At 34.3% G+C, this 144179-nt stretch overlaps 1 protein-coding gene across 19 annotated transcripts; it reads left to right on the top strand.

The window, feature by feature from the left end:
• Positions 1-50331: 50331 nt before the first annotated feature.
• On the top strand, positions 50332-135213 carry TRIQK (triple QxxK/R motif containing). Of its 19 annotated transcripts, none has more exons than XM_038579740.1 (10): positions 50332-50463; positions 62346-62505; positions 64317-64502; positions 92552-92630; positions 93162-93227; positions 94902-94980; positions 126710-126795; positions 127665-127745; positions 130414-130473; positions 132040-135213. In XM_038579740.1, the coding sequence occupies exons 6-10, from the start codon at positions 94920-94922 to the stop codon at positions 132151-132153; spliced, it is 402 nt and encodes a 133-aa protein (XP_038435668.1). In that variant the 5' UTR covers positions 50332-50463; positions 62346-62505; positions 64317-64502; positions 92552-92630; positions 93162-93227; positions 94902-94919; the 3' UTR covers positions 132154-135213. The 19 variants fall into 19 exon arrangements, 18 of the variants coding, with proteins under 18 accessions (XP_038435668.1, XP_038435665.1, XP_038435666.1 ...); XM_038579737.1 differs by having other exon boundaries at positions 94899-94980; XM_038579738.1 differs by lacking the exon at positions 64317-64502 and having other exon boundaries at positions 94899-94980.
• The last annotated feature ends 8966 nt before the right edge of the window (positions 135214-144179 follow it).

The raw sequence follows: 144179 nt of genomic DNA, 5'->3' as shown, positions 1-144179 counted from the left end.
TTATATACGGCTCCCACTTTAATGAACATCAGTTGCGGCTACAGATGCTTCAGTGCTTTATCTAATTTACTTCTAATCCACGCAACAGTCCCATATTGCACCCATTCCCACTTTATTGATGAGGATAAGTAAGACCAGGACTCTCCATGTATATGTTCACTGTGTCAGACACATCCTTAGTGGCCACTTCTTGGTCCACACCCAGCACGTTAGAGGCTGGGGGTGTAGCCGGGAATGAAGGAGGTTGAAGCTCCTGGTCTCAGGGAGTTTATATTTATTCGCTTTATGCTGGTGATGAAAGAGTCGATTCTAAGTATCTATCTATCTATCTATCTATCTATCTATCTATATCTATTTTTTTTAAATAAAATACACTCTAATAAGTCAAACTCTTAAAACAAGGCCACTGTTTAAGAAGTTAGCAGTCTTGGCTTTTCTACTGTTCCACATCTTACAACAGACCCGAGGTGGGTGGATAACCTCCTAGAGCTGCACACCTTACCATGTGTTACTGATTACTTCAGGCCCCTTCCCTAGCTACTCACAGGACTTGGAACAGGGCTCTGAATTTCAAATGTCTTCTTCTGTGCTTGATGTGCCTAATTATGTCAGCACCAGCTGGAAGGAGATATTGACAGGAGAGTACAACACGGCTATGTTCCCTACATAATTCAAATTCAGTGGCAGGCTTCCACCTCCGTCTCCCCTTCCACCTCCATCAGCATAAAGTAGCACGAGCCTAGTGCTCCATATTCAGATGCACAAAGGAAAGGGCACGCACAGAGGTTTTGCTATGCTTTCAGTAGTTCAGGACCAAAGGACCCTGATATCAAAATTATCATCAATAATTAAATTACATAAGAGCCACAAGAAGTGCATACCACTTTGGTTTCAAATGACGTTCCAGTGCCTTATTAATTTGTACTCCTGATGACAAATTTTGATCACTTTCCTTCCCCTTCCTGGAGTGAAGAAGCGAAAGATCCCATCTGCTTTCATCATATTTGGAGCATAATGGCCTTAAGTCTAATAATGACTTAAGTAGATATTCAATAGAAGCATTTAGTTTCTGCCATGAGCATATAAGTAAATGTATCATTTACAGTCCTTTAAAAGGCAGTTTTATATGCTTGTTTTTTTGTTTTGTTTTGTTTTTTTGTTTTTTTACTTCTGTAATTCAACAAACATTTATTGGATGCCCACTATCTTAAATGTCTTAAAAATGTCATAATGGGGAAATGAGATACAGGAGATACAGTTCTCCTCTAGAAGTTTATAAACTAATGACAGACACTGACAAGCCAGCAAATAAGTTAGCTGAATAGACAGAAATCACAGAATGCAGATGGGAGCATTTGGGAGGATAACCTAGACTTTGTAGGGCTTTTATGGGAGGCGGAGCTATTTAAGAATAAAATACTTATTTCATATGAAAACAAAAGCACCATCTAGTCAAATAGAATACTATCTAAAGAATCATTTTAAGTCAATGGACAAAAACTCAAATTGTGAGTGCCTAATGCAATTTGTTAAATATATATTTTGCAATAGTTGTGAAGACTAATCACTTCCCTCATAGATGTTGGAGCACAATGCATCTTTAAGAAATTCCGTATCCTTCAACTTCTATTATATGAACAATGTTCAAAGAAGAATACTGTTTTAAAATAAGTCTATAATAATAATTATAATATTACTATGTGAAATTAGTATGAAATGGTAATAAAGTGTTATGTCCATGTAAGTGTTTCATATATGCCCCGTATACAGAAGTATACTCGAAGATCCCTCCATAGATGATGGGGCATGGAAAGCAAATAAAAAATCTTGCTATAGAATGTAAGATTGCCCAGCATTAAAATACTATAAATACATTTTTTTCATTATTGAAATAGGTACACTAATAAACTACATTCATGTGGTGCATATTTTAAGTCCCAAAGTTAATGATTTTTTTTTTTTTTTTGGTGTTATTTTGGTTCTTATACAGGTTCTTTTGTTTGCAAGGAACAGAGATTCATTCAGGTCACCTTGCATAGGGAATCCTATAAAAATAAGGAAAACAGGAATCTAAGCCAATCTTCAAGGAGAGCCAAAAAAAAAAAAAAAAAAAGCTGCTCTAAGCAAGAATAAGAAACATCGAACAGTGGAGCCTTGTGGCAACTGGAATGCAGCCTTTGAGAGCCAATGCAACTGTGGGGCTACCTCAGTGCTTCCTCACCTGCCTGGCCCCATCTCCTTGGTCAGCATCCAGTTTTTACCTGCCTGGGCCACCCCAAAGGGAGCATTAATTGGGGTATCAGTGTCATTGTGAGGTTAGACTCTCATGCCATCCCATCTCAGAAGCCTCTGAAGGTCCCGGCGTTAGGTACCCAGCCTGGTGAAATCAATGTGGCCAAAATGGCAGCATCAGGTGGAAGAGGTCAGTGAGGTAGGGTCACCCATGATTAAGCTGCTGCCTGGAGTTCTCTCTATAGGCCGTTTATTAGATTACTAATACTTAGTTCTAACACATCCATTGTGTGAATCAGCTTCTTTGTCATTGCTGATATGATCACTAAAATGCAATAAAATGATGGATTATTCCCAAAGGGCTCCAACTTTCTCAGGAAACATGAGCAACGTGTAGACAAAATTGAAAGCAGAAACAAGTATATTACCTTTTGCATCAAGCAAATGTTTTAAAAAATAGCATTCAATATCTGGCAGTATAGAATTCCGCTGATGAAATAAAAATAGGGCTTAAGGCTCTAGGGACTTACCAGATGAAGCTACCAACACAAAATGAAACCGTTAGTTGCCTCACTGAAATAACTAAGAGGAGGTCAAGAACGATGCACTCAATTCAATGTGTTAGTTATTCAATGTTTTCACTATTTCCTTTGTGTTCTGGTGTTGACAAGCTCTAAGTGTTAATATTAATACTTAAAAATGTCTATAACCTGATTGTTAATATTTACTGGTCGCCTCTAGAAAACAGTATGGAGGTTCCTCCAAAAGTTAGAAATAGAGCTACCCTATGATCCAGCAATGGCACTACTAGATATTTACCCAAAGGATACAAAAATACAAATTCAGAGGGATACACGCACTGCAGTGTTTACAGCAGCACTATTAACAGTAGCCAAGTTCTGGAAAGAGCTCAAATGCCTATCAATTGATGAATGGATAAAGGAGATGTGGGGGACTAATATTCCATTATATAGATAAGGGAATATTACTCAGCCATACAAAAGAATGAAATCTTGGCCATTTCCAATGATATGGATGGAGCTAGAAAGTAGTACGCTAAGCAAAGTAAGTCTGAGAAACACAAATACCATATGATTTCACTCACATGTGGAATTAAAGAAACAAAACAAATGGACATATGGGGGGCAAAATAGAGAGGCCAACCAAGAAACACTCTTAGCTCTAGAGAACAAACGGATGGTTACCAAAGGGGAGGTGGGTGGGAGGATTGGTGAGATAGGTGATAGGGATTGAGGAGGGCACCTGTGACGAGCACCGGGTGTTGTATATACGTGTTGAATCACTAAATTCTACACCTAAAACGAGTATTATGAATATTACACTGTACATTAACTGAACCTCCCCCAAACCAAAAAGGCCCCTGCAAGCCCCCCACATTTATTGACTGCTTCTTATGTTATTATTATTATACTCTGCTAAGGTATTTTGACATATTAATTTATTTAATATCCCAGTTCAGTGAATTGTCAGGTCTTGATCAGCCCGACTTACAGATAAGGAAACTAAATCGTAGATAGGCGTAGTAATCTTCTCAAGGTCATTTCACAGCTTGTGAGTGTTGGGGCCAGGACTTTGTGACAGGCACTCTGAGTCCAGAGCCCCTTCTCTTCATCATCACTGTGCGAGATCAGCTCCTAGAGAGAAATGTTTAAAGGAATAGGTCATCTCGACTTTGGAGGAAGATTTTACTTCCCTGTGTGATCCCGCTGAGAAAATAATTTTTTCTTTTAGCTTTTAAATATCCAGGTGACCAAGAGTTCAGGAAGAAGAAAAATAAGCAGCTTTTTAAAAAGGCAGGAAAGAGAGAGGTTGCTTTTGCGACTCTGTGCTCAGGAAGATTGAGTTGACCCGCCCACAGGAAGACTTACTTCTAGTTTTCCTACTCTAGACACACATGCACCTTATACCCTCCAACGTACTTGCCTTCCATTTTTATTACCTAAGGGTTTTCTTTAAAAAAATCACCTGCCCGAGTGGCTCAGTCAGTTAAGCATCTGTCTTCAGCTCAGGTCATGATCCCGGGGTCCTGGGATCAAGTCCTACTTCTCCCTCTCCACTGCCCTTCTGTCTGTCTTGTGCTCCACATCCCCCCATCAAATAAATAAAAAAAAATTTTTGAAAAAGATTTTTAAATCGTCTTTTGTATGTGTCAATGCCTCTGTCCCATCAGGTCTTAGTATTATGGGATTCTGTGTTCCCCAACTTGTGGAATGGAAGGTGATTCTGGTTAAACTCATGTGAGGTCTATCTTGAGGCACGGCAATTGGGGAAAAAAAGGAGTTTATTTTAAAAACCTTTTAGGGGAGTAAAGCTTACTGTCCGTGTCCCTTTCCTTCTATGTGGAGGTAGATCATTAAGACAGTGATGTCGGCCCCTCTAGCCTCTTGCCTCTCTTATCAGGAAAGCCTGTTTACCTGGTTGGTGAGTCTGGGAGAAGGAACTGGATCCAGGCATCCAGCTCCTTCTCTTCAAACCAGGGAATCATGAGATTGCTGTCCAACAACAGCTTTGCAGGGAGAAGCTCTGACCCTAGGAGAATGGTCTGTGTAAGTCCAGAGCTGCTGGTGACGGTGTGGGCAATTTTGCCTGTCTATTTTCAATATTAAGAAGCCTATTTGCAACATTCCTATACCACGTCCTCAATCTAGACTTGAGCAAAATAGAGGAAATATTTTGCGCTCCAGTTTGCCAGATTTTTTTTTTTTTACTTTATTTGTTAGTTTGTCCTGATGTAAGTGAGGTATTAATTATTGGGACCTCTCAAACATCCCAAATCCTATTCCCAGAGTAATAGCTTTCTAATATTGGTATATATTCTTCTGGTCTATGTTTTGTGTTTTTTTTTTTTTTTTACTACATTTGCATAGAACCATAAAAAAATTCAGTGTATTTTTTAAATTTCACATGTTACACATGATATATCATTGAATCCTACCTGTACCGATCTGTGTATAGCTAATTTGTCCATAATTACTGTATAATATTACATCATACAAATATAACAATTTTTTTACCCGTCCCCCTATGACAGGACTTCCTTTGTTAGCCTCATGTCTTTGCTCCAGCTATCCTTCACTTCTCCTGTTGCACAGTGAACTCAGCTCTCGGCCTCTGCACCTGCTGCTACTTCTGCCAAGAATACCTTCTCTGCTCAGCTCATCCCCCATCTCTATTTCCGGTGCCCACCACGTGCCCAACTCTACTATTTAGGACTCAGCTCAGACATCTTTCCTTCCATGAAGTTTTCTCTAATCATATCAGGTCTTGCCTTTCCCAGATTGTGGTAAAGACCCACATTTCAAAAATAAGACCTAAATTGGAAAGTGTTTCAAAAAACTGGATTGAATTCTATGCATAAGTGAAATAATTGTGAGGTAGCTTTTATAAATTCTCTGCATGAGATCTCAGCAAAATCAAAAGCAAAAGTAAACTTTGCTTGGTTGATGGTTAGATCTGTTTTTCCAAGACCAGATTAGCAAGCTAATTGGTAATGAAGCCAAATACTTAGCTCTTATTCTCTTTCTATACATCCCACTGAATAACTTCCAATTATAATAGAAAAGTGCCCACTAATTTAAATCTCTCAGTGATATTAGAGCTGGAGGATACACAGAAAAGCAAGAAATTTGTACTTTTTGTATTAGCAAGTGGGCAACATTTTGTTTTAAATAAAGGGCATTGCTTTGCAAAATGTACTTTGTTCATTTATTGTGATGGCTGTGCTCTCGTTTAAATTATTTATGATGGTGCTTCATACTATATTTTATAGTCTGAGTAACATGAGTCCTTACTGAAGCTCTTTGCTATTAAATCTTTCCTAAGAAGCATTCAAGATCACTGATTTACAGAGAGGATTTCCAGAATTTGTAAAAAAAATTTGTATATTTTTAGTGTACATCACACCAATTAGATTCAGTTCTAAGGAATACAAATCTCTACGCATGCCCAGGCAAGTTTTCTTTTATTTCATTATTTTTTATTTGGGGAAAACAATGTTTTTGTTTCTGATGCACAAGGTGTTTTGTGGGTAACACTCATTAGGGTTAATGGGAGTAAGATGCAAAAATCTTTCCTGCTTTGTGAGACATACAGGCCCCATAATGTTTCCAGGAGGAATACTCTGAAATCTTCATAAAACATTTATATCAGTTGGATAGAAAAAAAAAAAAAAGAAGAAAAACCTCCTTTAATAAAACATTTGCCCCTATTACACCATGCTGCCATTAGATTTTTATTTATTCAAGATCATACGCAATAAATTTGCATTATATGTACATTTTGCAAAGAATGAGAGCACATCAATGCCCTCATGTGCCTAAGGAAAGATAGCACTCTGAGCAATGAAAGTAAAGATTTTGGTAAAAATCTGCATGTTTCCTGACTGCCCTGGGTTTGTGTGTGTGGCATTCCTAATGTGGGTTCTATGTTCAAGCTATTGGTCTCAAATTAATATGATAAAGAAGTAGAGAAAGCTTATACTTATTTAACCTCCTGAGTGAGTGGCTAGTAAAATTATTAAAGTTAAAATTTATAATGGAGAAAAATTGTCAATTAAAAAATTAAACATATTTGCAGAATAACCATACACTAAATTTATTTTTCAGTATTATCTTACTCTGATTGTATGTTCAATGTCATAATTTAGCTGGAATTTTGGAAAAAAGTTTAAAAATAATACAGTTTTTGAAATACCTAAATTAAAAAAAAAAGAAATTTGAAAAATGACAAAAGAAAAAACTATATATTACTGCATATACATATATGCATGGCAATAAATCCTAACAATATTTTTTTGGGGTCAGCTTTTGGTCTAGCAGTGCACAGTCAATGTATATATATCTTAAGTGAAATATGCCACCCTTTTTGAGGAAATGTTAAAATGTTGAACATCTATGTTCTCCACAAGTAAATAACACATTATATGGCTACATTATGACCAGATTATATCTATTAGTTACTGCTGTGCACCATGTAAATCTCTAGATTCCCCTGGGAAATGAGAAAATCATTTCAGACTTCAATAACTAACAATCAGTTATTGCTCTGGGCAATAATAAAGCTGAATGCAATTACCTAAAGTGAAGTTAGCAGTGTAACAAATGAAATACAGATTTTTTTTTCCTCTCTTAAAATAAATGTAGCATCTCCTCATCCTATACTACTGTGTATTATAATAGGGTCTTCTAAACAGGATATTGTCTGCATAGCCTATTTGAGATTTAAAATATATGTGATTAAAAGTTATAAAGTCACTTCCTGTGGTACCACTTAGATGGTATGCTATCACCTGGTGGGTGCTCAAAATAACAGTAATGATAATAGCAAACAAAAATCAAGTAACAATATCCACAGAATTGCAAAAGATCAAACATTTATTTAAAAGATTTATTAGACAGGCTTGTGCCCTTAAAAATAGTGAATTTGACTGGTGAAAATGTTAAAGCTTCTTCCTAGTTTTCATATAGCAAAATGGCTAGAATAAAAAATGATAAGATCGTTTTCAGAGTTAGCTCAAATGGGCTTACATATATATTATTACTCTACATTGTTAAAGTGTTTATTGAAATGAATGTTAAAAAGAAAGAAGTGGCTCACAATAATGGCTAATTTACAAATTTTACTCTTAGAATTTCTTTTTTTTCCTGTAACATTATTTATTTATCCAAAATTGATTTCTAATTCATTATTTGCATATATTTCCTATTTGTCACAACAGAATGCAATTATACTGAAACAGATTTCCCAGTAGAAAGTTAATCCTGCTGTTTCACATTTTGTTTAACCATTTTTTATGTATAATTGTAGTCTGTGTTTTGGCATAGACCACTTCTGAAACAGTAGATTTTCTGGCAATTTGGCTGTTAGCATACATTTGATGGTGAATATAGCCTTTCATTAGCTCTGTATTCAAATAGCATTGCCAAAGTATTTTTCATGTTCTTTACTCATTTCTGTTTATAATAAATCCTTGGAAGCTTGAAGCTGACATCTGTTTTCTGAAGTAATCCTTTCTCTTTCCTCTGTATGGGCACATACTGACTTATTATTGTAGGGTTGTTTATTAGAGTTGGGCTGCTAGCAATTATTATTATTTAAGAAAAATGGATTGTTTTGTGGGGAAAAACACATAGGAAAACTGCATGAATAATGTTACAAAAGGATATGTAAAAATTGGCACCTACAAACACTGACAGCATCTGCTTAACTGCATATTTATATTCTGTAGTTTTATTATATGTTGAGTAATTTGATGCTTCTATTTCATGGACCACACAATATTTTAAAATCAAATTCATGCACGAGAATAAAATCTTTGCGGAACTGACTTGTATAAAAAATTCTGTTTTAATTCCTTTATCTCATTCAAGTTGGTTCCTCCTCTCTTTCCTTCCCAATCTCCCTTTTCACTGCTGTCCTTCATTTCTATTAGAACTCATTACACACATCCTGTGTTCCAGGTCACCAACAAATCAGTGCAAAGGTCAGTAAGATATAGTTCCTCTTCATGAGGAGCTCACCATCTAATAAGGGAGACAGATATATAAATGGACAATGATAATTATCTTTTTTTGATGATGGCCATTCTTACAGGCATGAGATGATATATCACTGTGGTTTTAATTTGCATTTCCATAATGACTAGTGATATTGAACATCTTTTCATATTCCTGTTGACCTTTTGTGTATCTTCTTTGGAAAAATGTCCTTAGGACCTTTGCCTATTTTTTGTGTTTTGCTAATGAGTCATATGAGTTCTTTATATATTTTAGATATTAACTCCTTATCAAAAACATGGTTTGTAAATATTTTTTTCTCATTTAGTAAGCTGTTTTTTCACTTTGTTGATGGCTTCTTTTGCTATGAGAAGCTTTTTAATTTGATGTATTCCTATTTGTTTTTTATTTTATTGCTTATGCTTTAAGTGTTGTATGCAAGAAATCATTATCAAGACTCATATTAAGGAGTTTTGTTCCCATATTTTCTTCTAGGAGTTTCATGGTTTCAGGTTTTACATTCAAGTCCTTAAATCATTTCAAGTTAATTTTGTGAATGATGTAAGATATGGTCCAGTTTCCTTCTTTTATGTGTGAATATTTAACTATCCCAGCACCATTTATTGAAGAAGCTATCTTTTCTTCATTGAATATTCTTGGCTCCCTTGTCAAATATTAATTGACCATTTATGCTTGGGTTTTATTTCTGGGCTGCTTTCAATTCTGTTCTATTGATCTATTTGCCTGTGTTTATGCCAGTATCAGATTCTTTTGATGATTGTTGCTTTAAAATATTGCTCAAAATCAGGAGGTGTAATACTTACTTTTGCTCTTCTTTCTCAGGCTTTTTTTTTTTTTTTTTTTTTTTTTTTTTGGCTTTTCAGAGTTCCATATAAATTTTAGAGGAGTTTGTTTTCTTTTTCTACTTTTTTTTTTCTCCTGTAAAAAAATGGCATTGGAATCTTGATAGGGATTGCATTGAATCTACAATGGCTTTCAGTAGTATCAACATTTTAACAATATTAGTTCTTCTAATCCATGAACATGGGATATATTTTTATTTATTTGTCTTTCATTTCTTCCATCAATGTCTTGTAGTTTTCAGTATAAAGAGCTTTTACCTCTTTAGTTAGATTAATTCCTAAGTGTTTTATTGTTTTCAATGTTATTTTAAATGGGAACTGTTTATTTCTTTTTCAGAAAGTTGTTAGTGGGGACAGCCCAGGTAGCTCAGTGGTTTAGTACCACCTTCAGCCCAGGGCATGATCCTGGAGACCTGGGGTCGAGTCCCATGTCAGGCTCCCTGCATGGAGCCTGCTTCTCCCTCTGCTTGTGTCTCTGCCTCTCTCTCTCTCTCTGTGCGTGTCTTTCAGGAATAAATAAAATCTTTTTTTAAAAAAAGAAAGTTGTTAGTGTATTGAAATGCTACTGATTTTTGTATGCTAATTTTAAATCTTGCAGCTTTACTGAATTCATTGATTAGATCTACCATTTTTGGTTGAGTCTTTAGGATCTTCTATGTATAGAGCCATGTCATCAGCAAGTAAGGATAATTTTACTTCTTACTTTCCAGTTCTGATACCTTTTATGTCTTTTCTTCTCTGGTTGCTCTACCTAGAACTTCTTGTATCATGCTGAAGAGGAGTGGTGAGAGTTAGCACCCTTATCTTATTCCTGGTCTCAGTGGAAAAGCTTTCAACCTTTCACTGTTGAGAATGACATTAGCTGTGGACTTGTCACATATGGCCTTTATTAAGTTGAGATACTTTCTTTCTATGCCTAATTGGTTAAGTTTTTATTATGAATAAATGTTGAATTTTATTGAATGCTTTTTCTGAGCCTACTGAGATTATCATATGTCTCTTTTCTTTTTTGCTTTTGTGATGTACCATGTTGATTGACTTGCATATGTTAAACCATCTTTGTATTCTAGGAATAAATACCACTTGATTGTGATGAATGACCCTTTTAATGTGCTGATGAATTTGATTTGATAATATTTTATTGAAAATTTTGGTATCTATATTCATCTGGCATATTGACCTGTAGTTTTATGTTCTAATAGTGTCCTTTTCTGGTTTTGGTAACAATTATTTTTTTATGTTGGCTTACAGTCAAGCCAAATAGTCAAAGAATTACTAAATAAAGCCATGTTAAATAAACATGTATATTCTTTAATTAGGGATTTTCTGTAGATGGGTACTGTGGAGACTGTGCATTGCCCTCAAAAAAAAAGTTCTCAAAATGTAAAGGTCTTAGAAAACTTATCTCAGTGTACCATGGACAATTCTGAAGAAATTTAGCAAAGGCCATTTGGGTGATTCCTCTTGTGTCTGATGTCACCTTCCTCAGACACTCTCTTCATATTCCCTTTACATACAGAGAGAGATTCACTACACTGGTGTTTTTCAAATTTAGCATGCAGCAGAACAACTCAAGGGCTTGTGAAAATGCAGACTTCTGAGCCCCAAATCCATTGTTTCTGGTTCAATAGGTCTAGGATGAGGCCTGAAAATTTGTTTTTCTGACAAGTTCTCAAGTGATGTTGATGCTGCAGACTTGGGTACTACATTTTGAGAACTGCTGCATTATAACATTTAGGAATATTTTCTATCCTCTGATGGAGAGGGTTTAGCAAAGAAACCAAACCTACTGACAAAATGCTATTAGAGTTCATGATTCAAGTAGGTACATTACCTTTGTTAAGAGATGGTGAATTAATGCTGCTTTGCTGCCTGCTCTGGTAGCAGTGTACAATTAATTAACAACAAACTTTGAAATATATTTGAATTTTGATTTAAAGTTAAGGAATAGAATAATCAGAATTAGAAACTAGGAAAATTTTTCAGTAATTTGTGCAGTTCAGTTAAACCATTTCTGGGGGGTGACCAAATGGGGCATTGGATATTCACAATTATAATCAAGAGTTTACTTTCCCAAAACCACTGTTGTCCACTTGCAACTACCACTTCTCCCTCCAGTTTATATACTCATAAGATCTTGGCACATGGACCAAATCTTGGACACTCTGTTTTACCTGACCATCAACAAGGATATTTCAAACTATGCATTTGGCTGGACTTAGGATGTTTTCTGGCACAAAGAAAGGACAGAATAGTAGTCATTTTTAATGTACAAAGAAAAGTTGAAAAAAAAAAAAAGAAACCCAACAAACCAAACCTTTGCCCTTTCAAGACCTACAGGTCTTGACTGATCTAATCAATTTTGAGAATCCAAAATCAGCCCATATTTCCACCTACCCATTTCTAATTCCTATCACATTTCCCAGCACCCCCCACCTCACAATGTCTTCCTTCATACCTCTGTGCTGAACATCTACTGCACACCCTCTCTAGATATTTTTCTCCATCTTATGAATATTTCCCCTCTCTCCCCACCCAATTCCCCATCATCCACTTTCAATTAAGGTTGAATCTCATCTATGATAGTACTTGTATTACTTGAGTCAAATTTCCTTAATCTCTGGTTCTCAGTTGCTTCCTTTATAAAAAAGAGTTCATTTCCATGTTACAGTTTATGTTAGTAATGATCCAGTGATAAAACTTTTGTAAAGTACTGCTCAGTGTTTGGGACAAAGTAAACACTTAATTTCCTTCTCTTCTTCTCCCCTTCCCACAAGCTGTGCTCGACCACAGCTACATTGCTAGGATCTCTACTTTCTCATCCCTTCCATCACCCCTCTGACACGTGAGGGGAACCTGAAAATGATAATGGTAATCTAGGATGATATCTTCTTAAAAAGAAATAAACTAAATAAACTAATAGAAATTAGAAATAAACTAAATAAATATTTTTAGTTTATTTCTAAACTAGAAAGTTTCTTCTTTAGTTGCTTTGTTAAACTATCAGCTTTCCTTATTTGCATCTTCCTTCATAAAGACATTATTGGTAGGGGGGCAATTTTATAGTTAAAATAGTAGGTATGGTGTAAACAGGTTTCCATTCACTTCCATTGCTTTAGATCAGGAAAGAGGAACAAGAGGAACACCTGTAGATAGAGGGGTCACCACACACACACACACACACACACACACACAGAGTTTATCAAAGACCACATGGACATCCATGATACTCAGAATCCTTCACATGGCATTGGTATAAATTGGCCATTAAACTGAAGCATCCAATCCTGTAATACCATTCAGGTAAAATACTAAGCTAAAATGTATTATGGGCTATGCCATAGGTGACATGCTTCATAGTGCATGGAAAATTTGTGTAGCAAAACGACTTAGGTCAGGGAAAGTTGAATTAATTGTTAAGTTCTTTTCAAATAGCATGAATGTGACAAATACTTGCACAATAAAGTATTATTTTCTAAGAATCCAAGCACCCATTTTTTTCTCTCTTCATGTTTCAGTTTGTTTCTAAATTTTTTTCATCAATTAATACAGTATTTAGGCGCACATAGTGGCCGGCAACATCTTACAATATTTAACTACTTATATAACTCCAAAATTTTTATATATATTTATGTATATGCACACACACACATATATAGCTTTATGGAATATAATGCTGATACACCAGCAATGAATGGTATTAAAAACAGAATTGCAAAGGTTTTATCTTTCTAAAAATATTTAAAATATTAGAGATTTAATTATATTTTCAAGAAGACATTTTTAATTTAGCTTTATTTAAATGATTTCAATTTAAAATTTATATGTATTAGTTTAATTTTATACTTTTAAATTTCAATAATTTTGAAAATTTTAAAATAAAAATATGACTTCAAAGATATACCAAAATAATTTTTAGGTTAGATTTCTCTACTTTGATTATGAATATATTTTTTAAAAATTCCTTAATATGTCTAGATCATTGGGAATGAATACAAGTGGAGAACATGATAGAAGCTGAAACTATAAAAGTGGAATTCAGAAAAGAAAAAAAAATATATTAAAAAAGTAGAAAATCTACAAGAAGAAATTTCCTTAAGTTTTTAGAAGTTGGAAAAATGGGAGGGGGGCAATTTTTACAATGTGTAACTCTCATCAACTTCATATATAAAGCATTATATATTTTTTTATTTAATGGAGATTTAGCTACTGCTCAAAACAATGATGAGAAATAAAATTATGTTCACCAAACTACAACTTGAATTAATCAGTTGAAATCTCATCTTCTTTATTGAAAGAAGATTTAAATGCTGGTCAACAATGAGAATAAAAAATTATTTATATCAAAATCACCACTCAGAAACAACAATTCCAAATCTGGTCTGCCCATTAGAAGATGAAGAAAGTTATATTAATGAAGTAAAAAAACTGGAGTGAGAAAAATGAGATCTCTGGAACTTCACTGTTAATTTTTGGTGATGATCTTAGAGGATGGCCATCAAGACCTTCTGACTTCATAAACTATTCTAGCAAAATATGCTCCAGTTTAAACTAAAATTACAATATTCCATTGGATAAACGTTTACCAACTTCCATTAAAATGGAGAAAGAAATTAGGATATGTAATATATTAATGGCCAGGGACTAAGTATTTTTTAACTTTTGTCATAAATTTCAAATCAATAGTCAAGTCTGTTATTGGCCAATAGGACAAAAACACTTAAGGTTTCAATTAAAAGAAAATTAAAATGTCACTTGCAAATAAAACACAAGCTACTACTAGAGCTATAATAAAGATTTAATAAACAGCAATAGCTAGTATTCAACAAATAAAAGCAAACACTGCTGTATATTGGCATGATGGTTGTAAAACAATAATATAATAGACTTTTTAAGCCATATACAATAATGCTTTCAGGCACTAACAGAATAGTATCTACAAAAAATAATAAGCACTTTTAAGTTTTGTAAAAACAACTTTAAAGTGTGATATTGGAAGAGACAAACACATAAGACTGGTAAAAAAATAATGGAAGACATAATCACTATCCAGAATGAAAAACTCAACATGAGATTAACACTTTAAAAGAAAAACAAATTATACATGAAATTTTAAAAACTAAATATTGCTCAATCAACCAGAGTGCACCAAGGACAAAAGTCAAATTGAACAAGAAATATTTATTATATGTGTTGTTGAGTTAGCAGCAGCAGAAGAAAAAATAACTTAAAGTTAATGACTATTTCATTAGTTTCACACTTATTATAAAACACATTTGTTTTGACTCAAGTAAAGAACTGAGAGAAAAATGATTTTCAATTTTAGGCAAATACTGTTGATTCTATGATAGTAACTCTGAAATGGTTAATAAAGAAGAAGGAAGAATTTGGTCAACAATCTAGAATTATTTATGCCATAAATGGCACATAATTTAAGTTGATTACTAAGAGACATGGCCTCAACTATGCTTATGGTGATAATATTCTTCAAAGTAACTAAAAGTTATATTTGATCAAAATTGTCTGGGTTTGCCACATCTTGAAAATATGTCAAAATTCAAATTTGACTGTAGCAGTACTCTGGAAAGCTGGAGAGAAATGCCTACCAAATGCTGTTAACGCAATTATATTTGTTTATTCAACATTTCAGATGCCCCAGAAGAATGTGATCTGGCTCATATCGGTATGCTTGTTTTCTCTCTCCCTTTCTCTCTCCCTTTCTGTCTCTTTGTCTATCTCTCTCAACCACACACACACACACACACACACACACACACAGAACTCTGAATTTCATTAAGTGCTACTAAACTATTTCTAACTACTAGTTCATAGCTCCCTGAAGCTGGAAACTGATTCTTCATTATATTTTCCAGCACTTCAGATGCCCAGAATATAGTAAGCACCAAATAAATACTCATTTGTGTTTGGATAAACATGTCTCATGCCTTTACGTCTTTGAATCTGATAGTCTTACAAGTCTACTTTCCTCTGCTAAAGGCATCCTTTTCCTACCTGAGATATTCTAATGGTCTCTAGAGAATTTTTTTGTAACTCTTTTCCTAAACTGAGATAGATGTATTTTCTTCACTGCTCCTAGCATCCCTTGGTTTTCACCTATTAAAACATATTAACCTCTCTTGAAAATGTGATTTACTTGTTTGACTTTCCCACTGAAAAGTATGAGTACCTTAAAATTGTTATTTTACTTTTGTAGCCTCACTTCTAAAATGCTAACATAATAGTTTTAATAATTATCTATTAAAATGAATAAAAACTAATAAAATTTACTATTTTCTTTGTGTTTGAGGTATCAATAATAATTCTTCCCAAGTGCTCCAGAGCTGACCTTTTGTTATACATAAAATACTTGCCCTTACACAAAGTGAGGGAATTTCATTTTTATCGTAGTAGTTTTCAAGTACCAGACAGTCTTTGATGAGAAATATAAAAGTTTAAAAAGTATTGATTTAATTTAATTTTCTGCTTTTTTACTGTGCTAACACTAATCCCTTAGAAATTTCTCAATTTCTTTCAGTAAACTGCTCTCTTATCCAACAATCTTCTTTGCCAATTGTCTTTCTTAAAGTGAATCTAAGTCCTCACACTGAAGCTTAAACCCATTTCCCTCTCTCTGCATTTTTATTATAACACTGAAAATTAATGGAAAGAATTAAAATGGATATGGAAAGAGAATTAAAATATATCAATATTAAGTAGGCTAAATATTTAATATTTGATTACATAATGTGATCATTAATCATTTATTCATTTATTCTACAAACATTTACTGAGGGATTATTAAGGGCCAAGCACTGGGTTGAGGACTTTCTGTAGGATTAAAAAATGAATAAGTTAAAGTTACTGTTTATTAAAGTTTTAGCAGAAAAAGTTTTAGTCTTGGGATTGACTGAGCATTTACATTTTTTTCACTTGTATTGATAACTGCTCTTGTTTCTCATACTATATACCTTTATCTATCTATATATGATCTATTTAAATGTTCAGAAAATTAATGTTATAACTATTTAATTAATTTGTCTGGATTAATGGGTATTATAACATTTCTAGGCTTCACTTTATTTCATTTTTGTAAGTACTGTTTTATTGATAGAAATCTCTTAATATTCTTTCTTGGTCTATTAGAACTAGAATGATTTCAGAGATCAAATTCAAATTTTCCACATTAATGGGTAAGAAAGTTGAAGACTAAAAGTCAGAATTAAACCCAGTTCCTAGACTCCTTGTTCATTCTTTTCTTTTTTCATTCATTCTTTCATTCATTCATGCATTGATTCATTCACTCAACATATATACATAAAAATCTACTATGTGTAGGTACTAAGATACCAGTATCTTTTCTTCAATGCCCTCCTGCCTATTTACTAGGATTGAAAACATCAAGGAAATGGTCTCCATTATTTCAAAATCTAAGAGTAAATCATGAACACTAAACCTCACTTCTGATGACTAGATGTAAGGACAGAAATTTAGCTGCATTTAAGATGATATACCATTACCATGATTCACTTAAAGAAATAACATTGTGACCTAGATATCCAGAGTCCTTTAGCCCTCTAAGCTTGATAAAGTTTAAGATGCCTTTTCTTTTAATATATAAATAATATTTCTAAAAATCCTATCACAAGTACTGTGGAAATACCAGCAAGATCAAGTGATTTTGAGAATTTCACAGAGGACTTTTTTCTTTACTCCTTTACACAATCTGAATTCCTAGTGCCACTCTCTTGATTTTGGTCTACTATGTTACTTCCTGTGGGCCTCCTCTTTCAGTTCTCAGTTTAACCATTCCTTAATACATTACTAGAAAAATACCCTCTTTTAAAATATTTTACTGAAGGTTTATAGGAAATGAAGGGAAATTATACTCTAGCACTGCAGAGAGACAGTGTGTAACTGAGTACTGGTCATTATAAAATTATCTAATTGTCCTCCACATAAGGAATTTCTCAGTGGATACTAATGCTCATAGGTGTCATTCTGTATCCATCTTAATTATGTGCACCTCATCTCTTTCAAAGTGATTTTCCCATTTCTCCATTTCTTTAACCAACATTCTTCCTCTTGCTAGTTAAGAATTTCTATTAATTTATTTTGAAGATTATTTCAGTTTAATTAACCTAATATAATTAATTTAGTCTCAGTATCCACTCTGGTCATAATTCTAGGTCTATCTGTGCAAATTTACAAAGGTTGCTTATTAAGCTTTCTCAAAAATAAAATAAAATAAAATAAAATAAAATAAAATAAAATAATAAAATAAAAAAATAAAATAAAATAAAATAAAATAAAATAAAATAAAATAAAATAAAATAAAAAACAACTGACCAGTCTATCTGAGGTCCAAACTCTTGCAAATTAATAATGCAAACAAGTAGAATCTTCCAGAACTTAGAAGAGGTCAGGCTCTCACTTATTTCACTACACTAATAAATAACTGGTGTTCAGATGATTCAGAGAATTAATCACAGTTCTTGATGTCAACGTGATAACAGTCTAGCTGTTCACGTCCCTTCATTTGTGTTTGTCCCTTCATTTTCTTATCAACCATTAACCTCATATACAAGTAGCTCCTTGCTCCTTGATGTTCGACATGATTCCTCCCATGTTACTATAATAGCATCTATAGGACACCCTACACTATATTGTCCAAGAGATTGTCTTGATTTCTGGTTCAAGGCAGTAGGCTACACACATCAATATACCCGCCCCAATTTATTAAAATAACAAAAAAATTAAAATGTCCTAAGAACATTGGAAAATAATAAAAGGGTACAATCAATAGACCAGTAATTTTCAAGAATTTTTGTAAAGTAGACAACGGAATAGAAGGACAAGGGTTAGCACGGTGCATGCTGAAGCTGGGTAAGCAGACAACATAGATCATTCAAACCTTGCAGACCATGGAAAGGAACTCAGATTTCATTTCAAGTACAATGAAAAGTCATTGAAGAATTTTAATTAGGGGAGTGACATGATCTGATTTACATTGTTAAAACACACTCAGAGAAATTCTGGGGAAATTGCATTCTGAACTCAAGCCCAGGACACTAACATTCCCCAATTTCTTATCAACTATATCTCTGAAAGGCAGGAAACAGGGTAAGTAGCTTGACAGAGCTGGAACAATGTGTACTCATTCAAGGCCTTTGCCAATATATTTGGAGTAGAAAACATGTAGAACATGTTATCCTGGGGGTGGGGGAAAGGGCACTGGAATTCAGGATATTCCAGGATGCAGAAAGACTACAAGGAAAGTCACACAGATGGACTAAGATAATTCTTATGTCAAGACTGGGAATGCATTAAGACTTTTACTTGGAGAAAATATAGATGAAAAAGCCTCCTACTAGTGTTTTAACAGAAACATGACAGTTGCTAAATTACATACCATTTGCTCACAGGATGGCAATTCATGTGCCTTCTATTACTCTTAGATTTCCTATCACATGAATACTCCAGGAAACCCGACCTAGCTGCTAGGGGTGAATGAAGACATGAGTAGGTAAAGAAAAATATTGGTACTTTCACAGGAATGAAGAAAAACTATTTATTTATTTATTTATTTATTTATTTATTTATTTATTTATTTTTAGGATTTTATTTGTTTATTCATGAGAGACACAGAAAGAGAGAGAGAGAGAGAGGCAGAGACACAGGCAGAGGGAGAAGCAGGCTCCATGCAGGGAGCCCGACATGGGACTCAATCCTGGGTCTCCAGGATCACGCCCTGAGCTAAAGGCAGCGCTAAACTGCTGAACCACCCAGGCTGCCTGAAGAAAAATCTTTAATATAGATGCCCCTATGAACTAGAATTGCAAGACATATACACAACAATGTTCACTAACTTCAACCAGAATAATAATATCATTTTAAATATAATAAATTATAACATATAAATGACTACCTGTTTTCAAATTTAAAAAAATATTGGTAGATGAACTGAAAAAAGATAATTACAATTGAGAATGGTATCAATGATATGGAAGACTAAGAGGAAAATTACTTAAAAACCAAATGAAAATTTTATGGAAACAGCTAAAAGGGAAAAGATTCATAGAGGATCTAAACTGAAGTGAAAGGAGAAAGACAAAACACAGACAAAAATTCTTTGCTTTTAGCATTGTTTTTATCCTGCAGATTGAAAGAGTTCACCAAACCCTAGGCAGAGTAAATGGAAAAAAAGACACATATCTTGATAATATTTCTGAATTCCACTAAAATAGAAAAATGTAGAAATTTCCTATCAGAACAATTGAATTGAAAACAAAGGAAGAAAGATCAGATTGACATTAGACTTCTTATCTGCAATACTGGAGACAAAGATATACTGGAATAACATACATTAAGACAATAGGAGAGTTGTCTGAAAATTTTATATTTAGCAAAGATATCAGGGTATAAAAAATGACATTTAAATAAAAAAAAAAAAAAAAGCAACAAAAAACTCCACTATAACCAAATAAAGAATGAATTACAAACCAGACTCCCAGATAATGGTAGGAAACTATATGGTAAGCAATAAACTTTCAATAAATATAGTTTAGTGAACATAATTAATAATATTGTGACTGAAATAGTAACATAATAAACATGGATTTTTGGAAGAGCAGTAATGTATTATGATAGAAAATCAACAGTACTCTAGAATTAAAGTTCTAATCTATCCAAATAAGGAGTTTGGCAGTGGGTACAGGAAAATTAACAGCATTCTAAGAGAATTATTTTGACAAGGGTTGGAAAAGTGGAGCAGTGAGTAAAAAGAGTGCTGTAACGACAGAGTCAGTATCTCATTTGATATAATACAATAAATATATATTTTGATTGAGTGTTAAGAATGTGAAGGACAAGGAGACATATTAGGACTTCTAAACTAACAACAGTAAAAAAGGGAATAAATGATCTAGGGAAGAAAAAGAAAAAAACAGAAGCAACAAAATAAAATAAATGATAAAAATACGTTAATGTTGAAAGAATAAAAAATAAACATATAACTTGTTCCTCTAAATATGAGTGGGTAAGTTCCACCTCTTAAAGAAAGAAGTTGTCAGCTTTGTGATTATTTTTTATGAAACGTAATTGAAACAAAGGGATTTTTAAGAAGGTGAAAAATAGATACCAGAGATATACTGAGAAAAGGAAAGCAGTCATCTCTATAAGAGATTCATTTGGGATCCAAAGACTTAAACAGGTTGCAAGTGAAAAAAAAAACGGGAGAAAAAAACTCTTACTGCTATACACACTCTTTAATATTAATAAAAAAGATAAAAATAAAGGAACACAATCCTCATCTTAGTAAATTTAAAAAATTTGAAAAATAGTAGAAAAATGGAATTAGAAAAATGGGATTAGAAAAATATAGGTTGAGATTAATATAATATTAAGAAGTACAAAGCAAGTTATCTGGAAAGACCAATAAAATAGTTAAATCCCTTACTGAACCTTATTGAAGGCAAAATTAGGAGAGCAAAATACATGATTTAAATATGATTAGAAACATAATTAGAGATATATATAAAATTAGAGATATAATAAAAGATTTTTAAGAAGAAAATGGAAACTTTAAGAAACAAATTTGAAATATTGGAGGAGATGATATTTTTCCAGCAAAATTTAAGTTAATAAAATCTAACAAGGGGTGCAAAGCATGAGTAGATCAATGATCGTGAAATACACTGAAAACTGTATTTAATATCAATAATTTTAAAAAGGCATCACACTCTCCTGATATGCTGTGTAAACCTCTCTGTGCTTAGGTTTTCTCATCTGTAAAATGTAAATAATAATGTCTACCTCACTGAGTTGCTGTGATGATTAAGTTAACATACATAAAGTGCTTAGAACAGTGCAATATATTAAACTTCATATAAATGTTAGCTATTCTTATATTGAAGAAGATACAATCCTAATGCTATTTAAATGATAGAGGCCATAAAAAATAAAGATGGAGAATTCCTCATTGAAAAAAATTCTTAAATTTGATTATGATAAGATAGAAAACTGTAGACTAATTTTCCTTATAAATAAAGCTATATTAAGTATAATATTAGCAAACTGAATCTAGCATTTTAAAAATAATCATTATTAGAAAATATTATTTATTCTAGAAAGACTAGAATGAGCTTATATCCATAAGTGTAATTAATCTCATTAATGAATTAAAGGAGGAAATCTTTATGAATGTGAAAATGCTTAAAGTAATTTTATTAAATTTAGCTGTCATTCCCAAAAACCAAAATAGAAAGAAACTAATTAAATATAAAAAAGAATGACTTCACAGCAACAGAAAACACTCATTTTAAATAGTCAAAGTCTATACTCTAAAATTAGGAACAAGGATTTCTCCTGTTACCATTATTTTAAGCCCACCCACAACATTATCTATGATCCTCCATTGTTTTATTTTTTTCATCAACACGTAAAACTGTATAATGCCCTGCATATTTTATGTATTTTCCTGCTTTACTGTCTATGTGATATTGACTTCCAGAATGTAAATTTCAGGAGTAGACTTTCTGTCTGTTTTATTCTCTGCTATATCCCCTGAGCCTTAAACAATGGCTGGCACAAAAATTAAGTAAGTATAATTAAATAAAGAAGTAAGTAATTTATTCCATTTTATTTTTGAGGTAATAACTAATGCAATAAGATAAGAAAATTGGGTTAGAAAAGACAAAATTATTGTGATGACTGCATATATCAAGAAAACCTAAGGACTCAAAATGAAAATTTAAAGAGCTCCTAGAACTAATGAGCTATTTGGCAGGAGTTGGCTTTTTATTCCAGAAATTTAAATTTGAAGGAATATTCAAATCTCCATAGTAGTATATAAAATTAATGTTGAGTCACTCTTTTAATAGTAACCTAAAAAAATATTATGGGCCCTTGCTTCTAAAATCCCTGGAGCTCCTTTAATTCCTTTAATTCACTTTTCTCAATTCTATAATCCAGTAATACATTTAATTATTTTTGCCTAAGTTAATGAAAGGCAGTTTTTGTCACTTGAGGTAACACATCCTACCTGGTACAACAAATAAAAGTTGACTTTTAGGTCTTTTTAAATTTAAAAACCAAAAATACAAATAGAACTTTGGCAAATCTGACCAAAAAATTACAGAGGAAGCACAACGAGAAATCACAGGAAATAAAACAGGAGCATCACAGTAAAAATAGCATCAATCTTAGTCCCATAATTGACTGAAATTCTTAGAGAAGCAGATGTTCTAGCTAATTTACTTTTCTTATTAATTGACAAATAAAAAAGAAGTTCTCAACATTTGAGAAAATTTTCATGGAATGTATTTCTTCATTTTGTTATTTTAATATGTGATGTAAAGAGCATAATACATAGTTTCTTTGAGATTCCTAGCAGTACGTTTCAATTTCACCACATTCTGGCTAATATTGAATATTGGTATAACACTATTCAATTTTTTAATTTATGTTTTTATATATTGCTTTTTCATGGCCTTAGTAATTGAGGTATTAGTCTTTTTAAAAATTAGTTATTACAAATGCTTTATTAAAATCATTAACACGGCAAACTTCCCATTATTCATTGTCTTTTAATTCTCTGATTTTTTAAAAACAAACAAGAGGGCTTTTTTTTTTTTTTAAGATTATTGACTTATTTATTCATGAGAGACACAGAGAGAGGCAGAGGCATAAGCAGGCTCCCTCTGAGGAGCCTGATTCAGGCCTCGATCCCAGAATCCCAGGATCACGACCTGAGCCAAAGGCAGAGGCTCAAGAACTGAGCCACCTAGACATCCCAAAAAGAGTTTTTTTTTTAATACTTTGATGTAGTCAAATCTATATTCTTTGACAGTTCCTTTACTTTTTTTTTTTTTAATTTTTATTTATTTATGATAGTCACACAGAGAGAAAGAGAGAGAGGCAGAGACACAGGCAGAGGGAGAAGCAGGCTCCACGCACCAGGAGCCCGATGTGGGATTCGATCCCGGGTCTCCAGGATCGCGCCCTGGGCCAAAGGCAGGCGCCAAACTGCTGCGCCACCCAGGGATCCCTACTTTTATGCTTAAATGGTTCTGATTATCCAGATATCATACCATATTTTATTCTATATATTTGCAATATCTTCTAAGTTTTACTTTTGATGCATATGAAATTTATTTTCACTTTTGGGGTGAAATAGCTCTAAACTGATTATTTTAAAATAGAAACATTTTATAGACTAATCCTTTCATTGCTGAAATATAACATTATCTTTATTGCATATTAAATTAAATCCTCATGGCTAAAGAGTTTGTTCATGCATTGTCTGTTCTCTTTCACTGATTTGTACACATATTTTTGCATCTGTAAGTATTAGTTTTCTTAGTTTTTATTGTTCATTACTTTTCTAAATAAGATTAAGAATAGTTTTTATATGTCTTACTGCCAAAAGTGAATAAATCACTACTATATTTGGTTGGAATGGAATTAAAATTTCAGATTGGAGAAAAAGGGGTAGATTTTTACAATCTTTTTAATAAAATTTAATTTTTATAAAATTTACTTTAACATGTATTCATCACATCAGATTCTAAGGTATAAGAAATTGAATAAGACAGGGACATCTGGGTGGCGTGGTGCTTGAGCTGTTGGCTTCGGCTCAGGTCATGACCCCAGGGTCCTGAGATCCAGTCCTGCATTGGGCTCCCTGCAAGGGAGCCTGTTTCTCTCTCTGCCTATGTCTCTGACTCTCTCTCTCTCTCTGTCTCTCATGAGTAAATAAATAAATCTTAAAAAAACAGAAACTGAATAAGACATAATCCCTAATTTTGAGAAAATTACAGTCAATAAAATTTGCTAAGTGTTCAGAGAGAAGTATCTTTTGGTGTAAAGAGAATACAAGGAACTGATGCATGGGCCAAATGGATCTTGGGAAGCTTCTGGAAGAGGTGATGCTTGAGAGGACCAATTTATTAAGTATAAATGTTACCCAAGTAAATGTTGGGGATTAAGTAGAACACAGTCAATCTAAAACAGAATAATTTTAGATGAGTTAAATCACTGAACTAATCATAGTACTTGAAAATAAGATTGACTTCATGTTTCCTAGTATGAAAGTAAAACATAAAATGTACCTAATCAATCTAGTGCCCTTTTTGATTTAAATGCCAGAAAATGTGGCATGGAATTTAAACACCATGTATATGTACAAACATACATACTTTTCTCCTTTCCTCCTTCCTTTTGTGACAATGAAGAACATATTAAAAAGAATATAATTTCACCTTTTGGGATATAATAATTTCAGAAAATATAAATAAGTATGAGGTAAAAATCACCAAAGCTCACTATGGGACAGTCCCTGATTGTGATAACTTCACATTAGATCCAGAGGTGTCTTAGAGACCATAGGCCACCAATGGAGGATAGGAGACTGACTTATTAAATACCAGCCTATGTTTATAGATATGCCTAAAATAATACTTAAAACCTGTCAAACTTTAAACCCAGCATGCTTATCCTTGAACCTGACCATCATACTTCTACAGAGCATAACTGTTGAGAGGTTATTGATCTTGGTTATTCTAGTTGACTAAATTTAAAAGATTCCCTTTTGGAAATGCAGATGACAGTTGGTTTACTGATGGCAATCGTATCATGGAAAAGGGAATAATAAAAGCTGGATATGCTATAGTATTCACTTGTGTTTTGCAATCACCAAAGCCTTAAATTGAATATTCATACTGACTCCAAATATGTCTTCCTAGTCCTACATGCCTATGGAGCAATTTGGAAGGAAAGCAGATTATTATCAAGTCAAAACCCCCCAATTTAATTTAGGCCTGAAATTATGACTCTTCCTTAGGCTGTACCCTACCTAAAGAGGTAGCTGTAATTCATCTCAAAGGACATCCAAAGGATATGACCTTAGAATCTAAAGGAAACAATTCAGTAGACTGTACAGCCAAGCCGAGGAAAAAAAATTAACAAATAGTAAGTCTTTTACCAGTCTTAATTCCAATCAAGTCCATAAATCCAGTCTACTCAGACCAAGAAATTCATGTAGCCCAGGAATGAGGATATTAAAAAAAATGCACAAGATTGGCTTGTTAACAGGGAGGGAAAAATCTTTATAACCAAAGTAACCAATGGAAGGTAATACAGGATTTATACAGGCTGCTGATTTGGGTAAAAAGATCACAGAGGTGACAAAAACTTTGCTAACAGAAACTGTCCCTAGATTTGGACTCCCTTGGTCCTTACAAAGTGACCATGGACTGTCTGTTATTACACAAATTAAAAAATGGGCCCTCTAAAACTGAATAGCCTGTGATATCTTAACTACAGTTAAAGGAGACCCCAAATTAGATGACTGTCTCCTAATGGAATCCAAGGGCTATGTGACTCTAACTTGTGTCCATGGCTTCTTCCAAGCTGGATAGGCTGCTGTACTCTGGGTTTTGCCTGAATGCACAGATGCATTATTAAAACCAATACTAACCCAGCCAACCTTCCAAATTTAAAATGATGGTGGACATGTTCTGTGTCTTATTGGCATGACCACCTAACATCCATTTTTGTTCCCTCTTTGGGACTGGATGATGTTGTTTGGCATATGGAAGCTCTCAGTAAGTACATGGTCCTAAATGACACTCAGCATTTCCCTACTAAATACTGAAGTAACACCAATGAGTAAGGAAGTTTTACAAAATAGAATGGTGTTAGATGTTTTGACTGCTGTACAAGGTGGAACTTGTGATATCATAAAAACAGAATGCTGTATATACATTCCAGATTACCACAAAAGTATTTCTGGATTTCTAACTGACTTGGATGCTCAAAGTGGTGCTTCAATTGATCCCTCTCTTCCCTTTAAGGATTGGCTAAATTCCTGGACTAGAAGAGGATTTTTTTTCAAGCATCGAAGGACTCTTATTTGGGCTTGTTTTTTCTTTTTGTTATACTTACAATGGTTTACTGTTTTCTCCCTTCTCTCTCCATTTGGTGTCAAGACTCCTGCACTGTCATAACTTCAAGGCAACAGATGATCCTTTCCACTTGGGGAGATCCACACATGCAGTCTCTCTTGGACTCAGCTGCCTCTACTTTCTGTAATATATATTCTGTATATATTCTGCTTTGTGTAATGCCCCCAAGTGACCAATATTGACCCATAGGTAGGGACATTTCTATGCCCCAATTCGGCAAGAAGTTACAGAAGATGAGACCTTCCACCCTCAGCAACCTTAAAGATTTAAGGGTTAAAACTGCTCAGGGGGAATGACGTGGGAAACAAAGGCAGAAGAAAAATTATTAAATTTCCTTACTACATACAGCCCATTGACAAGTCCTTGAAATAGGACATTCTTCTAGGGACTCAAATGCCTTGACGTTAATACTTTGCTAAGGGCAAAAGGCAATCTTAGCCTGTCCGCCAGGTTCCTGTAGGTCTACTTTAACATATAAAAATTCCTTTGGAAACTTCCTTTAACCTCCCACCCCAAGATACATGTTGGGAATCATCTCCCAGGCATATGACCCACCGATATACATCTGAAGGGCCTCATGACTAAGGTTTTATTAGACAGTCATAAACGACCTTTTCCCAATAATAGCTAGCCCCTCAAGATCCTGAAAACCTTGCTTCCAAAATACCTAGGAGGCTTACACTAACCCCCTCACAACTTGAAAATATACAATGGGCCACTCACTGTGACCCCATTGCAGCCCTTTCTGCCCAGGGGTCCTGTCCCTATGCTTTAATAAAACCACTTTTTTGCACCAAAGATGTCTCAAGAATTCTTTCTTGGCCATTGGCTTCAAACTCTTTCCTACATCATTGTATATTCAAATCACTTAATAAGAACTAGTTTGTTAGGTCTAAGGCCACAAATACCTTTCCAGTAATTCGACTTCCCACATAACCCTGATACAGGGAGAAAATTTGTTAGTCAAATAGAGAAAAATGTCTCGTGTTCTTAGCAATTAAATTACTACTATAAATTATTAGTCACTGTAGAGAATATTGGATTGTTATTAATTTTGGTAAAATGACAAATCAAGGTTCCTACCTTGTAAATATGAGGGGTCAGAAGCTGGGTTATGCTCATGACCACCTTATGTAGCCACTTAGCGACTAGATCCTGGGCATGAAATATGTAAAACAGTTTTATAACAATAGTAATGATGGAGAAAAACTCTCTAAAGGCCTGATATACAAGAGAAGTCATTTAAGATTTCTTTCAAACTCAACATGACTGTATATAAACTTTGTTCAAACCAAAAGCCTGATTTATGGCCCTCCGTGCAAGCATTATATGTACACCTGCTTTGTGAATCAGTAGCCTAAAGGAAACCCATCTCGTCCTTGAGATAATCAATCAATGCTCCTACTCACTGAATTCGTTAGGATAAAACTTGTGATTTCTGCCTATATGCTAATCTATAATCCTTTGAGCTTTTACAAGATGTAAAAAGAGCATATAACTCTGTAGAAACTGTTCATTGTTCGGATCACTTTCTTCCCTGTGAAGAGTATGTTTCCTGGTCAGTTGCCCTAACTTGGGCTTGAATAAAGCACTCTTTCTTACTTTTAGCTCAAAGATTTGTTCAATTTGTGTCAACAGTAACAACAAGAGAAAAGCATTTTACTTACATTTTCCTCAGTTAACTAACACGTTTTTGGTCAAGTTTGTCAGACTCTTTGTGACAACAAGGCCTGGGGGAAACTTGGAAGACTTTAGGATATGTCAGACATGGACAAACAGTTAGATACATGACATTAAAGGTTAGCCTTTGGTTTCCCATAGCGAATGGCAACTGAAAATATAGTAAAGTCAAATCTCCTCTAATGTCTCTAATTTAAGCTATCTCCCAGTTTGTTTGTTTTTTTCTACCAGGAATAAATAGGTGTATTGGATTTCATCTACTGAGAGTTTCATCTAGGAGTTGTCAAGGCAATAAAAAACAGAAGTGGAGGAAGAAATAGGAGATGGAGTCTAGAAACTATTGAGTAGTCATAAGGAATAGAGAAAATATGGTCACTAGCAAAATTTGCAATGAGCATTTATTGTACAGTACTAGCTTTTTCTCTCTCTTTTGCACATATAGACACATGCATACTTCAATTCACATTTAAGTAAAAAATAAAGCTATGTATTTTAGAAATGGCATTATAAAGTTTGGAGAATAATAATAGTTATACAAAATCTATTACAGTGTCAGTTGACTTCCAAAAAAGAAAACTAAAATACAATAAATATATAGTAGTATCTGACTTAAGTCTAGGAAAAAATAAGACAATGCATTTATTAACCTTTGGACACATGACAGGTGGAAAGGAATTTGTCATGATAATTAGCAGAAGAATAATTTATTCTGCATGGAATTAAGCTCAGTTAGAGGTAACAAGTGCTGCATTATGCATCATAGTTGAATATTACTGTTGTGGTTTCCAGATTTTATAGAATAAATACATAAAAGACATACATAGTCAAGAAAATTTTTGGAAAAATAATGAAGAAAATGTAGGGGAAAGACAGGGAGAGCCACAATGGAAGGTAAGAGAAGAGAAAGAGGAAAAAAAAAATTTTTTTCAGCCTACCTAAAAATTGTAACCTGGGACTTCATTGAACCGGCACATCATTTTCCAATTTGCATGAAAAACAATTTGATCTTAAGTTTCCATTTAGGTGATTAAAAACAAATTTGTAAATGTTAAATAAGTAATGACTTTTTGCAAAGGAGGTATGTTTGAAAGGTAGGCTAATGTCTTTAACAGAATAAAAAGGGGAACTAAAGAATTAAGCTCCTCTTTTCAATTCTTTAATGAAGAATTAGCTTAAGTAAGACCCTATACTTAGGTTTCTTTCTTATTCTGATATCTAATATAATATTAACAACCAACTGAATTCTCCACTTTTCAAGCCTCTGCTTAATGTGACCTTTAAAAACTTCTTTCTCCCTTTTCTTCATTTGAATCTTTGTCTTCCAAATCCTTTGCTCATTACAAAATGGTAAGATCCTGTCCCCTGTGATGACTTCATTATTTTTTACCTCATAGCTCATTTGAACCTTCTCAGTATAAGAAAGTGTTAACTAAATATCGATTCTACTTGTATGGTACATGTGAAATTCAAATATACATCTGACATTTAAACACCATGATTTGCACAAGGATGCTAATGGACTGGATGAAGACAGGGCCGAGTGGAAATAGAATGCCACATCGTTACTACAGTAATTTTTCAGCCATCTTTTCATTAGTAAAAATAATGCCTCATGCTTCCTAATTTATAAACACATTTTCATGTATTATTTCAATTTAACTTTCCATTTCTGTGATTTAGATAGACATTTTTTCAGGTGAATGAAACTTGGAGAGAGGTTGAGTGATGTCAGCTTTACAAAGAGATAGTAAAAGAATCCAGCACTGAACTAAGATCTGCTGAGCTGAGCTGATCAGTAAATCATAAACTATTCTTGAGTTTAATCTTCAATTTAAGCAAAGATTGGATGTTTATTTTGAAGATCACGTGAAATGAGCATGCAAAAGCTTAGGTGAGGAAATTAAAAAGACCAAATGTCATTGACCAAATGACAGCTGTGGCAGAAACAATGTTATGTAGTTATCACACTTTATTTCCTTTCCACCCTGGGCACACAGAGTATATCTGCAAGCCTCCTCTCTTCCAGTACATGCGACCATGTATGACTAAGTTCTGGCCAATGCAATATGAAAAATTTGGGAATGATATATACTGCTTCTGTGTGTGGTCCCTAAGAATGCATCCATTTGTTTCTCTGATTATTCTTTTGTACTTCTGCTTGACAGATGCAATAGATTCACCCAAGATTTTCAATACCTAGGAATAGTGGCACCTGTAGGTAAAGAAGCCTGATTCTCTGGGTGACTTCATGGAGCAGCAGCCTCGCTGTCTTCCTGTATCAATTATGGACTCAGCAAGAAATAGCCCGTGACTCTGTTAAACCACTGAAATTTGGCACTTGTTTCTTATAATAGTTACTCTACTCTGTACATATGAACAGCTGAGGAATATTTTGTTCTGACCTGAGTTGAAGTGAAGTTCTCTCATCTGCTGTCTTCCTCTACTTTGTGTCTGCTGTGGCATTACTCCAATAGAGTGACTTGAAGAGACTAGTAGTGTCTTACCACATAGATAGCAACCCTGCTCCTCTCTTCAGTGTAGCTAGGTCTTACAGAGTAAATAAAAGCAATTTAGAGTAAATTTAAATTTAAAAACCATATAATTCATAGTACAGGCTTCACTGTATTTGTAACTTTTCAAACATCATCTTGTATAATTTTTATAGTAGCACTGTGAACTGGATATTATTTTCCTAATTTATGGATGAGAACTCTAAGGCATAGAGACATTAAGTAATTTGTCCAATCTGTCACAATATAGATTTTAAAGACCTAACATTTAAATTCAACTCTGAAAGGCCCCAAAGCTCCTTGAAATGGATTGTAGCAAGGTCCATCCTTCTCTTAATACTTCCTCGAGGCACTACCACCCCCACCAAAGAGGAAGAAGAGCCTCGATATCACATCATAACTTTACCTTCCTTCTGAGCTTATGATGTGACTCCCTTCAGGAAGCATAACAGAGGACAGTTGGCTGTACAGAAAAGAGAATATAGTAGCTCCCCTTGATACCTGGGGCATCTGGTACTGCAGGAACACTTAAAAGACCAGTATATCCTTAATCTATTCAATCATTTAGAAGTAGAAAAATTATTTCTCTCAGATTTTTGCATCAGTTCTAGTGGATGTTCCAGCATGATAAAATTGCCCTGAGAGCAGTCAATCATGATCTCTTCCTCATCCTGGACATTTCTCACAACTGAACAACATATGGTTAATTCAGTGTCAGAATGCTGAAGGAATTTTTTCTCATCCAGTAATCATGTATTCGGCTGGCTGACAAAACACTTTATTGAGTTTGCAGAGTACAATTATAGTTTAACATTCCACAACAAATATATTATATATAAAAACATGATTTCCATTGAAATTCAGAAAATATACATTGCTAAAATTAAAGTGGACCAACTGTCTAGCTTTTCCATTTTTAAGTCTAATTGAATCTCAAAATTATGTTTTCCATAGAAAAATCCCCAAGTAAGGTAATATTGCAAATGATGCAGTTGTTAATTGAGCAGATTTCAAATAAAAAATTACCAAAGAGAAACCAGATTTCCAAAATTAATGATGTCTTTTTACTACCTATTGCTAATTTTAAGTATTTCTATTTTGTCTTCATTTACTGATTTTTTTAAGATTCTTAACAAAAATAGAATCTTATTTACCTATTTCTGGATATTATGAAAATGAGACTTTATTGTATATTCTGTAATATAAAATGAAATGTATTATTTTCATAAAGAAAAATAATGCCTTTGAGATATGGTAAGATGTAATAGAATAGCCTAAAACACTATTAATATACCAGGATCAAAATGACACAGTAGGTAAATGCTGTATCCTATCCTTCTGTTTCAGTTTCTTAGAGTTCAGAGTAAAAATATTTTTTAAGTATCCAGGATTACATTGGAAAACAAGAAGGATATTCCTTTTTGGTCTAGAAACTATGAGAAACTTTAAAAGATCCAATCAGATTGCATTCAATAGAAGAAAGCTCACCTGCAGCCAAGGACACATTATATTAGGACATAATGGAAGAAATAAAAAACAAATAAACCAGAAACTTGTTAAGAAAAAATTAAATAGCAATATTAACATTAAACCAAATAGAATTTAAGGTAATCAGCATTAAAATGAAATGATATGAAATATAATAGAGGAATTTTAGCAGTATAGACCAATAAAGGTTCTTTATGTACCAATCAGCATAGTTGAAAAAAACATAAAGTAAAACTGATAAACACAAAAATTTAAAGAATCCGCAATCATAGTCAGAAACTTTAATAAATACCTTTAAAAACTTTTCATTTGCTGAATTGAGGATATAAAAATCAGTAAGGATAAGCACTCTGAAACAGTATGGAGTTTCCTCAAAATGTTAAAAATAGAACTACATTACAATCCAGCAATTGTGCTACTAGGTATTTATCCAAAGGATTCAAAAATAGTGATTGGAAGGGGCACATGTACCCCAACGTTTATAGCCACATTATCAACAATAGCCAAGCTATGGAAAGAGTGCAGATGTCTACTGATTGACAAATGGATGAAGAAGATGTGAAAGAATGAAATCTTGCCATTTGCAATGATATTGATGGAGCTAGAGTGTATTAAGCTAAGTGAAACAAGTCAGTCAAAGACAAATACCATATGATTCCATTCATATATGGAATTTAATAAACAAAACAGATGAATGTAGGGGAAAAAAAGAGAGAGGGAGGCAAACCATAGAAGACTCTTAACTACTCTTAACTACAGAGAACAAACTGAGGGTTGCTGGAGGGGAGGTGGGTGAGGGATGAGCTAGATGGGTGATAGGTATAAAAGAAGGCTCTTGTTGTGATACAACTGATGAACCACTAAATTCTGCTCCTGAAACCAATATTACACTAGGTGTTAACTAACTGGAATCTATTTAAACATTTTTTAAAGATTTATTTATTTGAGAGAGAGCAAGTGAGCAGGTATATGCAAGTGGGGGACAAAATCTTCAAGTAGACTCCCTGCTCAGTATGGAGCCCAATCTCACAACCCTGAGATCATGACCTGAGCTGAAACCGAGGCATTTAACTGACGAAGCCACCCAGATAGCCCTAACTCAAATTTAAATAAAAACTTGAAACATAAATAAAATCAAAAATAGCAAAACAAACAAAACAAAACAAAAACAGTAAAGGGATGTCTGGGTGGTTCAGTGGCTCAGCCACTGGGTGGCTTTATATAAATAAAGTGTCTGCCTTTGGCTCAGATCATGATCCTGGGGTCATGGTCCCACATCAGGCTCCCTGCATGGAGCCAGCTTCTCCCTCTGCCTGTGTCTCTGTCTCTCTCTCTCTGTGTCTCTCATGAATAAATAAAATCTAAAAAGAACAACAAAACAAAAACAAAAACAACCCAACCTTGAAACAACAACAAAAAAAACAAAATTAAGAGTTTAAGCAAGGTATAATATATGTTAATTCTAGATTCACCACGAAGAGAATGAAGGTTATAAAATATTTGTATAACGTAATTAGCAAACTCGATCTAGTAGATACATAGAGAATTTTATAGACGTTTGTATTCAATAGAGGGTTTAAACACAAATGGGACACCAAAAGAAAAAAAAACAACTGACTATGCACTAAACCACAAAACACATCTCAAAAAAGTCACCAGAAACTGGTATCATAGAGGACATATTCATTGAAGATACAAGAAAATAAGAAATTAACACAAAAAATTAACTCTCTTACAAGCCCCCTCCAAATCTACAAGCCTATCAATTAAAGAAAATGCTTTTAAATAATTATTTAAGAAAAATATAAATCTTAAACTATTTTTAAAGAATAAAACCACTACTTATCAAAATGTATACTTTGTGTTGATGACAGAAGTCAGAGAAAGATTTATGAATCTTAATTCTTTATTAAAAACAATAAACACTAAAGATATGTAACAAATATAGAACAAAAATAACATAAGCTTAAAAAAAGAAGTCAGGAAAATTAAAACATACTAATAAAATAACAAATAGAAAAATACAAAAAAATTCTAAAGTTGATCAACAGAAATAGAAAGCAAGATTTTTAGAGAGAAAAATACAAAATTAACTGGAAATTATGGTCATGAAAAAAGGGAGAAACCCATTAGGAACTCAAATGGACAAAGTTACTGAATAAAGTTTAAAATATTATAAGAAAATGTACAAAATTATATGCCATAAATTTTAAAACTACAAAAAATGTATATATGTTTCAAGGAAAATGTGAATTCCCAAGTGTATTCAAGAAGAATTAGAACGATTGAATTAAACCTTTAACCTTACAAGAAATTGCAAGCCCAGAAAATTTTTGCCTAGATAGTGAGCTCTGGCAAGAATTCAAAAATAAACTATCTCTCTTCTTCTGCAAAGATTTCCAAAGCAAAGAAAATAAGGTATAAAGCTCCTAACTCAATTTATTAACCTAGTGTGCTCAGTAGCTACCAAAAGTGAGCAATGCTAGCAAGCACCACACACACACACAGACACACACACACACCATACACACATCTCACAACATGCCATTTATATTTATAAAATAGACAGAAAACCATATAAAATATTAACAAGTCAAATTAAGCAATATTTTTAAAAAGGCATAACTAGTTAGTGTTTCTTCAGGGTAAAGTATATTCCCATATTAGAGTATCTATTAAATGTAATGATAGTAAAATGTTATTTGTTTATCTCAATGAGTAATGATAAACATTTAATAGAAATAAATATTCATTTATAATAAAAGCATTTAACAAAACAGATCTAGAATAGAATATCTTTAATTTAAAGTACCAGATATTTAAAAAAAAAAAAAAAAAAAAAAAAAAAAAAGTACCAGATATTTAAAAAAAAAATAAATAAATAAAGTACCAGATATTTAAGGAAACACCATATTCCAATGGTGAAATATTAAAAATATTTCAAATTACAGTTAATAGCAAGATGAAGATTCTCTCTATTGTTCCTATTCTGCAACATTATATTGGAGGTCCTAGTTACTGGAATAATGAAAGTAAAGTAGTATCACTTGAAAAGGAAGAAATGTCTCTGTCATTCATACACGATGCCAAATTCCAAGATAGTCCATTACTATTTGTACATGATCCCAAATTTCAAGATAATTAGCAAGCACAATTGGCAACAGCAAGTGGAATGGCTTGATACAAGATCAATAGGCAAAAATCAATAGCTTTCCCACAAACCAGAAGTAGGTAATTAGAAAATATAGCAGTGTGTAGTAAATACCATGCATAAAACTACAAAACTATAATATTCCAAAAAACAAACCTAAAGAAAAATGTGCATGACCTGAATAGAGAAGATTATGAAATTTTAGTTAATGAGCTATAAAAAAGACTAGTAATACGTATGTTAAAAAATGAGAACACAATATTAAAAAGACATCTAAAAATCAGTAATGTGAGTGAAATGCCCACCAAAATGTCAACAAGATTTTCATGGAATTTGAAAAACTGATTTTAAAATACATATAATAGTTGAGAGCTCCACATCTAGTGATATGATTGAGCCTAAATACCCAGATTGACCTCTGGAATTCATTGCTTAATTCTTAATGCCTAAAACAACTAAAAACAATGAAAAATGCTTAAATATCTATATATCCAAAGAGTTAGTAAGATTAAAGCATTTTACAACCACAAATATAAGAGAAGGTATGGCAAATCTGATTTTCCAAAGATGAGTATAGTAATTCCTTCCACCCCACAAATCTGCAATGTGACCTCAACATGCTGTGAGAATCCCAAGCCATACCGCGAGGCTTTGTATAGGTCCTCCTATCAACAGCTCCAGCTAAGTGCAATGCAGCTTTCAAAACTTCTGACCCAGGTACCAGATATTTGTATAGAAGGGCTTAGACCATTCCAACTACTAGCCATTTAGATCCTTCCTTAGCAGTTCAGACTCCCAGGAGAGACTTCAGATACTTTGGAACAGACACTTCCTGTTGAGTCCTGTCCAAATTACTGACCCACAGAATTTTTGCTCCTAATAAAATTATCATTTTATACCACTGGATTCATGGTGGTGTAACAGTAACAGTTCATTGGAACAGCTGTATTTTAGCAAATAGCAGGAATACTGAAAGTGCTTTTGCCCAGAAACTATATGTCAAAGGTAGAAACTTTTGGTGGTTCTCACACCCTTTAGGAGTCAGGACCCATCCAAGGCAACTCTCAAACACTGAATTGGGAACCTCAGTGTAAGAAGGAAGCAAAGTTAAATATACTCATGCCTCTATCTTCAAAGAACTGTTGTTGCCATTTCAAAGCAGAGAAAAGAAAAAAAAAAAATCCCTGAGAAGTTGTACCGACAAGCTAGACTTTACATGTACGTGCAGACGAAAGTTGACATTCTTATGCTTCAATTCAATTTTTTTAAAGACCTTATTTATTTGAGAGAGAGAGAGAACACAAGTAGGGGAGAGGGACTGACAGAGAGGGAGAAGCATACTTCCCACTGAATAGGGAGCCTGATGTGGGGCTTCATCCCAGGATCCTGAGATCATCACCCAAGCTGAAGGCAGATGCTTAACTGACTGAGCCACCCAGGCACCCCTCAATTAGGTTTTAAATGATTCTATAGTCTTACTGCCCTAACGCGCTTACTAGGGTGATACAAATCTTCTCTGAAAGATTGCACCTTTCTCCTACAACCAAAAGGTTCTGATAATTTATTTTCAAGTACAATTGAGTACCTCAGAATTTCTGCTGTCTGTTATAAGTAAGCAATAGATATCAGAGCTAATTTTCACCTGAAACAAATAAATTCAACTGTATCTATCAAATACAAATACAATGGTGGACATTAGGCAGCATAGGACATTGATCCCCACTGAGATGAAAAATTTTGAGGCCAGGGCTCTGAATGCCCTAGTTTACTGCTTGGACAGTTCCTAGGCTACAGTGTAGGGAGAGGAGACCCAGCCGGAGGCTGCTGGTACTCCTCAGTCAAGATGATGAGTTGGGTATCTGGTAGGGCCAAGGCAACTACAGTTCACAGGAAGGAATCTCAGACCACGGAAACCTGCAGAGTGAGAGTTCTGTATTGACATAGAAGTTCCCTTTTCAAATTTCAGCTGAGTACCTGTCAGTGAGTGTGTGACAAGAGACAACCTGAATTTGAGAAAGAACTACTTGAAAGAGGCAGAGGGAACAATCTATGGGGCTAACACAGTCATTAATAGTTTATGTTTCACCAGGCAAAGTGGAAATGCATCATAATTCAAAGGGCATTGGTTGGAATAAACACAAATTTGGGGTTATTAGTGGAGAAAGATTAATAGACTAAAGTCTGCTCAGCTTCTGCAAAGCAAGCCTGAAAACGATTAAACTATTTCTAAGTAACAACTGTATTCAAGAAAACAGCTCAAAAATATTTCAGAAATACAAACATTTCTAGCATTCAAGAAGGCAAAGTTCAAAATACTTGGCATTCAATTTAAAAAGTTGCCAGGCATTCAAAGAAATAGGAATATATGATTCATATGATGAAAACAAAAGATCAGTCAATAGTAACAGACCCAGAGGTGACACAGATGATAAAATAAGCATATAAGAATGATGAAATAGTTATAATTTATCTTCTAAATGCTAGAGAAAGCAGAGGAAAAGAGGTATTTGTTAGGGAAAGGAACGAATGATACAGAAAAAGTTAGCAAATTGAACTTCTAGGTATAGCAAGAAATTCCTTACATGAAAAATACACTGGATGGGATCAACAACAAAAAATATGAATGACTTGAAAATAATGCAATGGAGCAATACAAACTATCAAAAGTATATACAGAGAAAAAAATATGAACAGGTCAAGTAGCCTAATGTGTATGTGTTTGGAGTCCTTGAAGGAGAAGGAGGAGTAGGAGGATAGAAAAAATATTTGAAGCAATGACTGAAAAATTTCCAAATTTAACAAAAATCAAAACCACGTAGGTCCAAGATACTCAACAAACCCCAAACATAAGAAGCATGAAGAAATCTATATTATAATCAAATTGCTTAAAGGGACTGAAAAAGGGAAAATTTTAAATGCATCTGGAGAGAAAAGAATCATTAGTTATAGAAGAATAAATATAAAATGATAGCAGATAGCAGACTTCTTGTCAGAAATAACTGCAAGGCAGAAGAAAGTGGAGTAATATCCTTGAAATGCTGAAATGAAAACCACCAACCTGGACTTCTATACCCAGCAACAATGTCTTAAAAACTTAAGACAAGATAAAGGCTTATTCAGTCATACAAAAGGATTCACCACTACAGGCATCATAAGAAATGTTCAAGGAAGTCCTTCAAGCAGAAAGAAAATAATACCCAGTGAAATATGCATGCACGCAAAGAAGTAAACAGCACTACGAATTATAAATATGTAGGTAAAGATAAACTAGCTTTTTCATATTTTAAAAATATTTCTAAAGGAAAATTATTAAAAGAAAAATAATAACATAGTGCTGAGTTCATAACATACATAGAAATAAAATGCATGACAATAACAAAAAGCCTGAGAAGTGTATGTATATTGTTTTAAATATAGTAATATGTAAAATAATATAATTTCCTATCAGCAGAAATCAAGGAGGCCATAAGAGCAGACCACCTGGGACAATACATGTTATACAACCAGGTCTCCTTGGTCAGTTGCTGATATGCAGAAGAACCGAAATTATACAATTCATATGTCACAGCTCATACATGCATATGCATTTTGTTCTTGCTAAAACAGTAGTCACACCACACAAAACTAACTCAACTATTCTTATTTCACTTCTTTTTTTTTTTAATTTTTATTTATTTATGATAGTCACAGAGAGAGAGAGAGAGAGAGAGAGGCAGAGACATAGGCAGAGGGAGAAGCAGGCTCCATGCACCGGGAGCCTGATGTGGGATTCGATCCTGGGTCTCCAGGATCGCGCCCTGGGCCAAAGGCAGGCGCCAAACCGCTGCGCCACCCAGGGATCCCTATTTCACTTCTTTATATGTGTATATTCTGCCAATATTCAACTGATATTACCAGTGACTTTCATAACACACTTACCTTGTATTTTGTGTCATGCTGAACTCTCACACGTCACCATCTGCCAGAATTATGGGCTCACGGGGCATCCTGAACTCTACATGCAATGGGACGCCAAGGAATGGTTGCAAAATGCATACCATGTATATCTCCTCTGTTCATGCATATCCTCCATTATCCAATTAGACTCCCTTTACAAAAGAAAAGTTCAAAGATAAAATTATTAAGAATTTCTTGATGGCAACAGTAGAGCATTGAGCAAGCACAGGGCCTTTCTGAGCATGGGGTCCTGTGGGCCCATATAGTTCTCATGCCATTACTCTGGCCTTGAGTGGTATATTCAGGAGCTCAGTAAAAATTAGGGGGAAGTGTTGGGTTTTAAAGGACTGCTTGGCCTAACACGTAGTGGGACTGGCCTTATCCATCCTCTTCGTTCACTTCCTTCTCTCTTTGGCCCAAGTAGAGAAGATAGTGTTGTCACCCTCCTGGTTGGGGTCATATCATGTGACATGATGCCAAAGGATGAAGAAAGTTTCTGGCTCCCAATGTTTACCCAGGCCAATAGCCAGGGCTTCAACTGCACCTGGTCAGATAGTGTGAAAGGCCCTGGGGTTAACTTCAACATTGAAAATTATATAATTCATTACACCAATAGGAAAAGTGGAAAAACGTTATGATGATTTCAAAGGATGAAAACATATATTTGATAAAGCCAATATGCACTTGAAACCAAAAGAAAAATTCTTTGAAAGCTAGATGCAAAAGGGAACTCCCTGAACTTGGTAGAGAATACCAACAACAACGACAAAAAAATTCATGGCTAAGAAATACTTAATGATAAAACTGATGTGAAAATGTTAGGGTTCAGAGTGAATGGTCAAGAAAGAATTCAGTGCAAAGAAGTGTTTTTTTTTTTTTTTTTTTTTTTAAGGTATGGGGGCATGATGAATGGGCAGAAGGAGCTGCTTTGGGGTTGGAAGGAGTGGCTAATTATATACTTCCAAGTTGGAAGGGTTTTAGGGATAGTGTAAGTCTCTATGGAATTTGGAAGCAAGGTTTCCAAGATCTTGAGGGGCTATCTGTTGTTAGGCAAAGCATTTACTACCGACTAATAAAATCTTAGTCATGAGACCTTTCAGTTGCATACCAGTGGGCCATATGTTTGAAGAATGATTGCTAACATATATTTTGGAGGGTACAAATAAAGAAAGCTTCCAAAGGAATTTTTCATGTTAAATGAGACTTACTGGGTCCTGAAGGTCAGGCTAATGTTAAGCTAAAGTATTAGCATTGAGGCAGTTGACTTCCTCAAGGAAGGTCACTCTGCCTGTCTCAAGGACTTGTTGTAAGGAAATTTAATTTTTTTCTTTTTCCTTTGTTCCCCACATCAAAAATGTGTAAAGCTTTCCCTTTGAGAATATGGGAAAGACAAGAAAGCCTGAGAAAGAACTGATAAATATTGAAAAGAAAAAATGGTCATTATTTACAAAATGATTGTGTAAAAAAATAAAATGATGTAGACAATTAAAAAAAAGTTTAGCAGAGTTTTGAGACAAAATGAAAATTCAAATATCAATGTGAACTTCTGCTTCATGCCATGATAGAATGGTTAGTGCTAGACTAGCCCTCCTACCTTAACAACTGGACAAAATACGTGAAGCAATATTTTCCAGGCTTTGGGCAAGACTTAGCACATGACTGTGATTCCTTAAAGAAATGAACACTTGACATGGGCCCAGGTTCACTGCAGCTCTCTGAAGCCAATTTCCTGATCATAGCATAAGGAGATAGAGCACAAGCAAAGCACATCGGTTTCACTGATTTGCAGAGGCAGATTTCAGCATTTGAGGCTGTCAAAACAGCTGGAATCTGCAGGATATTGGAGAGAAGACACATTAGAAAGGATCCCAAAATCTGTTTGGGGGTTTCCTACAGGTCCTTGGCCAAGGAATAGGCCAGGCACATGCAATGAAAGACCTAGCAAGGCTTACCAAAGACCAGTGGCTATGAGATTGGGAGAATAAAGATATTAACGATTGATCAGAGCTGAGAGCTGAAATTCCAGCCCAAGTAGAATGAAGAAACCTCAGAAATACTCCAGGAATAAAACGGAGACAGCAGAACAACCACAACTTAAGTGCAAGGGCCATGTTCTAAAGAACTGCTCTGGACCTATACCATCAGAGCTTAAAACCAAGCTTGGACAAAACAGAGGGGAAACAGAGTTCAGAATTTGAGAATAGCCAATGCAAAGGGTTTTGGGAATCATTTTGGAATTTTCACGAATCCACCTTCACAGAGTATAAAACCAGGCCTGGACAAATGCAAGGTGATTGGATATAACTGAACTTGCTGATAGTAAACAAACAAACAAACAAAATAAGAACAACAACAACAACAACAAAACATTTCTCAGAGGAATTTAACATACTGTAAGGCCCCTACAATGTATCATCTACAATGTTCAGTATACAATAAAAAGTTACCAGATATGCAAAGAAACAGGAAAATATGACCAACAGCAAAGAAAACAGCAGTCAATAAAAACTGATCTTGAGAAAGCCTAGGTGTTTTAATTACTAGATAAAGTGTTTGAAACAAATATTATAAACATGTTCAAGGACTTAAAGGGAAAGAGCCTTAATGAGTAAAGAGTTAAGGAATCTCAGTAGCAAGAAATATAACAAATAGAAATAGAAATGTAACAAACATTTAAATGGGAATTCTATTCTACAGTAGCTGAATTAAAAAAAAATACTGAATAAGCTTAAGGGCAGATTAAAGACAGCAAAAGTGGGCATCCGATTTGAAGAACAAAGAGTAAAGGTGTAAACATTACCAGAGCCCCAGTGATCTGGGTGATATGTTATCATTCATGTAACTGGCATTAAATAATGAAAGAAGAGATGTTAATTACACTTCTCTGGTGAGAATTGCATAAATGTATATAATTGTCAAACCACTATGTTATACACCTGAGGCCAATATAATATTGCATATCAATATACTTCAATAAAAGATAAAAACAAGAATGAAAGAAGAATGACAATGGGCCAGAAAAGTTAATTGGGAAATTATAGCTGAAAAATTTCCAAGTAGTGCAAAGCCTTGGCTTATAAATCCCAGTTAAGCAAAATCAAAGTAAGATAAATGCAAAGAGAAGCACATGTATACACCTAGACATGTGAAAGTCACAAGACAGAAAAACCAGGAGAGCATCCTGAAAGCAGTCAGAGGTGCGGAAAAAACAAAAAGGTGGATTGCAAACAGGTACAGTAAGATAAATAATGGCTAACTTCACAAAAGAAACATGGTGGCAAGAGGACAATGGAATGACATATTTAAAGTGCTCAAAGAAAAATTACTTTGGCCTTAAATTTTTAAGGAACTTTCAAAAAGGAAGGAGAAAACATATGTTTTTTCAGATAAACAAAATCTGAGAGAAAATATCACCAACACACTTGGACTATTAAAGAATACTAATTCTTAACACTGTTTATTGAAGAGACTTGTCTCCCCATTGCATATTCTTAGATGCTTTGTTGTAAGTTAATTGACCATATATACATGGGGTTATGTCTGGGATCTCTATGCTGTTCCTTTGATCTATGTGTCTGTTTTATGTCAATTGTTTTCATTACTATAGCTTTGGAATATAGTTTGAATTCAGGGAGCATGATGCCTCCAGCTTTGGCTAAACGTAAACTGGTTGTAGCCACTGTGGAAAGCGGTATGGAATGTGCCTCAAAAACTTAAAAAATAGAACTACCATATGAGCCAGCAATTCCACTTTTGAGTATTTATCTGAAGAAAATGAGAACACTAACTCAAAAAGATACAAGCACCACTATTCATTGCAGCATTATTTATGATAGTCAAGATGTGGAAACAACCTAAGTGTCCATCGATAAGTGGATAAAAAAATTGTGCTATGCATATATTACGGGTATATATATGTGCATATATATATATAATGTGTATACGTGTATAATTCATACAATGGAATATTACTCAACCATAAAAAAGAATGAAATCTTGCCATTTGCGAAAGTGGATGGATGTCAAAGGCATTATGCTAAGTAAAATAAGTCATAGAAAGGCAGATGACATATTATCTGCTTTATATGTGAAATCTAAAAAGAAAAAGAAACAAACAACCCCCATCCCCCCAAAAAACAAACAAACAAGCAAAACAAGCTCATAGATATAGAGAACAGATTGGTGGTTGCCAGAGGCAGGGGCAGGGGGTGGGAAAAAATGTACTCTAATTGCATTTTCAATCCAGCATCTATCTATATCTATATCTATCTATATCTATACCTATAACTCTTAATCCTATATCTATGTCTGTACCTATATCTATATCTATATCAAAATCTTGGATTCACTCTTCTATGTATTCATTATCATTTTTGAAGATCTACCTAGGAGGTTCCCAACAGTGAGCTAAGTAAGCACTATACTATTGAAGAGTATTGGGTTAGGGAAGATGGATGCTAATTAAAAAGTAAAAATACACAACAAGTTTTAATGGCTTATAAAGTAATTGTTAAAAATTTAATCTCCCTGACCCTCAATTTCCTTATTTCTGAAGATGATGCAGGGTAGTAAATGTAACTTCAGATAAATGTTGCAAGAAATAATTGAAATGTATCGACATACTTTGTTGAGTCCAAAGAAAATGTTCAAAAGTAAAAATGTATGTATGTGTTTATTTGTACTTATTTTTATTTGACATATATGCACACAATAACAGAATCATTTATAATCTTGTATTTTGTGTGAAATGACACTTGAAAGTTGGAGAGGATAGAAAAATATACTAATTCTACACTATAAAGGGAATTGATGTTATTCAAGATGTAGGAAAGAACAGAAAGCTCCAGAAATGGCAAATATTTGAGAAAACATAAAAGACAATTCTCTGTTTTCTTCAAAACAGCTAACCATCTAGGTCAAAAGCAGATACATTTTAAAGTGAGGCTTTGTAATGCATTTAAAGGAAACATATACAACAGTAATACAAAAGATGGAGTTGGGCCAGATGAATGGAATTACACTGTCATAAGGTTCTGACATTTGTGAAGTGTGATGTATGAATGAGAAGTGTAAAGTAATATGTGTGAAATGTGCAACTGTGAACTCCAGATCTGGGCCACTGGGAGTGGAGGAGAAAACTAAGGGTGTGAAGGAGGGGCACAGAGGATCACTCAAATACATAATGTATAGACATAATATGAATCTTAGCAATGATTTTAGGATATATATCATCAATTCTAGAATTCTAGAACACTATCCAATAAATGCTGAACACACATTCTTCTCAAGTACCTTGGGAACAGTCATTGAGATAAATCATATGCAGGGCTATAAAATAAATTTCAGGGATCCCTGGGTGGCACAGCGGTTTGGCGCCTGCCTTTGGCCCAGGGCGCGATCCTGGAGACCCAGGATCGAGTCCCACATCAGGCTCCTGGTGCATGGAGCCTGCTTCTCCCTCTGCCTGTGTCTCTGCCTCTCTCTCTCTCTCTCTCTGTGACTATCATAAATAAATAAAATATTAAAAAAAATAAAATAAATTTCAATAATTTTCAGAAGTTTGAAATCTTACAGAGTACATTCTCTAACAACAATGGAATTAAATTAAATGTCAATAGTAATAAAAGACATTTAGAAAACCTCCAAATACTTGAACTCAAAACAATACAATTCTAAATAATTCAATGATAAAACTCACAGAAAGAGAAATTTAAAAATATTTTCAAATGAATGCTAATTAAAACACAACATATCAAAATTTATGAGATATCACTAAAGCAGTCCTTAGAGGTAATTTTCTAGCTTTCAATGCCTATGATTTTAAAGTTTAACAATTTAAATCAATTATCTTACTCTCCACCTAAGATTATGGAAAAATAAGAAAATTAAGTAAGTAGAAAAAAAGAAATAATAAAAACAAATCAATGAAATAGAAAACAAATGTGGGAAAGTTAACAAAGCCAAAATTTGGTTTTCTGAAAGGTCAATGAATCTCATAAATACTTCAGTTAGGAGGACAAAATACAACACCTTGGGGGAAAAAATGTAGTATTACATTTTTATTTAGAATGTGGACATGCTCAAAAATCTCTGATTCTACTCCCAATTATAAACCAAAGAGAAACTCTTATAAATCTATACCAGGAAATTTACATAAGAGTGTTTATAACTACCCTGTTTATTACAGAACAAACCCTGACATAGCCCCGAAGCCCTACAATAGAAGAACAGATAGATGAATTGTAGCATATTTGTGCACTAGAGTATGATAAGGAACTAAGTCAATTACAGCTATGCAGATCGATTAATTTAATCAAAAATTTATTGAGTGTCCATTAGGTGCTTGACACCGATCTCAGCACTTGGGGTACACCGGTTAAGGACAGACAGGATCTCTACCCTCAAGCAACATACACTCTTGAGGTAGAGAAAGATAATAAGTAATTCAATAATAAACAGGTAAATTATGTATAAAGTACACTAAAAAAATGATGGACGACTAAACAAAAGAGCAAGTGAAGCCGTGGTAAGTGGGCTCTGCAGTACTTGAGCTGGAGAAAGTGGGGGGTAAGATACGTGGGGAGCGCAGGAAGGTTGCTGTTATCAGTGTGATACTCAAAGAATATGACATTGAGGAGCCTTAGAGATAGTGAGTGACAAAAGCACATACAGATGCTGTGCCTCAAGTCCGTGCTGTAGCAGTGAAAACTATAAAATCCTGCAGTTGCTCTTTTCTCCTGATATGAGGAATTCAGAGGCTTTGTTTTGAGAGGGAAGGGGTATGAGATCAAAGCAGTTTTGATTAATGAGTCACCACCTGGATATAAGGCAGCTGTCAACTGGAAAGGCCATTATTATTATTATTATTATTATTATTATTATTATGTGTCCCCTTAAGAAGAGAAAAAAATCCTGTGGGGAATTATTTATAAACTGTATCCTGATTTTGGTTTAGAGTCATTATCATACTGGGTTAAATTTTCAATAAACAGAGAAAAAAAGTAAATGTAAACAGTTTCAACTGGCTACAAGATATACCTTTTACTGACATGTCATTTGTTGGTTAAAGAAATAGCTGGCATCTATACATTGAAATTATATCCTCAAAATATTTTGTAATATGTGTTTATAACTTATTTTTTATGGCTTATTAATTTTATGAGGTTTGTGAAGGAAGTTTTTCTTTAGGAAAAGCATACCCATTTTCAAGGTTTTATTATAGCATTATGGGCTAAAACCACGATTTTCAAGCTCTATTACACAATGTTGCTTGATTAATTATTTTTAAAAACAAGTTAATTTATTCTTGGTCTTCTTATTTGGCTATAATTTTAAGATCTTGGTGTTTAAAGACATTTACTAAAAAATAAATAAAATAAAGACATTTACTTTGCTATATGGCAAGGTTTCCATATATATATATATATATATATTTTTAAAGCAGAACCTTAAATTTACATCTGAGTGTATTGCATAGAAGCCTATTTTATCAATAAAGATGAGCAGTTAAAATAGAAAAAAATGAAGACTTTGGGGATCACAGGGGTTTCTTAAATGAATTCACATGAAAAGTCATTTCTTTAAATGTCTTAAACAAAATTCACTTTAAATGCCTCCCTATGGGACACCTGAGTGGCTCAGTTGGTTAACCGTCTGCCTTCACTCAGGTTATGATCTCAAGGTTCTGGGATTGAGCCCCACGTCAGGCTCCCTGCTGGGATTGGGGGGAGCCTGCTTCTCCCTCTTTCTCCGCCCCTCCCCTCCTATTCATCCTCACTCTCTCAAATAAATAAAATCTTAAAAAAAAAAAGGCCTCCCTATATTCTAGGATGACTGAACAGAAATAGTAATATGTATAGCCGATCTACTAAGCAGCCATTTTCTGGCTACTGAGAGGACTAATTTCGATATTTAAACTTTAATATTTAAGGCAAAGCACTGCTGAAAAATATCAAATAATTTGATATTCTATTTATTTTAATATGCCTAATGAATATCATATATTTTGACAGAACCATAATTTCTGCAAATGATCCATATTGGTTCCCCCAAATTTCAAGCTATATGCATATTCATCTAAAGTGTTAGCACATGTAATTATTAGATTCCAATTTATATTTCAATCTACTACAAATTTAAATAAAGCATGTCTGTCATTACATGGCAAAGGAATAAGCATATTCATAACATACATCTGGATGTTTTAATTTTACATTAAGCCATTTACTTCTTTCAATGTCCCTAAGATACATTTTATTTCATATTAGGTTAGTTTGTACTTCATTATTTCTTCTAATGTATATTTGTGCCTACGGGGAAATTTCAAATTTCAAATTATATATGTGCCAAGTATTGGAGCAGAAGCATAAGTTAAAAAATGAATAACTGAGGCATGGATAACATGAGACTCTCCTACTCCAAAGTGGAGAACTAGAAACATTATTTTTTGGAGTTTAACTATTTGGATAGAAGTACTATAAAACTACATTTCAATGGTCATATTCGTATAGGGTGAGGTGGCTAGTGCTCATTTTACAGAACAGCAAAGTGTTTGCAGCACAACTTGCCAGGACAAGCTATTTCATGAGAAAATGTTCAAGATAAGAAACTTAGAGACAGAGACTCATTATTCATTGTTCTGGCCTGATTTCCCCATTGCGGGTAGAGTTTTGACGTGTATTCCTATGGATTTGTAGCGCAGTATTTTCTACTGGATGTTTAAATAGATACCAAGGTGTAGAGTTCCAGAAATTTGAATGTATGCTTCAAACATCTGGAGCTATACATATGGGAAATATACAGCTGTGTTTATTTCAATGATTACACATTTACATGCATACAATACATTTATTTAAATGTATAATCTCTTATATATGTGAGAATATTCAAACAAATGCATTTGCTGTACTTATTTGAATATGCAATTGAAAAAGGATTCAAATAAATAATTCACCACTTTTATTTTAAATCTTACAGTATTTATTTATGTAACGTGCTTATTAATATACAATCATAGCTCTTTCTTTTTAGTCTAAAACCAAATATTTTTAAAAGATTAAAGAAACATAATGGTGATCATGAGTCATACAAATCAAGAAATTCTGGGGAGAGGTATTCATCGTTGGTGAGCTTTCAGAAGAATCTGAAAATTCAGCAGGACAAGAGAATAAAATCAGTTGCGATTGGCATGTTTCTTCCCCCCCCCCCAATTTTATCATAGTATAGTGGATATTTTAAATATTTAAAAAATATTTTATTTATTTATTCCTGAGAGAAAGAGAGAGAGAGAGAGAGAGGCAAAGACACAGGCAGAAGGAGAAGCAGGCTCCGTGCAGGGAGCCCTATGTGGGACTCTAACCTGGGACCCCGGGGTCACACCCTGGACCAAAGGCAGCACTAACCCACTGAGCCACCCAGGGCTGCCCTGGATATTTTAACTGAATCTCAACGCACTTCTCGTCCAGAAGTATTGATTTGTTTTGTTTTCCTTTATGATTACAACCGTATCCGACAAGGTAATACACTCCTGGGCATTGGTTTAAGATAGAAGGAAAAGGGGTGTGGGATCCCCGGGTGGCTCAGTGGTTTGGCGCCTTCGGCCCAGGTCGTGACCCTGGAGACCCGGGATCGAGGCCCGCATCGGGCTCCCTGCATGGAGCCTGCTTCTCCCTCTGCCTGGGTCTCTAACTCTCTCTCTCTCTCTCTCTCTGGGTCTCTTACGAATAAATAAATAAAATCTTAAAAAAAAAAAAAAAAAAGAAGGAAAAAGGGTTGCACTATTTTAAAAACCTCGTGTATACAAATCTGGTTAAGAGTGTTAAGATACCCTCCTTGAACTCCACCTCTATTTCTGGGACAGAGATTGGAGACCAGCAAATGATGGAGGAGAAAATAAAATAAAATCCCATTTTGGATTCAATTCCTGGCCCTGATACCCTGAGAGATTTCAGAGACCTTCCAGCTGGGTCTCTATTTACCCTGGTCTCAATCCTTCTGCATTCTGCGTGCTAGTTCCTTTCTCGGGGCGGATTTTTTTCGTTTTTTGTTTTTGTTTTTGTTTTTGTTGTTGTTGTTTGTTTTTGTTTTGTTTTTGGTCCAAAGCGCTGGCCCTACATACAGGAAAATGACTTGACACTGGAGCAAGGGAAACACTGAGAATTAAATTAGAACTCGCATTTTTTTTTTTTTTTTCCTTTGGAAAGAGGGGCCGCCCGGGGTGGCTGAGCGGTTCAGCGCCTCCCTTCCACCCAGGCCGTGACCCCGGGGTCCCGGGATCGAGTCCCACATCGGGCTCCCTGCGTGGAGCCTGCTTCTCCCTCTGCCTGTGTCTCTAATTTAAAAAAAAAAAAAAAATTTTTTTTGGAAAGAATTTTAAATTTGATGGACCACAGTCTTAAAAAGAAAAATAATAACGATGATGAGCGCAGACACTTTTGCAGTGGCTGGAGGATGAATCCCTGCAGCCCCCCGCGCCCCGCCCCATCGTCCAGAGGTCCTGGGCACCTGGAGCTCTCCTTGGGGGTCGGGAGGGGCACCTGGGCGAAGGTGTGACTCACTCCCTTGCCCGAAACTCTCTGGCTCCGCAGCTCATCCCCATCCAAGTTGTGGGTCCCGTTGCCCTAATTGCCGGACCTCGGGCGAGAGGCTTCAGCCCCGCCCCCCCCGCGGTTTTCAGGGGGGTCCGATGCCTCCTCCAGGGATGCTCCCCGGGAGCGCGGATGCCGAGTGCGTGCACGCGCGTGTCGGGTGGCCAGGCTTCAACAGCGAAATTACGCAGTTCTGCGTGTGTTTTCTGCCTATAAAACAAGTCACAGCCCTTCGTTCTTCCTTCCAATTCCTCGGGGTCGCCTCGTGGGTCCGGGGTCGGGGCTCCAGGAGCCCGCGCTCGTGGGCGGCCGGGACCCGCGGCGGCGGCGGCGGCGGGAGACACGCTGGCCAATCAGCGCGCGCGGCCGCCGCCAGGCCCCGCCCCTTCCGCCGGGCCCCGCCCCCTCCCGCCCCGCCCCTCGGGAGTAGGGCCGCGCGGCCCGCTGGTCCCGCCCCTCCTCTGAGTGACAGCACCGTGGACAGCAACCGCCGCCGCCGGACGCCAACTTTGTCCGCCCCGGGCGCCTCGGCTGAGCTGAGGTGTGTGTGTCCGGCGACGGCGAGGAGGGCTGGAGGGGGAGGCCCTGCCAGGGAAGCCCGGGGCGGGATGGCGGGGCTGCGGGGGGGGGGAGCGTCCAGGCCTGGAAGCGGCCGCACGTCCTCAGCGAGCGCCCCCCGCTCGTGGGCCCCCCACAGGCCTTGAGGAAGGCTCGTCCCGCCCCCTGAGAGCGGCCCTCGGGCGGGCCGCGTGCGCGGAGGTTCTGGAACGGGGCTGTGCGGGGGGGGAACCCGAGGCCCGGGAAACGCAGGAGGTACGGAGCCACCTTAGGGACCCCTTCCGGCGTTCGGGACGCTCGCGCGAGGGGGGGGTGCAGAGGAGAGGCGGCGGGGGGCGTGGCCGCCGCTGTTGCTTAGCAACGCGCGGTTCCCGCCCTGCCAGCGTGTCCGGCGGCAGCGCGGGGCCCTGGACACTTTAGCCCCGCCCACCTCCCCCCCACGGGGCCTGGGATTGGCTCCCTCGTGCTGTCACTTACCTCGCTGTCGTTTCTCGCGCTGCCCAGCGCTGCGGGTGTGTATGTAGTGCTTGCTCCCTCCTCCTCCGTGCCCCCCTCCCCCCCCCCCGCCCCCCCCCCGTCTCTTTACTTTTTTTTTTTTTCCCCTCCGCCTTTCCTTCCTAATAAATATCTGCAGACCAACACATTTGCAGGGAAAAGCCTCAGGCAGCGTGATGGGTGGCTTTAGGTGCAAGGAAGCGGTGGGGTGGGATGGGGTGGGATGGGGTGGGCATCTTCGCCCGCTGCTTGGTGCATCCCTGAACCCACAGTGTCGGTGTCCCTGTGCATGGCCGGGAACAGGAGGTGCGGACCTCTGCTTTCTCGGACCTAGAATTCTCTTTTTTTTTTTTCCTGCTGCTGCCCGTTTGAGCTCAGGGGGCAAGCTCAACAAGTTGAAGCAACTCAGGTTTGGACAGGCCCCCCCCCAGTCCATGACCTCCCTTTCTTGACCCTTCGGTGGAAAAGTGGGTGATACTCAGCGCCTACAGCCCCTTTGCTCCATTGACCCACATTTAATGATTAACTGTGAGCTGGTGACTACAGATGATAACCCCTTTGGATCTCCTGGCTCCTATCAGTTGGCCCCAAATGATTCAGCAGAACAAACATTAAGGAGAGAGAAAACACAAAAGGAGCTAAAAATCTGCTTTGACTTCCTTCTGCTAGGCTTACTGTGTAAATCCCCAAGAAGGAAGGAAGCTTGTGCTGCTTGATAAGGCAGTGGAGGACTTCTGGCCTAGAAGTTAGAAACCTGGCAGGGTTAGGAAGTATTTGTCCTTGGGCAATAACCTTCGTAACTGTATTCTCATCTATAAAGTGGGGCTACTGTGCTCTTTGTTCCTAAAAAAGTAAGGAGGGATAATTGATCATGAACATATTAGTAATGATCTACACAGATGTGAAGTATTATTGGTTACACTTTATCTTTTGGTCTGTATGATCTGAATTTGTAGACACCAAAGAAGTATGATGATTCAGATTAAAGTATTTTCGCACTTCCCTTGTGACTTATGGTTGGGCTATTTAGAATTGGGGAAGAAACTCCTTTATTTGTTATTGATTCTCTGATAGTTCTGGTTACATAGCACCGTAAATGTCTTGCATGACGTTCCCCCCTCTCCCCCCCCCCCCCCCATTGACATCGCTAGGTTTTTCAAAGTATGTACCTAGCCTGCAAGGACTGGGAAAGATGACCTTCAGATCCAAAAATGAATGACCTTTTTGGTGTCATATACTACCTTGAGAAGACAAGGAAAACTGATGACTCTCCCCTGAGAAAAAGACACAGTTTGAAGCATTAAGTGGTCCTGGATTAAGATCCTGTTTTGGATCAACTTCCTAAGGGATAAAGAAATCACTCTCCCCATTGCCTCGACCCAGAGAGAGACTGAGTACGTAGCTGGGAACAGAATGGGTCTTTTTCCTTTCTTCCACAATGCATTTTACCATAACTTTAATTCAAGATTTTAAGTCAATCCCACCACCACCCTTCTTTTTTTTTTTTTAACTATTTAATAAGCAGGAACTAGTAGTGCTCGATAAATTTTTGCTGTCTTTTCAAAACCATGTAAGCTATAATTTTTTTCAAATGCTTTTTTCAAAAGCAAGTGGAAAGAGAAATTATTGTCAAATATTTTGAGAAAATGTGAAACTGTAATTTTGAGATAAACATTCAATACATAAATTGTCTCTTCTATAAAAGTCCATTTTTAAAAAAGATTTTATTTATTTATTCGTGAAAAGCACAGAAAGAGAGAGAGGGGGCAGAGACACAGGCAGAGGGAGAAGTAGGCTCCATGCAGGGAGCCCGGTGCGGGTCTCGATCCCCGGTCTCCAGGATCACACCCTGGGCTGAAAGTGGTGCTGAACCGCTGAGCCAGCCAGACTGCCCAAAAAGTCCATTTTGGACAAAGAAAAGCTGATTATTTTTAGGATATGCCAGTTGAATACTATGACCTGACTCCTAAATCTCTTTTCTTAAGTGAGTTATCTTTTATACTATTTTAATTTTCCTGTGGCTAAGATATATTGTGGTTGCATTGTGGTTCTTTTCCTGATTTCTATATTTAAATAAAAGGCTATAAATAGTTACTTTGTTTGCTGAAGTTTCCTCACCTAGGTTTCCTTACCTAGGTTTACCAATAAAAGTGGGTATCTAGTAGATATTATTAGATAGGGAAACATTGAAAAGAGAAAACATTTATTGCTTTTGTAATAAACATAAGAGTATATAGGAGTGCTTGTTTTCTTTATTAGCATTTATAATTTTATTGAACTCTTTAATATTTAACTATTCCTTAACTCCATTTCTGGATAAGAAGCACATATAAAGACAAATTGATTAGGGAAATCATTCTAATGAAGTTAAAGTTTTAGGGGCTCAATAGATAATAGCTTTTTTTCTCGAGTTTGTAGACAGGTGGAATTTACAATATCAGCTTCATGACTAAATGACTAGGCATAATGCTAGGCATTATGTCTGACTAGGCATAATGCTTTGGATAGGAGACCAAAAATGAGTACTTCCCACCCATTTCTACGTCCCCTTCTTTTTCTCAGAACCTAGACTTCAGTGAGAGAAAATTTCAGTTTGCTGAAAAGGTACATTTACGCAGAATTACTGATATGCATGGTCCAGGGCAGAAAGTGAAGTAAAAGAAGGAAAACCTCTGATATTTACAGGGTTATAATAGCTAATATCTACCCGTTGGAGCAATATGGACCAATGGATTTCAGCCGCCAGTCAGATAACTCTCCTGTTGGGAAGCTGCAAATAAGGAGTGGGATCTGAGACCGGGACTGTTAACCTAGTGCTCTGATTTTCCAATCTGGATCATCCCTTCGGGTCATTTGAAGGAAGTGGAGGTGTTTTCAAATTATTACTATATGTTTAAAAGCTACTGGCAATGGGGGCCCTGTGTAATGTAGAGGTCCAGCTCAATGAAGAATTTTCTTCCCCCACTCCCAATGCCAAAAACATCTCCTTTGAGAACCACTGTTCCAGTGGAAGTTCTTCCACATGGAAATGTGTGGCTAGGCCAGATTTCCTGCTCATCTTTATTCCTCTGTATTCGTATTTTTGATATCAATAGATTTAGCTCTAGGTGTGAAGGTTTTAATAAAAATATTGCTAAGAAAAATTATAATTTTTTGGCATTCTTCCAGAATGTCTAAAACAATATGGAAAATAGTGATACATATTTTATATTTGATATCCTTAAGACATTTCTAATGAACAGATAAAGATCAGAATCCTAGAGCTAAATCTTTTCACACCTGTTTCATACGCACCTGTTAAGTATCTTTGCAATGAAGGAGTGAAATAGGTATGCATTTTCTTGAAAAAGAAAAGATGATTTCCTAGCTTCTTAATGTGGAAATGTTAAATAATGATAGAAAGACAAATATTCTACTCAGAGGCTTAATAAATTCTGTTTTGTTGAATCAGAAAGTGGAGGCAGTTCCATAAGTGAGAGGATCTTATCAATTTCATGGTTTTCAAACCACTGAACATGGAGAATGACAAGAATAAAAAGAAGCTTAGTTCTTCCATAATAGTATTATGTGGTGGTGTAGGTGCAGCCTAATAAATTGAACAACTTAAAATTTTGTCTTTTGGCAAAGACAAAAGGAAGATGGTTTAACCCAAAAAACATTTTAACATACTTTAGATATTAAAAATATCCAAATATTGCAGGATGTAGAATAACAAATCGTGTGGATACCTGTGACAAAATCCTACTTGTGGATGACCGTTTATAACCTACCCTAGGTAGAAGGTGCAGGGGACTGAAAGTCTTAGACTTGTCACCAGCAGTAGATACGTTATTTTGAGGGAGGGTAGTTACAATGTTCCAGGCATCAAGTTCCTTTTATGTGGATATACATATTTTATGTGGATATACATATTTGAAAATTTGTGATATTCTTCCATTTTTATGAAGAATGTACTTGAGCATTATAACACATTCTCATTATTCACAGTGGTTCAATATAGCACTGAATGTCTCTGGGCAGGAGCATATCTGTTTTTTTTCAGGATGGAAAGGTATAATTTTAAAAAGAACCAGTTTCTGATTCCATTTTGTCATTTCCTAGGTGTCCATTCTCTGCCTCTTCTCTCCACAACATCTCCACCCCCCATACATACATACTTACATTTGGAAAACACTGGGCTATGTAGAAATGATCTGTATAGTCTCTCTCAATGGCAAAATATTCTGGATAATAAAGTGGAACCCCAAAATCCCACAGCTCCAAGGAAAATGTAATCAGAAGTTTCAGTGGGATACCTGTGAAAATCAAGAGTTTTAAGCTAAAGAAGAATATTTGAGGGAATTGTTTGACATCTAACACATGCAAGAATTCATGGCCTCTATGGACAGGAGAACTCCATATAAAAAGAAGAGACCATGATTAAGCAACAATAAGAAGATAAGATAAAACAAAAAGACGAAAAAACTAAAAATGAACTGTATTAGTTTTATATTCCTGCTTTAACAAACTGCCACAAATTTACTGACTTTAAAAACCACAGATTCATCATCTTACAGATCTGTAGTTTGGAAGTCTGACATAGGTCTCACTGGGTGGAAATCGAGGTGGTAGGAGGGGTGCATTCCTTTCTGGAAGGGGATGTTTCCTTGCCCCTTCCTGCTGCTGGGGGATGCTCGCATTTCTTGGTTTATGGCCCCCTTCCTTCACCTTCAAAGCCTGTAACACTCCATCTCTGTATTTTTTTGTAGTCAAATCCTATTCGGACCATAGCAGGAAAAGATCCACTTTTAAAGACCAACAGGGATAATTCATGATAATCTCTCCATTTTGAGGTTCTTCATTTTAATCACATGTTTAAAGTCCCTTTTGCCATGTGATCCTCACAGGTAATCACATATTCACAGGTTAGGGAATCAGGACCTGGACAGGACATCTTTGAGAGGCATATTTTTCTGCCTCCCACAATGACATATTAAAAATCCCATATTTGGGGCAGTAAAAAACAGAATTGGTATTATTGCAGAAAGTTTAATCAGTGTGGAAAATAGACTCGAAAAGTTCTCTGTAAATATTGAATTCATGAACAGAAATGTGATATAAAGAGGAAGAAGAATGAAGCCTATTATGTGAATATTTGGAGTTTCTGAAGAAGAGAGACCGGTATATAGGTAATTGTTCCTAAAGAAGAGTACACAGATTTTGGAAAAAAAAAAAAAAAAAAAAAGCAAGGAGGTAACAGGAAACAAAACTTTTCTGAGCTAAAAAAAAAAAAAAGGCATATAGATGCAGAAAGGACATATAAAATGTGACAACTCAAAGAGACACAATATCAAAAAAGTTTCAAATTAGTATAATGATAAAAACATTTTTCATATACCTAGAAAGAAAATAAGATAACATATACTGTTGGGAAACAAAAATTAGGCTGGTCTCAGACTCCTGTTCTGTAGCAGTAAATACCAGAAGACAATAGAGCAACATCTTTAGTTTTTTGTTTATGTTGTTTTTTGTTGTTGTTGTTGTTGTTAAATCCATGCAATTTGTATTTCTTGTGTGATGACAACAGAAAACCATTCCTAAGTTTATAAGAGACCCTGAACTACACCTTGTTTGCTTTTCTGGATTGGGGATGGAGATGGGGGGAGAACTTAAGACCTACAACAATTTATTAGAAAATTATATAATATAAATGCAAAAGTCATGGCATATTAAAAAAAAAACAGCTGATGGTATATCCTAGGGTTCTAGAATATAGATGTAGCTCTAAATAATTTTGTTAAGTCGAGTTAGAAAATGATTGCAAATGCAAAAAACTGCTTGTATGAGAAGATGTATAAATGCAAAAGTTAATTCAGCAACAACAATCTAGATTTGAATAACATTTTGTGATTTTTCCGATTTATTTATGCTGGCAGTGAAACCTGGTAATTTAAGAATATGAACAGATTTTAAAATATACCTAAATCATTCATTCGCAAACTATGATCCACGGGCTCCCCAAATCTGGCTCACTGCTTGTTTTTGTATGGTCCATGACCTAAGGAGAGTTTTTATGTTTTTAAATGGTTGGGAAAAACAATGTTCTGTGATGTAAACATATGAAATTCAAATTTTGTTTATAAATAAAGTTTTATTGGAACACACCTACCCATTTATTGACATAGCATATGTGGTGCTAAAACAGCAGTGTTGAATGATTGCAGCAAATACGCAGATGTGTTGCTGTATTGCTTTGCATGGCTCAGAGCACTACAGATTGTTGTGACACAGTTGTAATTTGATTTTTCCTCTTGACCTTCAAAGCCTAAATATTTATGATCTGGCCCTTTACAGAAAAAGTTTGCAACTCCTGCCCTATAAACTTTAAACCATAAACTTTAGTGTATAAAGATTGGAATTTTCTTATTATTTAGGTAGCCAAATTTACTAAGTAATTGCCCTTTGGTGTTCTATCTACCCCAGCATTTCTTTGGTCTTCTATGGACCGGTGTTAAAAAACACGTCCGATATTCTTCATATTTAATCATCCAAAATTTCTGTTTTTCATCTCTGTGCCTTAAATGAAACATATTCATGTAAAGATTTTAGAATTTCATTTCCAACACATTCAGTTAGCTATTACAGTCTTATTAGAAATAGCAATGTTTTACTCTTGTATGCCAAAAATCTGTGTGCTTATAGAGATAAGCATGTACTGTATCAATAGGTAAGTTAGGTTATCAATCAGTTAATTAGCAAAGATTTGTTTGGCAGGTACAGTTATAGGTGAATTATATAGGGACAGTGGCTTTGAAATGAGGTTTTGAAGGATGCCTGTGAATTTAAGGTAGATGAGGCTGGGGCTAAGGTAACATCAAGGCAAAGAGAATGAGATCTGTAAAGCTGCTAAGCTGCCAATAGGGTCACATAGTTGGGAAATGAAAGAAATTCAGTGGCTAGAACACAATTTGGAGAAAAGTGACTGGAGTTGAGGCAATAAAGACCTGCTGGCCCAGGCTGAGAAGGCTGTTATATGCCACACAAAGTGATTTTCATCTATAGGCAGTAAGGATCCATTTTAGATTTTCATGCTATGAAGCCAATGTAATTGGATCAGTATCTTAAAATAATGGCTCTTAAACTTTTCAAATATACCACTCTCTAAATTTTTTTTTTCTAAATTTTTTTAATGCTAGGAATATACCATCACAGAACAAAAGTAGCATTGGGCTATACCCCCTATGTCCCATTTGTAATAAAAGTTTCCTTGAGGGAGGATATATACACAATCCCCTAATTATCCTAATAATTTATATAGTATGTAAATTTTGTGAGGAGGCTTTTAAATAAAATCAAATAATTTTAAATTTTCAAAATATTAAGAAGTTACCTGTAAAGCAAATCATCATCATCATCATCATCATCTGTCTGGCCTCTCCTGGGTACACAGAACTACCTTAAAATCAAACAATGTATGTTTACACACTGTACCAGTTTTATATGTGGCTTGTAAAACCTTTTTAAAACTAGAGATGGGGTGCCTGGATGGCTCAGTCGTTGATATTCTGCCTTTGACTCAGGTTGTGACCCTGGGGTCCTGGGATCCAGTCCTGCATCAGGCTCCCCGCAGGAAGCCTGCTTCTCCCTCTGCCTGTGTCTCTGCCTCTCTCTCTCTGTGTCTCTCATGAATAAATAAATAAAATATTTAAAGAACAAAACAAAAAAAACCTAGAGATAGATGTTTAATTATGGACTACTTGAACATATTTGGATTTTCTTTTCTTAGATATTTAAAAAAACAATATTAATGCTTAGCATTTCTTCTGATAAAATAAGCATATTTATTTTGAACACCTGTAAAGAATCTGACTAAAACTATATCTCACTATAAACATTGATTTAGATATAGTAATAAAAGTAGTTTTCCGGGTAATATTGTCTCACACTTACATGGACCTTTATATTTGCCACATTGTTTTCATAATAATGATCTTATTTCATCCTTACAATAATCTGTGATATATATAAAAGTGTTCTTTACTCCATTTTATAGATTTGAAGTCTACATCTCAGAGAGATTATCTGAACATACTCTGCACTGTAGAAGAAAGCCAGTGTGCTCTGTGATCAGATTTGCATTCAAATTTCTACCCTTTTCTTTGTTAACTGTGTGTGCCTGGAAAAGTCACTTAATCATTAGGAAACTCATCTTTCACAGTTGGAGTGAATTGTACTTATCCCATAGGCATGTTATGAGAATTTCTTTCTGATAATATGTATGACATACAAAGCACAGTAAATGGGGACTGCTGATAAGATTATTGTTGCTAATATTAATCGTCATCATTAATAAGGGCCCAACACCCATTAGTCATATTTTCAAAACCCTAATGTTCTGAAAAAATAAAAAAAAGTTCTGCAAAATAAGTTTTTCCCCAAGTTTTACATAAACTCAGTTGTGGCATAACCATATTTAAAATGACGTGGGGCTATTTATGTAGTGTTGTTTACTTTTCTAGTCAGTGTCAATAGTGGTAAGATTTTGCTATGAATTACTAATATACTGATCCTGCTTTGCTCCAGGAGAGTTACATAATTATAGTAAATGGGACATATTCCCTCTCTGGAATCTAAAAACCTTCAAGACACAACTGGACCAAACATTTTAGATTAAGGACTATAAATATATTTATTATTTGTGACTCTTTTAATAACAACTTTATTGAAATGTATTTCACAACCATTACATTTATTACTTTAGACTGTGCAATTCAGTAGTTTTGTAGCATATTTACATAGTTGTACAACTATCCCCACTATGTAATTCTAGAATGTTTTGATAAGCTCAAAAAAGAAACCCTGTATCCATTATCAGTCATGTCCCATCTCTTCCACTCTCACTCTCAGCCTTACATAACTGTTAATCTATTTTCTATCTCTGTGGATTTTCTCATTCTGGACATTTCATAGAAAGAGAAGAAGAGAAATGATGTATTAATTGGAGTTTTGTGCCTGGCTTCTTTCACTTAGCATATGTTTTCAAGGTTCACCCATGGTGTAACACGTATCAATATTTCATTTCTTTTTATGGTGGAATAATATTCCATTGTATGGTTATATAACTTTTCCTTATCTATTCATCATGGATTGTTTCCACTTTTTGGCTGTAAGAATAATGCTGCTATGAACATCCATGTACAAGTTTTTATGTGGACATATGTTTTCATTTCTCCTGGGTAAATATTGGAGTTGCTGGATCATATGATTTACTTTATGTTTTTTGGGGGGAACTGCCAAATGGTTTTGAAGGTGGCTGTGCAGCATTATACTTTTCCACCAGCAGTGTGTGAAGGTTCTAGTTTCCCTTAATCCTCACTGACACTTTATATTGTCTGTCTAGTGAAGTAGTTTTGATTTGAATTTCGCTAGTGACTAATGAAATTTAGCATCTTTGCATGTGCTTGTTGGCAATTTGTTTTTATTCTGTGAAGAAATCTCTATTTAATCCTTTGCCCTTCTAAAAATTGGATTATTTGCATTTTTACTGTTGAGTTGTAAGAGTTCTTCATTATTCTGGGTGTAAGTCCCATATTGGATATATGATTTGCAAATATTTTCTCCTTTCCTGTGGGTTGTCGTTTCACTTTGTTGGTCATGTACTTTGGAGCACAGAAGTTTTTCTTTCTTCTAATGAAGTGCAATATACCTATTTTTCCCATAGTGGCTTGTATGTTTTGCGTTGTTTCTAAGAAACTGTTGCCTGACTCAAGGTCACGAAGTTTTACTCCTCTGTTTTCTTCTAAGCATTTTTAAATTTCAGTATTTACTTCTAAGTCTATGATTCATTTGAGTTAATTTTTGTGTATGGTATGAAACAGTACTTTGATGTAGGAAAGATGTTAAGATTTGGACCCGACAGCCAAGAAAGAATTCTTGAGACATCTTTGGTCCAATAAGGTGATTTTATTAAAGCACAAGTTTAGGACCTATGGGCAGAAATAGCTGCACTGGGGTCATGAGCAGTGGCCAACTATATCCCAATTTTCAAGGTGAGAGTTGGTTAAGGACAGCATAAGTCTCTAAGGAACTTTGGAAGCAACATTTCCAGGACCTTGAGGGGGCTAGCTATTGTTTGAGAAAAAGTCATTTATTACTATCTAATAAAATCTTAGTCATGAGACCCTTCCAGTGTATATCATTGGGTCATATACTTGGGGGATGATTGCCAACATGTATCCTGCGAGGAGGTAGAGGTGAAGGAAGTTTCCAAAGAAATTTTTATGTATTAAAATGGACTTATAGGATCCTGAGGGTCAGGCTAAGATCGCCTTTTGCCCTTAGCAAAGTGTTCGCATCAAGGCAGCTGAGCTCCTAAAGGAAAGTCACTCTGCCTGTTTCAAGGATGTGGCAGTGGGCTGTAGAGAGTAAGGAAATTTAATTTTTCTTTTTGCCTTTTTTTCCCATATCAGACTTCCATTTTATTCTTCTGCAGCATCATTTTTTAAAAAGACTATGCTTTCGTATTATCATGCTTGAGCTGGATTATTATCACTACTTAAAAACAGCCTAAAGATTGCAAGCTATTTTTAATGATATGATTAAAATTAGTGAAACTTGTGTTCTTAAATGCTTGGGGTTAGATTTTGAGTTGGTGTTATTATTATGAGACAGTGGTTAAGAACCATTTAAACTTGATACTCTTATCTATAAAAGAGCAGTTACAACATAAAACTAGAGGTAAGTTCAGTGCCTGGCACATAATAGGTATTCAGTAAATAGTTGCTGAACAAAAAATGAATAAATAATATGTTATTTGATTATTTTTATATTGCTTTTTAATGGGCATTTAGTTTAGAAAGTAGCATATTTAAACATTTAAGGTTAAATAAATACAATTATTTTATAGGTCAATACTGTATAAATTACAATAACAGAGAACAAATTCAAATTGGTCCCTTTATATCATATTCAACTCTAAAATACAGTGAACACATCTCTAACTACTTTTCAGATAATCACTATAAAATCAACTATTCTTAAAATATGATCTGCAGAAATAATGTTACTATTTATTACAGTGGAAAGGGGGTCTTTAGTTAAATAAATTTCAGAGACATTGGGTCAAGTAAATTAAATAGACTTAGTACAGGATTTCTCAGAACCTTTTTTTTTTTTTTTTGAAGGTGTGCCTTGTGAAAAAGGGACACAGTATACAACATTTTCTGAGTATATTTGACCAAAGAAACTTAATTCAATTGAATATAGAACAGACTTAGCAAACCCAGAAACACCTCTTGGAAAATGCTACCACAGTGATTTTATTTTGCGGGTATTAGGGCACTGGAGGTCATCCATTTTTAATGTTTCCATATACTCTATTTCAAATTCCAGTAAGAAAAAGCAACCAAGAGCATTGTTATTGGTATCTGGAATTGAATTTGCCAGGAATGCAAGCACAGCTTCCTCAGTAAAGATCTCGCCTTTGGAAACATCTTACCCCTTGGCAGCTCTCCAGAGTTCAGACTTGGCAGCATCAAGGACACAGCACAAGGTGTGTTTATTTGATTTAACATTTGGCAAAAGGTGTTTTGACTTGTGGTTTGTTTTCTCTCACTTGTTTTTCTTGTTTTGGTTTGTTTGCTTCTGGCAATGAACTTGAGTTTGGAATGTGGTTCTTTCTTAAGGAAGATGGGGGTATGTTTTTACTTACATTTGTTTTGTGGCATTTGGGCAAATCCAAGTAAGTAAAGCAAGGTCTGCAGAGCTATAAATCTATATCTGACTTATTGTTTAAATCGTTTAGTATTATTAGTTGTCTATTAGGATTTGGTCCTCCATAAAATACTTCATCTCTCTTATGTTTGATACACTATGATACTTTGGTACATCACGATATTTTGGTAATTATACATAGATTATAATCAATGTCCCTATACAGTAAGTAATGAACAGATTAGGATCATCATAAAATGTCATTCAATGTCACTTTTAATCTTTCTTGATTAATGGGTATATTTGCGTTTCACTTGTTTTGTGGGAAGAGAAAATATGTTACCCAATCAAAGCATATGAGCCCCCATACATCTCTGACCTTATCTTCTGCTGTCCTCTTCCACCTCTTCCTCTGCTCAGAACCTTTCAATGGCTCTCTCTTTCACTCAAGATAAAAGCTAAAGCTCTTAAACTGGCCTATAGGTCTCTGCAAGAGATGGTTCCTTGTTACTGCTCTAATCTCATCTCTAATCACTCACTTGCTCAGCCATACTGGCTCCTGTCTTGTTCTTTGAACATACCAGACGTGTTCCCATCTCAGGGTTTTTATACTATTCCCTCTATTGAATTACTCTTCCCTAGGTATCTCCATAGCCAATTTATTTACTTTCTTTTGGGTCTTTATTATGAAGATCACTGTCTAAATGAGGTCTTACCTGGTCACCATCCAAATATCCCTGCTCTCTATTTTCTACTCCGCATTTAACACGATATAATAAACTGGATATTTAATACTTGTGTTGCTTATGACATTATTCTTCACAAGAATATTGTTTCCTATGAGGGCAGGTGTGTTTGTTTGTTCTCTTTTACTCCATCTCTAGCAACTGGAGTCATCCTTGGTCCCTGATGAGCGAATGAATGAACCACCAGTTAATATAGCAAACATTTTTTAAGCACTTAACCATGAGGGAGGCACGAGGCTGATTGGTGACCACACATGTGGTGTCTAAATGGAGTGTGTCTCCATCCGATGGGGGTGATGAAGTCATGGCACAGGAGGTGAAAGAATCACCTGGGGCAGAACAAAGGAGCCAGAAGTTTATTGAATACACTGAAAGGGAGTGGTGAGCAGAACAGCAGAGGAGAGGTTGCCTGCAAAGAGGCTGTTTTTGAAGGGAGAAGGGGAGGAGGTATGCCATCGGATGGACTTCTCCTTTCTGGTCTCTGTGCCTAATTATAAGTATCCCATCGGTCAGGTAGGGCCTCTGGGCATTTTGAGGTGGGTCTCCCGATGGGCCCTTCCACATTCCATTGCTGAAGCCTGTTTACCTGAGAGCTGCCTCCACGATACAGGGATGAAATACACAGGTCCTGTCCTCAGAAGTACCGTTTGAAGGGCGGTGGGCGGTCACAGCAGCCATCTCACTACACTGTAGTGTTGTGATAAGAGTATGAATACCGTGCTGTCATCACTCGGAGAAGAAACAGCATTTGAGTCAGAGTGTGTTGGGCTTATGGAAGGCTTCTTTAAAAAGGTAACTTTTTATTTTTATTTTTATTGATCAGTTGGAATAGCCTAGGTTATGCTGTAGGAACAAACATCCCAATTCAATGTCTTTACACAACAAATGTTTGTTTCTCATACAGATTACATGTCCAAAATGTGTTGATAGGAAGGCTCATGTACTTCCATGATCCAGGTGCAGCAATGGGAAGAGAGTGGCTAATTATGCACTGGCATGTAGAGTTTTATTGGTCAAAACAAATTTCAAAATGAGGACTGTGAAATGCAATATCATCTCTACCCAGAGGGAAAGAAAAATTGGAAGATATGTGAGTAGAATTAATGACTGCTATACCTTTCTACTGTTTTAAAGGAGTAGAAGATATCCAGGTAAAGAAGTACTTGAAAGTATTTCAGAGAGGGGAGGAGCATGAGCAAAGGCAGTAAGATGTTATGTTGTGTGATAATTTCAGGGAACTGTATGCAATTCAAAGTAGTCAGAGCACAGTGTTGGTGTGGGGTTAAGACAGGTAGAGAGTGGAGGGAGAACAGGGTTTAGATCACATCAAACTACGAAATTAGAACTCCATCCTAAAGGACATAGGGAAACACTGAATGATATAATATACTTCAGGGAAGTTTCTTGATTAAACTTAATTTGTGGAAGATTATGCTAGAAGCAGTGTGGGGGATGGTTTGAGGGGAGCAAGACCTGAGACAGCAAAACCAATTATGATACTAATGCAGTAATGCTGGTGAGACTCCAGATGAAGGCAGACAGAGAAATGATAAAGGAGCAGAGCAAAGGGTAAAAAGGCAGGAAAAGTATATACATGGGGGTGGTGGACTCCAGGGCACTGAGGGGGCCTTGGTAGAAAAAAGGGCACTTAGTCCACTGAGATGATAGTAGAGGTAATGGCATGAACAGTATTCATACCTTAGCATGTGTGTGTGGATTTACGTGTGTTTGGTGTGTATATAAATGTGTATGTTGGTGCGTGAGAGTGTGAGTTAGAGTAGGCTTGTAAGTGTGCAGTTCTTACCTAGTGATCCGTATATTCTTTGCGGCTTGGGGAACCAGCTCATGTGCCTAGAATAAAATGAAGGTGGGTTGAAGACTTTAGGAGAGCCCTGCAAGTTGTAATGGGTCAAATGGGACATACCGCCAAGTTGGAGCAGAGAAGTTGCTGGGAAGTGTCATTATGTACTTGAAAAAAATCAGATTATACATTTTACTGCAAAAATTGCTTTGGGAAGCTCAGTTGCTTTTTCTTTAAATTGTTTAGAGTTCAGTAATAATTCAAAAATGTACACTTGAAAAGACTTTTGTGTATACTACTTCCATTAGAGGGACTCATGAGATGTAATCTAGCTCCAGCCCCAGAATTTTGGTTAATGTGATAATAAGGACCCAATCATTTCACAACAGAGGGAATACAAATTTCTAAAATTAGTGAGGTAGTTATCCAGTGCTTTTGTAAAATCCTTCTTTTATGATACACTTTCAAATAAAGTAGTGTAATGTGACAGTGAAGTTTAATTTTTGAAGAGAAGATAGAGAAATGACTGGAATACTTGTGATATTTTTCTTAAAGGTTTTAGAAGACATGGTTTGGAATGTTCTATAATTTAAAGGATATTTTAAAATCATGTTTCTTGTTTGCCGTGGTGTATTAGACCCATGGTTAAGATATTTGGGAGCTACATTTATTATTGCAAATTAAAGTTTTGAGGCCTGGATGACAGAACCAGTTTTATCTAATAGCAGAGTACTTCCCTAGGGACCCATACTGGCCTGCTCAATGCATGTAGTGGGAATATAGATACATACAGATATCGATATAGGTATATTAACTTTATATATATATATACACATATATAAACTTAGTACAACTTAGAGATACAGTTATCAGTTTTAAAACTGGAGAGAAGTGTTTAAGCCTGTTTGATTGTTTGTTTAGAAGCCAACCATTTTACAAAGTATTTTTGAGTACTGATTATGTGCATATACTGAAAGCATATGAAAGCATGAAAGTGCTACTCTCTTAATCCAGGATTTCCAAGAATACTGAGAATAAAACAGCATATGTAATTTGGCATCTTAAAAGTTAATCCACAGATACTTTTGTTGAAGCCATTTAGCTGATAATAGAAGATAGGAGACCAAATAGTAGCAGACAAGTGTATAATTTATATGTAATTAAGTTAGTATAGGCATAGTATATCCTGAGACCATTCTCATACTCTAAGAACCTTGAACTATAAAGGAACTCATTGACTTTTTAAATGAATGTGAGGTCATCAAGTTCAGGTTGTGTTTTTTGTTTATAAAAGCCATTTGGACTGTGTTGTAACCTCAACAGTGAGTAACCGATTAAACCGGCATGACAGCATGACGTAATGATACTAATAACATTTAATGAACACTTACTATGTGAGAAGCGCCATGTTAAGTACTTTATATCTTTAGCTATTTAATTGAGTGTTCACAACAGCTGTATGGGAGAGGTATTCTTACTGTGCCTATTTTAAAAATGGTAAATGAGCTTAGTTTGGTAAATAAGTAAAAAATTATAGAACCAGAAGGAAATAAGTTAAAATAGAGAAAAGTTAATCCATCTTTTATCAAGCTCATATTCCTATAAGACATAGAGAATTAATAGTTACATTTTAAACCTCCAGGTGTTTTTAACTTTTTACAATAACTAATCATAAAATATGGGTGATTTAAGTTAACACAACTGTCTTCTGAAAAATATTTACTCAATAACGTGTATTGAGTGTCTACTATGTGCCACAGTTTTCTAATTGTTTTGGGTTTCAGTATATAAAAACAAAGATCCCTGCTCTTGTGGTACTATATTCGAATGGAGGGAATTCAGAAAATAAACAGTAGAGTAAATTTGATACTAAAAAGCCTTTTTAATATTTTCAAATAGTTGATAGAACTAAGGAAAAACAACTTTTCTGTTGCAACATTGATAGTCTAATTGTTCCTATTGTTTTATAGTGCTTACGTCAAATCATGAAAAGGATGAAATATTGATTGTCATTTATTTTAAATAATTAATTTGAGATTAAATATTATTGACCATTATTTTGAAGACATCTCTCCCTTTCCTCCCTCCTTACACACTGAAGATGCAGCATTCCAAGAAAGCAATTAAATGTCATTTGCCATTTGTAAAAGAACTTTGTTTTGTATAATTACAGACCTGGGTGGTCTGTGGCTAAAATGGAAGGAAAGTGAATTGAAAAAAAAGAAAAAAAAGTCTTCGGACATATTTTTCCTATGAAGGACACATTAAAGTGTGGTCTTAGCACCTTAAAATAACTGCAAATGCTCATGGTTGAAGATTCAATTTTGCTCTCTTTGTTCATCTCTATCGGTGTGTCTTTATGTGTGCATGAGAAAAAAGAGGAAGGGCAAGAATAAATATGAGATTGAATTATGCCGGGGCTCCCTAGGTGCTTTTGTTACAGGAGCTTTTCAGAATCCTACCACTGTAATTCCAGGAATTGACTAAACATTTACATATATTGTTAGAATACAGGACGCCATTTGTCTGTGTCTTGGGGTTCTTCTACTCTCTCTTAAGCGATCTTAGTATTGCTAAATAGGATCTTCTTTTATGTATGCATCTCCAGTAGACCACTCTGAACCGCTCTATTTGGTAGGCCATCTTTCATTAATTCTCTCTTGTGAATGCTTTAAGGAGTTAAATAATGGATATGGTTTATGGACTTCATTATTGAAGTAGTAATGATGTGGTACAGTGAAAAATTAAAATGTTCAATCACAAGGTCATTAACAAAGAATGAAAAATAATTAAGGGCAAAAGAAGAAAGACGGTTTTAAGATAAAATTCAAACTTGCGTATAAAAAGACCACTGTGTTGAGAGGCATTGGAAAGATTTCTGCAAAGGATAGAATCTGTATTAAAAGAAAAGTCCAGTTCTGTTAGTAACTAGATTTTTGTATAGAAGAGATAACATGAAAGTCTTTGGAACAGGCTGTAGAAAGGTTTTGGAAAAAGTAGAGGTAACTAAAGTGACAAGTGTAGTTAAAAAATGAACAGTAAGGAGTATGATGCATTATGGAGAAATATGGTCCCATCAGAAATCATGATCATGGCTAATAAATGTGAACAAGTTTGAGAAGATTTTTTTCTTTATTAATTGCTTTAGGGACTTTATTCATAGACTAAGAGTTGCTTACTTTCATGAAATCCTGTTTTCTGATCTGAGCTAAACAGGGTAAGTTTAAAGTCAGGGGCTCAGAGCAGTTCATAGCCTTTTTACTACATTCATTTTTAAATGCCTTATTTGAAAGAGGATGTCCTAGTTTATGATTTTCATGTTTTTTTTTTTCCCTTTTAGAAAGAGGCAGATGGTATGAAAACTGGACTCCCTTATTTAAAGGGAATGTTGATATTTATAACCAAGCTTATCTCCAGCAAGATTTGTTTTTTGCAGCTGTTCCAGGTTGGAAAAAAAATATTATATTAAAGCCCTGGCTTGTTTTTCTTTCCATATTTGGGGGGTGGGGGGAATCTTCAGAATGTGAAAAAGTGATGTTTGATTTTAAACATGAATGCAATGTAAACTGTGATTTTTTCCTTCTATATGTGAATTTTCTGTTTGTATGCTGTGATGATATTACTCTTTTTGTTTCGCTGATCTATTTCCTAGATACATCACACTTGAAAAATAATTTACTCATCATTTTCATATCATCAAAGTATTCTAGGAAGTATAGTAGACTTTTATTAAGAGCTGGCCTGTTTTATTAAACAAACCATTTTCTAATTTTCTATTTTGATATTTTAGTCATTTTCTTTCTGCTCAGAGCATCTTTTTCACTGAAAATTAAGGTTTTTTTTAATGTTTTTTTTAACATCTAATATTTATTTTTCTTTTTTATTTTCTAGTCTTTGCTTTGGTTTTTAATAGAAGCTGCTGGACCATTTCTGTGGCATAGTTTAGACATTTTAAAAATAAATAAAATTAAAATTAAAAATTAATTTTATTTTATGCTCTAAACTTAATACATGGAACTATCTCTTTGGGCACATGGTAACACTAAATGAATATGCTGTACACACAAAATCTTTGTGCATATTTGTCCTGTATATGTACCCACACATACACAGTTTTTCATAAAGAAGGGTGTCTTTGTAGTAAATATATTGATTCATTGTGAATAAATGTTATTACTGATTTATTAGAGATAATTTATGCAGCTTGCTTGTCAAATTAAAACAAGCTCCACTATCTTCTTGAATATGAAATTTTATGCAAATTATGATTGTCAGACTTATATATTTTTTCTTTTTAACAATTGAAACCAAAACTTTTATTTGAAAGTTTTTATTGCCTGAGATGCATGAGTGGCTCAGTTGGTTAGGCATCATCTGACTCTTGTTTTAAGCACAGGTCATGATTCAGGGTGATGGGCTAGAGCCCTGTGCCAGGCTCCACACTCAGCACAGAGCCTGCTTGTCCTTTCCCCTTTGCTCCGCCTCATCTGCTCATGCTGTCTCTCTCTCAAATAAATAAGTAAATAAAATCTTTTTAAAAAGTTTGTATTGCCTGTCTTTTAGCACTTATAGTTAAACTATTTATTTTAACATCATGAAGACTAGCATATTTGCTAAATCTATTACAGATAGTTTATTTCCAGAGAGTTTCTGTTTTCTGAGTAAATCCTGTAAACTTCAATCTTTAATTCACAAAATTATCACTCTTATCTCTTATTATGTAGAATATGAACACCTTTAGTTGATTTTTATCAGTTCCATTTGTTACAAATCTTTTATTATTCTCTTATTCGTTATAATGATACTCATAGTTTAAAGTGTTAAGTGAAGGACATGGGAATTCTTTGTTGGTTATCACTTATTTGTCTTTTCATAAGGAACGCTTTTCATGCTAGTATAACAGTTCATTGCACAAATGCCGTTCTTTCCTTGCATGGATGTTTGCCTAAGGTAGGTTTAGTAGAAATTTAAATGCAATTTTCAAATTAAGAAACAAATCGACATGAAACAATGAAAGATGTTAGTTAACATTTTGTTGCTTTGTCTTCTCACCATGTAACAAAGCAAGTGATTCTACAGAAGGTATTAAACTGTGCAAATAAAAATCATGCATGTCACTATTCCTGGTTTTCTTGTTATTACTGCATGTTCCCAATGGATAACTATATGAGTGAGCATTTAAGGACCATGTGACTGGGGTCGTCTATATTCATTTTCTAGTTCTTTAGCCAAGAGATCCAAAGTATGTTTTTCAAATTATTTGAAAATAATAAAGGTGAAAAGATGCTTTTTCAACCAGTACCTTATATTTCTGAATGACATATAAGTTCAGATACAAATGGCAGGGGCAGAAATAAAATGAACTCTTATATGACATAACTGAAGGAGATGCTATGTTTAATCATATAAATATAGAAGTAACAGTGTATGAGAGAAAATGAAATACAGTATATTTATAAAGAGAAAATGAAATAATGTATATTTATAAACTATATTAAAATAATTGACTTTTTAAATTCAGAAAACATTTATGTATTTCCTGTGCTTGTGGCCTTTAAACATCAGTGATCATTATTCTGTTTGTTCATGAGGGCAAATAGCAAACAGCTGACAATAATCATTCTCTTTTAGAAATAACTTCTAGAGGACCTGGTTCAGAGGCAAAATGTTAATTAATTAATTAACTAATTAATTGATTAATTTTTAAAGATTTTATTTCTTCATGAGAGACACAAAGAGAGACAGGCAGAGATACAGGCAGAGGGAGAAGCAGGCTCCCTGCGGGGAACCCTATGCGGGACTCCATCCTGGGACTCCAGGATCACGACCTGAGCCAGAAGGCAGACACTTAACTGCTGAGCCACCCAGGTGTCCTGCAAAATGTTAATTTATCTGTAGGAGGATTTTATCAACACTGTTGAAAATTGGCCAGTGGGAAAGAGAGAAAACTTGCAGGGTACTAAAGCTGCCTTACAGTAGAATAAAAATTGATCCTAAAATAAAAACCATTAAAACATGTTTGTTTGTGTTTTAAGATTTTATTTATTTATTCATGAGAGACAGAGAGAGAGAGAGGCAGAGACACAGGCAGAGGGAGAAGCAGGCTCCATGCAGGAAGCCTGATGCAGGACTTGATCCCAGGACCCTGGAATCACAATCTGAGCCAAAGGCAGATGGTCAACTGCTGAGCCATGTAGGCACCCCTAAAAACATATGTTAATGTAATGACATTTTAACTTATTAATAAAAATATAGTTTAGGAAAGGATTCTTTAAAATTACACATTATTTTGTGTTTAAAAATAATTACTAGTAATAACTTGTATAGCTGTGTTTAACTGAATAATTACTATCAGGTGACCCATTCCAGGTATATATTAATTAGTTTTCTTTAGCTGCATAACAAATTACCATAAACTTAATGGCTTAAAGCAACAACCATTTATTAGCCCCAGTTTTGTGGGTCAGAAGTCCAGCGTGGCCTGACTGAGAGTTCTCTCCTCAGGATCTTACAAACCTTAAATCAAATGCCAACCACGATGCTTAGGGCTCTGTGGCAGCATCTACTTCTAAACTCGTGTAAATTGTTTGCCAAATGTAGTTTCTTGTGGTTGTAGGACTGAAGTCCTCATTTCCTCTTAGCTAAGTGACCTCTTTCAGGCCACTCATATGTCTTGCCACATGGCCTCATCCAGCAGTGGAGAGTTTCTCATATATTAAATCCCTTTCAGATTGAATCTCTCTAATTTCTCTGACTATGACCTCTAAATCAAGATTTAAAGTGCTCTTATTATTAAGTGAATCCCACTTCGATAATATCCCTATTTTAAAGTCAGCTGATACAGCCATTAATTAAATCAGTGAAACTTCTTTTGCCATTTAATGTACCGTAATCATAGAAGTTATATTTCATCATATTCATAGATTCCCATACTCAAACTTTGATTTATTATGTGCTCCAAGATCACCTCATTATTTCTGTAGCTAATACCAAGTCTTTCTTGCTTTACTCAACGTTTTTGTATTTACATTTGACACACCACTTCCTACATCTCTGCCATATTACCATACTTTTTTCTTACCTGGGTTTAAAACAGGATAGACATAGAGAATCCACACACTGAGATTTCTATTTTTAAAAAGCAGCTTATGAATTTCTAGGCAAAGTTACTCTGGGTCTCTACTGGACATTCAAAACTCTTTTGAGAAACCACAGAGTATCCCAGTTAATTGCAAAAAGCTGTAATATATTTAGGAAATGATGTGAGAGAAGTATAGTAATGAAATATCTTATAAGGTCATTGGACAACATATTTTGAGGTACAGGTTAAGCTGGGTGCAATACAAGGGGGGCATGAGAGAATAATGGAAAAAAGAAAACCAGTGTGAATATAAGGCAGTTATTAAGCTGGCCGTGGCTGCAAGTAGAAAACATAGACTTTTGTTTAGTCAAGTGGGAAATCTCTGGACATGCTGTACAGAGCCAATTATAGTTGACCCTTGAATAACATGAGTTTGAACTATGTGTTTAAAATATACAGATTTTTTCAATAGATACAGCATTTTCTCTAGCTTACTTTATTATAAGAATACAATATATAATACATACAATATACAAAATATGTGTTAATTGACTATATTATTGGCAAGTCTTCCATATAATAATGAACTGTGAGTAGTTAGGTTTTGGAAGAATTAAAAGTTATGCATGGATTTTTCCCTGTGTGGTGGATTGGTACCCCTGACCTTGTTCAGAGGTCAACTGTAGCTGAACTGAGGAAGAGAAAGAAATGTATTGCCCACATCTTCCTATCTTTTGTTTCTCATTTGTCAAAACTCATCTCATGGTATGTTACTGTCTATGTGCTTTTCAGATTGTTGTTGGAGAAGTCAGATCTCACACTGTATACTGTGGGATCATTAGGATCTTGGAGGTGATGGGAGGAGCCACGCTTCCTATGGGTGCAAGAGTAGGTATTTCTGTGACTGTGGAGATGGTAGGGAAGTTGTGCTTTTTTACCTTCACACCCAGAGGTTGTCAAGGCAGAGACTGGTATTAGAAGATGAGTTGAAGGTAATGGCTGGTGTCGTCCACTGGGCAAGTGACTGAGGCCATAGTAGGCAGTGAATCTGGGGAAGTGCATAAATTAGGTCTAATTTATGATTTATAGCGATTGCATCTGGCCAACCTCTTTAAAGATTCTTTATCATATGTAAATATGATAGCATCTAGGACACAGTTAAAAGTCATTAAATGCTTGTAAGGTTTAATTTTTACATAATCTCCTTGGTTCTTAGAGTCTCTTCAGAATTTGGATATTTTTTTGGGGGGCAGGGAAATATTTCAATCATAATTAATATGGGAAGCAATAGATATCATTCCTTTGGATACCTTTGTTAATTGAGTCCTAGCATGATACTGAAAAACATTGATCTTGTCGATGTGTGGCATTTCAAATGTGAGAATTCTACTAGGTCAGTATTCTTTACTGGTATAGACAGAAGCCATTTGTCTAAATTTCACACAATTGCAATAGAATTCATATTAGAATTATATTAGAAATATTAGAAAAATATTTTCTTATTGTCATTTATTTTGCTGTCATCATTAGCAAGATCAGGGTAGGGTGGAACCCCAGTTCTCTGATAAAGCTAGTTGAATGGTCCCAAGAACCCCTACTTGGATAAAACGTAAACAGACACCAAGGCACATCAAAATTAAATTGCTAGAAACAGTGACAAAAGAAATCTAAAATAGTCAAAGCAGGGGATTCATATGAAGTAAAGAAAAAAAAATAAATTTGAAGATTTTTTTAAGATTTTATATCTTTATTCATGAGAGACACAGAGAGAGAGAGAGAGAGAGGCAGAGACATAGGCAGAGGGGGAAGCAGGCTCCATGCAGGGAGCCAAAACAAATACTTTTATATCTAAAAAAACAGCTGAGAGAATTTATTGCCAAAAATTTAAACTACAAGAAATATTAAAGGAAGTTCTTCAGGAAAAAGGAAATTGAGGCATCAATCTATACAATGGATAAAGAGCTGGAAATGTAAATATGTTGGTAAATATGAAAAGTATTTTTCTCATTTTTAAATACTTAAAAAATATACTTGATTGTTTAAAGCAAATATATTGGCTATGACTTATTTAATTTACATGTAGATGTAACATGTATGATAATAATGGCCCAAAGGATTGAGGAAAGGGAATGGAAGTTTACTGTCGTAAAGCCTTATATAATATGTAGTAAAAGAGTATTTGAAGATAGACTGTGATAGCAATACATATACATTATAAATTATAGAGTGACCACTAACAATGCAAAACAAAGAAGAATACAAGTTAAAAGGGAAGATAGAATACTAAAATATGTTCAGTTAATCCCAAAGCAGCACATAAAGAAGAATAAGAAAAAGAATAGATGGAACAAATAGGAAATAAATTACATGATAGCAGATATAAACACAAACACAATTCTATTAAATTAAGTGATTGTCACACTTCATTTATTATTTTTTTTTAAGATTTATTTATTTGAGGGGGTAAGGGGCAGAGGGAGAGAGAGTCTTAAGCAGACTCTATTGGGATGAGCCCCTCAATGTGGGGCTCAATCTCACGACCCTAAGTTCATGACCTGAGCCGAAAGCACGAATCAGACGCTTCACCAACTCTGCTACCCAGGAGCCCCTTAATGCTCCATTTAAACGAAATATTTTCAGATTGGGTACAAGAGCACGACCCAACTGAATGCTGTTTTTGGATCTAATTAAATATCTTTGTGCAAGCAATCTCAATTTTATCTGTCTTTTTTGTTTCCACCAGATAACCAAAGAAATTGATTTTTTGATGTTATTAAGAAGCATGAAAATTTATATATGTACTATATATTTTCCCTAAATAGTATCAGCTATTGATTTGAATTTATTTATTTATTTATTTATTTATTTATTTATTTATTTATTTGAGATAGAGATAGAGCATGAGGGGGGAAGGACAGAGGGAGAGGGAGAGGATGACTCCCTACTGAGCAGGGAGCCCTACGTGTGGCTGTGTGGCTCCATCCCAGGACCCTGAAATCATGACCTGAACTGAAGCAGACATTTAACCAACTGAGCCACCCAGGTGCCCCTTGAATGTTTTAAAATGTTATATAAATGTATTAACTTGTGTATCATTGTCCACAGATGTAAAAAAATATATATATTCATTTATTTTAGAGAGAAAGAGTGAATGGTAGGGAGGAACAAATGAGAAGGGAGAGGGAGGAAGAAAGAATCCCAAGCAGATCCTGCCCTGAATGCAGAGCTCGGGCAATCCCATGACCTGAGCTGAAACCACGAGTGGGGTGCTCACCTGACTGAGCCACCCAGGTGCCCTTCACGGCATACACATTTTAGCTGCATTATATTTCATTGATGAGTCAATTGTGGTGTACTAACAGGGCTTTGGATTTTTTTTTTCAAATTTTAAAGTTTTGCTATTATTAAAAATGTTGCATTAAATGGTCTTATTAGTGTTCTGTTCACATAGAGGATTATTTTTCTAATTCATATAACTAGCAGTGGAATTGATGATTCTGGTATATACATATCTTAGATCTTACTAGATATTGCTGTTGCACTCCCCCAAATGCTATTAAAAATGTTGCATTAAATGGTCTTATTAGTGTTCTGTTCACATAGAGGATTATTTTTCTATTTCATATAACTAGCAGTGGAATTGATGATTCTGGTATATACATATCTTAGATCTTACTAGATATTGCTGTTGCACTCCCCCAAATGCTCATTAATACTGCGCTTATTTTATTATAACCTATTCTCTTAAAAAAGTTCCATAAGAGTTTTTGCATATATTTTACAGGTATTCATAGTATTTATAGATATTTAAAAATTTGTATTGCTATAGTAATTATGATTTTTGCATATAAATTTTATAAATTGTAACTTTGCTGAGTTTTTATGAAGAATCTTGTGCAGATTCAAATAATTTGCCTGTAGTTTTTCTCTGCCCCTTCCCAGTCATATTATTTGTGAATAATAACTTTTTTCCCCTTTCCAATCCCTATATCTTGTCTCCCCTTGTCTCGCTATATTACCTAGATTTCTGATAACAGTGATTATCTTTGTCTTGTTCATGATTTTCACTATTAGAGATAATCTTTTCTTTATCTGTTTGCTGTCAACAAAGTAAGAAAGTTCTTTTCTATTGCTATTTACTTCCTTCCTCTCTCTTTTCTTTCCTCTCCCGCTCCTCCCTTCTTTTCTTTTTTCATTCTGTAAGAATCAATAAATACTGAATATAACTTTTTTTTTCCCCTGTATCTGTTGAGGACTTCCAATTTTTTTCACCTTAAATCAGTTAATACTGAGAGTATTATTAGTGTGTTATCTAATGTTAAACGATCCTTCCATTTTTGTTATTTGCCCAGGTTTATCCTGGTAAATTTTGTTATTATGATTATGAATACTCTATTTATTTTCAATATTATATTTAGGATTTTTATCTCTCTCTTTATAATTGAGTCTGTCCAATGATTTCCCGTTTTCATAATGTCCTTGCCTTGGGGTCATTGAAAGGATTTGTTAGCCTTATGAAATGATTTGAGAAGTGTTGTACCTATTTGTATTTTTCAAAACAGCCTATCATTTTATGGATATGATATAGCCTGTTTACGTGGATTATCTGCTTTTGAATGGTTAATAGCACTTACCTGTAAAACTATCCAGTCTTTTTGGTTTCGTTTTATGTGTATATCTTTTACTTTTTAAGGGTAGATTTTAAACACTGATTGGTTTCTTTAAATGACTTTCGTTCTATTCAATTTTATGCTACATTTACCTTCTTGAACTATTTAGAAAACAGTAAATCTGTATTCTAAGAAATGATATTTTATCTTAATTTTTAAATTTATTGACAAGAAATTTTTTATAGTATCCTCTTGTTAAATAATAGTAATAGTTGCTGAATGTTTAGCCATATTCCCTTATATATTTCTAATACTTTTGTACCTTTTTTCTTGTTCTGTCACATTTGTTCCATGTTCTTCTTTTTTAAAAGTTCAACTTTTGTCTATGTTGATCATCTCATCTCTTTTGCATCTTTATTTCATTGTTTATTGCTCTTAGTTTATTTTATCACTTCTTGTAATGTGGGGGGCGTTATTCCTTTTTTTCCTAGTGTTTTTAGTTCCTTTTTTTCAGTCTCTTGTCTATTTTTATTTCTTTCTTCTAAGTATTCTGTTAGTTGAATCTTATATTTTTTGTAACTTTTCATTGATGTATAATATGTAAATTATAAATACATAATAATACATAGAACAACATAACACAAGAGCATTAGATGTTCACCTTTCACAAAATGAACACTCATGTAAACAGAACCCTGATAATGTCTTGGTAATTTGCAGTTGAAGTGTTTTAATGTCAGTAATCCATAACATTGATGGAATGTAAAGTCTTTTATTTCTTTTTAACTATTTCAAATCAACATTTTCTATATTTTCACTTGATCGCTTTCCTTTATTTCTTTTTTCTGAAACTGAATGCTCCTAGGTCAGCTATCAAGCAATATTTTGATATCTTCTTTAATGAAATGCCTTATAAAAGGCATTACTGGGATGCCTGGGTAGCTCAGTCAGTTGAGCCTTGAACTCTTGGTTTTGGCTCAGGCAGTGATCTCATAGGTCATGGGACAGAGCTCTGTGGTGAGGCTCCACACAGCAGGGAGTCTGCCTGGGGATTCTTTCCTTCTGCCCCTCCCCCACTCACACAAACACACTCTCTCTTCTCTCTCTCTCTCTCTCTCTCTCTCTGGAATAAATAAATAAATATTTTTTAAAAAGACATGGGGTACCTGGGTGACTCTGTGGTGGACCATCCACTTATGGTTCAGGTCATGATCCTGGGATCCTGGGACTGAGTCCCGCATTGAGGTCCCCTGCAGGGAACATGCTTCTCCTTCTGCCTATGTCTCTGCCTCTCTCAGTGTGTCTCATGAATAAATAAATAAAATCTTTTAAAAAAGATATTACGTATTTGATAGAATAGGAATTAAGGAATAGGCAAGGGTAAATAGAACTTGGTACACAATAGAATTTATGGTTTTCTCATTTGTGTTTTGGCTCATACCTGGGATATTTTTTCTCTATTTATCCATTGTTATAGAAACCTATAAATGTACTTTTGGGGTGTGCCTGGGTGGCACAGCTCGTTAAGTATCTGACTCTTGATTTTGTCTAAGGTCATGATCTCAGGGTCCTGAGATCGAGCCCCACATTGGGCTATGTGCTCAGCATGGAGTCTGCTTAAGACTGTCTCTCCCTCAAATAAATAAATAAATCTTTAAAAAAGAATAAATGTACTTTTGTATTTTTGTACTTTTTTTCTCTATTTTTCTTTATTTTCTTATTTCTACATAGTGGAATTATATTAGTTAATAACCCAGTTCTTCTCCCCATTAACCTTTCTCCACATTATTTTCTCAATTTTTAAACTTAATACTTTTTATTGTATTAATCTGGTAGTTTAGTTTGGTGGTTTTAAAAATGAGTAATGTGCATCATTGTTTATAAATATAAGGTTTAGTAACGCAATCTGTTTGAAAACTACCAGTCTGAGAAATCCTTATATTAGTTAAATGGTAATGATATAATCACATGAGACTTCAATATAATGAATGCATTTAAATGCAACTTCTATGAAATTATATGTGTACTAGTTATTTTTATACTTTTGATACTTATTTACTAATAAAGCTATTTTTTAGTAAGTCATACAATATTATGAAACTATTAGAAACAAAATTATCATAAAGAACATTCTGATGATTGCTTTGAGATGTTTATTTCCTCTTATGTACTCAGATTATGTTTATCTCAGTGAACATATCTTTCATTGGTTTTAAAAGATATGTTTAAGATGTAGGTAATATTATTATTGGGCCTCTCCAATTTGTTTGTTTCTAGGATTTATTTCTAGGCATGAAAATAATTATCCTTAACCTGATACAAATGTTCATGTATACTCCTCCTTTCCTCTGCAGGCAACAGTTTATTCTTTGTACCAAGAGTCTGTTTCTGGTTTTTTTTTTTTTTTTCAGGTTTTTGATTTGTTTTATTTTTTTAGAGTCTACATGTAAGTGAAATCATATTTTTGCTCTCTCTAGATGGACTTAAGTGACTTTTCCCAGGATGTTTTTGTTGAATTTGAAAACCTAATTACTTGAAAGAGATAATATACATTGAAATGACTAATAATTAGCATAAGTTATAATTGCCATACATAATAATTGTCACAAACTAAAAGGCAACTTACTGAATGGGAGAAGATATTTGCAGATGACATTTCTAATAAAGGGTTAGTATCCAAAGTATATAAAGAACTTATACCACTAAATACCCAAAGAACAAGTAAGACATAACAGACATTTCTCTAAAGAAGAAATACAGACGGCCAACAACATATGAAAAGATGCTCAATATCACTCATTATCAGAGAAATGCAAATCAAAGCTACAATGAGGTATCACTTCTCACCTGTCAGAGTGGCTAAAATAAAAAACACAAGAAACAACTGTTGACAAGAATGGAGAGAAATAGGAACCCTCCTGCACTGTTGGTAGAAATGAAACTGGTGTAGCCACTGTGGAAAACAATATAAAGAATTCTTAAAAAGTTAAAAATGGAACTACTCTATGATTCAGTAATTGCACTACTGGATAATTACCAAAAAAAGAAATACAAAAACAGTAATTCATAGGGAAATATGCACCCATATGTTCATTACAGAATTATTTACAATATCCAAATTATGGAAGCAGTCCAAGTGTCCATCGATAGATGAGGGGATAAAGAAGAAGTAGTGCATATACAATGGAATATTATTCAGCCATAAAAAGAATGGAATCTTGCCATTTGCAACAATATGGATGGAGACAGAGAGTGTAATCCTAAGTAAAATAAGTCAGGGAAAGAAATGCCATATGATTTCACTCATGCATGGAATTTAAGAAACAAAACAAGTGAGCATAGGAAAAAAAAGAGGGAAACCATAAATCAGGCTCTTAATTATAAAGAACAAACTGATAGTTACAAGAGGGGAGGTGGTTGGGGGCATGGGCGAAACAAATGATGAGGATTAAAGAGTACACTTATGATGATGAGCACTGAGCACTGTACAGAATTGTTGAATCACTATATTGTATACCTAAACTAATATAATACTATGTGTTAACTATACTGTAATGAAAATAAAAGGCTTAATAAAAAAAAAGAAAATTTGAAAACCATCATTTTCAAATCTTAGATTAAGTGATGAAACCATATACTTACATGTAATTACACCATATAGTTCTTGAATGTTATCAATTCAATCTATTTCTTTTTTATGTATGAATATTTATGTATACATTGAAATGACACTTTTAGTTATCTGTTTAGAATTCTATTAACCCTTACCTTCAGAGAGCCTTGATTTTATTCCACTAGCTGCCCCTCCTGTATGCAAATATATGCTTATGAGAAATAGACCCCATGGCCAACTTTAGGGATAGGCCTAAGTTGTTTTAGGAGCAGTCTCATTTTTTCTTGCCATAGAGTGGAGCACATGCCTGTAAGCCATAAAATAATGTGATTGGCATCTGTGGGGTATTTAAGATTTGATAACACTATTATCCTCAAGTTGGTCTACATTAGCACAGGTTAGTTACTTGTTAGATTTAGTTCAAATAAGCTCTTGCCCATTGTTTCTTAGGTGATCTACAAGTTAAAAAAATCTTTGATATTAACTTTTTATTACTGAATATTATACAAAAATTAAACATGACAAATTTCATTGATAATAATGTCGATAGGTTTGTCACTGTTAGAGAAGAAAGTTACAAATAGAAATGTGGAAAGCACAAAACTACTACAAATTGTGTGGCATTGGATTGGAAATTGGAAGCACTGACTTCATACCAGTACATATGTTCTCTAGCTCTGTGCACTGACAAGCTTGGAAACAGTGTCACTCATTAGCAGTGAACATAACCTGTCCCCAGATCTTGACGTATAAATGCTATTCCTCATTGAAAGGTAACTGGGCTCATGGGAGAAATGGCAGATTCCAGGGCAGGATCAAGGAAAGTGTAAGATGAACCTTGAATATTTTATTTTGCCAAAAAGAACAGGTGTTTAAAAAATGACAGCAGCCTATGTCAAAAGTTACAGATTACTTGAAGGACCTTCCATTGGCTAACTTCAGGACAATTTGAGCATCAAAATAAACAAATGATATAAGTGAATTTTAACCCATTGAATAAAACAGCAATTTATGAGTATATACTGATATAAACACAAAAATGAATAAATGGGGAGAAGAAAACACTTTTTCATACCATAGAATATGAGCTAATAAATGCAGAAGGAATGGTGAAATTAGAAAATCATCATTTGACAATTGTATGAGTATAATTAATTCATCACAAAACATCAATAAATACTAAACTAGTAGTTGCAAATTTGAGGAAGAATAGGATATTTATATAATTTCAAAGTACCCCCAACCAAATACTTAGTAATTACAAAGAGGAAAAGACTAAATTCTCAGTGGAGAAATCAGGCACATTATCACATTATCACTTTGATCAAGTGATCAAAGTTAGCACTACCAGTTAAGGAAAATATGCAATGAGAAGAAAACAGCATTGCTTCTTTGACATTCCTATGAGTTTAGTTAGAAAATAAATGAGATAGAATGTAGGAAAAACAAGTTGATCATTGGGAGAAATGGGAAATTCATGTTGTCATTCCTCAGAATGGTGCTGGATGTATGATCGAGAAGCCAGGGCTAGAGATATAGGCCCTTGATACATGTATTCCAGGGAATCAGGACCCAAGGAGAGCATATGTGAAATGAATGAACTATGGGGAGCACCAGTGTTTAACAGGTAGACTAAGGAAGAGTGAATATGAAGATGATCAAAAAGAAATCAAGCTGGAATAAGGGAGAATTGGGACAGTGCTAACTGGGAAACTCAACAGCTTAGTTTCAAGACCAAATACTCAGTAGTGTGATGCGTCACAGAGAAATTCATAAATGAGGACAGTTTGTGCCATAGTACAATCTGATACCATGGTCTTGTGTATGCAGCAAGTATTGTCTAAAATAATCACTTATTTCCTGAAATGGAAGTATTCCAGGAGATTTTCCATTCCTTCCTTCTATTGCAACACCTTATGAATGACAGAACTAGTTGAGGGACAGTGTGCTATTGTGAATTGTACTTGTATACTTTATAGTTAGGGCAAGAGTGCGCTAGGGCAGGAGTTGGCCCAGGGCAGTCCTGGTTTATACTTGCTGTCCTGGTGTCACAGAGTTCCCTTTCACTCTCAAAATGTTCTGGCTTGGGTGGTAAATTTTATGGTCACTCTATGCTAGATCTCTGTCGGCAGGATATTCCTATCCTCTGTGAACCTGGGGAGCTGATAAGCGTGTCTCTTAGCCAGTTCTGGACATCTTTTATTCATTAACCAGATGCTTATTCACTTCCCTTACAATCCATCTAAACCAGCTTTCCAATAATCCCTCTATTTCACCAAACTTTACATCAAACGGAGGCTTCATGAGATGATAATATGCAAAATTTGAAAAGTTGGTCAAGTCACATTGGAAACATGACCTATTCAAGTCTTCTTTAAGAGATCTACAAGGCATTTGAAGAGATTCAGAAAAACCGTTCAGTAGACTTCTCAAAGTTCTTTATATATTGTCTTAACGTGACCATATTTGGAGAATTTGGTTCATATTTGCTTCAATGTAAAATTTATGCAAACTAAGAAAAATGAAAACTTTAACTTTAAATAAGTCAAACTTGGTTATTGTGATTTTGTTAGATATAGAGTGTATCAAAAAATTAAAAAAAAAATTTAGAGTGTATTAGAACAGTTCATGTATACTGAACACAGATATATTATTTGGACATTCCCAGTGAAATGCGTTTAAACTTTTGGGCAAAAAAAAAAAAAAAAGTCCTTTTTGTCAGTAAACCTTTGTCTCTGATAATTTGCCAAAACCTCTGAATCATAAGAATTCACTAATGTTACTTGAGAATTAAGAAAAAGGAGTTCATATTAAGAGATTATGATAAAATAGGGCAGCCGGGGGCTCAGCGGTTCAGCGCCACCCTCGGTCCAGGGCCTGATCCTGGAGACCCGGGATCGAGTCCCACATCAGGCTCCCTGCATGGAGCCTGCTTCTCCCTCTGCCTGTGTCTCTGATCTGACTCTCTCTCTCTCTGTGTCTCTCATGAATAAATAAATAAAATCTTAAAAAAAAGGAAATTATGATAAAATAGATATACATCTGCTTATTTAGGAATTACAGAGATAAGAATAGATGCCATCTGAGATGTTCGCATCTAGAGCTTATTGTTTTCCTTCATCCTTTAGCTAACAGTTTTTGGTGCCATCTGGACAGAATCAAACTTTCTATTATCTGTATGATAATTGAAACAATCTTGGGTTTCATATAATTCTCTTAAAATATAAAAAATCCTCTCTCAATGTAATTCTCTTAAAATAACCAGTTTCAGGGATTATAAGTATTGAAATATCAAGGCTTGTGACCTTTAGATCTATAATCCTATTTTCAGTCATTCTTTGTCTCATCAAAAACAAAAACCAAAAAACAAACCAATCTAAAGGTATATTAATTAGTTAGTGGTCAAAGTAGACATGGAACTGCCTCTTCTCTGCCTCAGGATCTTCTCTGCCTTATGCCTTATGTCTCTTCATCAATCAGCACTTTGAAATAGTAAAAACAGGGTCTGCAGTTTTATTTATTTGGTGCCATATTCTTGTAACCTTAGAAATGTTTGAAAAAACATAAAAAAATGACAAAAAATCCTTTGTTTGAAAGACAATATAATTTAGGTCACTAATGACTTTATTGACAATAAGAAGTTATGTTGTAGGCCAATCCTAGTTTAACTAACCTATCCTATCTCCTTTTGCAAATGTAGTACAAGAGATTAACTGAAGTACATGTCCCATTTTGCTGAATTAAACCCTCTAAATAGGAAAGATTATTTTTCCACTTAAGAACGTGGCCACTTACTTGGTGGAAATTTTCTCCTCAGATTTGAAGTGTTTATTCCTTTGATATTTATGCAAAGTTCAGAATTAAAAAAATAATAATAATTCCATGGGACCCAGCTACTGCAGCACCCCCTTCCCCCAGTGATGAGCATTGTTGATGGTATATGCAAGGCAGCTTTTTGTCTATTCTGGGCAGTATAAATTTAATGTGTTGTTTTCGAGTATGTCATGTGTCCAGATGCCACAACAATCTGTGCATTAAAAAGGCATTAAAATAAAAGTAAGTAAAATATTTGTGGGGATTTTTTGATGGAGGCCAGGGAATTAGTGATACTATTATGTTTAGATAAACTAATTCTTCGAGGTTTTAGGAAAAACAAGAGCTTGTTTCCTTACAGCAATTACAAATATTTTATAATGTGTATTTTTAATACTCTCCTACCCTCACCACCTACCCTTTATCTTTTTTTCCCTATTACCTCCTTTTATTACCTATTTTTGTTAATGACATACTATCTCTCTAACCAGATATTTTGCCAAGTGTGGTCCATGTACCACCTGGGATTGAAAACCTTGGCAGGGAGTTGGTGCTTGTTAAAAATTCAGCTTCCTTGGTCTCTCCCCAACCTTCCTGACTGGGTATCTCTGAACAATGAAGCCTGGGACTTTGTATCTTAATCATCACTCAAATGTGAAAGCATAGTTATCTTTAGCTCTTCTTCTGCCCTGTGCCTCCTTCCTGCTATTCCCAAATTCTGAAAAGTCAAACACTAAATGTCTCTTCCTTTTTACTTACTATGTTGCTCTCTTAGTAGATTGCCTTTGGAAAGTACCTAGATTTGTTTTAAGCTTGTTAATTATCTTCAACCTTCTAGCCTTTCTAATCACATTAAAAAGTAACCGCTTTGATTACCTCATTGCACAATACCCTCTTAATGTTCCCTGTTGAATTTAGAAAAAGTCTGAAGATTCAGCCAATTTTTAAAAGCTTCTAAAGTTTTGTCAGACTGCCTCATTCAACCTCCACCAGAGAGGTTGAAGGATCTTCTGGTCCCTGCTGAGTCCTTCCATCTACTTCCAGCAGCGTTTCTCAAATGCTAGTGCACAGAATTACCTATAAGCTGGTTAAAAAGAAAAGTAGTGATTCTTAAACATTAGTGGTCAAAAAACAAGAACAAAACACACAAGCAAAAAACCCCCCTCCCAAAACTCTGGAGACTCATGGACCTGGGCCCTTGAGATTTTGATTCAGTAGGACCATGATGGGGGAGTCTGCATTTTAATGAACATCCCACACAACTCTTGACATTGGTGATGGATGGACAGCATTTTTGACAAATGCTGACCTAGAGCCTCTAGTTGTTCTGTTGAGTTCATATGCCTAACTAGACTCTAGAGACTGGAGTCTTTCTTCTGAGGTGTTCAGTTCCAGCCAGCTGACCCTTCCCAAAGGGACTGGGATTCCTCATTTTACCTAGGCCACAGCTGACTCAGGAGAGGCCTGAGTACTCGATGCAGTTTGGAGATGACCTAATAACACATTCCTGTTATCTTTCTTTGCTGTCCAAGATGACACATTTGACCATTTGTCCTCCCCTGAACACTTATGCCCCTGTTATTCTGTGGCTCATTTTCATTGTTTTACTGAACCAATCTCTTGCTATTTTCTTCCTTCTAGTTCTCTTTATATCCCTCTTGAACCCTATCCACCCTCAAGCACTCCATTGATTATCACTTTACCCTCTTGACATTAATTGAAACCTGATTTTTCTCATAGACACCATTTCCCTAAAGCCTTCTTAAGTGGAGACTCTTCTTTCTTTAACTCTCCCCATACCTGTGGACCATAAGTCTGGTTGTTATCTTTTTATTTTCTTATTGCCACTTCTAGTTCATTTACTTTTCCATGCAAATAAAAACAAACAAGACAAATGAAGGAAGAAACCCATCTCCTTTGTAGCTGATTCCTTCTGACTGTAGTACCCTCGACCTCTCTTTATTGCTGTTAACTGTGGCTATGCAGGTCACTCCTCTGTCTTCCTAACTTAGAGTCTTTCTACCTTAGCCCAAATCCTTCAACCATTATGGGTGCCTTCGCTAACCACATGTGTGAGGTTTGTATTGTTCTGGCTTCTCATTTCCTTAACTTGTCTTCCCTGCTGGATCATAACCTGCTCTGTCACAGCAATAACATCGGTCACTCCATAACTCTCTGTTAATAGCCTTTGTTCTTTAGTCAAAGAAACTCTAGTTCTTTTCTTCCCAAAACTTTGGTTATTTGATCTCATCCAAATCTTTAGGTCCAAAAATTAGTCTACTTTCTGCCTAACTCTACACCCTTTGCGGTTTTCACTTCCTTTTCTGTCTTTAGACACCACGGCATATCACTTTATCCACTTTATATAGTATCCTAAGCTTTATGGCCCTATTGCCCTGCTGTCATGCGTCTCTGGGAAAAACCTAAATTTTGCTTAATCCAGCTGTCTGTCCCTTCCCAAAGCCAGCAGTGAGCAGCTGAGCATGCAGAAAAAAATAAATGCTATTTTCAATCATGTAGTTTAATGCTACCATGGATTCTTGGTTACCAAATTAATTCAGTCTCATAGTGTTTCTCATTAATCCTGTTTTCCCCGGACAGCCCTCTCTATTTGTCCCCAGCATAATTTTTCCCCAGCATAAATTCCAGCCTCTGCACTCTCAAATTTGCAGTTTCTACCTTCCGTTTCACTCTTAGAAGATAATCATGCCTCTTACTTCAGATGAATGTGGAGCTGCCAGGTTGGAACTCCTACTTTGGGCTACCAGAACTCAAAACTTAACACGTATTCTTACTATCTTTCTTTTTTTCCTCTTTCCTGTTAAAGTGAAAGAGGTAGCTTGCTATGATTATTATGTCAAGTGTGCGCTGAATTCTGTCCCTTTCTACATACTTGAAAAGCCCAGTAATTTTTAATTTTTTTCCTGTCTTTTTACCCTCTCACTTTCTGCTACTGGCTCCTTGTACTTATTATTTATACGGACTCCAGTTTTCATCTGCATTCAAAAACAAGCCCTCAAGAGTAAAACAAAACAAAGTATAACCAAAAAAGCTTCCTTAACCTCTCCCTTCCTCTCTGCATAATATCCTCTCTCTCCCCTTCCCTTTACTTACTTTGTAATAGATTTGTCTATGCCTTCCATCTCTGTTTTCTCAACTCTCATATATTCCTTCACCCATGGGAAGTAAGTGTTTTAATGAGTGTTTCAGGAAAGAAGCAGGGACCACCATTGTTAAATGATGTCACAAGGGCATAAAACTGATGAATACTCATTTGGTTTAGGTCTAAAGGAGCCATTGCTTCTTTCACTCAGCATACTATTTTTGAGATTTATCTTCATTGTATATTATCAGTATATATATATTTTTTTGCTGAGTAATATTACACTGTATGAATATATGAATAAACCGCAGTTCATCCGTTCTTCCATTGATCAACATGGGGGCTATTTCCAAATTTTAGCTATTGTGAATAGAGATACTGTGAACATCCTTATACAAAGCTTTTTTTGTGGGTGTATGTATTTATCTCTCTTAGATAAATACCTAAGAATGGAATTGCTGGCAGTTAACATTGTAAGAAATTGCCAGTTTTCCAAAGTGATTGTGATTTTATACTCTCATCGGCAATGTATCAGGATTTCAGTTGTTTCACATCCAATATTTTGTATAGTAAAGCTTTATTTGAACCATTCTAGTGGGTATAGTGAAATTTTAATTCTTATTTTAATTTGCATTTTGCTGACTACTAGTGGTGTTGAGATTCTTCATGTACTTGTCATCTGTTTATCTTCTTTGATGAAGTTTCTGTTCAAGGCTTTCGCCTGTTTTTTTGTTAGTTTGTTTGTTTTTATTGAGTTGTATGTTATATATTACCTGAGTAGTTCTTTATATATACTGAGTGTGAGTTCTTTTTTCAGATACAGATATTACGAGTATTTACAAACTGTTTATAAATTACACATTTATTTTCTTTTTTCTTCCCAGTATCTTTTGCTGAGCAAAAACTAATTTTGATGAAGTTCAATACATTTTTATTTTTTGCCTTTATGGTCTATCCTGTTTGTGTTCTGAGAAATATTTGCTTACTCCAAGGTCATAAAGATAATCTCTTTTTTTCCTAGTAGCTTTATTGTTTTAGCTCTTTTGTTTAGGTCTATGACCTATCCTCAATTGACTTTTACATGTGGTGAGAGATAGGGGTCCAATTTTGGTTTGTTTTCCCATAATGATATACATTCATTATAGTATTCATTTTAGTTCCATCATATGGCTGAAGGATGAGTCCCAACAGCTAAGATTCCTTTCCTAGAATATGACTTTTTGGGGTCACACAGACAATTATCTTGCAGTTACTTTTCTTAGGAATTTTTATGTCAATGTGGTCAAATGATCAGGATTTTAGAAATCACTTTTCCACGTATTCAAGCCTTTTTTTTTTTTTTAAGATTTATTTATTTGAGAGAGAGAGTACGAGCAGGGGTGAGAAGCAGAGGGAGAAGGAGAAGCAGACTCCCCACTGAGCAGGGAGCCAGACGTGGGGCTCAGTCCCAGGACCCTGAGGTCATGACCTGAGCTGAAGGCAGATGCTTAACTGACTGAGCTACCCAGGTACCTGCCCCACCTAGGTGACCCTCAAGTGTTGACATATTCTTTCTGTGGCTCTAAAAGAAATTAATTTGACAAAGTGAAGATGAGGTGGACACTTTGATCCCTGAAAACACTTAGAAGACCATTGTTTAACTCTCCAGTTTTACATAATAGGACTTTGTCCTACTTGTAATAATTTATCTCAATATATATATTTATGTCAAAGTATTCATTGTCTACTGTGTCACACTTTGACAGTGTCCCAAATGACTTCTTTTTTTCATTTCCTTAAGTGTGGAGGATTATCTTTGGAAATCTGAATCATGTGCCCTTGCTTGAAATATTAAAATATAGATTTCACAAATGGGAGAATATGAAAATGACATTTAAAGTACATTGCAGAGCATGAGTAAATTCATAAAAATGTGAACGAGCTTGTCAAAATCATGGAACTAAAAGCTGAATTTGATAGTACACCAGAACATGAGTAAGGAGAACAGACACTTGTGTTATTAATGGTTCTGTATATTAAGAGTTTTTGCTTTATCTAGGAAATGGGCCATTATTTGGATGACTTAAATATGCTGCTTACACAATCAGCTTTGAATTTTTAAAACATCAGTCTGGAATAATGAATGCATCAGATCAGGGACAAGTGCCTTCTTTATTTACCCACTACTCTGTTCATCCCAACATCTGGCATAAGATTTTATTTTCATGATTGGTTCTCAATTCTGATCCAGCCATAACCAAACATCTTTTCTGCCTATTTATAACTTCATACTAAAGTAAGAATTTTTTGAAGGAAGGGTCTTTTAGCCTTAAAAACTGAGATCATTATTTTTTCTGTGGTCATGGGTTGAATTTTTTAATAACCTGTGTTTTGATCTGTATTTAAATGTCACAGTCTGGATTGAATGCTTTTTCTGGAAGCAGAGACATATGTGAAGGCTTCAGGTTTCTTATTTCTTTACTTGTTCTTTCTGGATTTCATAAAAAAGGTATAAATGAGCAATAAAATACCTTGGTCAGAATGTGATAGGATATTGTACTACCTTTGTTTGTTTTTAAAGGTCACATATTATATTTAAAAATACATGTGGCAAATTGCTGTGTAAAATTAGGTTAAGAAAGGATATTAAAAACAAAAACATTCTCTTTAATCTGAAAAGTCCTGGAGAGTGTTAAGTTTTAATTAAATAAAAATTAATTATGAAGTATTTTAATATGCAATTTAGGCATTAAATAAAATTAGCATTTTTTTCTTCCTTAAGTATGTGTTATCAAGTTTCAAGAATGTTAAAAACTTCTCTGATGATTTAATCTGAAATCATTCCTACAGCGAAATTCATAAATAATAAATATTATCTTATTAATCCATATTTTAGTTTAGCTGGGTCTCAGAGCAAGTTAGTTCCTCAGGGAATGCGGTGTTCTTTATAAAAGAAGGTGATGAGATGTAATCTCCAAGGAATTAAATTGTGAAAACAATCTTGGTATTGTACATGCTAATATAAATCTGTTATTCCCTTTCCGCATCTATCACAACACATTTTAAATTGTGGCTGATCTTGTATGCAAATAGCTGTCTTATTAGAAATTGCGGCTCTATGTGCTAATGTCTCCCTGGATTTCTTGGGAGTTTGCTATCTTACCATCAAAGCAATAGAAATGAATGATGATTACTGCAAGGCTTTGAAGAACAAAGAAAAGTCAGAACATTTTAGAGGTTCTAGATGTCCGAGGCACTGACAGTTTGTACCATACACATGAATGGGAATCTCTTTCGATCATTTAAAATAGCCTCAATGTGTTTATTAGAAAAGTAAGATATTTTCTGCCTTCTTGTGTTTGTTACAGGTAATAAAATGTAAGTCATTTTTGCATGGGTGTGTTCTCTAGGCGTGTTCTGGTTTCAACATTTGGTAAAATTTTATTTTGCTTAAAGAATAGAATAGGGTAAATAAAGAATAGAACAGAATAATTTCAGGGAATAAAGTTTTAAAATTTGAAATTTTGGTTAAGGATTATCAGTCACTAAAATCATTAGGAACAAAAATTTAAAGCTAGTTCTTCTTTAATGCATCTCTTAGGTTGATATTCTTTTAAAGATTTTATATTCACAGGTTATATGCATATAAAATGTATCCATAGAATACCGGCCTTTATAAAAATCCAGGTTTTTTTTTTTTTTTTAGCTTTTTTTGGTATCACTTTATTTAAAGTACATTTTAAAGTAAGTAAAATCTAATTCACTTTGTTGAAAAGATACTCTCTATGAATCTCTTCCTTTTTTATTTACTATCGGTAAGGAATGAATAAAATACTGACCTCTAAAATGTTATCTCTGTTAGGATGTTGATTCAAATGACCAAGAAGGAATTGAGGGACGCAGTGAGTGACCATTTTGGTAGTTAGCCTTAGTAATTTGCTTTTTAAAAATTTAAGCTATTCCATAAAGGCAGCACACAAAACTAAGTTGAAAAGGAAATAATGTCTGTGTATTTATTTATTTAAGCCAACTTCTCTCCTAAAATGGAGTAATATTTTTTTAGCTCCTTAATAATCAAGATTAAAATAACTTGCCTTGACTCCTCTTTACAATTAGTAAATGCAAAACGCTATGCAAATGGTTGCTATATGAATAAATTATAACATATCTTGATATTTTTTATGATGCTTGTATTAATGTTCTGAATAATAACAAGTGAGAACATAGGATTAGGTGATGACTTAGTTTCATTTTTGAAATTTTAAGGTTGTATTATCTTAGATATGATAACTACATGTTTTATGAGAGGTGAAGATTTAATTTATTTGACTTTTTGTCTTACTTTGCACATTCTTCAATATTACCATAATGTTAAATATGAAGATTATTACAAAGAGAGACATAGATTTCTTTTTAGCAGAATTTATAGTTTCTTACACATAAGTAGTAATTTTTAATTTGGGGGTGCCATTTACTGTATTAGGTGGTATCATTGTTGGGATTGCCCTGTATGACCATATGTGTAAATAAACAATACAGTTTGATCTAAACCAATTTCAAAGACATCTGGCATTTGAGAACCTTAATAGTGTTCTTTAGGATAATTATAGTCCAGTAGCTTATACAGGACATCTATATATACTTGTTTTCCTTAGGGTGATTCTGTTAGCTGTAACAAATAAATCTAAAATGTATAGAGGCTCAAATGCTACAAGTTACTTCTTGTCCTCACAGCAGCCTGAAAGAGAAAAAACAAGTAGGTTGAGTAGCTTTCCTTTGTGTAGTCATTCAGGGCCCAGGATGTCATAGGCTCTTGCCATCTTCATTAGATTATTTTCAGCACCACTCTGGGGGCGTCTCATTTTAGCCAGATGAATGAGCACATATGGAAAGTCTTTATAGGTTGGTTCTAGAAGTAGCAAACACTAATTTTTCATATTCTGTTGGCTGAAACTTAACCACATGCCCATAGCTAGCCTTAGAAGAAGTTGGAAACTCTGTCAAGGGAGCTCAAGAAAAAAGAAAAAGCAAAAACAAAGGAGAACATGTATTTTAGTAAGCAGCTAGCAATTTTTCCCATAGTTCACCTTTCTGGTCATGAGACAGCCATGCACAACATTTTTCTTATCTCTTTTGTAGGAAGATCTTAAAGTTCCCTACTTACTGCATCCAGAACAAAGTCAAGGATCTCAAGCCAGTGCACAGTGCTCCTTCTCAGGTTTGAATGTGGTTCCTTGAAGTTTACAGACAAACTTTCCTAATGGTGAAGCAGAGAATGATAACTGCTTCATATCCCCTATAATCATTCCCATTTAGAAAGGGAAGAATGGGAAAAATGGGAACCACACAGGAAGCACTGATCCAGCATGAGGACACTGAGAAGGCCCATTCATTGAACTGACAGAAGTTTCTTCCTTGGACCATAATTATGATTTTTTTAGAAGTGAAATTCCCTTGTCCGTTGTTCTTTATGGCTCTGCCTTCTGGAGGGTTCTGCGTCCTAGTCACCTGTGAAGTGGCTGTTACAGATCTATAGCGTTTGCCTTCCTTGGGAGCTGCAATGGGCTAATTTAAGTTTAGAGGTCCAAGGATTTATTTTCATTCTCATACTTTTTTTAGACAAATTTGGTTTCCTTGTAAATATAATTCCCTCAGATTTTAGTAGCCGTCTTAATATTTCTGGCTAGTTTCATATGACCATGCAGTTTCTTTCTATAGTTCTCACACCTATTTATTTTCTATTCCTCAGAACTCCTCTACTTGTCTCTTTCTACCTGAGTGGCTGCTTCCAGGTGATCTGAAACAATAGGTCCAGGTGAGAGAAGAGGATCCCAATCTACTTTTTATCTCTCTTTCTGTCTCTTTGAGAAGTCTTAATGGACCTTTGTTCTTCAAAGCCTTTTTCTCTTCTATTTCTTGCTATTTGGCTTTTAGAAGAAGCTGGCTTTTCCAACCTTGTTAGTCCCCAAATTACGTAGCTCTCTATCACTTTGTATTTTTGATTATGAATTGGCCAGTTCTTGCCTCACCGCATCTTTATTCCGAGTTCCTTACTAGAAGCAGTGAGGTGCAATTTCTAGGCGCCACTCTGGGAACAATTAAGTCTGTAATAAATAGACCTCACCACCCAACATATATAAGTACTCTAGAATTTCATTCCTTTTTCAGTCATTCTACTTTTTGGTAAAGTACTAAGATGATAAACAAACTAGAGTTTATCCTCTTCCACCCCAGGCTGACCAAAGGTACTGCATTCATACAGGTACCCTTAAGGTTTGTCAGGGGATAATTTCCGTTCTAGCCAATTGGAAGGTGAAAGAGAACACAGCCTTCAACAAAGATTTTAATGTTCAGGTCTAGAAGTGACATACATGACTTCCATTCATATTCTTTTGACAAGCACTAACTTACATGTTTGAAATGAGGCTAGGAAACATAGTCTACCTCCATGCCAGGAAGAAAAGGAGAATTTGAATTTTAGTGAGTAGGTTATAATCTCTGCCATATATTTTTTCAAGTTTCTTTTTTTTTTAAGTTTCTTTTTTAAATTCAATTTGCCAAGCATATAGCATAACATCCAGTGCTCATCTCGTCAGTTTTTTTAGTTTTTATTTAAATTCCAGCTAGTTAGCAGTGTAATGTTAGTTTCAGTTGCACAGTATAGTGATTGAGCACTTCCGTACATCACCCAGTGCTCCTTGCAAGTGCCCTCCATAATACCCATCGCCTATTTCACTGTGGCCCAACCCCTCTTCCCTCTGGTAACCATCAGTTTGTTTTCTGTAGTTAGGAATCTGTTTCTTGATTTCCCTCTCTCTCTCCTATCCTTTTTTTTTTCTCCTTTGCTTGTTTGTTTCTTAAATTCCACATGTCTGCCACATATTTAATTTCAATAAAAATAATAAGATTTGAAAGATGTGTTGTGGACTAAATCAAACAGTGCATATAATGTAGTAAGCATGAGAATATTAGGAAATGGTAGCAATTTATACTATTTATAGGAGAGACAGACTAGAACTCAAATTTATGCACTTTGTTACCTATGTCATGCCTTTTTTAAAATGTCATGTCTTTTAAAACAAGATTCAAAGTAACTGAGATTCAAACTTTAGCCTTTTTGTGTAACAATAGCATACTGCCAAGAGCATGCCTATAACCCCAACCCGTCTGAATAAATAGTACATGATTTTCACATTTACAGATAATACTCTCTAACACTTTGGTTTAATTGGGTATTGATAATACTTGATAAAATGAATGTTACCAAGAACAAATAATTGGGAAATTTAATTACCAGCAATTGTATCCTGGATAATTTATTTGAAAGAATTTTGTGTTCTTTACTGATATCTAATGGGAGTAAGTCAAAGACATTTTTACCCATTGCTTTAAAAATGAATTTTATGGAATAAATTATTCCTGAAGTTTGTAGATAGTCCTTTTGATTTTTTTAGGACTTCATCATAATTATTTTCTTTCTTTGCAGCAGGCATTTTGGAGATCAAAGATGGGTAGAAAAGATGCCTCCACTATAAAACTTCCTGTTGATCAGTACAGAAAGCAAATTGGTAAGCAATGAATTCCCTTTGATACATTCCTGTGAATTAAGATAAAGAAAAAAGCAATTATGTGTGATATTAAGAAAATAACTTTTCCCTAATACATATGATACACAGAATATGAATACAAAGGATTATATAGTTTTTAAAGAGCAAAAAATAAGTATAGCCCTGCTTACTAATGCAGAAATACACTTTGTGTACTTGTGATTTTCAAAGCTCTTATAATTTTTATTAATTTAATAAAAACAAAAATACATTTTATTATTTTTATTAAGGCTAGAAGCTTCTATATAGTAAATATTTTAGTATCATCATCTATTAAATCATTTCTTTTTCTTCATGTAAAAATTTTGTTGATTCAATGACAATAGTTTAATAAGCCTGAAATTCCTTAAAATTTTATTTTAACAAATGGTGGACCAAAGTCCACTTACCAACATGAAAAAAAAAACAACAACAAAAAAACCAGGAAGCTTATCTATTTTAGATTATATGCTAAGTACAAGATTTTCTACCCATTCTTTTCAAAGGTACATGAAGTGTTTATAAAAAATTTACCCACATACAAAGTCATAAACCAAATCCCCCCAATTTTAATGAATCTATATCCTACAACTTTGAGCAAAGTGTAGGAAAATTAGAAATTAGAAATCAGAAGCAAAAAAGGTAACTTATCCTTTCCCATTTTGCATCTTGTCTTTTTACATGGTTCTACTCATTCCCACCCATTCCCACTTCTTTGGAAATAGAAAAATAATAATTAATAAAAAAACTTCTAAAAAACTGAATGATAAACAGAGAAGTTACAACAGAAGTCAGAAAATAATTATTAATACCAAAAGAGAATACACTTATTTTCTAAATGTGATATATAAGGAATACTCCATAAAGATATTTTTGTAAAACAAAGGAGATGCAAAATGAAAAGAATATCTAGACTATATATAACCAATTGAAAATTTATATGTAGAGAAATAAAGTCTTACTATAAATAACTAAAGTAATCTGGAAACCCAGTGGTAAAATGGGTAAAAAAATGAAGAGGCAATTCATGAAAGAGGAAATCTAAATAGGCAAAAAGAATAAAAACAAAACAACTGCTACTACAATAAAAAAATGATATCAAAAGGGCCTTACAAAATGATCTGACTCATCTAACTGATAAATCATATTACAAAAGTATTTCTAACTAGATTGATTTCTTTTTTTTAGAAGTTTTATTTATTTATTCATGAAAGATAGAGAGAGAGGCCGAGACACAGGCAGAGGGAGAAGCAGGCTCTATGCAGGGAGCCTGATGTGGGACTCGATCCCGGGTCTCCAGGATCATGCCTTGTGTCAAAGGCAGACGCTCACCTGCTGAGCCACCCAGTCATCTCATAACTAGATTAATTTCTTGAAGGATGGTTTATGATGTTTGATTTTTTTTTTTTTTTGTATAGCCTTTCTTCCTTCACTTGTAGGATGCCTGATGAATGAATAGTGTGGGTTGTTATGTTATTTACGTTTAAATAGGACTGACTTGATCATATTAAAGTCTCTGATCCAATGGCATCTGCTGACCACATAGAGAATAGTCATATTGTGGATCAATTCATAGTCCAAATATTAAATACAAACTCTTAGAATTTTGACAAGCATATATACCCAGGTAACCAGAAATACCAATCAAAATAGAAACATTTCCATTTTCTCAGGTAAATCTTCGTATTTGCTTCCAGTCAGTCTTTACCTACCTCCATATGCATATGCAACCACTGTTCTGATTTCTATCACCATAGATGATTTTTTTTTTGCTAAAAAAATCTTGCAAAGGCTTTTATTGAAATTGAATTTTATGTAACGATCAATTTTGGAGAATAGACACTAAAATCTAAAGTCTTGTTTTATAAACATGACATATTTTTCCTTTTATTTACTTTTATTCATATTTATTAGAGCCAAGGGAGGGTGAGACAAAGTGATATAATATGAAGGCCTCAGCCCTGTTCTTATACTAAATTGTTCAGAGGGTGCTGTGATAGGCATTATATTCCCATACAAAGTTCTCTTTCCTGTTTTACTTCTTCTTGAAAATATTAACTTCACAGATGCACCTGTCTCACAAGATTCTTTGGAAATCCATAAGAAGGGTTAGACCAGTTTGTAAAGTACAGTGTTGCATGGATACGAGTTATCCTGTGTGTGTGTGTGTACTTTGCAAATATAGTAATCATAATCAAACACAATATACTAAAAGTAAAAGAGTGGTGGTATACTTTTCTTCACTACTTTTAAGGATAATGCATTGCAGTCTTAAGATATGCATATATGTATATACATAAGTATATATGCATATACTATAGAATATTATAATATCTAAGTTTTTTTAAAGACAGAGAGATGAAATAGAAAAGACTACTGACCAGTTAGTTAATACAAACTAATTAATTAAGATATTAACTAATTCAAGGATTTTTCTTAAGGAAGGATTTTTTGATTTCCTGTATCAAGGTTAGAAAATACCACAAGCCTAAGATCATACTAAGGATGATAGATCTATCACTGGCACTGTCTCCCCTAAATGGAGTCCTATGCAGATGTTTCCCAGATCTGATCAAAAGTGTGAGGAGAGAATAAAGCAGCTAAAATTATCTTGAAGAGATATTTTAGTATTGGTGGTTAAAAAAAAGAGAAATATAAATAGCAAAAGAAATGAGTATCATAGTGTTTTTTGTTTGTTTGTTTGTTTTTTTACTATTAAAGTTATCAGTAAGCTACTTTAGTTGCTAGTTAATAAACATTCACAAAGAATAGTGGCATTACATATGTGCATTGTCCTCTTACTAAATCTCACCTATTTATATAATTTCTGTTTGGTCAATCAGGAACTGTATTTGGTAATACTGTGTTGTTTTTTGAATGATGATTTTAATATCACTGTTTAATGTTTATCTTCTGCCAAAAGTTTTGCCTTTTCAATTAGGTACTAAATGACAGTGATTAATGGCTTTCATAAAAGCTTTCTTTATATTATTCTTTGCTCAAGTAAGAATAAAGTGAGCTAATGCTGAGTGGAAACACCTTGTAGATACTGATCTTTACACTAAATGGACACTGTTTTAATTACTATAACATGATCTTGAAATGTGTAGTGAACTAAGATGAAATACCTTCTTGCTTTCCAGGCAATGCACCTAAGAAAAACAATATTCTGAAATATTACCGGCTAAAACAAATTGGTTTTGGTCCTATCATTTCTTCAGATATAATATTGAAAAAATGGATAGTAAGATTGTGTAATATTACATGTATTGTTCTAGAGATAAATCATTTCAAAATTGGAAGAAAATTTTATAAACTGCTTTAACATAATTATTTTCTAAATATATGTTTTTAAGTATATCAAGCCAAATAATATTTATATGTGCTAGGTAAATCATTATAAAAAGACAACTAATTTACTTGTCAATCTCTTTTTCTTATATATTAAAGTTTGCTAACTATTATTAAGCATCTTGTGCCAGACACCTCTTATTTTATCTTCACAGTAGTCCTGTAAAAGAGCAACTACTATTATCTCCATTATTAAGATTAGGAAGATTTGGCACAGATGGGTTAAAGAATTTTCCCAAGCTTCTACAATTGGTAGGAGGTAGAGCCAGAACTCAATTCCAAAGAATTGACCACAGAATCCCTTCACTATACTACTTCCTTGGGGTTGAAGACTATAGTAGGTACTAGCAGATGAAAGATAATTAAGTTATAAGATTTGAGTTCATGGAATTGACAGTACAATAGCACTTTGGCTGTCAGGAGATTCTGAGGTAACTCCGCTCCTAATTTAGAAAGACAAAAATACGATGCTTCCATTTCTTCTCTATTTTTAAAATTTCATCATACTTTTTATGATATTGATATACCATTTCTTAAAAGTTTTTATTAAAATTCCAGTTACTTAGCATACACTGTAATATTAGTTTTAGATGAACAATTTACTGATTTATCCCTTCCATACAACACCCAGTGCTCATCACTACACGTGTATGTATTAACCGCCATCACCTATTTAACTCATCCCCCTACTCTTGCTGGTAACTATTTTTGTTCTTTATAGTTGAGTCTGTTTCTTGGTTTTCCTCTCTCCTCTCTCTCTCTGTTTCTTAAGTTCTACACATGAGTAAAATCATATGGTATTTGTCTTTCTCTGACTATTTCACTTAGCATAATACTCTTTAGCTCCATCCACATCTTTGGAAATGGCAAGATTTCATTCTTTTTGATGGCTGAGTAATATTCCATTGTGTGTGTATTGTGTGTATGTATCCACAATGTAATATATTACTTTGATATTACTTTTATATTATACTAATTATATATTAGTATATATACTACACACTACATCTTATTTATCCATTCACCAACAATGGACATTTGGGCTTTTTCCATAATTTGACTTTTTTTTTTTTAAAGATTTTATGTATGTATTTATGAGAGATACACAGAGAGAGGCAGAGACACAGGGAGAGGGAGAAGCAGGTTCCCTGCAGGGAGCCCAGTGTGGGACTCAATCCCGGGACCCCGGATCACACCCTGAGCCGAAGGCAGATGCTCAACCACTGAGCCACCCAGGTGTCCCCATAATTTGACTATTGTTGATAATGATGCTAAAACATCAGGGTGCATGTGTCCCTTTGAATCAGTATTTTTATATCCTTTGAGTAAATACATAATAGTGGAACTGCTGGGTCATAGGGCAGTTCTATTTTTAACATTTTGAGAAAACTTCACACTGTTTTCCAGAGTGGTTGCACCAGCTTGACTCCCACCAACAGTGTAAGAGGGTTCCCTTTTCTTCCCCATCCTTGGCAACATCTGTTATTTCCTGAGTTGTTAATTTCAGCCATTCTGACTGGTGTGAGGTGATATCTCATTGTAGTTTAGGTTTGTATTTCCCTGATGGTGAGTGATGTTGAGCATCTTTTCACGTGTCTATTAGCCATCTGTATGTCTTTTGAAAAATGTGTATTCATGTCTTCTGCTTATTTCTTAACTAGATTATTTATTTTTTAGGTTTTGAGTTTGAGAAGTTCTTTCTAGATTCTGGATACTAGCCCTTTATCTGATATGTCATTTGCAAATATCTTCTCCCATTCTGTAGGTTGCTTTTTTTTTTTTTTTTTGTTAACTGTTTTCTTTGCTGTGCAGAAGCTTTTTATCTTGATGAAGTCCCAATAGTTCATTTTAGCTTTTCTTTCCCTTGCCTCCAGAGACGTGTCTATTAAGAGGTTGCTACAGCCAATGTCAAAGAGGTTGCTGCCTATCTTCTCCTCTAGGATTTTGATGGTTTCCTTTCTGACATTTAGGTCTTTCATCCATTTTGAATTTATTTTTGTGTGTGGTGTAAGAAAGTAGTCCAGTTTCATTCTTTTGCACTTTACTGTATAGTTTCCCCAATACCATGTATTGAAGAGAGTGTCTTTTTCCCAGTGGATATTCTTTCCTGCTTTGTCGAAGATGGGTTGACCATATAGTTATGGGTCCATTTCTGGATTCTCTAATCTGTTGCACTGATCTCTGTGTCTGTTTTTGTGCCAGTACCATACGGTCTGGATGACTGGAATCTTGTAATATAGCTTGAAGTCTGGAATTGTCATGCTTTGAGATTGCTTTGGCTATTCGTGTCTCTTGTGGTTCCATACAAATTTTAGGATTTTTGTTCTAGCTCTGCAAAAAATGCTGGTGGTATTTTGATAGGGATTGCATTAGATGTTTAGATTGATTTGAGTAGTATAAACATTTTATTGTTCTTCCAATCCATGAGCATGGAATGTTTTTCCATTTCTTTGCATCCTCTTCAATTTCTTTCATAAATGTTCTCTAGTTTTCAGAATACAGATCTTTTACCTCTTTTGTTAGGTTTATTGCTAGGTATCTTCTGGTTTTTGGTGCAATTGTGAAGGGTATTGTTTTCTCTTTCTGCTGCTTCATTACTGGTGTATAGAAATGCAACAGATGATTTTGTATGCTATGACCTTTTTGAATTCATGTATCATTTCTAGCAATTTTTTGATGGACTGTTTCAGGTTTTCTACATAGAGAATCATGTTGTCTACAAATAGTGAATGCTTGACCTCTCCTTTGCTGATTTGGATGCCTTTATTTGTGTTATCTGATTGCTGAGGCTAGGACTTCCAGTACTGTGTTTAATAATGGTGAGAGTGGACATCCCTGTCATTCCTAACTGTAGAGGAAAAGTTCTCAGTTTTTCCCCATTGAGGATGATATTAGCTGTGGGTCTTTTGTATGTGGCCTTTATGTTGGTGAGGCATGTTCCCTTTATCCCTACACTATGGAGGGTTTTTATCAAGAATGGATGTTGTATTTTGTCAAATTCTTTTTTCTGCATCTATTGAGAAGATCATATGGTTCTTATACTTTCTCTTATTAATGTACTATATCACATTGATTGATTTGTGGTTACTGGCTACCCGCACAGCAGAGGAATAAGTCCCACTTGATCGTGGTGAATGATTCCTTTAATGTACTATTGGATTCAGTATCCTAGAATCTTGTTGAGTCTTTTTATATCCATGTTCATCATAGATATTGGCTGTAATTTTTCTTTTTTGTGGGGTTTGGAATCAAGGTAATGCTGGCCTCGTAGAAAGAGTTTGGAAGCTCTCCTTCCACTTCCATGTTATGAAATGGTTTGAGAATAGGTATTAATTCTTTAAATGTTTGGTGGAATTCCTCTGGAAAGCCATCTGGCCCTGGACTTTTGTTTGTTGGGAGTTTTTTTTTTTTTTTTTTTTTTTTTTTTAATTACTGAGTTAGTTTCTTGGCTGGTTATGAGGAATACTGTTATTGTTGAAATAACGTTTTCTCTGGTTATAGAATTCTCATTTGGCAGGTTTTTTTCTTTTTTTCCCCTGTGTGATCTTTCAACATAAAATATTTCCACACTGTATTTTGGCTATTATTTTTGGTCACTGGGAAATCAATCTAAATGTTATGTCTTTAAAAATAATCAACCTTTTCTTTTGTACCTCCTTTTAAAATTTTCTGTGTCTTTGGATTTCCGCAATTTCACTATGATGAGTTTAAGTATAGATTTGACTTCATTTATCCTACTTGAGGTATTGTTATTGTAATGGCATATGTTATTGTAGGTCCATTTCTTTAATATGTTCTAGAAAATTCTTAGCCATTGTGTTTACTTCAGTTTTCTTCTTCTTTTCTCCTTTTGGGAAAATACCAGATATTCTATTGTGGTGTAATAGGATATATGTATTTTTAGCTGCTAAGTTGTTCTCCAAATTGGTTGTACTGTTTTATAGTCCTATGAACAAAGTGTTGTCTATTTCTCCATATCTTTTTGTTATCATCAGACTTAAATTTTTGCCAATCTCATGCACATGCAATTGTATTTATTCTTATTTTAGTTTTCACTGTGTTGTTTACTGAGGTTAAACTTATCTCATATATTTACCGATTTTTGGATTCTTTTTCTTTTGTGAATATATTGCTGCTCATATTTCTTTTCTTTCCTTTTTTTGGTGAGTGGGCTTTTAACTGCTCTTTCCTTTTCTTTTTTTCATCTGTTCATATATCTATAGTTTCTTTTTTTAATTTTTTTATCTATAGTTTCGAGAATGAATTTGGATAACACATTTTGTGGTAAAGTTGAATGAACTATATTAAGTTGTTTTTCTCTCATTGTATTGAATTCTTTATGTACACTGATAATAATGCTCTGTTTCTTTATTATGTTATTAAACTTGCTTATTGCCTTGGAAATATTATTATATCATAATAATACTTGTTTAATTACTACAGCTTTGGGTTTTTTCTAATTTATATATTTTTTAAAGATTTTGGGCAGCCTGAGTGGCTCAGCGGTTTAGTGCTGCCTTCAGCCCAGGGCGTGACCCTGGAGACCCAGGATCAAGTCCCATATTGGGCTCCCTGTGAGGAGCCTGCTTCTCCCTCTGTCTGTGTCTCTGCCTCTCTGTCTCTCATGAATAAATAAATAAAATCTTTAAAAATATTATTTATTTGAGAGAGACAGAGATAGTGATAGAGATCATGAGAGAGAACATGAATGGGGAGGATACAGAGAAGCAGGCTTCCAGCTGAGCAGGGAGCCCAACATGGGGCTGGATGCCAGGGCCCTGGATCATGACGTGAGTCAAAGGCAGACACTTAACTGCCTGAGCCAGGAGCCCCTTACTACAACTTTTTAATACATCTTGACAAACGGTAAAACAAATCCTCTCCTCTCTTTGTTGTTTTTAAAACCTGTGTCAATTAATTTTGGTCTTTTATCCTCTTGTGTGAATTTTAAAATTAACTTTGTACAGTCATGAAAAAAGGACATTGGTAGTCATCTTGGGATTATAGTAGATTTATAGATTACTTTGGGAAAAATTTATATCTTTATGTATGAAAATTGCATCAATTTTATCATTTTAAATAACATATAGTTGGTGCATTTGATAAATTTTCATTATTTTCTTTATAAAGTTGTTGAATTTTCTGAGTTAAACAGAAGTGATACATATCTCAATTTTTTGCTATTATTGTGGCTAGATCTTATAAAATTATATTTTGCGATTGGTTGTTACTATATAAACATGCTACTGAATTCTAATTGTTAATCCTATATTAAGCAACTTGAGTACATTTTATTACTTGTAAAAATTTGTAATTTCTCTTTGATTTTCTGTGTAGTTTTCTAATAGGTACACTTGAAAAAAATCTTTCAGTTCATCTTTTATATCTTGTTATGTTGTTTTTCACTTGGAAATAGAGATATTCTGTTCCTAACTTTAAAGAAAAAGTTTCAATCATTTTGCCATTATGTGTCATGTTAGTTCTAGGTTTTTGGTTACATACTTGTTGAGCTAAGGAAATTCCCCTTTGTTCTTACTTTACTAAGAGATTTTTTCCCCCTTTTATAAAGTAATGAATTATGTTGCATTTTATTGAAGATTTTTTCTATCAGAAGAATATTTTTTCTATCAAGTTATAGTAATAGATTTTCTTTTTTCCTTCCTTTTTTTAAAGATTTGTATGTCTCATGACACAGAGAGAGAGGCAGAGACATAGGCAGAGGGAGAAGCAGGCTCCCTGTGCGGAGCCCAATGTGGGACTAGATCCCAGGACCCTGGGATCATGACCTGAACCACCTAAGCATCCCTATACATTATTTTTTTAAAAAATGGAATTGGCATATGTCTTTTCATTCTCTTATCATCTTTGTTCAGTTTTAGTTTGAACGTCATACAAGATTTCTATAATGAATTGGAGATATACTCTTCTTTTATATCCTATAGGACAGTTATACAAATTTGGAAATGTCACTTTCTAGAATGTTTCTAAAAGTCTCTAGCAAAACCTCTGTCTGAAGCTTTTTATTTGAATGGATCTTTAACAATTTTCTCTCTTTTTTTAATGTTTAAATGACTTATATTTTTGAACCATGCTAGCTAACATATTCAGTGACAAAATTGAATGAAAAACTTTCAAATGTATTCATAAAGTGTGTACATTTTTTTAGTATTTTTAAAATATCTACTATAGTTTCTATTTTTAGTTGATGCAATCTTTATTAATATTAGCTGAGATGTCTAATATTTTACACGTTTTAAAGAATTAGCTTTTGGTACTATGTATTCTGTTGTTTCTTTTTCCATAATTTTACTCTTTAGGATTTCCTTCATTGCGATTCCTTAATTTTTCTTTCTTTTGTAATTATTTGAGTGGAATGCTTTGCTATTTGTTTTTAAACTTCTTAAAAATAATGTATTCATGTAATAGATCAGTTTTATATCATATTGGCAACATAACATTATAGCATTCTTGAGCTTTTATATATATTTATATATGTATTTCATATATATTTATATATTTATGTAATTTTAATTGATTCTTAAACTTACTGTTTTTGTTCAGAAACTTTCAGGATGATGTCAGTTTGCAATATTAAGCTTTTCTCTATTGCTCAGTATGTGGTCAATTTCGTGTATATTCTATCCATGCTTGAAAGGAATAGGTATTCTCTAATATTAGAAACCTACACTGTTTATGTTAATTGTGGTGTTCAAAACTATTTTATACTTTTTATGAATGTTTGAGCTGTCATTCCATGAGAAATAAAGTTAAAATATCCTCATTAAAACTATGGAGATATTAATTTTTGTAATTCTATTGGTTTTTGTCTTTTATATTTTGAGGGTATGTTTTTTGTTGTATAGTATTTCTAAATTGTATATATTTCTGGTAATTTCTCTTTTTCTATTTATCAAATAATGGTCTTTTTATTTTGAAAAATGCATTTAAGTTTTTCATTAGGGCTTTTTTGTCTTATATTAATATTTGTAAATAACTTTCTTTTGTTTAGTATTCTGATAATTTTTTTCATACTGCTTTATTCTTGTTTCAACTTTTGCGTTATGTTTTATGTTTTTTATATAGCCTAAGAATCTTTGTTTTTGAGCAAGCAAATTTAAATCTATATCATTTACTGTGAATGAAAAATCAAGATATATTTCCATAATACTATTTTGTTATCTTTACTTGTGGCAGGTTTTCTTTGCTAATCTCTACCCAAACCTTTTTTCCTGAGAAATCTGGAGTTCTTCTTGTTCAAATTTTGAAAGGTTTGCATTTAATTTAATTTAATTTTTCTTCCTTTTTTCCTTCCTTCCATCCTTCCTTCCTGCCTGCCTTCCTGCCTTCCCTGTTCATCCTCCTACTCTTCTTCCTCCCCCTTGTTTCCTCTTCTTCTTCTTTGTCTTCATTTTCTTCCTCTTCTTCAATTCCTCAAATTTTATTTTGTGAAATCTTGGTCTTAGTGAAATCTAAAGTCTATTAATATCTTTATTTATCCAAAGCAATATAAAGATTTTTAACTCTATATTATTACTCTTTCCTGTTGCTCATGTAATTGTGTTTATTACTTTATTTCTCTCATTTTCAATACCACAAACTCAATTATTACAGCTATCATTTTGTAGTTTTAGTCATCAGTAATTACTTATATCTAACTTCATACTTGCTTTTTTTCCTTTTTGTATTTCACATCTGCCTTCTGGTAAAGTTTCCTTATTTTTGCCTTCATGCAAATATCTATTAGTCTCGGTCTGTGTTTATAAAGCAGTAGTACTACATTGTACTTATACTTGAATTATAGTTTAGCTGGGTACATAATTTTAGGTTGATATTTGTATCTCCTCAGAACTTTGAAAATACTGTTTTGCTCATTTCCTGTTTCTGGTGTCTCTGAGAGATATCTTCCAATAATGTAATTGCCACTTCTTTTAATTATTCATTCCTGTTTTCAGATTTTTCTTTTTAACCTTTTTAGCTTTAATCTAATGCAAATGCTTATTTTTATTTAGTAAAAAGAAAAAAAGACTTGAAATTTGGTGTGCTCCTTCATCCTAAAGATTCTTGCCTTTCTTAAGTTATGGAAAGATTTAAATATCTTATTATTATTATTATTATTATTATTATTATTATATTATTTTGTCTTTTGAATAATGGCTTTCTCCCTTCTCTCTAATTTCTCCTTCTAGAATTACTATTCTATATAAATTGAGTCTTCATATTACAACATTCATCTCTCTTAAAATCATAGTTACATATTTTCTCTCTTTAAATTTCTGTCATATTTTGGGTTTGTTATTTCTCAGACTTATTTTCCCTTTGATTAGAATTTAAAAATTTTTATTCTTTCTCAATCATTTATTTATTACTATGTCTAACTTGTATCCATGGATATGTGATTTCACTGACCTTTTCTGCCATGTGTAAAAGGACCATTTAATCACTTTAAAAATCATTCTTTTTTGTTCTATTTCTTTGTGGTTTTTTTTCCTCTTTAATTATTTTAAACACCAATTGTACATATCATTCTTTCAGGCTTTTCCACTGTTCCTTCTTATGGTACCAACTTGCCCAACTGATATGTTGGCTTATTGTACCTCATGCTATTTTATTTTTCTTTCTTTTTTTTCAATCCTTTTATGGTTTATGTTTCTCCTCCCCTCCTCTGTATGTGTGTGTGTGTGTGTGTGCATGTGTGTGTGTGCATGTGTGTGTATTCATCTTCAATAGAGTCATTTGTTTTCCTTTCTATTTTCTCCTGCTGTGAGAGTTCCTGCAGTCTGAATTGTTTAATAATCTTACAGAGCAGTGTTTAATTTACTTACTCACAGTAGGGATTTTATATATTTTGGATCATTATTCTGACTTACTTATTGGCCTAAGATTCTTGCACTTGGACCTCACAACTTCTTTTTTAGTCTGACAGGCTTAAGGATTGTATTTCTCACAGGTGACACATCTTGTCTCCACACCGAGAACTTAGAGGAAGTAGAAATATTTCTTGCTATTTCTCCAAATAAGTACAGGTTATTTTTCTGTCTTTTTTTGTATGATTCAGTCAGTCCTTTGAAGATCTCAATTTTACCCATATATTTCAGTTTCAGCTTCTTTTTCACAGCTATGCTGCACATGCCTGGGCCTTAAAAGCAAATGTGCAAGCCTCTTGATATCTACAGCCAAGAGCAGGTTTTAGATTGCCGATCCTCCACCTCCCCACTCAAGGCTATTAGGATATCCCCTAAAACTAGCTGTTTTGCTTTGAGTTTTATCTTTGTTTCTACCATTTGAACATTTCCATTTTTCCTTTTATTATCATGTATGTATGTATGTAAGTATATACACCTTCAATATTTATAGCTTCATAGGATGGGCTTTTTACTACTGTTTCTAGGTGTTTATATCAAAAAAGGATCCACCTCAGCTCTGCCTAACAAATTTTCAGAACTGGAAGTCTTTTGAGCATTTTACTTGGCTGATAGCACATACTACTTTTTTCTTTTGTATTTTTTTTTCTTTCTTTTGTATGTATGTGTGTGTGTATATATATATATGTATATATATATATATATATACATATATATTTATACCTGCTGAGATCTAAAGATTAAAGACAGAAGCTCTATCTAATTTTATTTTGCATCACTGATGATCACTTCTAATGATAGAAAGTACCTAAAAATATTTTTTTTTAAAATCTCCCTAATTCTAAGGTAACTAAGTTCTACATACTCTTTGTATAATCTACTCTGTTCATATTACTCTTAAGTGTTCTATTATATCTCTTGAAATAATGAGTATCTTTAACTCGAAAACTTACTAAAATATGCTGTTATTTAACTTTTCTGAAAGTTCCTGTTTTATCTTCCCTGTGATACTTTTTTAAAGTTTTCCATTGATTTTTATCTCTGTACTGCAAGGATATACTACACATAGCAGTTACTTTGAAAACTACTTATTTGCTTGTTTTGGCTAGGTGCAAACTAAAGACTGATATGCTTTATAATATCTTCTACTGAATGACATATGCTTGGTCAGCATTCTTAGTATGATTTTTTGAGAAATTAGTTAATATCTCATGAGCAACTTGCTGGTTTATCTTTCTAGCAACCCAAAGCATAGTGCTTGTTTCCTAGTCCTTATGTATGTTATATCATGGTGGATCCTCTGCAATATATGACTAATATAAAGGTGTTCTCAGTATTTAAAAAAAAAATTGGTTTGAATTGCCTTTATAACACAATTTTTAAAGTTTGCATGAATTTTTATTTTTAAGGATGAATTTACTTATTTCCTCTCCTTAGTCCAAATATCCGTAAATAATTTTAAAAAATATAATTTTTGCAAATTGTACATCATATTGTATAACTGGCTAAATGTAAAGGTATACTATACCAGTGATAATCCACTGGATCTGTATTTTTTATTTTTTATCTATTTTATTATGTTTCTCGTTTTGTAAAAAGTTTTACATCAGCTTGATTAACATTCAAATTATTATTTTTTGCCTGTGACCATGGAAATTTCTGATTTTATTCATTTTGTAGCTATCAAAATGCTGATCATTTGTTTATTGACATAGTTACCAGAATTTGCTATAGGATTCCATAGGAAAGACTATAGATCCTTGCTTTTGTAATGAGTTTTCTAGTTATTTGTAGTTTATAATATAGTAACCTAAATTTGTGTTCATATGGCAGGGAAATTACTTTATATGCCAAATTACATTGCTCTTTTATATGTAATGCAAGTAATATGGTATGGTAATACCATATGGTAATCATATGGTAAGATGAGAAAAGTAAGATTTCAAATAGTGTTTTGCTTTTTGAAGAAGAGGGGAGGGATTTGAAACAGTTGATGGGAAATTATTCTAAAAATGTTGAAGGAAATATAAGTCTTTACTTTGATTAACAAATATTATTTGTCAGTATTTTTGGCATGCTGTAAATAACTCATCTTCCAATAATTCGTTTGAGTAATTAAATTTAGATTGCAAATTTTTCTTTTCAAATATTTTGACTCTTATCTCCTTGCTTTTCTATTGTATCTTAATTGGTGTGGTCTCTATAAATGGACAATAAATTATATATCTTTGTTATAGAGATCAGACAGTGAATAGAACTTGGTATTCATCCCAGACAGAATTATGATTGAATGTATTTGCAAGATTAAAGCACTGAATTTACTTTTTTCTAATTAAAGGCAATTAAAGATTTCCAGACACAAATAAAAGACAATGAATTGAGGAATAAGTGTAGGAGCAAGTCCATTTGCAGGTGAAAAGATGTGCCTTTGAAGCAGAACCAGCTGTATTTTCATTGAAAGAATAACAGTTTAGGAAGCTTTTCTGCATGTGCTTGCTTGATAGCATAATGTACTCATAAGCAGCTTATGCAGTATTCAGAAAATAACAGTGCATTAATTTTTAAAGCAGCAAAGGCAGAGGAAGAGCAGTACTGCCACATGATGATAATGAGTGTGGCTAGTGTAATGTCGACTGTTGAGAAAGAGACAAACAGTGAGCTTCTGAAAAATGAACATTTATAAAACAATAAGCAGATATTCACATGATAATGAGCTTAGACAGCAATATCAACAAAGGGCAAAGATGCAGTCTTGTTTCTGGACAAAGTAAAGGAATTGAAAAGCAAAAAGCCAAGAGCAGTTAAGTAATCTATTATTTTGTTCAACTAAGAAAACTCTCAGTGAAACTATGGCATAGTTAAAGCATGTCTTTAAAGATGAAATAATTTATTACATAAAGTAGGTTTTTAAGTTGAATTAAGTAGAGCATATAAATTATTCTGTTCTTTTCTAAATTAGTGTAATATGAGGAATAGTATATGACAATATTAAAGTACTAAATATTTATGACTTTTATTAAATGTTTTTGTGATTCTTGTGATTCTTTATAGAAATGGTGCCAATGTTAGAGTTAAATATATTTTCACATACTGAATAAGAAAGGAAACTTTAACACAGATAATATCTACTAATTAGAAATTATAACTGAAAATTACTTTTTAAATTATTCTGTTTTAAAAGCAGATACTACAAAGTCTGCAAAGTATATATAAATAAAAATTATGAATATGTGTGGAATCATCTTTGCTATCAAAAAATCCAGGTGTAATTCAGAAATTATTTTGCATCAGTGTTTTACTTTTTAGTTATGATTTTGCTTTTACTTGATACTCATAATCCCTGTTTAGACGTGGAGCAGGAACTTCTGTTGATTATGTGCCATGAGTTTTCAAGTATATATTTTTAATCTATATTTAACAGGAGAAATCGGAGACAGGCTAGTTTGATTTGTTAAAGTTGCTGGAATTGGGAACTAGACGCATTTTATTAGGTGCATCTTACTCTTCTGTAATTGGAAGAAAGTTGATAATTTTTTGAGTTTAAGAATGATTAAAGTGATCCCAAGGAAGGAGTATCCATTCCACTTTGCTCTTCATTTTATAAGAATATGAACCAGAGCAGGAAATAGCCATGATTCTAGAGTGAAACAAGAAATACAAACTGGTAGTGGAAAGAGAAAGTCCTTCAGAGTCAAGACTGAATTTCAAGTCAATCCCAGCTGAATTCATTCTTCTCTTATCTCCTGGAATAAAAAATTAATTAATCAGTCTCTCTTTGCCTCTCTCTTTCTTTTTCTTCTTCCCTCCCTCTCCGCCCTTTCTTATTTTTACATTATTTCAGGTTGGATTTCTGCCCTTTATCATTAAAATAATCTTGAAAGGATCTTCAGCTACCTATATATTTTCCAACCAAGCCTGGGACTACTGTACTCTAAGTCTGGGATCTTCAATGATTGATATATATATATATATATATATATATATATATATATATATATAATTGATCTATTAATAATATATCAATATATCATATCAATAATAATAATTGATATATATTGATATATAAAGAAATGAAAGTTGAGGTTACTATTCTCAGGTCTCTAGCTGGTTGTAGTAGTTGTAATTTATGACCTCCCTCCTCCAAAATTCATTCTGAATCTTGTTCCTAGCAAGTGTCTTAGTCTGATGAGTTCTTTGTCTTTAGTGGGTAACCCATGTCTTCATTCCTAAAGTTTCTATGTGATTCTTTTATTTATAAAGTTATAAAGCAAATGGACTTGCTCCTACACTTATTCCTCAAGTCTTCATAACTTTATAATGACAATAATAAATGACTTTATTATTGGTCATAATAGTACCTGAGATTACCCCAGAAGTTCCCTAACATCTTTCCAAATTCTTTTGGCCTTCAATATGTATTAACGAATCATTTTATCCATGATAACCAGCATCCATTACCCTAGCCAATACTGCGATTCTCCGTGTTGCCTGTTTACCTGTAGGCATAGATAATCCAAACTGACCAGGTGGCAGACTCAGTATCCAGTTCAGGAAAACTAATATTGTGCCTTTCTTAAGTTACCTCTTTTCCTATGTAAAACAACAAAATGTACTGCTCAAACTTCGGCCACTGGGAGGATTTCCTTTATAGGTTTTGTTCTAGGGCCATCTCCAAGGATAGCAGTCTGCTTCCAGCTGGTGTCAGCATGTTACAAAGAGCCATCCACAAACATTTTTTTTTTTAACTGCTAAAATGGTACACCCAATTTTATGGTTTGTTGAATTAGATAACCTCCAATTCATAACTGGTAGCTCTGGCCAGATGGTCTCTGAGTCTCATGACCAGGTAGTCAGTCTCCATCAGAGCTTGGTAGCAATCCAGGAGTTGTTTCTTAGCAGCTGTTACCTGCTGAAGGATGTATGGCACTGTTCCAAAGCCCTAGAGACTGCCACTTCTTTTTGGGGGGACCTGCTAAAGGCTTATTTCTATGTCACAGCTAAAAGCACTTCAAGCTTCATTTATTCTGCTATGCCATAAACTCTAAGAGGTAGAGTCGCTTGCATAGCAATCTACTGGAGAACCTTTTATTGTCCCATGCCCCACTCAACACCAGCAGCTTTTCAGGTTCTCTCTGTATCTCAGATATGTATGTAGATTTTAAAAACACAATTATAGCATGGACAACTACGTAACCATCATCCAGCTTAAAAACTGGACGTACCCCAGTACCTGAGAACCCTCTTTAGGCCCCTTCCTAACTGCAATAGTCTCTAAGCCTCAGAGGTAAACCATAATTTTGATTTTGTAATAATTTTGTTTATGTGCCAAACAATATATTGTTTTGTTTTTGGATTTTATATCAATGAAATCATACCGTATATATTATGTAATTTGCCCTGATTAAACATCATGTTTTAGAGTTTTATTCTTTTTTAAAAAGATTTTATTTATTTAATTGAGAGAGAAAGAAAGAGCCACAGAGATAGTGAAAGGGTGCATATGTGGGGAGTAGAGGGAGAAGCCGAGTCCCTACTGAGCAGGGAGCTTGATGCCAGGTTCTATCCCAGGACCCTGGGATCATGGCCTGAGCCAAAGTTAGACACAACTGACTGAACCACCCAGGCGCCCCTAGAGTTTTATTCTTATTGATGAAATTTGATAATAGTTTATTCATGTTTTATGCTTTATAGCATTTCATTGTTTCTGTATACCAGAATTTTTCTGTTTTCCTGGTTTTGACATTGGATCATTCTCTGTTTCTTTTTTTCTATGAATGTTATTATAAACACTCATTGCATATTTTTGGACATGTCTGTTCTTTGATGATATGTACAAGAGTTTCTCTATAATATATACTTAGTAGAAGAATGTTGTGTCATAGATCATAGAAGAATGTTATCAAATCATGCCAAGTACTTAAGTTAGACCTATGTCCCTATCTTAATGGTAGATATAGCATAAAGCACAGAAAGGTGGACGTTTTTTCTTGGAAACAATCCTAACATGCTCCAAATCAGTGGACCTCCATGAATCAGAATTTAGGTGGCAAGTTTCTGTATTTAACAGAATGTTCCCTCTTTTCCCTCTTATGCACATACCTGAATGAGGCATCTCAGGCAGTTGTCATGTCTTCTCCAACCTTATGTCATATCATTGTCATTGTGATATATTGTGTAGTAGTGGGACAGTTAAATTCTCTTGGAATGAGACCATAGCCTTGAGACAGACAGTTGTTCTAGTTCTTGAGCAGAACAGTAAGTATACTGCTGTTCCTATCTAGTAAAGGCAGATAGTCTCTTGTACTTGTGATTGGAACCTAGAAAAAAACATTGACTAGAATAGTTAGCTATTTGTTATCATGTGTGAAGGATTTTTTATAGTCTCCTACTGTAAGAACAATAAGAAAATTCTACCACAAGTTTGAATGTAATAGCTCATTTGGTCCCTGAAGACCAACTAGTCACAGTAAAAAAATAAATAGATCTGTGGAAATAATCCGTGTGACTGAATATTTAGTTTTGATGATAATAGTGAATCTCTGAAACTTCTCCAGGAATGAAGATTTTAGTAAGGAAAGGGAGTAATATTTCCGCTTTGCCTTTACTTTCAAAATAGTTCTCACAGTACATATCAGGGAACCAAGCTTCAGATCCTGCCTATCATTTCAGCGCATACACCCAGAAACTGTCAATGTTCATAGAACCTGAAATGGACCACTGAGCCTAGCATCAGGAATTGAACTTTTTAATTTGAAATTTACTTTATTTTGTTTTTTTAATTGAATAAATTTGACATGTAACATTGTGTAAGTTTAAGGTATACAACGTAGGATTTTGATACATTTATGTATTATGCTGCTAATGTAGCAAAATTTATCATGTTGCATAATTAAAGAATGACATTTTTATCTATATTCATTTTATTGTGCATTCAATCTCTATGGCTTATTTATTACTTGTTACAAGTTTGTATACTTACACCATCACTTCTCTCCCTCTCTTCCATCCATCCATCCATCCCCTGGTAACTTACCATTTTACTGTTTGTTTTTTTTTCTTAACAGGCTTAGCTTTTTTAGATTCCACATATAAATGATACCATATAGCATGATATCATCAGCACCTATTGTCTCTTGTCTTTCTGATAATAGCCATTCTAACAGGCATGAGGTACTATTTCATAGTTGTTTTGATTTGCATTTCCCTGATTAGTGATATTGAGCATCTTTTCATGTGTCTGTTGGCCATTTTGATGTTCTCTTTGGAAAGATTTTTATTAAGTTATTTTTTAATTGGATTGTTTGGGGTTTTTTGTTATTAAGTTGATTTGCAAAAGTTTTCTCCCATTCTACAGTTTGTCATTTCATTTTGTTTCTCTTGCTGTACAGAAGCCTTTTTTCTCAGGACTACTTTAGCTATTTAGAGTCTGTAGTTCCACACAAATTTTAGGACTTTTTCTTCTATTTCTGTGAGGAATGCCTTTGGCATTTTGATGAGGATTGCATTAAATCTGTAGACGACTTTAGGTGGTATGGCCATTTTAACAATATTAATTCTTCTAATCCATGCATGGGATTTCTTTCCATTTTTAGTTTCTTCAGTTTTTTTCAGCCAACTCTCGTAATTTTCACTGCATAGATCTTTTACTTCCTTGCTTAAATGTATTCCTAAGTATTTTATTGTTTTAATGCTGTTGTGAATGGGATAGTTCTATTTTGTGAGATGCTTCATAATTAGTGTAAAAAAATGCAATTGATTTCTGTACGTTGATTTTGTATCCTGCCATTTACCAAAATTTAAAATTGTTGATTCTACATACAAGACTGAATCATCAGCAAATAGTTTACTTTTTCCTTTCCTGATTTGGATGTCTTTCAGTTCTTTGTTATGTCTAATTGCACTAGCTAGGGCTTTCAATACTATATTGAATGGGAGTGGTTGGAATAGGCATCCTTGTCTTATTCCTAATCTTAGAGGGATTGCTTTCAATTTTTCTCCATTAAGTATAATGTTAACTCTAGGTTTGTCACATATTCCTTTATTATGTTGAGGTATGTTCTTCTATACCTGATCTGTTAAGGATTTTTATTATAAAGGGTGTTATATTTTGTCAAATTCTTTTTCTGCATCTACTAAGATGATCATATGATTTTTATCTTTCGTTTTTTGGATGTGATCATATTACATTTATTGATTTGCATATATTGAACCATCCGTGCATCCCAGGGATAAGTCCCTCTTGGCCGTGGTGTATAATCCTTTAACGAATTCTTGAAATCAGTTACCAAATTATAGTGGCTATATTTTTAATGTTATTTTCCTTTGACCTTTACAGTATAGTTAAGAGTTTAGTATATATTCTAAAAATGATTCTTAAAAAAAAAAAAAGATTTATTTATATATTTGAGAGAGAGAACAGGAGCAGGGGGGAGGGGTGGAGAAGAGGTGAGAATCTTCAAGTGGACTCTCTGCTGAGCATGGAGCCCCAAAGCTGACCCCATAACCTTGAGATCATGACCTGAGCCTAAATTAAGAGTTGGACATTTCAACAAAATGAGCCACCCAGGCAACCCTATTCTAAAAAGATTCTTCTTGTCACCTTCATCAGAATTTTGTGTACTTTTGTCTTTTTTTTTTTTTTCAGCTTGATATCCTTATTTCAACATTTCTTGTGCAACAGGTCTAGTGTCAGTGAACTTCCTCAGCTTTTATTTATCTGAGAAAGCCTTTATTTCTCCTTGTATATGAAGGATAACCTTGCCAGAGAGGATATTCTTGGGTGACAGTTTTTAATATTTCAGTATTTTAAATCTATCATTCCATTCTCTCCTGACCTGTAGAGTTTTTGCTGAGAAACTTACTTGTTGTGAAATAGGCATTCCTTTGTAGGTTACTGCCATTTTTTTCCCTGGCTGCCTTTAAAATTCTTTATCATTGACTTTTAACATTTTTAATAAAATGTATCTTGGAGATGATCTTTTTGCATTAAGTGATAAGGTGTCCTATAAGCTTCATATAATTATATCCAATCCCCTGTATTTGGGAAGTTCTCAGCTATCACTTATTTAATTAAACTCTCTGCCCTCTTTTCCCTCTCTTCTCCTTCTGGAATACCCATTATTTTTATATTGGCTTTTCTAATGGAGTCTAATAGCTCTTGTAGGATTACATCACTTTTTAAAAAAAATCTAAGTTCTTTCTCAAACTCTTTTACCTGAGTGATTTCTAGATATCTGTCTTCTAGCTTATAAATTCTCTCTTCTATCTGATCTGATCTAGTTCCAACACATTCTAATGCATTAGAATTATTACAGAATTTCTGTTTTGTTCTTATTTAGAATTCCAATATTTTTTATAAACTTCTCTTTTTGGTTTGCTATTTTTATTCCTGAGATATTTTTAGTGCCTCTCTGAGTTTTCTTGGAGCTCACTGAATGTCTTCAAACAGGTATTTGAAATTCCTTTATCCATTAGATCATGATATTCCATATCTTTGTGTTCAGTTGCTAGGAAAGTGTCATTTTCTTTTTGTGACATTGTATTATCATGATTTCTTATGTTTGATGAAAAGTGCCTCTGCCACCACATTGAAAGTAGTGTACACCTTTTGTATTTAAGTAAAGTTTTGTTTAATGTGATTCTAATGGTTCAACAGGTTGATAATTAGGAGTCTTCCTTTTGCCTTCCAGAAGGTGGTGGTATAGCGTAATTTTTTGGTTTCCCTTCTCACAGCTGATTCACAAGGTTGGGAGTCCAGACATTAAAAAAAAATAAAGAAGATGTGGTTTATGTATACAATGGAATATTCCTCAGCTATTAGAAATGACAAATACCCACCATTTGCTTCAACGTGGATGGAACTGGAGGGTATTATGCTGAGTGAAGTAAGTCAGTCGGAGAAGGACAAACATTATATGTTCTCATTCATTTGGGGAATATAAATAATAGTGAAAGGGAATATAAGGGAAGGGAGAAGAAATGTGTGGGAAATATCAGAAAGGGAGACAGAACGTAAAGACTGCTAACTCTGGGAAACGAACTAGGGGTGGTAGAAGGGGAGGAGGGCGGGGGGTGGGAGTGAATGGGTGACGGGCACTGGGGGTTATTCTGTATGTTAGTAAATTGAACACCAATAAAAATAAAAAAAAAAAAAAACTGGCGGCAAGTGGGTGAAGGTGTGTACTTCACTTTTGGAGCTCTGGGTGTGCCCATAGCTGTCTCTATAGAGGGTTCCATGATTGTGAAGGAAGGAGTTCCATATGACTTAAGGTGATCCTATTGCCGGGAACCTGAGGCAGAGAGCAGGAAACACTTCTCTTTGTCTTCCTACTTCCCTCTTAAGAGAAAGCAATAGATTCCCCAGCTGCAGAGCACACAACTGGGTAGACCCTACTCACAACCTTCACCTTCCACCTTCTCTGTCAGAAAGATTTTGCTGGCACATAGCCATGCCTGAAGCAGCCTTCTGTGCAGCTGCTACCTCTGGGGCGACTTCCCTGGCTCCCCTGCCTCCTCTGCCATCTAATCAACCTGTTTTTGGGTGTATGAATAGCTTGAGTGTCCTGGTATGTGGTGCAGAGGCACTTTTCTTTAGTGAGGGATATCTGGTTGTAAATGAAAGGGGAGGGAAAAAAGGAATAATGCATGCTGCCATGATGCTGACCTAACTCTTAGACTTTCATTTTGTTACCTATAAAGCACTTTTTTTTTTCTGACTTGAGAGACTTCAGTGACATTTTGGCCCTCCAGAGATTCATGTTTCCTGAGTATTTGCACTTTGATGTTCCCAGTATTTGGAATTATTTCTACAGATAGCTACATGACTTTCTCCCTAAATTCATTTAAGTATCTAGCCAAGTGACATTAACTAATAATGTCTAGTGACATTACCGAGGAGGCCTTCTCTGACCACTGTTTCTGAAACAGTTCATCTCTCCCTTTTATTTTCTGCCCCTTACCAACTTCATTTTTCTTTTTGGTGCATTTTATCACCTAGGAAACTGAACATTTTTTGTTTGCTTATTATTTATTTTTTAACAAGGGTAATAGACAGTTGATCTGTTTTGCTCATACTACTGTATGTTCAGTACCCTTAACATTGTTTAGCATCTTTTATTACATGGTAAGTGCTCAATAAATAATTTTTTAAAAAAGATTTTAAGTAATCTCCATACCCAATGTCGGACTCAAACTTACAACTCTGAGATCAAGAGTCAGGTGCTCTACTGACTGAACCAGCCAGGCATCCTCCAGTAAATATTTTTTAAGGAATGAATGAATCAATAAATGAGTTGTTTAGGAAATGGGATATAAAAATTCTGATGACCATAAGGGTACATTTTCAATTATGCTTAATTAGGTACAAGTGATAGTCAGTGATATGATCTAATGTCACACTATTCTCAGAGGTTCTGATAATTCTATCTACTAACCTTAAGAAGTCATGACTCATGCAATTAAAATTTTGGATGCAGGTGAAAATAAACTATCATATACATTTTCTTATATTTTTCTTGTTTCCTGATGGACAATAATTAATATTTTGTTATTTGCTAGCCAAAATATCCCTACTTCAGAGTTTTCATCTTCTACTCAATAACTATGTGCATATACTAATAGTCTGGTAATCAGTGCTGATATTAGTTCAAAGAGCAATTTTATGACATATTTTCCTATATGAAAATGCAAGTTTTAATGTTTCTTAATTTTGAAATGTCCATTTTTCAGCATTAAATCCAGATTCATTAAAAAAAAAAAAAAAAGCTAAAATTGACTATGGAATAAATACTAAAGCTCACACATCTTAAATGTATTTTTGTCATATGTAAGTTCTTATAAATCCAAGCATTCACATAAAAAATAAATTTACTTTATTGTTCTAACTGCATTAACTATATCATTATCATATTTGGGGAAGGCTTTTTCACTTTCTCCCCAAAAATGCTCTCGAATTTTACATGCAAAAAGGTTTTGTGATGAGTAATTCACATTTATACACTCTCTATTTGTTAAGAATCTCAGATTGATTTGAAAGAATTTTAACTCTCAGTGTCACGATTTTCAGAGAAATTTTTTGTTTGGATTGGTAATCTTAATAATGCAATTATCAAAATGTATTTTCCTTAATAAGAATTGTACACAAGGATAATAGAATCTGTATTCTTACAAGGCCATAAAAACAGTTTTCCATATTATAGAATTTTCTACTAGAAAATTAATTTTGAAACCTTATTTTAAACATACAAAAATAGCATTTTATTAATATAAATATATCTCATAAGTTTAAATTATAATATGTAGTCATTTTAGAGAGAATTAAAGAGAAGGTTATGGCTATTTTGATGGTGATCATTGAGATTGGGAATTAAGAATGGCATTTATCGGGATGTCTGGGTGGCTCAGTGGTTTAGCTCCTGCCTTCAGCCCAGGGCATGATCCTGGAATCTTGGGATCGAGTCCCACATTGGGGTCCCTGCATGCAGCCTGCTTCTCCTTCTGCCCGGGTATCTGCCTCTCTCTTTCTTCTGTCTATCTCTCTCTCTGGGTCTCTCATGAATAAATAAATAAAATCTTTAAAAAAAAAGAATGGAATGTATCGTCATGTATCAACCTGAACATTACATCTTATTTCTGTACATTGTTTTGGACTCACAATATCAAAAAAAATCTATTAACATAAATTGTCAAAAATAATAATGTAACTTTTTAATAGTACAGATCTAGCAACTTCAGGATACTCTTCAATTAAATCAGTCACAAAACTGGAGAGAAGAGTAGTAGGAAATTATATTTCAAAACTAAATCACAGATATTATATAAGGATAAGTTATAGTTTTTATCATGAATATAAAGTTTCAGTAACAAGAATATAATAATCCTTCTAACTTTACAAATGTGTTTCACTTTTTATTTCAAAACTATTAGGCTATAATAAGAACACACATCCAATGGCTTTATGTTATACAAGATTATTATATAAGAACATATAGCCTATTTATGTTTTCCTTAAAAATGCTTGCCTGGCATTTTTTTATATTTTTTAAAATTTTTTTATTTATTTATGATAGTCACAGAGAGAGAGAGAGAGAGAGGCAGAGACACAGGCAGAGGGGGAAGCAGGCCCATGCACTGGGATCCCGACGTGGGATTCGATCCCGGGTCTCCAGGATCGCGCCCTGGGCCAAAGGCAGGCGCCAAACTGCTGCACCACCCAGGGATCCCTTGCCTGGCATTTTTAAGGAAAACACACCTGTGCTACAGCAGTCTATTCACTTTTATAATTCTTTGCTTGCAGACATTTAAAGGCCTAAATTAATAGATGTCCACTGTATACATCAACATGACACATGTCCAAGAAGTTCAAATATAAGCACAGCAAAATCAAGTAAAACTAGCTCTACAAACCATTATATTGCTTATTTCCATTATATTAGAATATGAAATTTATCAGTGTGCATATTAAAATTTTGAAAATAATGTAGGTTCTTTTTAAAAATAGCAAACTGAATAAAATATTGATTTAGAATCTAAAGAATTAAGTATACATTTTGTAATCTCTAGGGCAATTTTTAAAACATTAAGAAATATATCAAAATCATAATAGTTTAAATTGAATACTAAAATGTTTAAATAATTCAAAAAAAGGCAGGAAAAGTAAAGCAGGAACAAACCAAAGGGAAGAAAAAGAAAGCAATAATAAAACAGATCTAAATAAAAACATTAATAGTTGTATTAAATGTTAATGGTCTAAACATACCAATTAAAAGACAGTAGATTTTCAGGTTGAAATTTTATAAAATCACCTAAATCTAGGCTGTATGAAAGAAATAACTTCAAATACAACAACATTAAAAGTAAAGAGAGGAGAAGTACTTTTTGAATAAAACATAAGGATCCGTTTCTCTATAAAAGCAATAAAAACAATGGCAAAAAGAAGTCAGAATCAACTTTTTCAGAAATCTGTAAATTAATGAAACTCTTACAACAGTCCAAGGAATATTTGAGAAAAACAACTGAATCTCAATAAGAAAATTTGGCTTTGTTCAGTTTTAACTGGTATTAATTCCATCTTTGCTTATCCTTACAATTGTGGTAGTTGTGAAAAACAGCATCCTGTAGTTAGTGGAGAAGGCAGAATGAGTTTGGAGCTATGCCACATTCCATCCTCACAGAATTGTCCTTATCTGACCTGTCTGATAATCACTGAAAAGCCTCATTCTCAAAACTTGTCCTTATTTAACTAGACTTAGAACTCACTCTGTGTGAAGAGCCCTTCCCAGCATTTGACAAATACAGTCAGTGGCAAGTTAGTATCACAACTACTTGAAGCAGCATTACGAGTTGGGACTAGCTGGAGGCTGTCCTAAAAATATTGAAAAACTGGGCAATGATATGTCTGTAGGGTCTTTAAAAATCTCTAACATAGGTTTCTGGGAATCTAGAAAGCCACAGACTGTGCAGGGCTATGCCATGTCTAATAAATACCCAAAAAGGCTATAAAATTTCTCACCTCTTGATGACCTTTATGAAGCTAGCAGGAAGAGAAGGCTAAGGCAGAACTATAAACCCCTGTCAAAGGATGGAAAATGTATAACAACACACATGCACACACACACACATGCATGCACACCCGCACACCCATATATACCATACACAACTCCCCAGCAAAGCTGGAAGACATTGGTTCAAGGCATTTAAGAAAGTATTTGTCCAGTCTTTAGGTGAACATTAAGCTGAGTGGCTGCAAATGACAAGAGAACACAGACTTTACAGAATTAGACCATAAAAGTCATTAAAAAACAAACAAACAATAGGGATGCCTGGGTGGCTCAGCAGTTTGGTGCCTGCCTAAAAAAATTGAAATATGAGAATGATGCCTCATTAAATAAGGCACCTTATTATAGAATTGTAAATTATGTATATTTTTAAAAAGCAAATAGAAATTCTAGAGTTGAAAAATACAGTAATTTAAAAAATTTCACCAGAGGGACTTCACATCAGTTGTGAACTGACAGAAGAATCAGGGAACATGAAGACAAGTTAATTGAGATTATATTTTATGAGGAACATGAAGAAAAATAATAAATGAATGACAAAAAATGAACAGAAATCTGTAGGACACCATCCAGCATATCAGTCTATGCACAATAGTACAACCAATCTATGTACAATAGTTCCAGAATGAGAGGAGGAAGAGAAAGGATCAGAAAGGTATTTGAAAAAATAATATCCAAAAACTTCCCTAATTTGATGAAGCACTTTAATTTTTTTTATCCAAGAACCTCAACAGATTTCAAGTAGGATAAACACAAAGAGATCCACTCTGGGCTACATTATAGTCAAACTGTTGAAAGTCAAACATACAGAATGAATCCTGAAAGCAGCAAGAGAAAAGTAACATATTACATATGATGTGTTGAAAGCAATAGACAGTCAGCCAAGAATTCTATATCCAGCACAACTGTCCTCCAAAAAAGGGAGAAATTAGATGTTTTTGGATAAACAAAACCAGATAATTTGTTAATAGCACACCTGCCCTGCAAGAAACACTAAAAGAAGTCCTTGAGGCTAGGATGATAGTACACAGGACAGTAACTCAGATCCATATACAGAAAAAAACAAACAACAACAACAAAAAATAGGTAACTGCATAGGTAAATAAAGTCCACATAGATTTTTTGTGTGTAACTCTTTTCCTCTCTTTACTAATTTATGAGATGCTGCTAAAACAGTACCTAGATGGCAATTTACACCTGCTAAACAGTATGTTTATGAAGAGGAAAGATTTCAAATCAATAACCTAGCTTTCTGCCTACAAGGTTAGAATATGAAAAAAGCAAACTAAGCCCAAAAGGAAATCATAAGGATTAGAGTGGAAAAAAACATAGAGAACAACAGTTAAAAAAAAAAATTCACTTAGATCAATACAGTTAAAAAACCTCTAGTTATACTATTTTTTTAATAAAAGGAATGCTTAGATTACTAATATCATTAATGAAACAGGGTACATTGCATATTGACCTTTATGGATATAAAATGGATTATAAAGGAATATTACAAACAGTTGTATGCTAAAAAATTAGATAATCTAGAGGAAAAAATACTAATACGAGTTCTGATGTGACACTACCAGAACTCTGTTCCATTGCTGGTAGGTATATGAAATGATACACCCACCCTGGAAAATGGTTTGGCAGTTTCTTACAAAGTTAAATATATACTTATACCATATTGACTCAATAGTCCTACTCTAGATAAATTGAAAACTTGTGTTCATATTAAAACTCATACACCTGTGCTTATAGGTAGCTCTTGTAATAAGCTTGCCAAATACTAGACATAACCCAAATGCACTTAAGTGAGTGAATGGATAAACAAACTCTGGTGCCTTTGTATAATGGAATACTAATCAGCAATAGCGAAGAACGAATAGGTGATTCATGCAACTTGGGTGATACTTAAAGGCCTTATGCTGAGTCAAAGAAGCCATTGTCACATTATTGCCATCTTACTGAAAAGACAGTTATAGAAATGGACTGTAGAGCAGTGGTTGCCAGGAATTATGGGTGGGAGGAGGCATGGATCTAAAAGGATACCACATGGAGTTTTTTGAGATAGAACTATTCTGTACCCTGATTATGGTAGTAGTTACATGAATCTATACAAGAGCATTAAAATTCATAGAACTTTATACTGAAAGGGGAAAAAATCAATTTCATTGTGATAATTTAAGAATAAAATATAATAAAGTAGTATTATGGGATTATATTGGAGAGAGGAGGCATAAATCAATCAATTAGGAAGCTCAGTGATGGAGGAAAAAAAGCTCTTATTAAACTATGCTATAGGAAATGAAAATACAGAAATGTGCTGAAAGGTGTCATTGAACAGAGAAACTAGATAATTGAGCCCCAGATCAGCTTCATAGGCTTAAATTCTCCAGGTTTCCTCTCATATAAAATGTAATGAGCAGTTGCCAAACAGCTACGTTGGTTATTGCATTATTGATATAACCAAAATCAAACCCAAATGTGTCTAAGAAGCCATCTACATATAAAATCTAGATGTTTATATATGGATTATATATTTGTGTATTTTTTCTTAATTAAGTACTTAGAAGGCAGGGACTTCTGTGTTTTACCTTTTTTTTTTTTTTTTCTTTTACAATTGTGTAGGCATAGGTATCCTTCTTGAAGCCATAAAAAATTTAAATGTTGAAAACTTATTTGGGTATAATAGAAATATCTAGTTTTAGTTCTAAAGAACTTAACAGATACCCCAGTAAACGTTTTCACCTAGTAGACTGAAACCTCATATTTCACTATATACTTTTGGATATCATACTTAGCAAGCAGAATGCTAAACTAATGACAGATGCACTATTTGGAGAAGTACCAGGTGCAAATAATTTTTAAAACCTTCTATTTATTATAAATACAGTTTCAAATGTTCGTATCAACTTTAATATGCATCTGGAGGTATTATTCTCTAAGAATCAGGAGTTAAATTGAAATGGAACACATTATTTAACCAGTGAGTTCCATGGCAAGTGAAGTAGAGTGATAAATTCTCACTTTAACATTGACTCTTTAAGATATATTTGAGTCTGTTTTACGGCAGACACATCTTCCAGAATAATGCACACATGTATGAAAAAATTTGGTTAAGACGATCCTTTTTCCATTTATTTTTCCCCATTGCACCCAGAGATTATTATAGGGCATGTGTAAGATAAAACAAGAAATGGCTTTTTGGCCTCAGATCTATAATCTTCAAATTTCTCTTTAGATTCTCTTTAAAAATTTGCTTTGTAACCCTGAGTGGAGGCATTTGATGTGTCACCATTTTCATTGTTCTGAGCTGTTTATATCTCAGCAGGGATAATGACATGAATAGTTTGACTGTTGAGATGTGAAATCAGAGTGAACACTTGTCAAGGCTTTTTCAGCAAAATTAAATGTTGCTAATTTAAAATGGGTCAGAGTAATATTTTTCTGTAGTTTGTTCATTTCATAATTTAAATTTAGATCATTTGATGTACATTTTTACAATTGGTTCATTTCTGGATCATTAAACCTTATCATCAAATAATATTTATTAAGCTTCTGTTGTTCATAGATCCAGAATGACTGCTACATGATAGCAGTTAAGGAAATAGAATATACTGGCTCTTTTAAAAAAAACACAACCACACATAGCTCTTCAGCCAAATAAACACTTTTATGTGTCTAATGAACACAAATAGAGCATTTCTTCATTACTCCCATCCATTTGACTCACTTCTCCCTGCCATTTCTGATTCTAAAAATCTATATGGAATTCTAAAGGCACTTTTGAATCATTAGCAAACACATTATTTTATTGCACATTAACTTTTTATGATATACTATAATGTAGATCCACTGCTTTCAGATTTATTTCAGTGTAAGGAAGATGAGGAAATTAAAGTTAAAAGTTGCATTATTTACATAAAGGAGATACAGGGTAAGATTTGGAAAGGAATTGATCATGAAGGAAGGGGAGTAAGAGAAAAAAGGCAAACTAAGGAGACTATAAAATTTTGAGAGAATATATGGTCTTAAGCTAACTCCCACACAGAGTGACATACTGTATTCGAGACCCATTGACCCAGTTCTTAGCTAAACGTTCTTTTGGTTAACAAGAGTATATCATTCTGTCAATGTTTTTGTTACTGTTGTTTTTGATTTGTTTTGTTTTGTTTTTTTTTTTGTTATTGTTCAATCTATTTTCTTCACAGGTTATGTAACTCATCAGTTACATGCAGGTCATATACAAACCCAGGTTTGTTACTCATTCGAACACAAATGGTACATAAAAAGGGAAATTTGTTGATGCTTAGTTTTGTTCATCTTGGCTGTGAAATGTGGTAAAGAGGATTGAAATTCATAGTTAAATGTAGCTTTTATCTAGCCATATTTATTCTGTCCTCTTGTAAGAGCAAACAAAAGTTAAATATGTGTTTTTCTAATGAATTCAGTGACAAAAAGTTAAGTATTTACAGATCTTCCTCAGTTTCTTACAGAAAACTTGAGGATATCCCCTCAAGTTGATTATTTGGATATTTTACATATTCTTAATAAAATAAGTGTACAATGAACTCTTACTCTTCTGTAGGGTGATAAAGTTAATTTATCTATTAATGGGATCCTGTATATACTCATTTACCCATTTGTTTTTAAATGCTTCCAAAAGGTTCACTGTCTTTACTTTAAACATCTTACTCTCTAAAATAAGCTTTTATGTTTTTAGCTCTTCACTACACACTGAATCAAAGATGTCTGTCATATCTTCTTCCTGGAAAAAAAGTAAGAGAGAAATTGACCTTAGTGTGACACATTTATGACTTCCATAACTGGGAGCTACTTTGCAGCTCTGTGTCTCCGTCTTACTGTATTTAAACATTCTTTGACATTTCAGATGGCTGTTAAACTTGAATTATATATATGCGTAGTTTATTGCCTGAAATTATTTCTTTCTAGGTAAACAAGATTATAAAAAAACCAAACCTATTTTACGAGCAACCAAATTAAAAGCAGAAGCAAAGAAAACAGCAATAGGCATAAAGGTACCTGTATTTGGTAACTTTAAAATTTGATATATGCATGCCATTTCATTTTCTAAAACTGGATTGCATAAATGTTGAATGCTAAATGTTTTATGACATTTCAAAATCAAAGTCAATGCCAGAATTGAAGGTTTTTATAAAGAGTTTACTTAATGGGAAACATCATTCTGATCCTGAGATTTTTACCGGTCTTAAAATAAAACACAATGTCACATAAGACAGCCAGTTCTATTTAAAGTTGCAATTTATTTTTTCTCTAGCTACTGTAAATATTGTTCAGAATTTTCAGTGATTTATGTGGCCTGAATCAAAAACTTCTTTTGTTTTCAATACATTTGATCTTATGGTTATTGAAGTTTTATTTTTTATAATTATACATATTTAGGTCATTAATATGTATGATTTTACTCTGTGTATTATTATTGTTGTCAGTACTCTCTATGATGAAATTCTAACGATGTCTCCAAACTTGTTCTTTTAGAAAACCAGTGTTTTAACTGCTTAGGGAGGGATAAATGGATCTGAGAATGATGTAAGCAGATATTAATCCAATGTGCTAGCACAATGAAGTTCAACAGAATTACATTTACATTATTACTCATGTCAATTTTTTTGCCAAGTATTTCGAGGTGAATCAAAGTATAAATACAAAAATTAACTTGACAGTTCTACTGTCAAATGTATAAAATTAAAGCGATTAGTATATATACTTTATTGAAATATTAAAATGTTAAAAGAAGATTTTGGTTTTTATCTGGCAGATGAAAAATCAATTTTTCTAAGTTATAGCTTATAACAAATGCCAAGGTATTACTACCAGGCTGTAACAGCTGTTGAACTGCCAGATGATATATTTGGTTGTCTTCCAGAATTTGCTATTACGATCACGAAACACTGCCTTCTTTTTACTCCTGATTGCTGATTTTGATCAAGCATTGCCGTGTGATACGGTATGTTTTCACAACACACTCCCCTCAGTTAGTGCTATGTGTCAGTTTTTAATGAAAAAAAAAGTAAATTGCCTTTTTGTTTAAAAGAGAGATGATTCATCTTTTGAAGTTTTCATTTCACAAGAAATTTTATTCATCTTTAAAATTATTTCCATGACATGATATTTCTAAAAGCCATACTTAGGGGTTTTCTTCTTTGTTTTACAGTTAGTTACCTGATGATTGTCTCTGGTAGTAGGAGTGCTATTTGTAATTTTCCACCAAGGCACTATGTCACTTTTATCTCTCACAATATGGTGTTTTGCTCTTGGAATTTTTCAAAGAAAAATATTGGGGTAGCAAAATCCACTTGTGGCACAATATAATGAGCAGCTATAAATTAGAATTTGAGAAATGGTGCAGCCATTCATTTATTAATATATACATATTCTCTTTTTCATTTGCTCATATAATTTTTGTTATTATTCTAATTTGAGGAAATGACTGTCTTAGAATGAGATAAATCTACCATATAGTGCAATTTTCTAATATATTTTTATGAATATTACAGAATTTGCTTTTCTTTTTTATGAGAAAAAAGTTCTTAGATTTCATTTATGATTTAAAGTATGTACAAAAGAGTTTCTGACTGACATCCAGACAAAGCTCTTTTTTAATAAGCTGGCATATCATTTTGATATGTAAACCTATGGAAAATAAAAATCTTAACTTTAAACATTGTTTACTTTGCTTAAAAAATTACATGAAGAGCCCATTAAAATGATATGGAACTTTTTAGAATCAGAACCATAGAGGTAGTTTACATTTCAAATCTGGCATACTAATTAGTTTGCCCTGTCAAACTTTGATTGCCTTGTCATTTTAGCATAGGATTTTAAATAACGAAGTTTCTTTCAGCAATTGCCATTTAATGCTGTTTAATTTCCCCAGTGAGTGATTTTATCCATATTGATAATGCCAGAGAAGCAACTAAGGACTAATGAACATCAAACATGTTTGACTCTTATCTAGTTGATACAGGATGACCATAATATTATAGTATTTTTATCACTTTACTACTTATTTTTAGAATGAATCATAGTTATCTCTTAAAATAATTTAAATCTATAGAAATATGAACAGCTGCACGGAATAGAAAAATAACAGCAATGACAACACTGATCACAGAAGAAAGAGGCCTAGGATCACATTCCTCTTGCCTCTAACTATTGCCATCATCTAGCTAAGTATACGCTGACATATTTGCAAGATGGCAATTATACCATTACCTCACAGGGTGGTCAGGAACGTTAAATAATACCATGAAACTCTTAACGTTGAACCCAGGACATAGAATTCATTTATGAATTGTTAGCTGAGAAAATATTTCTTTGAATTAGCCATTACTGGTTTGTACAAATAAGACTTCACTTGGATGTTTGTCAGCGGCCTCAAGATCCCCCGCTTCAACTAAGTCTGCATTGTATTAGATATTATATATCATAAAATGTTCTCAGCTTTGCTGTGGAGATAGTGATATGGCTGTTGTAAAGTTTTCAGAGAATTACATAATTTTAATATCCTTTACATATAGATTATATAAATCTTAATCCTTCATTATTTGTTTAGAAATGCTGTATTATGATGTTGTAGAACCTGTAGAAAGAGAGATGACTAAGACATGATCATCTTGGAGGAATTTATACAAGAAATAACTTCCAGATTTCATTACCATGTAAAATCAACAGTATTGACTGAGAAATCTAGGACTAGAGATGTAAAGAATACACAATACAGTCTCTATGCTCAAAGACTTTTAGTGCCTTTTTGTAAACTATGTTTAGTAATAGAAAATGTTTTGAGAGAACAATAAGTTGTGCAGATTCAGAATAAGATGTGAATATTACTGGATCAAAATCTGGAATTAATTTCTGTTCAGAATCTATTTTATTTCCTATGTCTTACCAATGTAAACAGAATGTTATAATTTATGACCCAATAATTAGTGCCACCTAAGAAATATTTGCACAACTAATATTTCCTATTGCATTGCTATTTAAAAAATAATTAGGTGATTTTTCAAGAATTGTAGTATCATTAAAAAATTTTTAGAATGTAAATATCCGTGTTTTCTAATGTTTAGAAAGAAAAAGATAATTCGTATTTGTTAATTAGTTTATTTGAAAGGTTTATTTGAAAGGTGTAATCTAATAAGAGAATAAGTATCAAAAATTTAATTTATCTGTTACATAAATAAAATACTCAAGTGTCAACCAGATCCTGCTGAGAACCTCTTGGGATGAGCCATCTGGAAACATTATTTTTCTTCTTTTTTGTGATTTCAGATGTAAAACTGAAAATGGCCAGGGGGTGGGGGGGGTCATAAATGCCTACAGGTCTCTAACTTATGGTTAGTGTCACCAGCATCCTGAAAGCAGTATTTTCAAATTTTATCATTATTTTAACCCTTTATATATCCAGTCCCCACAGTGTTCATCTTCTCAACTTTTTAAAAAAGAAAATGATGCTATTCCTCCCCCATTCAATAGTCTTTAGCCCTACCCCCTCCACCATATATTCAGTAGACTTAATTGAATTAATGGATCCTCTAAAGCTGTATTCTATGAATGTTCTCTACTTCCTACCCTTAAAACCTGTTTTCATGCCCTTGGGTATCCTGAAAATGTAGAGTGAAGATTACAGAGAGTTTTTTGAAGGGCAAGGAGCAGTTGAAAAGCAGCAGTTAGAGGTGATTATCAAATGAGATGTGGATGATGGCCTCCAATCAAGACAAAAACTTTATTCTTGCTTTAAGCTTGTCTGAATGGGGACTGCTGTTGAACAGTTTTGTTGTCCACTATACAGAACAGATGGAGTTTGCAGTTGTGTGTCACTTGTTTATTACATCCTCTTAAAATTAGTAGCTGTGTAACCAGATGGGTCTGGGAGCACAGCTGTGGATATAAGAATATAAATGAAACCTGTCTGATGCTGCCGTGCCCTTTTGAGATGCCAAAGTGTTCCAACTGCAACAAAGAAAAATTCACTTTCATTTGACATTAAATTGATGTATTAGATTTAAAAAACGAAACCTTACAAAAATAGTGGACACTGAGTCTGTCAACCCCATGATTTTTATCAATATTTTTTTTCATAGTCTGGAAATCTAAATAAATGTAAAATGTCTGCATAAGGTACCCATGTGTGATTTCAGCGCCCAGGTAAAAATTTCATGTTGATTATAAACCAAATTTATTTTACTGTTTTTAAAGTTTATTAGGTGGCATCTGTTGAATTAATAATTTTACGTTCTGATGAAATGTAAAATATATTCATGTAAATGCAAATAAACTGCTTCTCCATAAAACAATGCCAGGAATGGGTATGATACACAATTGAAAATTAGAAAGGCATATTAGGCTCTTTAGGGTATGGAACTGGCACTAGTTGCTCTTTTTTTGCTTTTTTTAGCCAAATGATATGTTAATATTGAGAACATTCCTTAAAGTGTATGTGTGTGTGTATACTACATACTGTATACTATATACTTCATATATATATATATTATGTTTATGGAGTTTTTAAGAGATAATAGGATTTTTACCATAATACATGTAGTAAAATTTTTGTCCACTATTTTAACATAATTAATATAATCCACATCAAATCACCAAATGAAATATTCAGAATCAACCTTCACAGTTCTGGTACATTATACTGTATCTTGCTTCATGAGCGAAGAGTACTCAGTTTTGTTCCCCTACATTATGAACTATAGAATTCAGAGTTTAAAAATTAGAATTTCAACAAAATAATACTTAAAAAAGCTTTACAGAGACATAATTTAGAAACTGGTTGTAATAGTTTCTTCCCATTAGAAAAAGAAAGATAAACCAGTGTCCAAAAGCTACAACTAATAACAAATTTATTGAAGCAACAAATAAAGTCAAACATACTCAGATAGAGAACAGGGAAACTATGTAGGCACAAACTACACTGCATGCACTCAACACCTTGATATCCCAACTATGAAAATATGTTAAAATTATGAAGTTTGATTTTACTATTAGAAAAGCACAAATTGCATAGAAATAATAGTAGAAATCAGTCGCCCACTGATGTACTTGTTTTTGCAGTCGGTATTAAGTATACTTAATGACAAGAAGTGTTAAACAAATAGAATGTGATTAATTAGGTTCAAATAATTATTCTGGATGATAGAATTAGGTTGCTATTTTCTCTGATGAAACTTATAACATGAGCCAATCTCTTTTCATCAATTTCAAACCTACTTTTTTTTTTTTCCCCTCCTCAGGAAGTTGGCCTCGTACTTGCAGCTATATTGGCCCTCCTACTGGCTTTCTATGCTTTCTTTTATCTCAGACTGTCCACAGATGTTGACCCTGATCTGGAACGAGATGAAGATTAGCTGAACAGCAATCAATGCATTAAAGGGAAATAATTTTATAAAAGTACCCCTTGGGACCAATACTTTTTCTAAAGTACTGAAACTGGAACATCTTGAATTCTTTCTGCTGGTATTTTCAGTTTTCAGAAACATCTTTTTAAATAGTTGCATAGGATATCAAGAAAAGAACCTTACCTAGCAACGTAGTATAATGTATGCTACTGGATACTTTTATAAATCTTTCTACTTTGACAGGCAACCTATTCATGGTGCGTTTAGATTAAATGGAAAACAGATCCTAAATTCTTCGGATGTCTCAGCCAATTTATGTGTATAACTCCATCACTTACAGATTACTAAATCTATTTTTGTCCCATATACATCATAAGTAAAAGTATATATCCTCATTTACAGAAACATTCTCAAATCACATTCAGAACCTAAGAAGGAATGAAAAGTCATGGGAAATTTTTCATTTTACAAAGAAGCCCTGCTTTCTTTCCAGACATATTTTATATCATTAGAGAGACTATCTGCCATACATCTACAGTAATCTTTTTCCTTCTTTGCCAACTGTTCAGTGCACATGTGCTCCATCAGAAATGGCACCTGGATGACAGAAGCTCAAAGAGTCACATATGTCTGTAAAATAGAGTTCCTTTCCTCTTGGGCTGTCTGAACTGGTGTAAATAGAAAGTTCAGTTGATCTTGATTTTAATTAACTTATTATTGTATTAGTATAAACTTGGAATTCTATTTTAATTACGTTGTTCTGGCTGCTTGCAGTATCAGTTTGCCCCTCTTGTTAGGGAGATATGTAACAATCTGTCATTAAGTTGTGCAGTTCTGTTTTGATTTTTTTCTCCTTCCCACACAACAGTAACAGAAGTCCTACCTATTCAGAATCATTTTCTTGGATTGTCTCTTAAATCTAAACAATACAAAGTTGGTTTACAAAATTACGCTTTGTCTCTTGAGAGTTAATCAATTAGAACTGTTTCGTGGAAAATAAATAATACAAGAAGATAATATGTCTTCTATTACTCACATATGTGATTTCTTGTTTACATGAATTTTCAAGGTACTTTGCATTTGTTGGAGTATAACAATCAATATAGTCAATATTTTTATGGGTAATGGATTTTTTTAAAAGGTATTTTTAGAACACACAAATACGTAAAGCTTTGAAAATGGGAAAATCTGTGTCCACAGCAGACTTGTTAGCTACTGCCTTATATAAAGATGTATAAAAGATTAATAGTTTAAAACATGCGCAACAAAGTGTTTTATATCATAGATACTGTACTTATGAAGAGCAAATAAAATGTTAAGATTATTTCCATATTTGCCAAGAGAAGAAAGCTTTGATGAATACCCTCGATATTCTTTGAGACTTTTGCAAATAGTTGAATAGGACTGTGTAGCATTATTTTCTGTAGAATTTTTTCAAATAGCATAATTTATTTCATCAATGTGAAAACAGCCCAAAGTTCCAGTATCCTCACAGATCATTTATGCCAAACATCTGAGGGCAAAATTTAGCCAGTGTTATTTACTGGATCCTACCCCTTGAAATCACAAACACATGAGACAGACCAAGAGTTCTTATACACTCACCACAGCAGACCAATCCAAGTGGCATTTTTAGGAAAGGTTGCAGCATTTAATGCCATGTGGTATGTCTGTTCGAGAAGTGGGTGGAAAGGGAATATCCAAGCTGGCATTTTGGATATGATGGGCCTTTTCCTTTCCTGAGTGACATGCCACATGTCAAGAAATACTGCTTTTCCCCCACTCCTATCACATTTACGTGAACAATTTTCATTTAGTTACTTTACCTCCCATATGGTGTTAAAAAGTCAGATTCAATAGAGATTATTTCTAATTTCAGTAGTAATTTAAATGAGAAGATATGTAATAATTGTTTATTAGATACCTATCCAAGTGAAATATAACCAAATTTACAGTATTTAAAATAGGTGAATATGCTCTTGGCGATATCTGAAAATTCATTACCCTGAAAAAAAAATTTACTCTTCCCTTCTGTTCTTGAGGTATTCTCTTGAGGGAAAAAGGTTGTTTCTGATAGTAATAAATATTGATCTATACATAGTATAATTATAGGCTAGTTTGATTACCTCATTTTACCGACACCCTGAGTCTCTGGCTAGTTCATTTGTGCAGTTGACTTATGATGGCTCCAGAGAACCGTTAAATCCGTTAAGTCCCACTCTGATTTTAACAAATAGCAGGTAAACTGAGACAATATATGTTTATACAACACTGTTTTCATGAAATGCAAATTTTTCAAACTCACATTAACTGGGAAGCAACCTGTAGAGAAATTCCAGCTTGAAATCAGGTTTGAATCTTTGAAGATGGAGAGGTGATGTCCGGCCTGCATTTTCAGGGGACCACACTTCTGAATAGTGACTGATGTCTGACAAAAATCTAAGACTGGCATCAGACACATATTTTAGGTGTGGGTTTTTCTCCTCCAGCAATTCACTGCTCAGAGTGATTCAGAAGACAAAAAACAGAAAAATTATAAGGACTTTTCAGAATGTTAGAATCTATTTGTTAACATGCTCTGCAGGATCAATTTCAGCTAATGCAGCAGAGTTTACATACAGCCTGTGGGGTACTGTGAATGGAGCTAGAAGAGTTACTGGTTCTTACTCTGCGTGCAAAATAAACATCTATAGATTCACCTGAGAAGAGATACTGTAAAAAATATAACCTCATCCAGGATTTCTTTTAAAGCAAATGAACAAAAAGCCTATCATTGTACCCATGGAGAGTTTGTTTTCAGGTGGCACATACTTGAAGATTTTCCGTCTTTTCAATTTTTCTGAAATACTTCTACCCCAACCAATGATTGCAAGATCCTGAAAATATGTTCTTATTCATTTCTGTAATTCCAGTAGCATAGTGATCTGCACATATTGAATAAATGCATGTCAAAATTTAAGTTAATTTCTTTTAGTCCTCTCAGAATCTGGTACAGTTGCTGCATGTAACAGATAATCAAAAATTATTTGCATTTAATAAATAAAACTTAGAAATCACTATATTAATCAACTCAGCATTTAGCATTTATGATCATCGAATGTTCTGGGACAAATATATGTTTCATCCTGTTCCTTTTTAAGATCAAGACACCTAGTGTTAAGTTTACTGCAGAACAGAGACGTTGCTCTTTTCTAGGAAATCAAATATGTTATTTTTATCTTAGTATTGTTAAAAACCACACTGTTTTTAATTTGACCTAGTATACATCCTCATACCCAATGAAAATAAAACTAAATTGTCATTATGCTTATATTTACGTGAATGCTCAAGCAGTATATTTTCCAGATTCTAAAACAATATAGTCAATGATAATCCAATAAACTATGCTTTATTTAGATGGGCTTCAGAAATAAAACTTGTAGAAATTAAACTTAGAGAATTTTCATGTATTTCATCCATAATGTAAGGTTGTTGAGCCAGAGACTATCTAAGATAAGTGCACTTACCTTGGGCTTCTCTAGGGAGATTCCTACCATTTCTCCCTTAGCAGCACTGCCTTCTTTTATTAGAATTGCTCCAATGCAGCCTGGATAGAATGATGTTTGCTAGATTTTGTTTCACTGACATCATATCTAGAATCAGTGCAACCCACAGTAAGAAAAAAAAAAAAACTAGCAGATGAATTCAGTGCCAATAGAAACATCCTTACGATTTTATTTTGTATGTTAGTGATGCAGGTAAGTATGAAGGAAACTGGGAGAGCTACTCAAAGAATTATACCAGTGTGGAAATATCCAGAATGGGCCAGTAAATTCATTTAAAACAATTGAACTGCTGCCCTATTCAACATAGTGCCTCATTCTTAAATAATTTTTTTTTTATCCTTAGCAACAGACATGAGATCCTTATTTCAAGAAAAATAAGATACTTTACATGCCAGAAGATTTTTTGATGACAGTACCCCCTCCTATTCTTCATTTTTTAAAACAACAACCAAATTGGTGGGGAGGCAGCCAAAATTTGAGGTACCAATGCCTCTCGAACAGATGTCGCACCATTATTTTTTAGCTCGTTTAGATGAATAAACATGTTAAACTGTGAAGTATTACATTTTAGATTTTTTCATTAAAAAAAGAGACAATCTGTTTACTGTCCTAATTGAGACAACAATCCTTGTGGTTGCCAGTTTTGGCAGTCATAACAATGAACTATAAATATTTGAACCAACCAAGTAAATGGTGACTATAAAGGCTATAGCATGTGTAAAGTTCTGTTTTCATGGGCACCCATCTTAGTATGCCTTTTTTTTTTTCTGACTTCTTCAAATACAATTGTGTAAATCTGAAGTTTCATGGTAAGCTTAAAAGAAATTGATTTCAATATCTAATTTCGTTCTAGTTTATTATCCTTTTTAGCGTTCAGCTATCCATCTGCTAACAAATTGCTACTGCAGTTGCTCTACTGAATGTGACAAGGCAGGTCTTTCATTGGATTGCCTTCTCTGTACATCCTAGGATAACACACACAAAAAGAAAATTAGAAGTTTTTTTTTTCTGTTTTCATATTTATAAAGTGAGGTTAAAGACACGGTACATCTCTTACATTGCAGCAGCTATTAGTTTTTTAAGAGAAGGTTTTATAAATAAACCATGTTGAGATAGAACTCTGGCTGTAATGTCCATGAGAAGCAGGTCACAGTCTTAGCAGCAATAGGATGCTTTGCACGAAGCACTGGCGTGTGAGAAGTTGGTAGATCACAGAGAAATAATCCAGGCATAAACAATCATTTATTACACGAGTTCGCAAACATTGGTGATCCAGATAGCCAGCGCCCTTGTAGGCATCTTATTTGAGGACCCTTGCTCCCTTTTCTACCTTTCAACTTCTCCTCTCCCGACCCCAGCTCCACACTCTAGGCAGTTTCCAACACTTGCTCTCTCAGTTTGTGTGAACCTCACTGTACATCAGGTCATTCTTAACTATGTACTCACCGTATTAACTACCTCTGCTCTTTTGCTTAGAACCAAGATTGATCCTCATCTATCTTTCCCACCACCTCTCACTCCTTAGCCCTTTCCTTTTTATTACCAACCACCTGCATTACACAAACTAGAGAGAAGAGTATAATGAACCCCAGTGTACCCATCACCTGGAGTCAACAATTACCAATATTTTGCCACTCATTTCCCCCATTTCTCTTTTTTGTAACCTGAGGTATTTTAAAGTGAACCTCAAAGAAGGTGACATTTTACCTATAAATATCTCAGTATACATCTCTGAGAAGAACCTTTACTTTTTGTTTATTTGTTATCTTTTTTCTCGTAATAAATTCTCAGGAAGCTATTATTACAGCTAATAGGATTAGTTATTTCTTCATATCATTTACTACTAAGTCCATCTGAGAACGTCCCTAATTGTTTTCAAGATATATATTTATATGGATAGATAATAGATTTTCGAGTCAAGATCTGTACTGCATTTGATGGTAAACCTCTTAAATTTCTTTTATTCTGTAGCAAATCTCTTTGTCTTTAACGCTATTGATTTGTTGAAGAAACCACATTATTTGTCTTCCTAAATGTCCAATATTCTAGATTTGGCTATTTTCATTTTGTTATTTATTTTATACCTCCTTTTTTCTTTTATTTTTAAAAGGTTTTATTCATTTATTCATGAGAGACAGAGAGAGGCAGAGACACAGGCAGAGGGAAAAGCAGGCCCCATGCAGAGAGCCCGACGTGGGGCTCGATCCCTGGTCTCCAGGATCACACCCTGGGCTGAAGGCAGGCACTAAACTGTTGAGCCACCCAGTCTGCCCTATACCTCCTTTTTTCATATTTTCTATGAACTAGTATTTAGATCTTAGGCTAGATTAGATCCAGATAGTTTTGTTATTGTTATTTGTTTGTTTTTAAGGCAATAGAAAGTTATAGTACGTAATGAGACACATAATCTCTAGTCTCATTTGTAGATGTTGAAATTTACCAGCGGGTTCATATGCTACTAACCCAACTCCCTCCAAAATAAGGTTTATATCAACATTTTTGCCTGAAGCTTTTAGCATCTGTTTATGATTATTCCCTAGGTCTAGTATATCATGAGGCATTACAGAATGATAATTTTTTTTTAATTTTACTTATTTTTTTAATTGGGAGGGTGAGAGAGCATGTGCACAAGTGAGAACCTCACTTGGGGGGAGGGGCAGGAAGAGGGGAAAAGAGAGAATCCTAAGCAGATTCTGTGCCCAGCACAGAGCTTGCCCTGAGGCTTAGTCTCAGGACTCTGAATCCTGACCTGAGTAGAGATCAAGAGTCAGATGCTTAAATGACTGAGCCACCCAGGCACCCCAGAATGATAATTTTCTATCATTTCTTCAGCATTTAAGTGAAATAATTAAAAAAAAAAAAAAAAAACTTAATCAACTTTTTGGTTACCTTAAAACATGGCTCCTAACAGTGAAGGAAAGATAAATACTTGAATCTTTCCCTTTATCAAATTTCAGAGTAATAGGTTAGTACTCTTTAATAGTGGCCAATGGACATTTCCCATTGCTGTTCCTGTTGTTGCTTTTATTATCATTGTAAAGCCATAGATTTTACACCTGTGATGTGTTTCAACCCATTGCAAACATCATTCTTTTCAGTAATGAAACACAAATTCCATTATCATGCTTTATATTAGAGATATTATTATTAAAATCATGAAAGTCTTATGCTTTTATATGATTTTACATTTTTCCAAAAGTGACAGCCAATGCAGTCAGATTTTTAAAACAATAAGTGGTAAATGTGGGAAAAGACTAATATTTACAGATTATATGATTAGCTGGAAAACTAATAAGATATTGAGTTAAATTTATATAACATGATCCAATGGAAAATAACTATATAAGAATTAATAGCTCTATCTACCTAATAATTATAATAGCTAAATATCATAATATAAAAAATATAACTTAGAGTCACAATCAAAATTATGAATTGTCTAGAAAAACAATCAGCAAGAAATATAAAGAGTCTTCATTGGAAAAAAGACCTTACAGGATAAGATAATCAAACTTTAATAAAAAAGAGACCAACTGTCTCCCTGGATGAGATGATTCAATATTGTACAAATTTAAACTTTCTTCTAAATTGGAAACAGAAAGAGAACCTTAATCCACCAGATATTAAAGTGTATTATAAAGTTATAATAATTAAAATAATCTCATAGTCAAGGAAAGTAGACAAAACAATAAAATGTACAGTCTGGAAATGGATCCAAATATAAAGATTCACTTAATGTATCCTGTAAGTCATGAAGATGGAAAGATAGATTATATATTAAATATATTAAAAAATTGAGTATCCATCTGGAAATTAAAAGATGCCTATAACATGGCTTAAAACAAGATTAGTTTCTAATGGAATTTATTATTTCTAAATGGAAAAAAAATCATAAAATATTAGAAGAAACTACAGTGTTTTTAGAATCTTCCAGTACAGAAATTATTTCTAGGCATTGATTCATGAGTCAGAAATCATAAAGGAAATACTGTTGGATTATAACACATTAAATTAAAATCTAACACACAGCCCAGCACTCAGTGTTAATTAAAGATGTGAGGAAACAGTCTCTTTCATATACTGCTTGGGGGAATGGTAATCTCACACACTTTCTGGAAGGCACTTTTGCAGTGTACTTTAAAAGTCTAAAATTTCATATTTACTTTAGTTGCTTCCCTATATCTTTAGAAATTCTTTCAAGATAATAACGCCTGTAGTGTGCAAAAATGCACCCAAGTACATTAACCACAGCTTTGTTCATAACTTCAAAAAACCTGAAAGCAATGTAAATGTCCAACACAAGTCTTTTTAAACAAACTGTGTTACATCTATTAAATAAAACGTGATGAATTCATTAAAATAGTATATTTTAATATCTATTGATATGGAGAGAGGTAAAGAAGCACTTAAAAGTAGGATACTTGTGATAGGATTCTAGTTTGCTTGAATGTGTATGTACATACATGTGTACCTATATGAGTGCATTTGAAGAATATTTTAAAAAAGTAAGAAGCATTTCCGGATATTAGATTTTAAGTGATTTTTACTTCTTTATATTGAGTGACTCCATCTCCACTCTGCAGAGAGGACTAGAAAGACTTATTGAGCTATATCGTGAGTGCAGACACCTGATAGGTCTGTCCATTTTTTTCCCACTACATTCTTCTATTTGTCATTCATTTAATAACCATTAAGCACCTATCAGGTACTAATAAGTCATCTTTCAAATTCCCCATCTCTACCCAGTGTAAGTAGCCTGGAAAAAGGCAGCTCTGCTTTTTTCATAGGGAGAAATTTAGAATGTTTCAGAAAGGAACTGATATTTAAGTTTATTCATTTTCATCCAAAAAAGTATTGATTGAGCATTCGCCATAGGGCAGAACTGTACTTTGTGCTTGCAACAAATCCACGAACATTAAGAACGAGAAAGCAAACTTGATACTCTTGCTCTCATGACATGTGACCTGCAGACATGGTGACGGTCTCATTGTTAACCTTCTTCCCTTCCTTGTCCTAAAGCCTTTTTTTTTTCATTTTCTCTTATTAATCTGGAAAAATGCCTGCATATCTATCCTCCCAAGATTTATGTGTTCCCCGATAAATCGCTGGACTTTCCCCCTAGAAGCCCCCCAGCCCTGCCCACCCAAGGCTAAGTTAGGTGATTGTCCTCTTCTATAGAATTTCTTCCACGATTATCCATTTATGCACCTCCTAACCAGGCCCTGAGATCTTTAAGGAAGTAACTCTGGGTTTTATTGCTTTATTTCGAATGCCAAGCACTGCCCTAGACCCATGGCTTATTCCTCAGTCCATATGTTGGGTTAGGTGCTACACCTCATTCCCTAGAACAGGATTTCTCAACCTGGGCATCACTGATTGACATTTTGGGCCAGGTAATTCCTTGCTGTGGCGATCCCTCCTGCGAACTGTAGGAGGTTTTGCAGCCTACCTAGGTGCTAGCAGGCAACTTCATGCCAGCAGCACCTGCTCCTGCCCTCCTTATAGTTGGGGGACGTCATCAAGAGGATATGACCAGTGGTGGACCCCTGAGCAGCCTGCAGCCCGCAGCCCGGGGAGCAGTGGGCAAGCAGAGGCCCCTCAGGCCCACCCCAGCCTTTGGAACGTGGTTCCACCCGCTGCAGGTTTGCACAGCCCGAAGGGTCACTTTTCAAGGCTGCAACTTGACAGCGGTGTGGACCGCACACTGACGGAACCCAGGTAAGGCCTACAACCAAAAATGTCCCCAGCCATAGCCAAATGTCCCCTGGCATCAGAATGTCCCCAGCTGCAGCACTGAGCACCACCACTGTCCCAGAGCTGCGACTGCCACCATGGCATCGAGAACAAGGTAGACGTGGGGAGGTGTGGACAGGCCTTTCTTGGGAGGTACTTCAAGTCCTTTCTCAGAGGTATTTAGTTTTTGTTAACTCCCAGCACTCCTAGTCTATACTCATTGTGACTCAAATCCAGTACTCCGCCTGGAGCGTGGTGGTGGTGGTGGTGGTGGTGGTGGTGCTGGGGGAGGTCACAGGAAAACCCAGACATGCCTGAGCTGGACCCACCTGCTGCTCAAATCCCTAGTGTTACTGCAAGCTTGCTGGGTTTCTTTTTTCAAAGGAAAGGGAGAAGGACTTTAAGATGTTGATGTTATCAAACAATCTAGAATTTTTTTCAACACACTGTGAGACTAAACTCCTAAAGCAGGAAAGGATGGCCCTTCCACCTTCTTTCCTTTTCTTTTTTCTTTTCCTTTCTTTTCTTCTTTCTTTCTCTTTTGTCTTCTTTCTTTCCTTCATTCCTCCTTTCCCCTTTCCTTTCCCTTCCTTTCCTTTCCCTTCCCTTCCCTTCCCTTCCCTTCCCTTCCCTTCCCTTCCCTTCCCTTCCCTTCCCTTCCCTTCCCTTCCCTTCCCTTCCCTTCCCTTCCCTTCCCTTCCCTTCCCTTCCCTTCCCTTCCTTTCCTTTCCTTTCCTTTCCTTTCCTTTCCTTTCCTTTCCCTCTTCTCTCCTCTCCTCTCCTCTCTTCTCCTCTCCTCTTTTCTTCATTCAACAAAACCCATTCAACAAAACCCATTCTTCATTCAACAAAACCCATTCAGTGCAGCCAGAGAAATTTCATATGTAGGTAGCTAAATAACGAGCCTGAGAAACAGATACATAATTCTTAGAGTTATTAGAAACTTAAATGTATAAATTCTTTTTCATGGAAGCAGTGTCTGAGCCCCCATTTTATCATTTTAGAATGTAAAACAACATTTTTTAAAAGCCTGTGTGTATACATGTGTATTGTTGAGAGAGGTAAATAAAAAGAAATACTCATGCAACTAGTGCCCAGCTTACTGACATTTGCTATTATCTATTTTACCTTTTTGCCTTTTTTAAAGGGTATATAAAGATGTTTCACTTTAAAATTTTCAGTTTCCAGATCATCTTGATTGTTTCGCATTAGTTTTACCATTGATTCTCTAAAAATTTCCAAGGAAACTCTGCTGTCATCTGTAAATAGATACTTGATGTTGTTCTTATCCCATCCTTATTGTTTGCATTTTCCCTCTAATCCAAGAATTATTTAGTAGAAATTTAACATATATATGTAATATATATAATATATATTAATTAATTAATTAACATATATATTATATATTTCTGTTCTACAGGTAGAACAGCCTGGTATTTAAGTTTTAGTTTTTGAGTTCAAGTTTTACTGCACGGTAATCAGAGTCGTTTGCATCATTTCTATTTTGTGGAACTTGCTGATGTTTTCTATTTGACCTAATATATAATTCCTTTTTGTGAAAGATTCATGTGCACTTTAAAAAGTGGTATATTTTATTATAGTATTATGTTCAATATATAAGTACACAAAATCTACCTTATGCTATACAGATCTTCGACATTTTTACTTATTTTTCATCCATTTGATTTACCTTATATTGAGATTAGTACATTAAGGTTTTTATTATTAGGTATTTATTTGTTCATGCATCCTCTATAGTATTTGCTTTTTGAACGTAGTTGCTCTGTTATTTGATATATTGATATTCATAGCTATTATATCTTTATTGTGAGTTTTGGCTTCTAACATTCTAGAGAATTTTTTGTACTTTTTGGCCTGAATTCTACTTTTTTAAAATGTCAATATCACAATTCCTGCTTTCTCATAGTTTTGTTTTCCTGATAAATTTTTTCCCACACCTTTAATTTCAACCTTTGACACACTGTATGCGAGGTGAGCCTCTTGCGTGGAACTATAGAGTTGATATTTACTCTATGAGCCAACTAGGAATTTTTTTCTTGTAATGGATGAGTCAAGCCCATTCACATTTTTTGATGTGGTTAATATATTGGTATCAATTCTGTGTATAATTTTATGTACTAATTACCATATTGATTTTGTTATATGTGTTGTGTTTCTCTGATATATCTCTACTTTTTTAAAAAAAAAAAGATTATTTTGGTACTTTTAAACATTGCCATTTTTATTGAGAGGTCTCTCTCATATTTCTACATTTTTTTGCATATGAAAACATTTTTACAAAAAATGTTTTACTCTGTAGACTGTCAGTCTTAGATGATATCCTTGATTCTTATCCATTGCCTATAAAATAGTCAGTAATCTTATTTTCTTCTTTGTCTTTTCTTTCTATTTCAAGGTGTTTTCTTTCTAATTTGGCAGAGTATATCATATGTAACCATAATATGTACACAGTATTCTTCCTTCCACCCATGCTACTACCCTCCTTTTAGGTATTTAATTATTACATTTAATTCTAAAATTAAATATATGAAATGCTTATCATCATTTCTTTTGCCAGAGTTCTTCAAGTTATGTCCTAGTTAAGTGAAGCTCATCCAAACAAGGAAAGGCTCGTGTTTAAAGTATTCTGTGGATTCATAAACCTTTAAAAGTGCTTTTCTATTGCCTTGCCACTTGAGGGGCAATTGGTTGTTTCTAAAATACTTGGCTTGCGAGTTCTTTCCTTGAATATCTTCA

The sequence above is a fragment of the Canis lupus genome, chromosome 29 (genome assembly GCF_011100685.1).
Source record: "Canis lupus familiaris isolate Mischka breed German Shepherd chromosome 29, alternate assembly UU_Cfam_GSD_1.0, whole genome shotgun sequence".
In the NCBI taxonomy this organism is placed as follows: Eukaryota; Metazoa; Chordata; class Mammalia; order Carnivora; family Canidae; genus Canis; species Canis lupus.
The sequence above is the reverse complement of the archived record's forward strand: the minus strand, read 5'-3'. Positions and strand labels throughout refer to the sequence as shown.

Excerpts from the sequence above, each read along its gene's own strand:
- TRIQK (XM_038579734.1), top strand. The coding sequence starts at position 64,443 with ATGAGGACTGTGAAATGCAATATCATCTCTACCCAGAGGGAAAGAAAA. Across the intron at positions 127,746-130,413 it reads AAGCATTGCCGTGTGATACG|AGTGAAGATTACAGAGAGTT; the intron begins GTATGTTTTCAC and ends CTGAAAATGTAG. Across the intron at positions 130,474-132,039 it reads TTGAAAAGCAGCAGTTAGAG|GAAGTTGGCCTCGTACTTGC; the intron begins GTGATTATCAAA and ends TCCCCTCCTCAG.